The sequence below is a fragment of the Salmo salar genome, chromosome 20, assembly GCF_965601325.2.
Source record: "Salmo salar chromosome 20, fSalSal1, whole genome shotgun sequence".
NCBI classification, from domain to species: Eukaryota; Metazoa; Chordata; class Actinopteri; order Salmoniformes; family Salmonidae; genus Salmo; species Salmo salar.
Window position 1 is genome coordinate 23782370 of NC_138310.1, and position 144179 is coordinate 23926548.

The 144179-nt window shown below is 40.6% G+C and overlaps 7 protein-coding genes across 8 annotated transcripts; 4 read left to right on the plus strand and 3 right to left on the minus strand.

Annotated features, from left to right (window-relative positions):
* The first annotated feature begins 17560 nt into the window (after nucleotides 1–17560).
* On the plus strand, nucleotides 17561–28154 carry lgi3 (leucine-rich repeat LGI family, member 3). The gene is made up of 10 exons (XM_014160166.3): nucleotides 17561–17898; nucleotides 18000–18215; nucleotides 19497–19568; nucleotides 20862–20933; nucleotides 22714–22785; nucleotides 22905–22976; nucleotides 23205–23374; nucleotides 23471–23635; nucleotides 23832–23922; nucleotides 24227–28154. Exons 2-10 carry the CDS (start codon nucleotides 18007–18009, stop codon nucleotides 24954–24956), a joined length of 1653 nt encoding a protein of 550 aa, XP_014015641.1. The 5' UTR covers nucleotides 17561–17898; nucleotides 18000–18006; the 3' UTR covers nucleotides 24957–28154.
* Nucleotides 28155–33662: 5508 nt separating this feature from the next.
* On the plus strand, nucleotides 33663–38593 carry chmp7 (charged multivesicular body protein 7). Of its 2 annotated transcripts, none has more exons than XM_045703105.2 (11): nucleotides 33663–34754; nucleotides 34925–35210; nucleotides 35323–35494; nucleotides 35587–35772; nucleotides 35928–36061; nucleotides 36176–36224; nucleotides 36318–36437; nucleotides 36580–36678; nucleotides 36780–36837; nucleotides 36958–37194; nucleotides 37284–38593. In XM_045703105.2, exons 2-11 carry the CDS (start codon nucleotides 34927–34929, stop codon nucleotides 37337–37339), a joined length of 1395 nt encoding a protein of 464 aa, XP_045559061.1. In that variant the 5' UTR covers nucleotides 33663–34754; nucleotides 34925–34926; the 3' UTR covers nucleotides 37340–38593. The 2 variants fall into 2 exon arrangements, with proteins under 2 accessions (XP_045559061.1, XP_014015640.1); XM_014160165.3 differs by having other exon boundaries at nucleotides 33671–34750.
* Nucleotides 38594–42455: 3862 nt separating this feature from the next.
* LOC106579862 (ectonucleoside triphosphate diphosphohydrolase 4) lies at nucleotides 42456–53397 on the plus strand. The gene is made up of 13 exons (XM_014160159.3): nucleotides 42456–42621; nucleotides 42865–42988; nucleotides 43157–43342; nucleotides 43506–43711; nucleotides 44133–44283; nucleotides 44399–44502; nucleotides 44865–44924; nucleotides 45074–45204; nucleotides 47373–47539; nucleotides 47657–47981; nucleotides 48128–48204; nucleotides 48309–48470; nucleotides 48599–53397. The coding sequence occupies exons 2-13, from the start codon at nucleotides 42981–42983 to the stop codon at nucleotides 48825–48827; spliced, it is 1806 nt and encodes a 601-aa protein (XP_014015634.2). The 5' UTR covers nucleotides 42456–42621; nucleotides 42865–42980; the 3' UTR covers nucleotides 48828–53397.
* Nucleotides 53398–67756: 14359 nt separating this feature from the next.
* On the plus strand, nucleotides 67757–78888 carry slc25a37 (solute carrier family 25 member 37). Its single transcript, XM_014160158.3, has 4 exons — nucleotides 67757–68486; nucleotides 74361–74589; nucleotides 74828–74884; nucleotides 75046–78888. Exons 1-4 carry the CDS (start codon nucleotides 68292–68294, stop codon nucleotides 75576–75578), a joined length of 1014 nt encoding a protein of 337 aa, XP_014015633.1. The 5' UTR covers nucleotides 67757–68291; the 3' UTR covers nucleotides 75579–78888.
* Nucleotides 78889–91539: 12651 nt separating this feature from the next.
* Nucleotides 91540–92731, minus strand: nkx3-1 (NK3 homeobox 1). The gene is given in 2 exon segments (NM_001141066.1): nucleotides 91540–92204; nucleotides 92427–92731. Coding segments are annotated over 2 exon segments (609 nt in total). The 5' UTR covers nucleotides 92629–92731; the 3' UTR covers nucleotides 91540–91797.
* A 13874-nt stretch (nucleotides 92732–106605) lies between these two features.
* nkx2.7 (NK2 transcription factor related 7) lies at nucleotides 106606–109261 on the minus strand. The gene is made up of 2 exons (XM_014161067.2): nucleotides 108740–109261; nucleotides 106606–107496 (listed from the first exon to the last, which is right to left on the minus strand). Exons 1-2 carry the CDS (start codon nucleotides 109023–109025, stop codon nucleotides 106922–106924), a joined length of 861 nt encoding a protein of 286 aa, XP_014016542.1. The 5' UTR covers nucleotides 109026–109261; the 3' UTR covers nucleotides 106606–106921.
* A 10804-nt stretch (nucleotides 109262–120065) lies between these two features.
* Nucleotides 120066–130320, minus strand: stc1 (stanniocalcin 1). The gene is made up of 4 exons (XM_014160157.2): nucleotides 130031–130320; nucleotides 124778–124920; nucleotides 124451–124662; nucleotides 120066–124272 (listed from the first exon to the last, which is right to left on the minus strand). Exons 1-4 carry the CDS (start codon nucleotides 130143–130145, stop codon nucleotides 123972–123974), a joined length of 771 nt encoding a protein of 256 aa, XP_014015632.1. The 5' UTR covers nucleotides 130146–130320; the 3' UTR covers nucleotides 120066–123971.
* Nucleotides 130321–144179: the final 13859 nt, after the last annotated feature.

Consider the following 144179-nt stretch of genomic DNA (forward strand, 5'->3'; position numbering starts at 1 on the left):
GCTCTCCAGTGCCATCCATCAACCCCCACAGACCCTGATACCCATGTCTGCCTCTGGCTTCCTGCTATGGGCTGATGCATCACCTGGATTGCTGTCTCCATGCAACAGGCTTAAACTAACGCCACGCAATGGGACAGCTCCTGATCCCTGTTAAGAGCTAGCTTTGACTGCTGGGTTCAATGGAAGTAGCCTTTAGTGCTTGCTGAAGGTAAATATGGAAGGATGCAAGAACGAGTTAGGTTTTTGATTCATGTGTGAGCTGTTTTATCCTTCAGACCTGTGTGTTTGAACTGAAATAACGTCAACTAATGACTAATTGCTGCAGGAGGGATGAAGTGAACGTTTCAAATGGCACTGTTTTGAGAAAAGGCCTTTCCAGGGACACAGTGCCTCATCTGTCCTTTACCAGGAAATGAGAAACCACCTCTGTTCCCTTCCTGGAATCTGAGAGGCCAATGATGTCACCTGAATGTTGTTTTTGGGAGGAATTGTATTAATCCCTGGAAACGTGTACTAATAAAAGGTACATCTGTGTGCTGTGGCTGAGGTGACCATCAAGGGCTCCATGTAGGAATAGAATGGACCCCAGGAACCTGGGTTTATGGGCAGCTAATGCATTGCTAAGACGGCAGGTGCAATTAAATGGATGGTATTATCACTTCTGACAGATGGTCCAGGAAGAGTTGGGTGGGGCAAAGTTAATTAGTGAGTGTTCAGTATAGCAACAGTGAGATGATCAGGGCTACTAATAGCTCCCTACCTGCTTGGGGTGCAGCTTTGATTTATGAGCACATAAATGTGTTAAATAATGTCTCATAGTGTTCAATATCTGTTTATTTTAGAAGCGGGCAACGCTAGGTGATGTCTTCAAGCATCACTTTTTGTTCATCGTTGTCATTAGGATGTGCTATTGAGTCTTTGAGACAGAAAAACAAGCATAGTGTGAAGAAATAACAGTCAATAAAAAGTCCTAATTTGAAGTCTGGGAATGATATTTTAAAACAGAACTGCTTCAGCTTCAAGAAAATGCCTGATTTAAAATGCATAATGTTTCCACAGAGTGCTGGATTAGTTATTGGTGTTTTAACACTGACCCTGTCCATGGCTGTAGGGACTCAGATGAATTGCTTTATTTTCTTGTTTACTTAAGTTGTCCTGATTTATTCAACCTTGGGCTCCTAGTCCCTGTTTTTCAAGCAACACAAATCCTCCATTATTGTCCAGACTTTGTGCCCTGTCAGGACTGACAGATGACCTGCCCTTCACCTTGCAGACTCCCCACAGAGGTGACGCATTGTCAATCAGACATCATTATTCACCTTCAATAGCGAGTGGAGCTTGTGAGGATGGCGGGGGGTACTTGCTTATTAAAGCCTCCACCAGAGAGAGGAGTGGTGACATCAGCCTGTTGTTGTGCGCCTTTGGCTGTCACATCGCAATTGAGCCGATAATTTATGGGAACAAGGGAGGAGAAAGTGGAGGGGACTGTCAATGCACATGCGGGGTAGAAGGGGACAAAAGGGAGCGGTACAATGCAGGTGCTCATGAATATCAATTCGGCCAGCTTCCATCTGCTATGAGTTGTGGAGGAGACCGAGGCCCGTCTCCTGTCCTAGAGGCAGTGTCTCCACATGCTGAGGCCAGAGTGTGAGGGAGGCAGTGCCCAAAGTGAAGGGTGGGCACATTCCCAGAATGAGGGAGCACTGTGCTGTTAGAGCCGATGAACATACTGGTCTCTTTAATAGCCACTAAGGGTTCTATTCAGTCTGTATCTGTGAAGCGCTAAAGATTGCGTGATAGAAATGTAAAGGCCATTTCCGTTTCAGACGACATATGCAGCATTTACCGTGAATGTGGTCTCTGCTAACGCGGGAACTTTGCCTTTAAATTTCAATCACACTATAACTCGGAACTTCCGTGATACGGATGGAATCGAGCCCTAAAACCATGTCACCTATAATGAGCTGTAACCAAGACTTACAACCCAAAATAAATATTTTGAAGCACAAATGCAGACAAGGAAGGAAAACCGTGGTCTGTGAATTACTCAGTAATAACGTCAGAAACAATATATTTTACTTTCTCTAGTGGGTTGTTTCGCCAGCCTCTTTATTGAGGGTTAGGAGTTGATGATCATCTGTGTTTTCATCCTACTGTGGCCATTGTGGTTTTTGGGGTGTAGTTCAGTTCTTGCAGTTTGCAGTGGAACAAAATACGTAATCTTTTTATGATGATGTAAATGTTTTCAAAAGAAAAGGATAAAGAAAACAGCAGTCTCAGCAGTATAGCATAGAATTTCTAACAGCACACTGAGGTAAATATGACAGCTGTTGGCAGGGAGTATACATGCACTTTGGCTGTTGATGCAGGGGTCTCTGTTGAGGGCTGGGCCCCTGTCTATGGGATGGCTGTGTCTGTGACAGGTCCCCAGTGCCCTCTGCTTACTGGGACAGAACTGACAGTCGGGGGTTATCGTAGGGCGAGGCCTGTCACTCACTGTTCATCACAGTATTGTCTCTCAGTTTCTGCCCTGCTCCTCCCTCCATGCCCATCACGGGAGCGGTCTTGTACTCAAAGGGAAAGAATAAACTTGGCATACACACGTCACAGAGAAAGGGAAAACTAATGCATGCAGTGACGTCCAGCCACATTCATGTCCTCTCTGAACTACTAATAGCCACTCTGAAAACATAGCCTCTTTGAGACATTAAAATGTTTGTGGGGGACACCAGGGGCAATTCCAACAGGGGGCAATTGTAACATTTTGAATTTCTCTAAACAGAAACAAGTTTCTTGTGAGGAAACTCCCTCAGTACATGCCCATTTAGGTTCTTTCCCTGCTTGAAATTTTGAGCCAAATATCTGACTTTTTATACTGTCCTGAATTCAAACTGGCATAATTTTCATCACTATATGCTGGCTAGATATTGACATGTGTCACTATTGTTGTCTCTTGCTAGGCACATGATGTTTTGTTATGGCTGCTTAATCCAAGCAGCCAAATGATGGTTTGTCCTCTGATGGTTTGTCCTCTGACAAATCAATTGTAAATTTCGGTGTTCCTCAAGGTTCCGTTTTAGGACCACTATTGTTTTCACTATATATTTTACCTCTTGGGGATGTCATTCGAAAACATAATGTTAAATTTCACTGCTATGCAGACGACACACAGCTGTACATTTCAATGAAACATGGTGAAGCCCCAAAATTGCCCTCGCTAGAAGCCTGTGTTTCAGACATAAAGAAGTGGATGGCTGCAAACTTTCTACTTTTAAACTCGGACAAAACAGAGATGCTTGTTCTAGGTCCCAAGAAACAAAGAGATCTTCTGTTGAATCTGACAATTAATCTGGATGGTTGTACAGTCGTCTCAAATAAAACTGTGAAGGACCTCGGCGTTACTCTGGACCCTGATCTCTCTTTTGAAGAACATATCAAGACTGTTTCAAGGACAGCTTTTTTCCATCTACGTAACATTGCAAAAATCAGAAATTTTCTGTCCAAAAATGACGCAGAGAAATTAATCCATGCTTTTGTTGCTTCTAGGCTGGACTACTGCAATGCTCTACTTTCCGGCTACCCGGATAAAGCACTAAATAAACTTCAGTTAGTGCTAAATACGGCTGCTAGAATCCTGACTAGAACCAAAAAATTTGATCATATTACTCCAGTGTTAGCCTCCCTACACTGGCTTCCTGTTAAGGCAAGGGCTGATTTCAAGGTTTTACTGCTAACCTACAAAGCATTACATGGGCTTGCTCCTACCTATCTTTCCGATTTGGTCCTGCCGTACATACCTACACGTACGCTACGGTCACAAGACGCAGGCCTCCTAATTGTCCCTAGAATTTCTAAGCAAACGGCTGGAGGTAGGGCTTTCTCCTATAGAGCTCCATTTTTATGGAATGGTCTGCCTACCAATGTGAGAGACGCAGACTCAGTCTCAACCTTTAAGTCTTTACTGAAGACTTATCTCTTCAGTAGGTCCTATGATTAAGTATAGTCTGGCCCAGGAGTGTGAAGGTGAACGGAAAGGCTGGAGCAACGAACCGCCCTTGCTGTCTCTGCCTTGCCGGTTCCCCTCTTTCCACTGGGATTCTCTGCCTCTAACCCTTTTACAGAGGCTGAGTCACTGGCCTACTGGTGTTCTTCCATGCCGTCCATGGGAGGGGTGCGTCACTTGAGTGGGTTGAGTCACTGACGTGGTCTTCCTGTCTGGGTTGGCGCCCCCCCCCCCCCCCCCCCCCCCTTGGGTTGTGCCATGGCGGAGATCGTTGTGGGCTATACTCGGCCTTGTCTTAGGACGGTAAGTTGGTGGTTGGAGACATCCCTCTAGTGGTGTGGGGGCTGTGCTTTGGCAAAGTGGGTGGGGTTATATCCTGCCTGTTTGGCCCTGTCCGGGGGTATCATCGGATGGGGCCACAGTGTCTTCTGATCCCTCCTGTCTCAGCCTCCAGTATTTATGCTGCAGTAGTTTATGTGTCGGGGGGCTAGGGTCAGTCTGTTACATCTGGAGTATTTCTCTTGTCTTATCCGGTGTCCTGTGTGTATTTAAATATGCTCTCTCTAATTCTCTCTTTCTCTCTTTCTGTCTTTCTCTCGGAGGACCTGAGCCCTAGGACCATGCCTCAGGACTACCTGGTATGATGACTCCTTGCTGTCCCCAGTCCACCTGGCCGTGCTGCTGCTCCAGTTTCAACTGTTCTGCCTGCGGCTATGGAACCCTGACCTGTTCACCGGACGTGCTTGTTGCACCCTCGACAACTACTATGATTATTATTATTTGACCATGCTGGTCATTTATGAACATTTTAACATTTTAACATTTTGACCATGTTCTGTTATAATATCCACCCTGCACAGCCAGAAGAGGACTGGCCACCCCTCATAGCCTGGTTCCTCTCTAGGTTTCTTCCTAGGTTTTTGGCCTTTCTAGGGAGTTTTTCCTAGGGAGTTTTTCCTAGCCACCGTGCTTCTTTCACATGCTTTGCTTGCTGTTTGGGGTTTTAGGCTGGGTTTCTGTACAGCACTTTGAGAATATCAGCTGATGTACGAAGGGCTATATAAAAATAAATTTGATTTGAAATTTGATTTGAAATGATGAAAACAACCCACTGGGCACAGATGTCATTTCAACCTCTAGTTTTGATTTACATTTGGTTGAGTTGTCAACTAATGGAAAATAAAATAAAAATTCACCATGTCATTGGATTCAGGGTATCACATCAGGGTATCACATTTGATATTTTTTGTTGAAATGTCATGGAAACAAAGTTGATTTAATCAGTTTTTGCCCAGTGATTTTAACTTTAAGATGGTATGAATTATACGTGAATTATACAAATACTAACTAACCAAATAATACCAGCCTTGGGGTCCTGTAGGGTGCCAAAGAAGTTGTAAACAGACATGATCTGGGCACCATCAGACTATTCAAGATGTTTTGAGAGGAACTGAATGGCCATGCACAAACAGGGGTTTTTACTGTAAATATTGCTTACATACATAAAAATACTTACATTCAAAATACTTACATTCTGATACAAAATGCAATGATGTGTACTGAACCTATCGCCTGTAATAAAGTGCAATGCGATTTTCTTATATAAAAAATAACTAGCCTAGTTCAAGTGATCTCTGAGCAGTAGAGTAAAAGACAAACATTGTTACAATTGCCCCTAGTCTCCACTACACGTTTATATTGTGTAAAAACATTTGGTGACTAATTCTTTCCACAAATGAGTGATTATGACTGTGAAAGAGGAGGACTGGAGTGGACATTGTGGCAATAAGCTACTTGATTCAAGCATTGATGGAGTCTGTCTGGTAGTGTGGGTGTGGTTGGGGAAGAGGAGATGGAGGACAGTGGTTTTGTGTAGGTAGGTGTAAAGCTACCAGTGGATGGATGTGTCTGGTTGACAAGGTGTGTTGCCCTTCCTCCTCACAAAAGTGTTGCTTGCAGGCATGGCCCCTCCTCTTTCCCACCGGATCAACTTTCTTCTGCGTTGGATTGAGAGTCAGACACTTCCTCCAGGCTGAGACATATAACCTGGTCTTGCCAGGGCCTTTATCAAACAGGATCAACTGGTGTGCCAAGCCATTGCTCCCCTGTCCCCACGGGCAGGAGGATACCTGCACATGCATTCCTCCAACACATCCCACTCCCAAGAGGCATATCACCTATCTTTTATGACTGCTCCGCTCAAATGGGGAGATGGTTGCTCTGCGTAGTACTGCATGATAGCAAGCTATGATAAAGATATGCTTGGTTGTTGGAGATTTCTGAGCTCTCATGGTAATTCTCAAAATATCAACATCGAAATGCTGCTCAACAGACATCCCACTGTCTTGGAAAAAGGTGGGAATTGATATTTGGACCGACAAGAGACTTATCAAGGTTGTCTGCTTAGAACAGTGGTATATGAAAATAGTAATCTGTTTTCCTAGTAATGTATAAAGGATGAAAACACCAGTTATTAATGGTGTGACAGATTGGTGTGGCTAGTGTCACGTGTTCCCCGGAGGATACTCTAGCCTACCCCAGAGCTTTTCTCAACTTGGTTCTATTTCCCGGCTGGCTGCAGCGAGCATTCTGAGTGTTCCCTCTGCTAGTCAAAGTGAGTGACGAGATAGGGGAGGGAATGAATCAAAGCAGGGTCATTCTCCTCAGGACTACCTGACTAACATACCATCCTGTGTGTAATTCTGAGCCCCAGCATGACAACATGGGGAACACATACAACATATTATACTTGTGCTTTTTATGGTTGTTTTGTATTTTAGATGATGTCTTGTCACAAAACAAACAGTAACATCATATCGCCTTTGTGCAGAGCAGCAGATAACATTTCAGCCCACCTGCTACACCCTTAAAATGTCATCTGCTCTGCAGCAAGTAGCCTAGGTAAAAAGGTTTTATCCTCCGTTTTTTATTGACTAATATGAAATAATCAGAAGTTTTATTGGTATGTTTGGGACATTTGGATTGTCTGTAAAAGACAGAGTCATCAAACGTGACAGAATTGTGTTGGATGGGACATGTTGTGACAAACACCTTATTGGATTTTGGTCAAATGGTTTATGAATGTAGTTGGATGTGTTTGAGCCTGAATCACTGGGCTTACTGCTGGCTCCTCCAGGACTTTGATGTCACCATGTCCCTTTGAGCTCTTTTGGCTCTTAGTGACGTCTAAGGTTGATAAGTGTTCGAGTTGCGTCGGGGGTAACTTTAGCATTTTAGCTAACCCTTCCCCTTCCCCTTATTCTAAACTTAACTCAATTCACCTACCTTTGTAGTTTTAGTTCCCCTAACCTTTCACATAAATTATCCCAACCTTTGTCGTTAGTTCACCTAACCAACAACGTAAATTCTCCCAGTAATTATCCTTTGTTGTTGCAACAAGCAACCTGGTCTCAGAGAAAGAGGTATAATGAAATTCGTCCACAAGATACATTTTAAATTAATTCTTCCAATTCGTATGCTATTGTATGACGAGTTAAAACAAATTATACTATAGTCCTCTAATTCCTATGATATTGTATGACTGCTATTTCATTCATAATATAAACTAACGTAATGTAACATATCATACTGAGTGTCACAGATTTACTGACAGAATAATATTAATATTAAACTAACCCTTGTCATTAGTTCACCTAAAAACCAAAGATAAATTCACCCAATAATTCTCCTTTGTTGTTATGAAGCAACAAGCAAACTGGTCTCAGAAAGAAGCATAATACTATAAGTCCTCCAAGACTTATGATAACTTACATTCAAAAACTCAATCATGGACACTCTTACTGACAGTTGTGGCTGCTTTGTGTGATGTATTGTTGTCTCTACCTTCTTGCCCTTTGTGCTGTTGTCTGTGCCCAATAATGTTTGTACCCTGTTTTGTGCTGTTACCATGTCGTGCTGTTGCCATGTTGTGTTACTATCATGTTGTGTTGCTACCATGCTGTGTTGTTGTCTTAGGTCTCTCGTTATGTAGTGTTGTGTTGTCTCGCTTGTCGTGATGTGTGTTTTGTCCTATAATTTTATTGAATGTATTTTTATTTTTAATCCCAGCCCCCGCCTCCGCAGGCGGCCTTTTGCCTTTTGGTAGGCCATCATTGTAAATAAGAATTTGTCCTTAACTGACTTGCCTAGTTAAATAAAGGTTAAATAATTAAATAAATAAAAATACATATTCCAATTCGTATGCTGTTCTACTACCAGTTAAGACGTATAATACTATACATCCTCTAATTTGTATGATTTTGTACAAATGCTATTCCATTCATATAATATTATAACTCATCCAAGACTTATGATAACTTACATTATCCAATTCATCCAATTCGTAATGTAACGTAACATATCATACGTTACATGGAGTGTCACAGATTTACCTACAGAATAATATGAATATTATCCTGACCTTTGTCGTTAGTTCGCCGAACCATCAATGTACAGTTGAAGTCGGAAGTTTACATACACTTAGGTTGGAGTCATTAAAACTCATTTTTCAACCATTCCACAAATTTGCTGGTGTTGCTTTTGTCCAGGTGACAAAGGGCAGTGTGGAGTGCGATTGAGATTGAGATTGAGATTGCGTCATCTGTGGATCTGTTGGGCCGGTATGCGAATTGGAGTGGGTCTAGGGTGTCCGGGAGGATGCTGTTGATGTGAGCCATGACCAGCATTTCAAAGCACTTCATGGTTACCGACATGAGTGCCACGGGACGGTAATAATTTAGGCAGGTTACCTTCACTTCCTTGGGCACAGGGACTATGGTGGTCTGCTTGAAACATGTAGGTATTACAGACTCGGTCAGGGAGAGGTTGAAAATGTCAGTGAAGACACTTGACAGTTGGTCCGCGCATGCTTTGAGTACATGTCCTGGTAATCCGTCTGGCCCAGCGGCTTTGTGAATGTTGACCTGTTTAAAGGTTTTGTTCACATCGGCTAACGAGAGCATTATCACACAGTCATCCAGAACAGCTGGTGCTCTCGTGCATGCTTCAGTGTTGCTTACCTCAATCGAGCATAAAAGTACTTCATCCAATTCGTATGCTATTGTACGACCAGGTAAGATGTATGATACCGTATGTCCTCTAATTTGTACGACCTCTATTTCATTCATAATGTAACCTAACATAACATAACATATCATACTAAATGGAGTGTAACAGATTTACGTAAAGAATAATACGAATTGCCCTGAGAACACATAGGCCAAACAGAGAGCTCCCTTTTCAGGCTGCTTGACCCTGGCTCAGGATATGGGATGTGGGTTAGAATCAGAATTTAAAAAGTAAATGTTGTGAACACTGTAAGAGTCATGCCAGTGACGCACAGTAGCAGTTATCCAAACATGTCGGATCGCCACAGGTAACAGGCCGGGGCAATGAGGAAACTGAAAAGGCTCCAATATAGAGGTGACTAGCTTTAATTCAGAATACACATGTGACACACAGGAGACAGAATGGTGGGTGGAGGAGCACAGACTGGTAGAGGAGAAAAGAGGGCTTTACACAGTCAACTGCTTCTAATCCAAAGTTTTTCAAATGAGTGGAGGGGGTTGCTACTTTTTGGCTTGGATCTCATTTGCAGGAAAGCTGAAATGTTGAAATGAATCAAGTCCATTCCAAAAGCACAGCTGTTTATGCTATACCTGTGGGAGACATGCTGACTGGACAGAGGAAGCTGCTGTGCTAATCTCCAAGTTTTCTCCTCACTTCTGTTGCTGTGCTCTACAGCAGGCAGCCCCTTGTTTTGTCTAAAGTATTGCACTATTTACACTCAAATGAGTAGAGCACATCCTCTTTGGTTGAAAAAGTAATAGCTGCTTATAGAGTAAGACTCCAACAAAATGTTATTAGAAAGTTCTCAAAGAGTTATTTCTTTTAAGTCTTGTTTATACCTGGAATTAACATGGATCCTTTGTCCTGATCTTGTCCACATTCTTATTGTGCCCTTTCTTTTCAGACATGCGTCTGAAACATGTATTAAAGTATGATATTCTTTCAAAATAATATGATTTATTTATTTTAACACATTGATGCCATAAGTCCATAGTGCCAGCTGTCAATGATTTTAGAAGGTGGGATAGTTATGATTGAAATAGTTTCACTATCCAGATCCGCATACAGTGCGTACCTGACTACCTCCTGAGGTGGTCAGGAAGATCTGATCACAATCAGATCATTTTTTTATGGTCCTGTCTAAAAATGTGTGCACAGTCAGAATGTGGACAAGATCAGGACAAAGGATGCATGTTAACGTCAGGTATAAACAGGACTTTAGGCAGCATAAACTGTATTGTAAATGAAAGTATGAGGTATAGGGCAAGGGAGGCAGTAGTGAATGAAAACCCTGACAGAGAATGCCATTTTGTCAACTCTAATGTATATGAATCTTCCAGGTAGACTTTAAAAGGGTAAAAAACTGTATTATTATTTTTTTTGTAATGCTATAATTGAGAACACACGTACAAACAATACCATTGAAAGCTAAGGTAGTATACTATCTTATGTACTGTATATAGATCAGTTGTTAATAATGGTTGCCGTTTTAGCTGCAGTTGTAGCTAGTTGACATGGCAGTGGTTCTCGTCTTTTTTTCTACCAATGTAAATGTTCCCTGATATGTACTCTGAATATTGATGCCCTTTAGTTATATTGTCCCTGGAGTGGGAAGGGGATAGAATGGAGCACTGTTGAGCACCACATGGAGTCCCTCCCTCTATTATTGCCTGGAATTAATTGTCTGATAAATTACAGGAAATAAATGTAGCTTGGGCTAAGGCTAGACTAACTGATTCTATGTCTGATTGGCAGTCCTTCAGACATTCGAGAAATAGATGTCTATCCCTGGTTATAAAAGCAAAATCAACATACTGTATTTCTTGAAGTGTGTGGTAATCCAACCAATTTCTGGAAAGTGGTCAAATCTTTGAAACAAAACTCCACCCCCAGGTTGACCTCGCAGGTTTTCACAGCCTCTGGTTCCATAGTAGACAAAATTGATGAGGGCACAAGGTGAGACCCAGACCCGAACCAGGTGGTAGGCATTCCGAAAGTCCAGCTTGGAAAAAATGGTGGCCCCCTGGAGAGGTTCAAAACCCGAGGAGAGGAGTGGTAGGGGGTAACGATTCTTAATCGTAATATCATTAAGACCTCAGTAGTCAATGCACAGATGCAGGGTCTTGTCCTTCTTCTCCACAAAGAAAAACACTGCCCCGGCAGGAGAAGCAGACGGCCAGAGACTCCTCTATGTACTCCCCCAAGGCCTTGGTCTCGGGCCCAGACAGAGAATATAACCTACCACGAGGTGGTGGGGTGCCTGGTAGGAGATCAATGGCACAATCATAAGGAAGATGCGGGGGAAGAGAAGTAGTCCGTGCCTTGCTGAAAACCTACAGGAGGTCGTGGTACTCTGTGGGGACGGTAGAGAAATCCGAGACTTGACTTGAGCCCTGAGCAGGCTGTCTCGGGGAAGGCTGCGCTGCTTTGAGGCAATAGGAATGGCAAAACAGACTCCAACCCAGGGAGTGCTCTAGCGTCCATGGGAACAGAGAGAAGTTGAGTGGGAATACCTAACTCAGAAACTAGAGTTGCATCCATAAAACTCTCACCTGCCCCAGAGTCAATGAGTACCCGTAGAGATTTAGACTTGACTCCCCACAGCAATATAACAAAGGAGGGAGTACGGTTAATGGGATTGAGAAGATTCCCAGTCTGGCTCACCAGAGTACTTGTGCCTACTATAGAGATAGGTATCTTAACTGGGCAGGTGGCTATATAATGTCCTGCAGCCCCACAGTACAGACAGCTGTTGGAACTCAGTCTATGTGAACGTTCCTTAGGCGATAATATAGCTCTGCCCAGTTGCATAGGTTCCGGAGTATCTGACTCACCTGTTGCTGATGATTCTCGATGGAGCTCAGGTGTCTTCGGATCCTCTCGGTAAAATAGCCATCGGGGACTTCCGGATTCCTTCGAAGGTGAGCGAGCCACTGCAGATGAACGAGTGTGACCCAGGCCAGACCTCCTCTCACTCTTGCGTTCCCTTAGCCGCCCATCAATTTGAATGGTGAGGGCGACGAGGGAATCGAGGTCCACCAGCAGTTCCAGGTTGGCTAGCTCATCCTTTATCTCCTCAGATAGTCCGTGGAGGAAGGTATCAAAAAGGGACTTTGGATTCCAGGCACTCTCGGCGGCCAGCATGCGAAAGTCAACAGCGTAGTCTGCCACACTATGAGAATTTTGACGTAAATCCAGCAGTTAATGGGCCGCTTCTCTCCCGGATACCGGAGAATCAAAAACCTTTCTCACCTCGGCCATAAAATCCTCCAGATGACGACAAATGGTGGATTGTTTCTCCCAAACAGCCGTCGCCCAGGAGAGCGCCCTTCCCGACATTAGCGTAATAATATATGCTATCTTAGATCGGTCCGAAGGAAACGAAGATGGTTGTAGCTCAAAAATAAGGGAGCATTGAGAAAGAAAACCCCGGCAGGTACCAGGATCCCCAGAGTATCGCTCCGGAGGAGGTAAGCAGTGTTCTTGGGGAGCCGGGGTAGGCTGTACAACCTCACCACTCACAGGAAAAAGTTTCTGAGTGGTTGGGGATTCTCAGAGGTGGTAGGCTGCCTATGAGCTAACTTCCTGATTTACTCCATAATAGCCTTAAACCCCTGGTCGTGGCGTTCCATCAGGGAACGAAGCCCTTCCAGAAGGTCCTGAAGTAGCTCCTCATGCTCCCTGCAGGGAGACAGCGTGGCAGAGCTGGTCCAGGTCTGCTGGGTCTGTCATGGCCAATTCGTACTATAAGGGCACAAGGCGAGACCCAGATGCAGACACAGGAGGCAAATGGTTAGAGTCCAAGATGTTTATTAACAATCCAAAAGGGGTAGGCAAGAGAATGGTCGTGGACAGCAAAAGGTCAAAACCAGTTCAGAGTTCCAGAGGTACAGAATGGCAGGCAGGCTCAAGGTCAGGGAAGGCAGAATGGTCAGGCAGGCGGGAATGGAGTACAGAAAAACAGGCAAAGGTCAAAACCGGGAGAACTAGTAAATGAGAATAGAAAAGCAGAAGCACGGGAAAACATGCTGGTTGACTTGAACATACAAGACGAACTAGCACCGAGAGACAGGACACACAGTGATAAATACACCAGGGAAAATAAGCGACACCTGGATGGGGTGGAGACAATCACAAGGACAGGTGAAACAGATCAGGGCGTGACAAAATTAACATTTGTAGTGCTTTTAAATAACCATTTTGCTTCAGGTGGCCACCTGTTCGAAAGGATAGTCTCTGAAAATTCATCTCATTCCACTAGAGGGAGTCCTTTAGTCACCTCCGAACAGATTGTAGAGAATGATGCACTAGCAGACTCACATACTTTATTTTCATTTCAACCATTTGATGTCTATGATGTACCAAGTGCTTTGCTAAAGAATAATGTAAACAAATCCATAGGGGCTGATTCATTTGATCCCTTCTCATTGCAGCTCTCTGCCCCACTTATTGCAGAACCATATACCTATATGTTTTACTTGACAATCGTTTCGGGTGTTATCCCTAATATCTGGAAAGTGGCATGCCTTCCCCCTACATAAAGTAGGAGATCCCTCTGATTTAGATAACTACTGTTCAATTTCCAAATGATCTTGCGTTTCCAAAGTTTTAGAATCTCTGACCAACTTTCAGAAAATAATATTGCTCACTCTGTTCTTAATGTGCATCACTCCAGTTTTAGACCTGGACATAGGACTGTTTCAGCTGCTATACTTGTTTTAGATGATTTGTTAAATTGTTAGATCATAAAATCATTGTGCTGTCTTATTTATAGACCCTTCCAAGGCCTTCGATACTGTTGACCATCACATTCAAAGGTTGACTGAAATAGGCCTGGATCAGGCTTCTTGCAAGTAGTTTGAGAATTATTTGTCAGACAGGACACAATGTGTGATTTCTCATGGTTAAGCCTTGTTTCCTGGATATTACAAAAGGTGTACCGCAGGGGTCAGTATTGGGACCTGTTCTCTTTGCTATTTATATAAATAATATTAGTCTATCTGTTAAAACTTGTCTCCCAGGAGGGCTATGGCATGTCCCATTGCTCTACTCCAATCAATGTAGTCTAATTTGTACTTAATGTTAATCTGCATGCAGACGACACTGTTATGTATGCCCTTGCCCAACTGTTGACCAAGCTATCTTAGAGCTGCAATCTGACCTTGTTGCCTTACAGAAAGCCCTGCTTGGTTTAAAACTTGTACTTAATGTAGGCAAGACTAAAGACATGTTGTTCTCTAATTATTGCAAGTCCATTCAGATGGACTACATATTTATTCATTGGATCATTCTCCCAATCTATCGGGTTCCCGCCTATAAATATTTGGATTCAATGTAAAAAAAATATATATACGGATGAGCTAGTTAAAAAGCTAAGATTTACAGTGGGCTTCTTTTTTAGAAATAGATTTTGTCTCTCCCTAAATAGCAGGAAGCAGATTGTACAGTCAACTTTCTTACCAGTTCTTGACTATTGTGACACCATTGACCAGATTGCAGCAGCCACTAGTCATAAATCTTTGGATGCCGTCTACCATAGCACCATTCGTTTTATCACAGGTGACAGTTTTAATACTCACCACTGCATTCTGTATCAAAAGGTTGGCTGGTCCTCATTAAAGTCATTACTCCCTTTTTGTTTACAAAACTTTACTACACAAGCTTCCAGGTATAAAAACATGATACAAACCCTTTCACAGGGTTGGCGAACTCTTGAGGTTCCTCGGGTCTACACTGAACTAGGTAAATCCGCTTTTAGTTTTAATGCACCTCATTGCTGGAACCAACTACAAAATACATTTGAGTTGGATTTTCTGTTGCTGCTCTGGCAATTTCAAATATTGATTGGGGACCTTCGTACTGAGGAATGTAACTGTTTTTCTTGAATATTTGTGTTGTGCTGTATTTTAGTTCGTTTCACAATTGTTCTGATTTTGATTCGATTTTGTCTCATGAATTGTATATGCAAGGCTCTCTTGTGAAAGAGACCCTGCACTCAATGGTGACTCCTTGTTTAAATAAAGGTAAACAATAATTTTTTACTAAAACAGTGTTGGGACCTAGGCTACATGATAATGGTAGACAGTAGGCAGCAGACTGAAAGTGCTTGCTATCTGCTCATGACAACATTGTTGTTGTGTGGGAAAGCTGTCTGTGCCTGGCACTGCAGCTCTACTCTTGTCATGTCCCCTCCTCTGGCTGCCATCAGCTACTGTCTTCTGGATCCTCACAGCTCCACTATATGGCCAACAGCTCCTCCTTGTGGGGATTCGACTCAGTTTTCCATATTTTTATTTCCATATCCTATAGATTACAGTGCCTTCGGAAATAGGTTTTACTATTCTAAAATGTATGAAATAGTTTTTTCCCACTCATCAATCTACACACAATACCCCATAATGACAAAGCAAAAACAGGTTTATAGAAATGTTATATGAAATGAAATATATTATTTACATAAGTATTCAGACCCTTACTCAGTACTTTGTTGAAGCACCCTTGGCAGCAATTGCAGCCTCGAGTCTTCTTGGGTATGACGCTACAAAATTGTCACACCTGTATTTGGGGAGTTTATCCCATTCTTCTATGCAAATCTTCTCAAGCTCTGTCAGGTTGAGTGGGGAGCGCTGCTGCACAGCTATTTTCAGGTATCTCCAGAGATGTTCGAATCGGGTTCAAGTCCGGGCTCTGGCTGGACCACTCAAGGACATTCAGAGACTTGTCCCGAAGCCACTCCTGCATTGTCTTGGCTGTGTGCTTAGGGTCATTGTCCTGTAGAAAGGTGAACCTTTGCCCCCAGTCTGAGGTCCTGAGCGCTCTGGAGTAGGTTTTCATCAAGAATCTCTTTGTACTTTGCTCTGTTCATCTTTCCCTCGATCCTGACTAATCTCCCAGGCCCTGCCGCTGAAAAACATCCCACAGCATGATGCTGCCACCACCATGCTTCACCGTAGGGATGGTGCCAGGTTTCCTCCAGACGTGACTCTTGGAATTCAGGCCAAAGAGTTCAATCTTGGTTTCATCAGACCAGAGAATCTTGTTTGTCATGGTCTCCGAGTCTTTAGGTGCCTTTTGGCAAACTCCAAGCGGCTGTCATGTGCCTTTTACTGAGGAGTGGCTTCCGTCTGGCCACTTTAAAATCTAAGCCCTGATTGGTGGAGTGCTGCAGAGATGGTTGTCCTTCTGGAAGGTTTTCCCATCTTCTCCCCCGATTGCTCAGCGGCCAGCTAAAGGAAGAGTCTTGGTGGTTCCAAACTTCTTCCATTTAAGAATGATGGAAGCCAATGTGTTCTTGGGGACCTTCAATGTTGCAGACATTTTTTGGTACCTTTCCCCAGATCTGTGCCTTGACACAATCATGTCTCGGAGCTCTACTGACAATTCCTTCGAACTCATGGTTTGATTTTTGCTCAGACATGTACTGTCAACTGTGGGACCTTATATAGACAGTTTTGTGCCTTTCCAAATCATATACTTTCAATTGAATTTACCACAGGTGGACTCCAATCAAGTTGTAGAAACATATTGAGGATGATCAATGGAAACAGGATCCACCTAAGCTCAATTTCAATTATCATAACAAAGGGTCTGAATACTTATGTAAATAAGTATTTATTTATTTTTCATAATTTAGCAAACATTTCTGAATACCTGTTCTCACTTTGTCATTATGGGGTATTGTGTGTAGATTGCTGAGGATAAACAATATATATATTTTAGAATAAGACTGTAATGTAACAAAATGTGGAAAAAGTCAAGGGGTCTGAATACTTTATGAATGCACTGTATATAGGATTCAATGGAATTCTATAGGTTCTAATATGGGTTGTTCATGCTCTGAATCAGCCTCCAGATCTGTCTATGTGTACACCATTGACCTACATGTAAATAAAAAAGAAGAGGTAATATATGTTGTTACTGGCAATTACTGATTCATGGGATATGTAGTACATTACTTATACAAATACAATGTTTAATATAAAAATATAACTTGGTATATTATTGTTTCAAAAAGGGTATTACTATTACTAGTTGAGTACCAGGACATATTGATACATTGGTGTCTGTATACTGTAAAGTTTGAAATGAGGCCAGCAGCTTAGCTCTGATATGCGGTAGCTACTGCAGTGATTCTCAGTACTCTTCCATCCTTGTGGATGTTATCTAAGAGATTGTTCTCTTCTCTTCTCTCCTATCCTAATATCTATTATCCTTTCATATGCCTCCTCTTTCCTTTATTATTTTGTGAGGCTTTCTTCCTTGCCTATCTCCTCTCATTTAAATGTTAAAAGTGGTATTTCTGTTATTGTCTCCATAACTCCACTCCCGATAACAGGATGATAACAGGCTCAGAGAGAGAGAGAGAGAGAGAGAGAGAGAGAGAGAGAGAGAGAGAGAGAGAGAGAGAGAGAGAGAGAGAGAGAGAGAGAGTCTGAGGCAGTGTGAAGACCCCAGAACCCCCTTCCATTCCCTCCCAGCCTGCCAGGCCTGACACTGCCTTGTTCCTCCTCTCCCCTCCCCCTGCCTGGCTGCCTCCCTGGTCATATTTTTAAGTCTTCTGTGTACGATAGTAAATAATTCAGAGTCAGTGGCGCTGCGTACAGGTCCTAGTGCGGGGAATTGCAGCCTCGCTCCCGCAGTCTGCACTCTGACAGCAGCTCTAGGGAGAACACACACATCCAGGGCAGCTGCAGAGCACACACACACATTCAGTGAAGATACCATCTGACTGCTTTCTCTCTCTCTCTCTCTCTCTCTCCCCAACTCTTCACAGTCTTTCGATAGCTCAGCAACATCCCTTCTACTGCTGCGGCTGCTGCTGCTACAAGGTAAACAGAGATTTTGTCTTGTTCTTCTTTGAAGGGAAAATACAACTTCTTGAGGCTCAGCAGTCTTTGTCACCAGTCCCTTTGCCTCTGTCCATCCGTAGAGGAAATATGCTGAATACCGGATCGAGAAGGGTCCCGGGATGGCTGAAGCTGTTGTCTGGCCTATGTTTGCTTCTCTGCCTGGTGGGGGAGACCGGGGCCAAGAGGGTCCCCAAAATCCCCCGCTGTCCTTCCACCTGCTCCTGCACCAAAGACAGTGCCTTCTGTGTAGATACCAAGACTATTCCCAAGAGCTTTCCCCCTGGGATCATCTCCCTGTGAGTACAACACTGATCACTCTGTGTGTGTCTGTTCATGTATACTCTTTCTGATTTTTGGTCTATTCCTTACATTTCATTCCAAAATGATAAAACCAGCTGTTGATAATGTACATGAAGACTGTGATGTCATGCATGGTTTTTACGGATGACATTACATCACTCAAACATGGGATACACTTTTACAATATATTCTGCAGTGTCTACTCTGGTTACCAAAGCTTATACTTCATGTCTACAACATTTTAAATCGGTTTCAGATGATTTTATATTATACTAAGTTTCTCAAGAGAGAAAGACAGTGTTTGTGCTCCTCAAGAACATATGTCTGATAGATTTTAAAGAGACATTATGAGAAAGAAAATATGATGTTCACAAATGCTAATAAAAGATAACAAATGGGCACTGTGCCTCAGTCTCTCCTCATTCTTGGACAGAAGCCAGGGGGAGCTGGCAGAAATGAGACTACATTGATTGGAGCAGAGCAATGGGATGTGCCATAGCCCTCCTGGGAGAGACACTTACAATAGATTCACATCTCACAGCAAAAGACCTGCATGTCCTCCAAGGAATAGTAACCTTACGAAGGTTAGATAGATAGTGCGCACTCAGTAAATGGAAAGCCAATAATGTAGTAGATAGCATACTCTATCTGCATACATTTTACTTATACAGGAATGTTGGGTTTACTTAGATTTTTGTCTATATTGACTCTGAATGTATTATCTTTCTGTAATTGAGCATTATGTTCTTGTATTTAAAGAGTTTGGGGAATTGAAGAGCACAAGCACTGCAAGGTGGAGGTGGCCTCATTTTAAAGTGATGAAGACATGAACCTGTGAATAAGGAAACTGTGTGCTAGTTTTAAAAGATTTTTCCCTTCTTGAAATTCAAATAGTAAGACAGATTGAGCCACAGGAGGTCTTGGTAAAACATCCCATGCTGCATGTTCAGTTCTGTCAATAGATTGACGTGCCTGGGGACTGAGGAGAACATTCCCATGCAGGCCCCATCCCCTTATATTGATTATGTGTGATGCAGTACCACCGTCCATCAGGGCCTAACGATTCTTATTTTTCCCTTTCAACTTTTAACCAACAGTTATGCTAATAAACATACAGAATTCACGAACCTCTGTGGCTGACTGGCAACATACGTCCACTTTAAGCATGGAGCAACAAGCCCTTTCGCACAACAGGGGTTGGCTAAGGATTATGAAATTGACTCACTGTTAATTGATGGCGCCTGAATGATGATAAGTTGATTGTCTGTACTCCTCAGGACGATGGTGAATGCAGCCTTCACTACAATCCCAGAGGGAGCCTTCTCCCACCTGCACCTTCTGCAGTTTCTGTGAGTATTCATGTATATCCCATCATCCTATTCTCTCCCTTCCTGTCTGAGGTAGAGGAATTAGAGCAAACAGTCTCAACTTTACTTCTGTGGTTTGGGTTAAAATGAAAATGTTAAACATGTTCTCTCCAAGACACCATCTTCGATACAACAACAAAAAATCAGCTAGACCAATCTCGCCTGTTGTTTTGGAGACCAAAATCAAGATAATACATGTAGTAAGTTTGAGGGCTAAACATACACATACAGATAACTAGATAAAAATCACAAGTCGTGAAGTAACATTTGTTAGACAATACAAGCACTATAAATCTCTTGAAATAAACTGTTATTGAAAACAGTGGTGACATGGCAGTAGTGAAAGTAAAGTGGCTCTGTATCAGTGTCATCGCCAATGACTGACTCCCTTCAGTTCTCTTCTATTTAAACAATGGCTTATCTGTCTACGCAGATTCAATGGAGTGTGTGTGTTTGTGTGTTTGTGTGTGTGTGTTTTCACATTTTGTGGTTTTGAGCTCATATTAAAAGGCCCAATGCAGCTGTTTTTATCTCAATATCAAATCATTTCTGGGTAACAATAAAGTACCTTACTGTGATTGTTTTCAATTAAAATGGTAAATAAGGAAACAAAAATAGCTTCTTAGTAAAGAGCAATTTTCTCAAGCAAGAATTTCACTAGGACTGTCTGGGAATGGTCTGAGTGGGGAGGGCAAAACTGAAAACTAGCTTTTTGGCAGAGAGGTTTGTAACTCTCTTTCTTATTGGTCTATTAACTAATTCATCACCTGGTGATGTCACCAGGCATGACAAAACTCCATCCCACCAAAACAGGCTGAAATTTCAGGAGGTATTTTCAAATAGCTCTTACTGTAAAATGGCATTATCATCATTTTAAAAATGTCACAGTATTATTCCAACCATATAGCGTTTAAATATATATAAAACACAGGAAAATGACGTTTTTGACTGCACTGGGCCTTAAAGCTGACCTATACTATATTGAATATTGAATAGTTGAATAGTTGTTCCTTGAAATTGAATAGCTCTTCTTAGTTCCACTCCACAACCATTCAGGTGATTTATTTGTTACTGGAGGAGATGTTTCGTACACTACTTGTGTCCATGTGTAATCCTGTGTAAATAAATACACATTTACAGTACCGGTATTGATTAGCATGTTCTTTACCTCTCCAGCAGTATTTTTCTGGAGATCAAACATTTGAAATGGAAAGTGAAACAGATTTCCTTCCAGTGTGTTATAAACCTTCTCTCTCTTTCTCTCCCTCTCTACAGTCTGCTGAACTCCAACACCTTCACTGTTGTGGCTGATGATGCCTTTGCAGGTCTGTCACACCTGCAGTACTTGTAAGTGTTATACTTTGTGCCCTTATTCAACCACAGATATACCTGAGAGGATGAGGTAGTGGTGTTACAATGAAAGATCCAGTTCTCAGCCAGACAAGGATCGCTTAAATAACATTGGATATTGATCCTCCTCCTACCATAGAGCCTTACTGCCTTTGTGGGGCCTGATGAAGCTGAGCATACCATTTTGTTAATTGATGGGAAGTTGGGCCCCAGGAAATATGAGGTTGCTGATACCATCACATTTGCTGCATTCCACGGAAACAATGCATTAGGCTCCATAAAATGATTGTGTGGATCTGGCTGCAGCTTAGCCCCAGTGCTTTGCATCGCCCTGCCAGCTCTACCCAAGGTGGCTCCTCACTGTGAATGCTAATGAACTCATATCTTCATATTCAGTGGTGCTCAATATAGGAGACAGAATGCAGGCTGGCTGAGCTCACACTGTGTAGCCCTGGGATGCTTCACAGATCAAGAATGAATACAGAGAATGCACTTCTAGTCAATTGTCACGTGAACTTTGATACAGGGCTCAGGCAATATTTATATTCATTACTGAACCCATGTAGAGGCACCCTACTAAGTATCTGATGACGGGGCTCTTTTGCCAACTGTCAATTCTCAATTTTAAGTATATCCAAAACATACACCTGCTATGTTAACTTCATTCGAAAAATGTGAGTGGGGGATGATGGCTTGCTTGTTTTGAACACTTTTCACCGCAGCCAGTAAGTGGCTGTTCCTAGATCCCCTCCCCCCTCTTCTTCAACACTTGGCTTATCCTCAAGGTCAGTGCTGCTCTTACTGCAGACATTCCAGCCAACAGCCAGGCCCAGGTCCATTCCTATTATTGCTGCTTAAGATTCAGGAAGCAGGACATGGTCCCCTTGGTAACAAGCTTTTTAATTAAATAAATAAATGAGGGACAGACAGAGACACAATTATGATAAAAGGTTCAGTAAGACCAATGTTACACTCTGAATATGGAAAAGAAGGCTGTGTACTATTGACATGGATTGACATGGCAATGTATTCAAATTACCTTTATTGTATTATATTGGCAAATGACCCCGAGTTCTACCAGAAAGCATGTTTTTATCATAAGAATACATATTCATTGAGATGCCACTATTAATATAAAGCTGTCTGTCTGAATCATTCATTCACTGGGTTGATCTTGATTGTCATGATTACTTGCATTTTTTCAGAAGTCTACTTACTACACTGAGTATACAAAACATTAAGAACACCTGCTCTTTCCATGACATAGACTGACCAGGTGAATCCAGGTGAAAGCTATGATCCCTTATTGATGTCATTTGTTAAATCCACTTCAATAAGTGTAGATGAAGGGGAGGAGACAAGTTAAAGAAGGATTTTTAAGCCTTGAGACAATTGAGACATGAATTGTGTGTGGGTGCCATTCAGAGGGCAAAACACAATATTTAAATGCCTTTGAACCGGTTGAAGGTGCCAGGCACACCGGCTTTGTCAAGAACTGCAACGCAGCTGTTTTTTCCACGTTCAACAGTTTCCCGTGTGTGTCAAAAATGGTCCACCACCCAAATGACATCCAACCAACTTGGCAACTGTTGGAAGCATTGGTGTCAACATCGGCCCACATCCCTGTGGAACGCATTCGACACCTTGTAGAGTCCATGCCCAGACAAATCGAGGCTGTTCTGAGGGCAAAAGGGAGGAGTGTTCTAAATGTTTGGTATACTCCGTGTATGTGGGTCACAGTATAATGAGTGAGCCTCTCTCTCTGTATGCCCATCAGATTTATAGAGAACAATGACATCCAAGCCTTGTCAAAGCACACCTTCAGAGGGCTTAAATCCTTGACTCACCTGTGAGTATATCTTCTGCCTATTTCTCTGTAAATATCAATGGAAGAATACTAGTTATGAATTGCATGGACATGTTATGACATTATTAACTTTCTTTAAAATTAATATCTGTTTTTTGTAGTTCTCTGTCAAATAATAACCTGCAGCTCCTTCCACGAGAACTCTTCAAATATTTTGACATTCTGACAGACTTGTAAGTACATATATTTTTAAAAGGGAACATGGTATCCTTATCATCATTGGTTTCATCTTGTTATTTTATGTTTTTAAAACAAGTAACTAGAACCTTACTATTACCATGTTATTACCCACGTTATGAAGTGTTGTAATTTAAAGTGCTACAGAGAATCCTTAATACAGATAGTTTTCTAAGAACTGTGTCATGGGTGGACAATAATGATATTTTCTATGTGTTACCCAGAGACCTGCGGGGTAACTCTTTCCGCTGTGACTGTAAAATCAAGTGGCTTGTGGACTGGATGGAGAAAACCAACACCTCTGTCCCTGCAATCTATTGTGCCAGCCCATTTGAGTTCCAAGGCCGCAGAATCCATGATCTCACCCCACGAGACTTCAACTGTATCAGCGCAGGTTTGTCCCCAATTATTAAAATAATTATTCATTTCGCAGGACATCAGGGCACTTAATTTGCAGGTTGATAATCTTCATCTCTCTCTTCCCCTGTAGACTTTGCAGTTTACGAGACCTTTCCCTTCCAGTCTGTGTCAGTGGAGTCCTATGAATTCAACGACGATCAGTTTGTGGCCTTCGCCCAGCCTGATACTGGGTTCTGTACACTGTTTGTATGGGATCATGTGGAAATGGTCTTCCGGAAGTACCATAATATAACAGGTACGTTTCTTCCGAGACTCGTGCCTTCTAAAAATAAGCATTCATGCCAGAAGACAATCAATGCATTCAACTGTTATCACTTAATTATAGACCAAGGGAATTTACATTGTATCTTGGAGCAAACTACTTCTTTAAGTACACAGAGGATACTGAAGTCAGCTAAACCTGCTACTTTCTGCTTCTGTGTTTCTCCTAGCTCGCTCCGCTGTCTACTGCAAGCCTGTGGTAATAAACAACACTCTTTACATGGTTGTGGCTCAACTTTTTGGAGGATCCCACATCTACAAGTGAGACTTATTCCAATTCCTATAAGCAATACAGTGTCATTGACTTGTTCATTTTCTTAGCCACAAATTGTGTTAAAGGGATACTTCGAGATTTTGGCAATGAGGCCCTTTATCTACTTTCTCAGAGTCAGATGAACTCGTGGATACCATTTTTATGTTTCTATGTCCAGTATGGAAGTTAGAGGTAGTTTCACGAGCCAATGCTAACTAGTGTTAGCTCAATGACTGGGAGTCTGTGGATATCAACTTAAGGTTAGATTTCATGATTTAGGGATGGCTGACCTGATTGACACCCTCTTTTCAGGTGGGAAGAGGACCCACAGCGATTTGTGAAGATCCAGGACATTGACACCACACGTGTGAGGAAACCCAACTTTGTTGAGACCTTCCAGCTGGATGATGAGTGGTACTTTGTAGTGGCAGACAGTTCCAAGGCAGGGTCTACGAGCATATACCGCTGGAACAGCAACGGTTTCTACTCCCACCAATCCCTTCATCCCTGGCATCGTGACACCCATGTGGAGTTCTTAGATGTGGAGGGGAAGCAGCGTCTCATTCTCTCCAGTGCCTCCCAGCCCCCAGTGGTTTACCAGTGGAACCGCAGCCTGCGCCAGTTTGCCTTTCATTCCCAAATCACTGAGACGGCTGACGTGCAGATGGTCAAGCATTTCTGGGTGCGCAAAGTTCTCTACCTCTGCCTTACACGCTTCATTGGTGACTCCAAGATTCTCCGCTGGGAGGGGCAGCGCTATGTTGAGATTCAGACCCTGCCCTCACGTGGCTCCATGGCTGTGTATCCATTCACAGTGGGCCCCCGCCAGTATCTCCTCTTAGGGAGTGATTTCTCCTTCTCTCGAGTTTATTTGTGGGACGACCTTACCCAGCGCTTCCAGCCCTTCCAGGAGCTAAACATGAGAGCACCCCGGGCCTTCAGCTTGGTGTCAGTGGACAACAAAGACATCCTGCTGGCAGCCAGCTTCAAAGGCAACACCCTGGCCTACCAGCACCTAATAGTGGATCTCAGTGCCAAATAGACCAATCCAGTCAGAATCTCTGAGACCATTCATGAGTCTTCTGTTCTTATGGGGCCCGATTCCAACTTAGGAATTTACGCCTTTCCTACACACGTCTTTCCGACGCATTTCTTAGTATTTTGTATTCAGACTTACCTTATTTAGTCGCATAATGCGCTCTGCAGGTGTGGCTACCTTGCACACTGAATAAATTTCATTCAACCTCTGAAAACCCTCCCACTTGCTAGCCAACAGATTTCCTCATGAAATCTTCATTCAATATTGTTTTCAGTACATTTATCTTAAGCCATCCCTTTAAATACGGTGTACCTTTTAGTTTGAATTTTGTCGACAGACTCGAGAGAACGGGTTCAAAATATTAGGGATCAATGAAAGAAAACACCAATTGGTAGATGGTAGATATAAAAATACTCTGATCTTGCAGATTATTTGGGTTTAGGAAAGTATTTATGAATCATAAAAAACAGGTTTAGAGAAACTTTACGCACGAAAGAAAGAAAACGGTGATTTAATTCATTCTGAAAATTGCCACATTCAGTTCTTCAACCCATGGTATTGTTGGAAGATTAGTGTACATAGAATTATAACAGGGAGAATAGTGTACAACAGTGTTCTATCCTCTCGTCTATTGCCTGCACTAACCATGGAACTGTGTGATGACACAGCCAAGTATTGTGCCATGCATGCTGTTCAAACTATTACAGCTTGGTCTGCGCTCCGCTCCATAATGATTGAATTATGTATTTTTATATTATCAACTGTTACTAATGATCCTCAGCAACAACCACACAGTCGTGACGGCGTTTACAGAGGAAGCAAATGAAGCTAAACAAAACAATGTAAGTAAATGGAATGATAATGAAGGCTATACCAACTAAAGGGAACTAAAAGTAAATTGTTAGTTGAATATGTGTTGTTATTAGGCCTACAGTACTGACGGTCGATACTGATAGTGGCTAATATTTAACATGATAGAAATAGGAAACAGAGAAAGTCACGGTAGTCAAGACATTCGAGAGTGCCCATCCCTGCAAGTTAAAAAAGACTGTACAATTTAAATTCTACATAATGGCACAGTATTTCATAAACTTTACTGTGGGAAAGTTGATATGTTCATATGCTTCAGTTTGCTACCATATGACTGGTTTCATGTCTCCAGCGATTATAAGGTAAAATAGACCTAACACAAGTGTCATTTATATTTACAATTCCCTTATCAAAAACGGATTACTCATTTACCTAGCTGTTATCAAAAGCTCTTATCAAGTTGTAAATTACAGTGCATGGAGAATGCTGTTATTTCTATCAGAAAAAATTAAGTAGATGCTTTTTCCTCTTGGAACCGGAAGGTTCACTCGACCTTATTCATGGTTTCCTCGTGCGTAAAGGTAGTGGAATTATGAAGGAATTAAGTCAAGATCAGAATATGGCATATCTGTAGACATATCTCTGCCACACCTTAATTTCTTAGATCTCCACCACAACGAATTGCAGGTGAATAGCATGCTATTCTCATGCTTAAGTTTAAGGTCAGAATACGCATAGAGGGAAAAGTGCATAAAAAGGGAATTATGTTCAATTTAAGCAAGGTTAACTCGGGTCGGAATCGGGCCCATGGAGAAAAGCAAATCATCTAAGCCATGTGACTAAATGCCTGTTAGGTTAGCTAACCACTTTTGAAGAGTGAGTACTAACAAACAGGAAATGCATGATATCTTCTGATGTCTCTGATTGAATCAATTAATGTGTAATGACAAAACATATCACCATGATTAATACATGTCAAATCACTTTGCAACATCACTACTTACTCTATTTGCCATGAATTTATGCTACATGGAAAATATAATGGAAGGTACAGATATAGTACATATAAAAACATATAAGTAACATCAGATTATGTGAAAAGCATGTGCATCTACTGAACGGTTTTCTATTGACTGTTATAAAATCATTTTATTCATGCAATAGGGAGAAAACGAGTAGGCGGCCAGTACGTTGCAATAAACTTTAGTGAACTATTAACAGAATATATTCTGTTAATAGTTCACTAAAGATTATTGCAATTTACTGGCTGCCTACTCATCTTCTTTCTTGAATTACCTGCCATTAGGGGCCTGCCCTAATCTCATTCATGCAATAGGAAAATAACTGTTCACATCAAATAGAGTTTGATATGGAAATTCTATGAAATGCTAGTTAATATATTTTGTTCAAAGCAATATAAACTGTAATCTGCATGCCATAATGGTCTCTTTACAGTAAATTATATTTTATAAAATAATGATTATTCTGTATAAGTTTTATAATGTTTCACAGGTAATAAGAGCTATCAATGTTTTTGTCATAAATAACATGTATCTCTCTATGTTGTTGATCATGATTGATACCAATATATTTTCATTAAACTAGAATGTAGCTAGGCTACACAGATTTCCCTAAATTAATGTTAACTGAATAGTACTGGAAGGTTATGTCAAGCTCCTGTCATATATGTGAAAATATGCATGAATATGTACACTTTGTATGTTGTGGCTAAACTACACAGGCAGTCAATTCCCGAAACATTTGTATTCCCAATTTGAATGCCTAACAATTGAGAATCAGTTCAAATCCAGGCTTGACTCCTCATGTCTGTATTTGCTAAATGTTCAACATTTTGGCTAGAGAATGTGTCAACATCCAAATTCTGGCCAAATCCCTGTGCACTTTGATTCTACATAACTTATAGCTTGTCTTCAGACATTTTATGTTATTCTCCTCTGTGCATTTTATGTATCTTTACACTGTATGTAATGTAATGTATCCATGCATCTACTGAAATAGTGCACCCACATTAACCAAAAAACTTGCAATAAATACTCAATTTAAACATCCTCATTTACACAGTTGACATTTACACATTTTTCTGTGATTGGCCTTTACTGCATTTGTATGGAGAAAAGTTACTCTCTTTATGTCAAATATAAAATAACTAGGTTCAACATTATTCTTTATATGGTCTACCATGTCTACACATTGTATGTGGGTTATTATTAGTATAGTGATTGTATGGTGCACTAAAGTGTAGCTACTTCACCGTTACCACCATGGAAGTGAATATAGTGTGAGAGCAAAATATTTTCCCTGAAAATTGTTGCCACTTGTATGTATCTGAAGTAATAAATGTCCTATTAAAAATGCTGCATCTAAGCTTTACTATTCCGCACTTTATTTCTCTGGACTTTAGTTTTCCTTGATCAGCCAATGAAGTTGGAAGTCCCACCCAGTTGACTACATTAAAATGGGGTTAGCTCTCAATGGCGCTACTCATGCTAATACGGGCTTTTGGCCACTAGAGGCCTCTGTAATTTTCTATGGGTGCTTCCTACTGCAGCTATCTAGCCAATATGGGTGACAGTCACAGTAAGCACATGCATACAACTAATGAAGCAACAGTACAACCCTCATTAGTACTTTTTATAAAAAATAAATAATAATCAATTTTCAACCAGATCTTTTTTTCTAAGACGACCAGTGAAATTGTTATTGCTATTTGGTATCCTTGGGACGTCCCTACCCTAAACCCTAAATCTTAACCCATACCCTAACCTTAACCTTTTAAAATGTTTAACTTCAATGGGGTAACGTCAGACTTTGGACATCCCAAGGATTCCGGATAGCAAGGACCACATTGATATAAGACTCAGTTTTGTGAGCGATGGTCACGTTACCACCTTTCAAAGTTTGTTGCATTATGGGGTAAAAAAGTGTTCGACTTGCATGAACTTTACAACAATCATGTGATCAAAAGTCATGAAGTTTTGACTGCAAGTTTCAGCAGTTGCTCTTTACGAACGTCATCCTGAAGCCATCATCTGCATTGTGGTAGGCTCTATCGCCAACCAATCATTAGGGTGTTTTTGTTTGACACACACGAATGTGTCCAAAGGCATGACTAAAACAGGAACCAACTTTGCCATGATTCACGTATACAGTGGATGTATTGAGAGTACACAAGTATGATTTCAGTTTGTGAGCCAGTGATATGGGAGTTGGAGCCATGTTAATTTCGACATTATAAAGAAAACTTTTATAAACACTGGCAACACTGCCATGTTGATCTTATTGAGCCTTGCTGTTGGAAAACCACATTAGTGTCCGACATTCGGCTGTCACAGATGCACATCCCCCTACTTCAACTCCTTGACTTTCATCTACAGTTGGTTGCTTTCGCCTTACCACTCAAACACGCCCCTTGTCCACCCACACCAGACATGTATGTATACATTTATTTTGCAATAGCATGTATATGTAAATGTATTTTGCAACGCTCGTGCACGCGACTCGAGCGGTATGGTCAGCGCTTGCGTTGTGTGAGTGAGCGATGCAAAATAAATTGACACATACATGTTATTCGATCATTGCTCACGCGCGTCAACAAGTGTCTGTGTAGCCAAGTGATAAAATAGAACTTGGTAATATTTTTGACGCTTAACGTGCTGAAAGTCTCGCCTCTCCCATCTCCTCATTTGTTTTTAGGAGCATAGACCCATGTGGGTGATTAAAAGATGAACTGAAGTCCACACTCCAGTCGGTAGTGTTAATGCACCTTAAAGTTGGTTGCCAACCGCCATATGAAGTCCAAAGAAGAAGAAGAAGCCTGAATGAGGAGAGATTACTAGAAAACAAACTGTTACCTTTTGATTTTTCCTTTATTTAACTAGGCAAGTCAGTTAAAAACTCATTTTTATTTACAATGACGGCCTTCCGCGGCCAACCCCTAACCCGGAAAATGCTGGGCCAATTGTGCACCACCCTATGGGACTCCCAATCACGGCCGGTTGTGATACAGTCTGGAATCAAACCAGGTCTGTAGTGACAGCTCTAGCACTGAGATGCAGTGCCTTAGACCGCTGCACCACTCAGGAGCCCTGGATTAATTGTCGGACTATAACAACCCAATGTTTATATCCCAGGACAAATTAGCTAGCAACAGCAAGCTAACTAGCTAAATTGCCATAAATGTTTAATGCTTTTCGACCTATCCCCAAATGAATATAGTTGGTTCAGAGTTCGTTTTGATATTTCAACCTGCGTATCCTGTTCGCGTCTGGTGTGGGAGGACAAAATCAACATGCGCGCGAGAGGTCTGGTCAGCATGTAATGAAGCCGACTATAGATGAAAATCGGTGGGTGACGTCGGAGAGGTGCATCTGCAACAGCAAAAAGTTGGACACTAGTTGTTTTCCAACAGCAAGGCTTAATTAATAGGATCAACATGGCAGTGATGCAATTGTTTATAAAAAAAAATCTTTATTATGTCGAAATGAACATGGCTCCAACTCCCATATCACTGACTCATAAACTGAAATCATACGTGTGTACATTTTACAATTGTACAATGTCATACTCTTTTTTTCTTGGTAAATAAATACACGCCACAGCTCGCTTCACCTCTTCCTCTCTGCTGAAACTCTCTCACTGGAGCCTGCAGAGGCCAATGAGTGAGCAAAACAGCGCCCCTCTGTCTTACTAAATGGAGCCCATGTATCTGATGTTGTATGGTCAGAAATAGTATGACATGCCATACTCTATTGGTCCAGACAGAATCAGATACATGGTCTACACATACGGAAACTGTTTCGCTCGCTCGGATGCTTTATCTTAGATAGATGCGTCTTTCTGTCAGCCGTGTCTCGGTCAAATAAATGATCAACATTTCAATATTTGATTTGGACGGGCAAGGAGGTATAGTAGGGCGGGCCAGGCCCCATAAGCCCCACCCATAATGCCGGCCTTGCTCTGTAGCTTTAGAATGAAGGCAAAGTTGGTTACTGTTTCAGTCCCGCCTCAGAATGGAACTTCAGTGTGATTCTTGAATGGGAAGCAATGTTCAAGTGAAATTTCGGAACTAGGAGCTTTTGATAACTCCGATAGGACGTGATCGCGGCATATGCGCAAGGAAAACTAGCCTGGGGACGAGGTTAGCATGGGTCAAACAAAAACACCCTAATGATAGGTTGACAAATAGTGCCTTCCACAATGCCGCCTTTACAAAAAAAAGATTGCAGTCAGAGTGCAGTATAACTGCAGTATGCTGCAAATACTGCGTCCAAAATATATATATATATTTTTTACTGCAGTAATTTTGCAATGTAACTGCACTTAGAGTGCAGTATAACTGTAGTACACTGCAGTTATTCTGCAATTACTGCATCCAAAATACAACAGTCAACTGCAGTTACTGCACTTTTACTGCAGTTTCAAAACTGCAATCTTTTTTTGTAAGGCAGGTGATGGCTGTATGGTGCAGTTGGTGAGAAGCAACTGCAGTGACTTGAAGGAGACTAAATCAAAAACTGCATGACCTTTGATCAGATGAGTCTGAAGTCGGACAATTTTTATAACCATAATGGTTATGCAACCTACCTTTTTGGTTACCGACTTGACAAAAGTGATCCGCTCGAACACGCCCTCTGATTCCGACCATCGTGAACATGCACAGAAACAGCACAAATCTGACGTTGAGGAAGTGAGCTGGCAGCTGCTAGCGAGGGTTGGTTGCATTCCGCAAGGTGATTGTAAGTGGGAAGATGGCGGAAGTGGATGCTGAGTTCAAATCAAGCAGCACGTCAAGCTATTTTGGTGAAGACGAATACTCTGAATAGACTACAGTAGTATCAAAAACTGGAACAAAAAGGGAATGGTCTAAAATTGGAGTGGAGGATACGTGTGTGAATGATAATGAATCACTTCTTGTTGGGATGCGTTTGTTGAGTAAGGATGCATATATGTGGAAAACCCATTTGACGTGTCAGAAATGGGGAAGTATGCGCTTGGAAAGGTGGAGTCTGTCAGAGTGACCAGGAGAAGTCTTATTTTGATAAATTGTATTTCTGAAGAGCAGAGGGAGATTGCAGTGGGCCTCAAAAGAATCCGGACAACATAAGTTTTGTGTTTTAAACTTTGGGGTAGAGCACCTGTCAAAGAAGTCATCTCAGGGGTGACGACGAATGTTCAGGTTGAACACCTGAAGAGAATTGCTGGTGTGGTTAGTGCCCGGCGTCTGACCTGCTGGGTGAATGGGGAAAAAGAAGAAAGTCGGTCCTATTGTTTTTTTTGATAAAGAGCAAATACATACACATGTGAAGCTTGGTTCTGTAAGATACGCCATAAAAGCTTTCATCCCCAAACCACTGCAGTGTAAGGATTGCAAAGGATTTGACCATGTTTCAATTGTGTGCAGACGAACAGCGTATACTAAGGAATGGTGTATAGAAGGATGACGAGGTATTGCAATTGTGGTGGGGATCAGGATCCTGAGTTCCTGGAGTGCCCTGTAAGGGTGAAGGAGATTGAGGTGGCAAGAGTTAGAATGGTCAATAGAATCTCCTATGCAGAGGCGATTTAAAAGCATTGAGAAAACACGTGTTGCTAGTGAAGATACTGTATAGTAGTGGATACACCACAGCCTGTAGTAAATGTTTTCTGCCAGACAAAAAATACCGTGTATGTTAAAAAGGTGGATTTTGTTGCATTCATTGCCACCGTTATAAACTGTACAGCGCAAATCTCAAAGAAGTCTAAGAAACTGGACATTATTGTGGCTGCGGCAGAAAAGGTTTTGGGACTTAAGGATTTTACATCTGAAGACTTGCAAGGGGTACTGGCGCCAAAAGACCCACCCTCCACGGTTTCCCTTGAGCCTGTGTAGGGATCAGATCTGTTTTATTTTTTTTACAGAAAAGTTGTTTGATTTAGTTTTATCTTATTTCTTTTTAAAAATATTTTTTGTTGTATTTGGTAGATTGTTCAGTTTTTGGGGGGAATCCTGTTTCCATCCCACATAAGATGCAGATTAAATTGTGTGATTGCCAATATACCGAAGAAGAAGAATAACAAGAAGAAGCTGCTAGCAAGCGAACTTCAAGGACAAAGATGCGAAATGTTTTGCTCTCAAGAAAATGGCGCCATTGAAAGGAGTGATTACTGGGGTAGTGGTAAATGGAAAAGTTGACCAACTGAAGGGGAAGATTCCCGGTGTTTGTGATGCTCCTCGTTTGGTGCGACGCAGACAGGGTGGCGTGACTGGTGGAACAAGAATTGTCAAATCAAATCAAAGTTTATTTGTCACGTGCGCCGAATACAACAGGTGTAGACCTTACAGTGAAATGCTTACTTACAAGCTCTTACCAATAGTGCAAAAAAGGTGTTAGGGGAACAATAGGTAAATAAAGAAATAAAACAACAGTAAAAAGACAGGCTATATACAGTAGCGAGGCTATAAAAGTAGCGAGGCTACATACAGTCACCGGTTAGTCAGGCTGATTGAGGTAGTATGTACATGTACATATGGTTAAAGTGACTACGCATATATGATGAACAGAGAGTAGCAGTAGCGTAAAAGACGAGTTGGCAGGTGGTAGGTGGCGGGACACAATGCAGATAGCCCTGTTAGCCAATGTGCGGGAGCACTGGTTGGTCGGCCCAATTGAGGTAGTATGTACATGAATGTATAGTTAAAGTGACTATGCATATATGATAAACAGAGAGTAGCAGCAGCGAAAAAGAGGGTTTGGGGGGGGGGGGGGTTGGGGGGGCACGCAATGCAAATAGTCCGGGTAGCCATTTGATTACCTGTTCAGGAGTCTTATGGCTTGGGGGTAAAAACTGTTGAGAAGCCTTTTTGTCCTAGACTTGGCACTCCGGTACCGCTTGCCATGCGGTAGTAGAGAGAACAGTCTATGACTGGGGTGGCTGGGGTCTTTGACAATTTTTAGGGGCTTCCTCTGACACCGCCTGGTGTAGAGGTCCTGGATGGCGGGCAGCTTAGCCCCAGTGATGTACTGGGCCATACGCACTACCCTCTGTAGTGCCTTGCGGTCAGAGGCTGAGCAATTGCCATACCAGCTGTCTGTTCTCTTTTAGTTTTGACGTTGAGTTTTGCCTGACAAAGTGGTGTTAGGATATATAAATTATCCCATACAAGCATTTGTGCTGAATGCATTACATTGTTACAGGTGTCAAGCTTCTGGGCATGTGGCAGCAGTATGTAGGAGGGAGATTACTAGGTGTGAGAGGTGTGGAGAAGGGCATGAGACAAAGGAATGTGTAGCATAGGGGAAGTAGTGGTATGTGTCAATTGCAGGGGTGCCCATGGGCCTGGGGTTCAGAAATGTCCGGTGTGAGAGAGGCAGGTTGAGGTTTCCAGGGTTAGAGTAGAGCAGAAGTTGTCATATGCCGAGGCAGTGAAGAAAGTAGAGGAAGATGGGTCAAGCGGGAGGGATCCTGAGAGAAGTGTTGTGAGTAGTAGATCTGTACCAGTACAGAGGGATAGGCCAACAAGTGATATATGCTTCAGTAAGATTGTATTTTTAGCAATTTATGCAATGGTTATCAACTGTACTGCAGGGATGGAACATAAGTCACAGAAAATTGAGGTTTTGGTGGCAGCTGCAGAGGGGTATTTTGGTGTATGAGACTTGAAGTCCGAAGAGTTACAAGGTGTGTTGAGTGGTGGTGTCTCGTCCTTTCAGGCAGTTGGCCTGAGGTAGGACTAGGTAGATTGAAATAGTGGAGTAGGGTGGTGGGTTTTTAGTGAGTGTAGGGTATTTGTAAATTGTATGTTTTATTTTCAAGCAAAGTATGAGGGAGTTATACTCCAGTCTAGTAGGTGGCGGTAATGCAACATCTATCGGATGCCAACCGCCGTTAAACCTCATTGAAGAAGAAGAAGAAGAAGCAGCAGCAGCAGCAGCAGCATCAGAAGAAGAAGCTAACTTCAAAACAATACGTTGTGGAGCACACAGGCAGTAGGTATTGGTTAGATGGTTGCTTGCTGATCATCTGGGTGAAATGATATCATAGAATATTCTAGTGAAACAGCTCAGTTTGATATAACCTTGGTCACTTAATATTTGTTATTCTGTCTGCTAGCTTAGCTAACGTTAGCGTTTCACTGTCATTGTCTGTCTTTTGCTGTACAGAAATGGTTCCATCAAATCTTGGGGAAGAAATGTCTACTGAAGTAGCGTTACCACCTGAGTGGGAGGACGATGAACGGATGAATTTCCTGTTCTCTGACTTTAAAGAAAACCGGGATGTCAGCACAACAGATTGGGACAGTAAAATGGATTTCTGGACATCACTCATTCTTAAGATCTGCAGGAGTCGCGGAACCGTCTGTGTTAATTTGCAGGAGCTGAACCAGGTTTTTCAGAGAAAAGGAATTATGCCTTTGGGTTTGGCTACTGTCATTCAGTGCATGGCCAGGTATAATATCAATGAAATTCAATCTGCTAAAGTGTGAGCAAAATGTTGCCTACCTAAAAGTGCCATAGTCCCACTTTCCTTACCTGACTGTACTTGTTTGTATTTCTGGCAGGTGTGGCAAGATACAAAGGGAGTCAGAGTTTGCCGCAAATGTAGACTGTGGGTGGGTGTCTTGGGGTGTTGGCCTGTTGCTGGTGAAGCCTTTAAAATGGACCTTTTCAACTCTTCTTGGTAGCAGTGGGGTTACTTTGAAGGAGTTGTTTGTTGTTATCGAACTGGTAAAGGTGTGTATTATAATTAGTTAATTTAAAACATGTTAAGGGGCAACTAGCATTTAACACTAACCTCTTACTTATGTACTGTATGTTTCTTCTAGGAGAAGGCAGCAGAATTGCTTGGTGTCTACCGGAGCTCCCCAGTGGCCAACCACTCTCTCCTGTCCTTCCAGGAGCTCCGTACACTGTCGTCCCATGTCTGTGTTGACGAGAGTACCTTGTGTATGGCTCTGCTACAGCTGCAGAGGGAGAAGCAGGTGACAGTATCACTGCATGGAAGCGAGAAGGTGAGGATAATAGAATAATTCATTTAAGTGCGCATATTATTACATGTCCGGTAACTCATATCATTATCTATGAGCTTTCACACAGATTTTTTTGAGGATAATGTCACTGTATCAGTGTTGCATTGAGCCAATGTATATTTTTTTGGTCTGTACAGATTGTGAAGTTTTCTCAGCCAGGACAGAATCATGTGTCTCCTGTCAGTGATGTAGACCTAGGCATCTACCAGCTCCAGCGCAGTGAGAGACTGCTTGAAGAGAGGGTGGAGGCATTGGGACTAGAGGCAGAGAAGTGCGTCCCTGACACCATTAAGCGTTGTCTCATGCAGTGTGACCCATCATTTAATGTTGTCAAATATGTGATGTTACAATATTGTGTGTGATTTGTGCTGTGTTATGTCTGTAGGTACAAAGAAGAAGCTAGGGTGTTGCTGCGGGAAGGGAAGAAATCTCAGGTTGATTTACAATCCTCAGATACTGTGTTGACTTTTTGTCTTTCACCAACTCAAATGCTGTCGGGGAAACCTCAATGAATTTCTTTCCCCCAGGCTCTAAGATGTTTGAGAAGCCGAAAGAGAGTCGAGAAGAAAGCAGACCACTTATATGCCCAGCTGGAAAATGTGAAGGGAATCCTAGACAAGATAGCAAACTCACAGACCGACAAACTGGTGAATATGCGCTTGATACATTAACATTAAAAAATCTAACCAACATAGAGCAAGCTTATGTGGGTAATTTGTGGCCAATGTCCCACATACAGGAACTAAGGTCTTGTGATCTCTTTATATAAATCTTTCTGCATGCCTCTAGGTGATACAGGCGTATCAGGCTGGAGTGTCAGCCCTGCGACTCTCTTTGAAGGATGTGACAGTAGAAGGAGCTGAGAGCCTTGTGGATCAAATCCAAGAGGTCAGACTCTTCTTCACTGGGACTGCATTTAGATGCTATTATTGAACTGTTGCATGTCCACACCAGTCTAAATTTTATTTTCTCACTGTTTGATATTACAGTTGTGTGACACTCAGGATGAAGTGAACCAAATTCTGGCTGGTGGAGCACTCAACTCAAGTATGTCCTATTCCGTATTATACAGCTATTTAGTTGTAGTGTTGAAACAATTTCATAATTAAATGGCCAATGTCCAGAGAGTCTGGCAAATGATCAATGATCCTATTCCTATTTGTTTAGTGGATGCAGACACAGACGGGCTGGAGGATGAGCTAAGATTTTTATTGGAGAACTCTAGTCTGGATGAGCCTTCTACACTCCCTGAAGTACCGTCACACCCTCTTTCACCTGTCAGGGAATTTGGTTCCCTTTGTGATGATCTGCTGAGCGCTTTGCCCTCAGTCCCTCAAACCCACTTCAATATCACAGATGATGAACTGGACAAAGAGCGTAGTCGCATAACGCTTGCAGATACAGGTATGCCTGGATCTTGTTCCTTTATCTTTCAAATGCTACCACAAAAGAGGCAACTGAAGTAACCTTTGTTTACGCATCACTCCCTATAGGTCTTCAACAAAAATATCATACCTCTCCAGTGAAGAGGGCTGAGCCTGCACAGTGACAACAGTAATAAAATAAGTCAGCTGCACTAACGATCCCTGACCCTCAAAGAGAGTCTGGGCATGGTGATCAAAAATAATTGCATGATATGTCTTTTGTAACATAGGTCTGTGATCACTTTTTTTTAAAGGGGGTAGATCAGCTTTAATATTGCAGATTGTAGCCTCCATCAATGTAATTGTCAGCATCACTTCCAATCTGCCATATGTTTTTGATTTTTTTAATATATATATTTTTTTATATAGATAGATACATATACACACACCGTTCAACAGTTTGGGGTCACTTAGAAATGTCCTTGTTTTTGAAAGCAAAGAAGAAAAAAAATGTCCATTTAAAATAACCTCAAATTGATCAGATATATAGTGTAAACATTGTTAATGTTGTAAATGACTATTGTAGCTGGAAACGGCAGATTAAAAAAAATATATATATGGAATATCTAGAGGCCCATTATCAGCAACCATCACGCCTGTGTTCCAATGGCACGTTGTGTTAGCTAATCCAAGTTTATCATTTTAAAAGGCTTATTTGATAATTAGAAAACCCTTTTGCAATTATGTTAGCACAGCTGAAAAATCTGCGGTTTCCAGCTGTGGTAATCATTTACAACATTAACAATGTCTACACTGTATTTCTGATCAATTTTGTTATTTTAATGGACCATTTTTTTTTTGCTTTTCTTTCAAAAACAAGGACATTTCTAAGTGACCCCAAACTGTTGAACGGTAGTGTGTGTGTATATATATCTCTATATCTATCTTATAAAATATATATATATATATCTTATAAAAAAATATTTTCCTTTATTGCTTTCTAACCCTATCACCCCTCCCCTAATTGGAGTAAACTAGTGAACAAGAACGCTTAGGCTTCTACTTCCAGCTTATACATACTATATACATTTTATGGACACAGTCTATTTTCCAATAGTTACATTTAAAAAAAAAAATTTTTACTCATGGCCTTCCTCAACCTCACCCATCTATTTCTGATGTCCATCTGGTTTGATTTCTACTTGCCATGTCTTTCAAACTGTGCTCTTTCACAAAAGTTCTGAACCTATGTACATTTTACAGACAAAGTATGTTTTACATTAGTTATCTCCATTCAACCCCTCCCATCTATCTCTTAACACCACCATATTGGATTTCTATTTGCCATGCATTTTTCAACTGAACTGTTTCACAAAAGTTCAGAACCTTTTTTTCTCATTGTTTCTACAGATTGAAAATAAACATTTTTGCTAAAAGTATATTATTGATTGATTGACTATGACTTTTCAGATCACCCAGTAGTGCTATCTGCAGAGTTAGCTGTAGGTAAATATTGCAATTCTTCAGCCATTCCTGGACCTGTGGCCAAAAACAAGCTACATATGGACAGTACCAAAACAAATGATCTAATGATTGTCCATTCGCAGCTAAATCTGCAGAGCTGGGAAGGTTGTATTCCCCCTTATAAATACATTATATTTGTTGCAAGAATTTTGTATAATAACTTAAATTGAAAAAGGAGTTTTGCGTATCAGTTCATAAACCATGTGCCATGGAATCGGTACGTCAAAATCTCTTCCCAACTATTTTGCAATCTATATGGCACACAGGGTTGGGGTAACGGATTACAAAAAAACGGTAAGTAATCCGTTACGTTACAAGCATTGTACTCAGATTACAGATACTTTTGAAAAACTAGATTACTTCGAGGATTACTTTTAAATTCAGAAAGGATGTTTCCGAAAAAAATATCTCAATGACGTTCAAATCAGCATTGAAAAAATGCGTAAATGTATACGTTTGTTCCACCTGAGCGAGTCTGATCACAAATCAAAGACCACTATGATGACACACAACATGTGTTTATTCAATCGCGGGAAAAGAGCAAGACTAGGCTTTTGTAGGCTACAGTCCAAGCTATGTCTTCCAATAGTGCGACTGCTGTCGGCATCCAAATATTATACAATTTGAATAAACGCTTGGAGGTAAGGATGACCGCAGTGGTGTAGTCTACGGCGATACATATCACTTATTGCTATCTACGTAGCGCATTGATGTGAATCATTTTGCTGCTCTCTCATGTAGCTATTTGAGCCTTATGGATTGTGGATGACTGTTCACAAATCTGTATTTGAACCCATAATGGTTCAATTCAAGAAGTTTAAACTGCCTATTAATCATTGTTGTTGAAACCAGTGGACAGCCAGCGAAAAATGCTCTCTTGCAACAGATTCATAGTCCGGGTCCCAACCTATGGAATAAAAGTGGGGCTTTTATTGCTCAATCTAATTAATGTTGATAAAATAAATCCATAGGCCTAATGGACACATGCTCAAACTCGCACACTTTTGATAAATTTAAAGGGCCAATCTGTACTAGTATTTATACATTTTGTATATATATCCATTGATTCTTGAAGAATATAATCTATAAATGCCTCATGAGGTTAGTTCAACTGTCACACTCCATTAGAACCCAAAATATACGCTTGTTTTTCTCTGTAAACATTGTAAATGTAAACACACACTATAGCCTAATAACATGGTTAAAACAATCATTTTGATATCATGGATGGCCAGCCCTTGCATCCATAGCTCTGTCTAGTAATCTGAGAGTGGTGGCATTTCTCCAGGCCCATCCCTCAGTTTTTTACCAAAACAGGCGGGGTGACATTTTGTTATTGTTTCATCTGTGGATTTGCCCTTTAACATTTGCCCTTTAACAAGATATCAAAGTGTCACCAACAAAAAGGTAAACAAGAGGACTATAGCAAATGCAGCATATGGCATTCATTTTTCACATGTAAATAGCACTTTTCATTAGTGCTCAAAGCATGCCATTCCATGAGCCAGCATTTATTTTTCAACTCGAATCAATTAGCCCAATCAGTTCTCCATGACAACAATCATAAACAACAGAGTAGGGCTGGCTAATAAGTCCTTAGTTTTGGGGTTATGCTCAGGTAAAACAAGTTGGCTAATCTATATTTCCATATTTCAAAGTCCTATTCTTGAAGATCAAGGGGTTTAACATTTATTGGAATGACTGGAATTCTGATAGGCTTTGGTATTTAATGTAAATATATTATTATTATTATATGTTGTAGAAAGTGATGGGTTAGAAGAAGCCTACATAACCAACCCAGAAAGTAACATTTAACATCTATAATATGGCCAGATATGTAAACTTTAACATTGATTTATCCTGCAATAGATGTATTTTAATTGGTAACATACATTTTTGTCTTCTTCTAATGCCTCTTAAGGGGAAAGTAATCTAAAAGTAAATAAATGTAATCGGATTACGTTACTGAGTTTGGGGTAATCCAAAAGTCACGTTACTGATTACAATTTTGGACAGGTAATTTGTAACTAACGGATTACATTTAGAACGTAACCTATCCAACCCTGATGTCACCGCTGTCATTTTTGTTGGTCCTTAAGAAACTGGTGTACTTTTTATTTATCACAATTTTCTTTAACCAATTATGCTATTTTAATGCAGGGCCGACAGACAAGTTTCTTACTTTTCCCCCTTCCATTTTTGCGGTAATTCTGCAATTAGTTGGTTGTAATTTTGGGTGGAGCAGAACATTCCTTATGTTTTTGTTAGTTGCATGTGTGACAACTCCACCAGTCCTATTTTTGATATCATTTATGAAGATTATACATTTTTTAAATATTTTTATTTTAAAAATAATACATTTTTATCAATTGGTATATTTCAGTTTAACCACAATATTTGTTGTATTATTTGTTCTGTCTTTTCTGGTGGATTAAATTGAAATTGCAACCAACTTTCTATGGCTTGTTTTAAAAATAGCGATATTTGGGAGACGATTTCCTTTTCAAATAACGGAAAGAGAGAGGTTGTAATCTGAATAAAAGGAAAAGGGCCATTCTTGAACATAGGGTGAGCCATTCTTACAAATTTTCTAGAGAACCAGTTCGGATTTAAGTATAACTTTTGTATGACTGAAGCCTTTAGTGAGAGGTCTAATGCCTTAATACTTTCTGCCCTCCGAAATCATATTAATTATATAGATATGCCTGTTTAATTTTGTCTGGCTTGCTGTTCCAAATATAATTGTATCTTTTTTCTCATAGTTTAAAAACTGTTCGCTAGGTGTAGGCAAGACCATAAGCAAATAGGTAAACTGCGATGTGACTAAAGAGTTAATCAGGGTGATTTTTCCACAGATAGACATGGTAGCAAGATCTTTTTATGTATTTTGCTGACTTTCTATTCAAATTCATTGGAGTGAGATCATGTATTTATTTCAGGATATGTATACGGAGTATATCCACTTCACCATCAGACCATTTTATTGGTAAACTACACGGTAATGTAAAAGTTGTATTTTTTTGTGATCCAATACGTAATATAGTACATTTACCATAATTTGGTTGTAATCTAGATCCTCTATGAGGCTGTGGATTTAAAAGAAAACATGAATCATCAGCGTACAATGACACCTTTGTTTTAAAACCCTGGATTAAAAGGGACTTCCTTTTTAAATGCATTTATACAGGGGCGTCAAACTCATTCCATGGAGGGCCTAGTGTCAGCTGGTTTTGTTTATTTCCTTTCAATTAAGACCTAGACAACCAGGTGACGGGCGTTCCATACTAATTAGTGACCTTAATTCAATCAATCAAGTACAAAGGAGGAGCGAAAACCCGCAGACACTCGGCGGAATAAGTTTGACAAGTGCATTTATAGATGATATAAAGCCACTTTCAGATCGACTAATGGGTTGGGTGTTATGATAACAATATCAGTGTATATACCAAATATGTATTAAATGTATTGCAGTAATGTCTACACTGTTCAGTTTTGTTTCTGTTTCCAATGAACTTGCAAATGTTTCTTCAATTGTGGCAATATGGGAGTTGTACTATCACAGTTGCCTTGCCTTGGACCCGTGAAAGCTATCAGAATACTCAGGAACCAATTAGCCTCTTGAGACATTGAAATGATGTGCAAGATAATAATTTGCTCAATCCCCAAATATGCATGGGGAAAAGCACACGTACTTGAAGAATGACATACTGACTGACTGACTGGCTACTTAGTGCAAGCGGGCTACATCAGTGAAAAATGTACGTCACTCACATCTGCCTGACCTGCGTATTGGATAGGTAGCTATCTAGCCTAGCCACTGTGCTTTCAACAATTCTTCCTCCTACTAGTTAAATTAGTATTAGTAATAATAGTCCGTAGCAAACTAGCTAATGTTTTATTTAACGTAGTCGTTCGAAACTCAATGGTTTTAGATGCACCGTAGGTGGGTACAATTGCGTACTGTAACGTTAACGTTACTTGCCTAGGCTAATTTAGTGTTGTGTTTTTCGCTAGCTACAAATCAAACATGAGCCCGGTTACATCCTATGCAAAACGCTAACGTTGATAGCTACGTGGCAAAAGTGGTGCATGCGCTGGTGGCCAAATGTCACCATTTAGTATTGGTTGGTTTCAGTAATAATGACAGCATATCTTGTAACTTAAGTGTTTCTTTTATTTTACCAAGACCATGTGCAGGTGGGACAATGTTGGTGACGGTCCGAAGCCGTCCGAAGCCAACACATCCGGTCTTCAGTGGCCCATTGGATTTTCATCCAGTGAACTAGTAACACAGTTCACGTCATGGGAAGGTAGGCTCGGCCGACTGAGTAGAAGACCAATACATGTTTTGGCAAAATGTAGCAACTCACATCTTGCTCAATCTTTTAATTACTATGCCGTGGTCGTCAGTTGTGCAATATCGCTATTATATAGACTAGTCAGTGTATTTAAACATACTGAGGTTTCTCTTCTTACAGGATCAGCTTATCATGCCTCCCAGCCTCCTGGCACTTCAGCCTGTCACCCCTGGTTCTACCCCGTGTACCACTACCATCATTCAGGCAGCTGCTCTTCTTTGGTCTGCTGGTGGGACTGATTTACCTGTTGCTGGTAACAGGAAAGGGCCAGGACAGCTGGAACAGAAAGGACAACTATTTCCACAGGTGAGATTCTTGTACCACATTAGAAGATATACGTCTGTCCCCCAGTTGTTTGTAGAAGATACATGCTGTGTATGCCTTTTTATTTATCTTCATGTATTCCTGTAAAAACATTGAAGTACATTTTTGCCTGAATTTGGCCCAAAATGTTCAACTATTCACCAAGACACTTGGCGAGGGTCACAGATGTGGAGCCCACAGACACCAGTAATCACAACCTAAACTATGGTCTGGTGGTGGACTGCGGCAGCAGTGGTTCCAGGGTGTTTGTGTACTGTTGGCCCAGGCACAATGGTAATCCCCATGACCTGCTTGACATCCGACAGATGAGAGATCAGCACAGGAAGCCAGTGGTCATGAAGATCAAACCAGGTGAGGCATACCTGGTTGCTGATGACTAGTGTGCTGCTGGGAATGCACACATTCTCACTGTTCTTTCATAATGTAGAAGACATTGGCTTCTAGTTGACATTGGGCTCCTGAGTTGAGTAGCGGTCTAAGGCAGTGCATCTCAGTGCAAAAGGCGACACTTCAGTCCCTGGTTTGAATCCAGGCTGAATCACATACGGACATGATTGGGAGTCCCATAGGGTGGTGCACAATTAGCCTAGCGCGTCATCCGGGTGTGGCTGGGTAGGCCGTCATTGTAAATAAGAATTTGTATTTAACTTACTTGCCTAGTTAAATTGAATAAAGAAATACATGTTTTTTTTTAAAATAGTTTAAAGAACTCATCCATTCCATCCAAGAAAGACTGAGCCATGGTCATGACTTTCTGGTGTTATTTTTTAAGGTATCTCGACACTAGCAAAAACACCAGAGAAGGCCAGTGACTACATCCACCCCCTGCTGAGCTTCGCTGCCTGGCACATTCCTAAACACAAGCACCAGGAGACCCCTCTGTACATCTTGTGCACAGCTGGAATGAGGGTGCTGCCTGATGGGTACAGTTACCCACCACATCTGAGAGTATTTCTCATCTTGAGATGGAAGTTATAAAGTAATTTTTTCTTACACCACTGTGACCATGCTGAAATCGGCTTGTATCCTTTTTTTCAGTCAACAGGAGGCACTTCTTGAGGATCTACGGACTGACATCCCTGTCCGTTTCAACTTCCTCTTCTCTGATTCCCATGTGGAGGTCATTTCTGGCAAGCAGGAAGGTGAGCTAACCCATTTTATAGAAGCTGGCAAGCTAAACACTGACCATTCTGATGGAGAATGTCATCATGCTCAGTGTTAAACATTTGTAACTTAACAGTAGAAATTCTGGAATATATGACCGGGCTCTACAGTGTGACCATTTTACTCTCATATGCGGCCAAATATTTTGCTGTGTGACCTAGAATTGTAATTTAGGAGCACCAGTGCGTCTGGAAAAATGTAAGAATTCTAGCTTTATTAGCGCAAATATTTTTCATTGTGCCCCTACATTTCTTTGTGTTTTTCAACTGAGGGGTACACATGCTCCTTTTTAAGTCAGCATAGAGCTCTGTATGAATTGTCCTTTCTTGTGTTTGGAGAGGTGTGTATGCATGGATTGGAATCAACTTCGTCCTTGGAAAGTTTAATCATGTGGATAGTGGTAAGTATCTAAAGAACTTTCCTTAAGAGACCTGCATATATTCACATTGAAGACTTTAATTTCCTCTTTCCCTTGTTTTACTTACCTCTGACACTCCTCTTTGTCTCCCTTCTTCAATGGGACCTTCTGCTCTTCTATCCTTCCTATAGAGAGGGATGCAGTAGTAGAGGTGCAGGTCCCAGAAGGTGACCAGCAGGAGGCGCTGGTGAGGACACGGACCGCCGGTGTTCTGGACATGGGTGGCGTCTCCACACAGATAGCGTACGAAGTGCCCAAAACTGTAAGCTTGCTTTTCCACAACAGGTGGTAAACAACAATTTCACTTTTTTGTGCTCTCTTTTTGGGGTTTTGTCACTCACCCATTTTCTCTTCAGCCCCACCATTCATTCCCTGGTTAAACCTGTAAACATCATGTTTGTCCTCTGGAGATGAAGTCCTCTCCATTCAGGGTGGACTATTGGAGGTCTGCTGTAAAGATAAGCCTGCTGCATGGCTTCATAACAGGATTTGGGCTTTAGCAATAGAATACTAGCCACAATGTGTTACTTTGAAACTTGAATGAAGATCAAAGATAATGCATTGAGAGCCATCATGCAAAATATCCATGACCGGTTTGTCTATGGTTTTTAATTTACTCTGACAATTTGCATGCTTACCATCTCTTCTCATTGTTTTTGCCCTCCACTGAACGTAATTCACCTGGAGCTTTTGCTATATGCGGAACTGTCTTGGTCCAGGTTTCTTTAAGTAAATGGTTTTTAAAGTGCATTCTGAAAGTGTTCAGACCCCTAAAATGTTCCCACATTTTATGTTAGTCTTATTCTAAAATGGATTAAATTGTTTTTTTCCCTCATCAATCTACACACAATCCCCCATAATGACAAAGCAGAAACGGGTTTAGACATTTTAGCAAATGTATTAAATAAACTGAAATATCACATTTACCTAAGTAATTCAGACCCTTTACTCAGTACTTTGTTGAAGCACATTTAGGAGTGATTACAGCCTCGAGTCTTCTTGGGTATGATGCTACAAGCTTGGCACACCTGTATTTGGGGAGTTTCTACCATTCTTCTCTGCAGATCCCCTCAAGCTCTGTCAGGTTGGATGGGGAGCGTCACTGCTATTTTCAGGTCTCTCCAGAGATGTTCGATCGGCTTCAAGTCCTGGCTCTGGCTGGGCCATTCAAGGACAGTCAGACTTGTCCTGAAGCCACTCCCGCATTGTCTTGGCTGTGTGCTTAGGATTGTTGTCCTGTTGGAAGGTGAACCTTCATCCCAGTCTGAGGTCCTGAGCGCTCTGGAGCAGGTTTTCATCCAGGATCTCTTTGTACTTTGCTCTGTTCATCTTTCACTCGATCCTGACTAGTCTACCAGTCCCTGCTGCTGAAAAATATCCCCAAGCATGATGCTGCCACCACCTTTCTTCACCGTAGGGGAGGTGCCAGGTTTCCTCCAGACATGACGCTTGGCATTCAGGCCAAGAGTTCAATTTTGGTTTCATCAGACCAGAGAATCATGTTTCTCAATGTCTGAGTGTCCTTTAGGTGCCTTTTGGCAAACTCCAAGTGGGCTGTCACCTGCCTTCTACTGAAGAGTTGACTCATTCTGTCCACTCTAGCATAAAGGCCTGATTGGTGGAGTGCTGCAGAAATAGTTGTCCTTCTGGAAGTTTCTCCCATCTCCACAGAGGAACTCTGGAGCTCTGTTAGAGTAACCATCGGTTCTTGGTCACCTCCCTGACCAAGGCCCTTCACTCCTGATTGCTCAGTTTGGCCTGGGCTGCCAGCTCTAGTAAGTGTCTTGGTGCTTCTCAACTTCCATTATAAGAATAGTGGAGGCCACTGTCTTCTTGGGGACCTTCAATGCTGTAGAAATGTTTTGTGACCCTTACCCAGACCTGTGCCTCGACACAATCCTATCTCGGAGCTCTATGGACAATTCTTTCAACCTCATGGATTGGTTTTTGCTCTGATATGCACTGTCAACTGTGGGACAAGTGTGTGCCTTTCCAAATCATGTCCAATCAATTGAGTTTACCAGAGGTGGACTCTAATCAAGTTGTAGAATCATCTCAAGGGTGGTCAATGGAAACAGGATGCACCTGAGCTAAATTTCAAGTCTCATAGCAAAGGGTCTGAATACTTAAGAAAATAAGGTATTTCTGTTTTTGTTTATTTTTTTAATAAATTTGCTAAAATTTCAAAATATGTTTTTGCTTTGTCATTTATGGGGAATTGTGTGTAGATTGAGGACCACATTTTACTTAATCCATTTTAGAATAAGGCTGTAACGTAGCAAAATGTGGAAATGTCAAGGGGTCTGAATACTTTTCGAATGCACTGTATATATGTAGCATTAATTAATATGTTTGATATTAGTGTAGACTTAGTCTTAGATAATAGAGAACCATTTCCTGGCTGATATTGAATGTTATTATTTTATGTAGGAGGAAGTGGCCAAAAATGTGCTTGCCGAGTTCAACCTGGGTTGCGATGCTCACCGGACAGAGCATGTCTACCGGGTCTATGTGTCTACCTTCCTGGGCTTTGGAGGAAATGCTGCTCGACAAAGATACGAGGAGAGCATTGTCATGAACACTCTCACTAAAAACAAGTACAAACTTTCAACACTTGCTAATTATGATACTGGTAAAGAGTGTACTAGTTTGACATTGTTCAGTGCTGCTGTTGCTTGTTTTTATGGAGAGCTCATTTGAGTTTGTTTGTCTAGGCTCCTGGGTCAGCATGTAGGTGAGACAGGAGAGTCCCCCCTCCTGGACCCATGTCTACCCTCAGATCTGCAGGATGAACTGGGGCCAGCCACACGGAAACTCCACCTGCTTGGCACGGGGGATTTTGATAACTGTAGACAGCTGCTTCAGCCCTTCCTCAACCACACCAATGAGACTCACTCCTCCCTCAATGGCATCTACCAGCCTCCCATTGATTACCCCAACAGCCAGTTCTATGGGTTCTCTGAGTTCTACTTCTGCACAGAGGATGTGTTGCGCATGGGCGGGGATTTTAACTCCTCAAAGTATGCCAGTGCTGCCAAGGTGTGCCCTTACCACAGCAAAGCAGCATCTCTTCATTGTAGATGTCAGTCCTCTAACTGCATGTAAAATGCATGTATTTCACCAAAGATTAGGCTAATTGCTGTTAGTGTGGCTGTGTTTACATTTACTTTGCGCTTCATCTGCAGCGGTACTGCGCCACCCAGTGGAGAACTCTGAAAAAGCGATTTGACTCAGGCTCTCACGCTGATGTTCACAGGCTCAAGTAAGTCCCACCACTGGCTCTGGCTATTTTAGTAATACCTGAGTCCAGTAATGGTAAAGGGTTGTCAAGGAGATTTCATGTTAACATTGATGTATTGTGTGCAGGTACCAGTGTTTTAAATCAGCCTGGATGTATGAGGTATTCCACACAGGCTTTTCCTTCCCTACGGACTACAAAAACCTGAGGACTGCCTTTTTGGTCTATGATAAAGAGGTACAATGGACTCTTGGAGCCATCCTTTACAGAACCCGTTTTTTGCCTTTGAGGTAAGAGAACTCTTGCTCTGTCACACTTCATTACGTTGTGATAGCCAATATATTTTAGCTGATTAGGTTATGGAGACGTTGAAAAATAGTTAATCTCCTTCACTCACACTTTTACCTTCCTCTCCAAGGGATATTCAGCAGGAGAGCCTGAAAGGAGTCCGCTCCCACTGGCGTCACAGCTTCTCCTTTGCCAACAACCACTACTTGTTCTTGGCCTGCTTCCTGGTTGTCCTCCTATCCATCCTGCTCTACTTGCTGCGCCTCCGACGTATCCACAGCTGTACCACGCTACGCTGCACCCCCTCTGAGTGGCTAGAGGAGGGTCTCAGATCCCACCCACTCCCTATCACCCTGTAGACTTCATCTGTCACTCCAAAATCATCCTTTTCTTCCCCAGCTGGAATCCATTTACCTGCACCTTTGTTAAGGTCTTCATTTCTCAGCTGGAAATGACAGACTAAAACTTAGTTGGATTTTGAATGAGTCCAATGAACAGAGACGTCAGACAGCATTGGGGTGAACTGGTGTGGGAGATATTGCATGTTGAGTTTGCACCATCCATGAAATTCTTTGTTAATGTATTTTTTATGATATCAAAATATCAGCCTTTTTTATGTTTCTGGACATGTGAACGAGGTACAAAGAGCATAGCTATCCTTGCCTGAAGTTTGTGAGGTCCCATCCGTACTTGGTCCAGTTAGGCAGGCTTGTTCAAGCTTCCTGTAAGGTTCAAATGGCAGCTGCCTCACAACTTACCCTAATTAGTCATTCCTAAAATGGCATATTGTGAAAGAATACCCCTAACTGCTGTTTTTTCCAATGAAGGTGCACAGCATTGAATGAATTTGACAAGACAATAGAAGGTTTATGAGGACGATGATGAAACAGTTGCTGTTTTACAGTACATATTTATAGATTCACTGTTCTTGAGTAGAGTCACTTATCTTTCACATTATCCTGATGCAATTTAATTTCGGTGTCATTGTTTCTAGCGTCTCTGTTTGCATTTTGGGTGCATGATCAGTGAATGTTTATTGGTTGTGGGGAGGAATGTTGTGTGCACCTCTGTTTACCCTCAAAGTTTACTGCTCTGATGGGCACCTGTCATACTTTGATTCACAGCTTATTTTTTACTTAGACTGCTGCGTCACAGAAGAAAACTAAGGCTATGCATCTCAGTGCAAGAGGCGTTACAATAGTACCTGGTTCGAATTCAGGCTTTATCACATCCGGCTGTGATTGGGAGTCCCATAGGGCGGCGCACAATTGGCCCAGCGACGTCCGGGTTTGGCCTGAGTAGGCCTTCATGGTAAATAAGAATTTGTTCTTAACTGACTTGCCTAGTTAAATAAAAATATGCAGGTAACTACTTACAGCTCTTCAGAAACCACTGTTCTAAGTTTGTTTTTATCTATTGTAGACTTTTGTTGCACTAGGTCCTTTTTTTTCCTCACTTCCCACCAACCCTATTGCCGAACAGGTAGCGTTTATCAAAGCTGCAATGGCGCAATATTTGTTCATGTATTATCACTGGAGAGACGCTCCAGTCCACATCAGCTGAATTCACATTGAGGGCTCAGAGCAACAGTAGAGTAAAACTTTGTCTCCTCAGTTCAATGAAGTGACAGTGTGCAGATAATTTAATTTGGGAATCCCTTCATATACTGTCAAACTCACTGGGCTTTGTTTTTAGAAGCTGTTATTTTACTGCTGTAAAGGGGATAGTTTATCAAAGCACACAACACATTTCACCCCATGCTTCCTGAAGCATCTCCCACAAGTTGGATTGGCTTGATGAGCACTTCTTATGTACCATACGGTCAAGCTGCTCCCACAACAGCTCAATAGGGTTGAGATCTGGTGACTGTGCTGGCCACTCCATTATAGACAGAATACCAGCTGACTGCTTCTTCCCTAAATGGTTCTTGCATATTTTGGAGCTGTGCTTTGGGTCATCATCCTGTTGTAGGAGGACATTGGCTCCAATTAAGCGCCGTCCACAGGGTATGGCATCGTGTTGCAAAATGGAGTGAAAGCCTTCCTTCTTCATGATCCCTTTTACCCTGTACAAATCTCCCACCTTACCACCAAAGCACCCCCAGACCATCACATTGCCTCCACCATGATGACAGATGGCGTCAAGCACTCCTCCAGCATCTATTCATTTTTTCTGCATCTCACGAATGTTCTTTGTGATCCGAACAACCCAAACTTAGATTTGTCTGTCCATAACTTTTTTTCACAGTCTTCCTCTGTCCAGTGTCTGTGTTCTTTCGACCATCTTAATATTTTCTTTGCAACTCTGCCTAGAAGGCCAGCATCCCGGAGTCGCCTCTTCATTGTTGAGATTGGTGTTTTGCGGGTACTATTTAATGAAGCTGCCACTTGAGGACTTGTGAGGCGTCAGCTTCTCAAACTACACACTCTAATGTACTTGTTCTCTTGCTCAGTTGTGCACCGGGGCCTCCCACTCCTCTTTCTATTCTGGTTAGGGCCAGTGTGCGCTGTTCTGTGAAGGGAGTAGTACACAATGTTGTACGAAATCTTCCGTTTCTTAGAATTTCTCGCATAGAATAGCCTTCATTTCTCAGAACAAGAATGGACTGACGCGTTTCAGAAGAAAGTACTTTGTTTCTGGCCATTTTGAGCCTGTAATCGAACCCACAAATGCTGATGCTCTAGATACTCAACTAGTCTAAAGAAGGACAGTTTTATTGCTTCTTTAATCAGAACAACAGTTTTCAGCTGTGCTAACATAATTGCAAAAGGGTTTTCTAATGATCAATTAGCCTTTTTAAAATTATAAACTTGGATTAGCTAACACAATGTGCCACTGGAACACAGGAGTGATGGTTGCTGATAATGGGCCTCTACGCCTATGTAGATATTCCATAAAAAATCTGCCGCTTCCAGCTACAATAGTCATTTACAACTTTGACAATGTCTACACTATTTCTGATCAATTTGATATTTTAATGGACAAACAAATAGAAATGTCCTTGTTTTTGAAAGAAAAGCTAAGTGACCCCAAAGTTTGGACACAACTACTCATTCCAGGGTTTCTTTATTTTACTATTTTCTACATTGTCTGAAATAACACATGGAATCATGTGGTAACCAAAAAAGTGATGGAACAAATTCTTCAAATAACCACCCTTTGCCTTGATGACAGTTTTGCACACTTGGCATTCTCTCAACCAGCTTCAACTGGAATGCTTTTCCAACAGTCTTGAAGGAGTTCCCACATGCTGAGCACTTGTTGGCTGTTTTTCCTTCATTCTGCTGTCCAACTTATCCCAAACCTCAATTGGTTTGAGGTTGGGTGATTGTGGAGGCCAGGTCATCTGATGCAGTACTCCATCACTCTCCTTATTGGTCAAATAGCCCTTACACAGACTGGAGGTGTGTTGGGTCATTGTCCTGTTGAAAAACAAATGATAGTCCCACTAAGCGCAAACCAGATGTGGTGGCGTATCGCTGCAGAATGCTGTGGTAGCCATGCTGCTAAAGTGTGCCTTGAATTCACTGACATTGTCACCAGCAAAGCACCATCACACCTCCTCCATGCTTCACGGTGGGAACCACACATGCAGAGATCATCCATTCACCTACTCTGCATCTCATAAAGACACAGCGGTTGGAACCAGAAATCTAAAATTTGGACTCATCAGACCAAAGGACAGATTTCCACCGGTCTGTCACTTTCTCGTGTTTCTTGGCCCAAGCAAGTCTCTTCTTCTTATTGGTGTCCTTCAGTAGTGATTTTCTTTGCAGCAATTCGACCATGAAGGCCTGATTCACACAGTCTCCTCTGAACAGTTGATGTTGAGATGTCTGTTACTTGAACTGTGTGAAGCATTTATTTGGGCTGCAATTTCTGAGGCTGGTAACTAATGAATGTATCCTCTGCAGCAGAGGTAACTCTGGGTCTTCCTTTCCTGTGGCAGTCCTCCTGAGAGCCAGTTTCATCGTAGCACTTGATGTTTTTTGCGACTGCACTTGAAGAAACTTTCAAAGTTCTTGAAATGTTCTGTATTGACTGACCTTCATGTCTTTAAGTAATGATGGACTATCGGTTCTCTGTTTATTGAGCTGTTCTTGCCATAATATGGCTATTTTCTGTATACCACCCCTACCTTGTCACAACACAACTGATTGGCTCAAATGCATTAAGGAAAGAAATTCCATACATGAACATTTAAGAAGGCACACCAGTTAATTGGAATGCATTCCAGGTGACTACCTCATGAAGCTGGTAGAGAATACCAAGAGTGTGCAAAGCTGTCATCAAGGCAAAGGGTGGCTACTTTGAAGAATCTCAAATATAATTTTTTATTTAACACTTTTTTGGTTACTACATGATTCCATGTGTGTTATGTCATAGTTGTGTTATTTTCAATGTAGAAAATAGTACAAATAAAGAAAAACCTTTGAATGAGTAGGTGTGTCCAAACCTTTGACTGTGTGTGTGTATATTAAAGGGTGTACAGAGATCAATGTACAGTTTGCGCAGGAAACAAATGTTATCAACAATCCATTTGTTGAATAATAAAAATATACAATCAAATGCAGTCTGTTGATTATCTCTTGTATTGTCATGTGGAGTATATTGTGTGCCCCCAGAGTCCCACTAGGTGACAAGGGTTTGAGTAAACAAACTACTGCATATACAGTCATAGTCAGGGTTTACAAGTCCCCAGTAGCATGGGAAGAGCAGGAGTGTAGCACAAGGATATCAATCAAGACTACTAACCTGCAGACAGCCACTAATGACCCCCTCACCCAAGCACAAGTTGACCATTAGAGGCCATGTTGTTGTAGCCGGCCTGTCTGAGTCTCTGGGTGGCCTGGTTTGAGGCACTGCACTGTGGGGGTTTGTTTTCACTCCTCTCCCCTGTGTTACATCTCAGGACTGCCTCAGCTGGTGATGGATGAGTCTGAAGAGGAGTTAGGTTAAGCCAGGTTGCCCATTTTAAAATGGGTAATGTAAACACAGGATTGAACAGATTATATGCAATACATTTTACAGATTTTACCATTGAATTGTCCTTATCTCTTTGGTCACTTGACTTTTGTTATTGTCTTGTGATCGCAATCAAGTGTGCGATTGCTGGGCTGGAATAGATATCTAATCACCCAGTAGATAGATCAGGGATTAGTGGAGCAAGGTTCAGTTTTTCTGTTTGCCTGAAATGATACTTTAGTAATAATAGCCTACGAAGGAAATGTTCATTTGAGAATACAACATTGACACTAGTTCATTTTGAATAACAATTAAACACTTCAAAGAATCAACACTTCACCCACTTCAAAATGTACAAATAAGCTAACTCGTATGTAAAGATTAGACATCTTAGTCTAAACAACATAATCTGGGTGGTTCGAGTCCTGAATGCTGATTGGCTGTATACCACGGCTAAGGGCTGTTCTTAAGCATGACACAATGCAGAGTGCCTGAATACAGCCCTTAGCCGTGGTATATTGGCCATATACCACAAACCCCCGAGGTGCCTTATTTCTATTATAAACTGTTACCAACGTAATTAGAGCAGTAAAAATAAACGTTTTGTCATACCTGTGGTATACAGTCTGATATACCACGGCTGTCAGCCAATCAGCATTCAAGACTCGAACCACCCAGATTATGTTGTTTAGACTAAGATGTCTAATCTTTACATACGAGTTAGCTTATTTGTACATTTTGAAGTGAGTGAAGTGTTGATTCTTTGAAGTTAAGTGTTTAATTGTTATTCAAAATGAACTAGTGTCAATGTTGTATTCTCAAATGAACATTTCCTTTTTGTAAGATCTCCAATCTGTTTTATTTTATTGTCACTCTCTCTCTCAGTATATCAGCTATGTGAATCTATTTTGCAGCTTATATGGCATTCATGGCCAATGCTGCCATAGGATAACAGTACGATGACGTTACTGGCCTTATGGGCATCTGTCATCTGGAGCAGAGAATACCTAACTCACACATTGTTTACATGTTGAGCTATATGTTCTTAATTTAAAATGATACCAGTAGACAATGTATATGAGGTAAACCATATACCAGATTGTGTACTTGCCTTTTAAGTGGTGACATAAAACATTTAGTGCAAATCCGACCCTTGTAATTTAAGTACAGTATGAAAATAACGAGATGACAATTATGTACAGGAGATGAGCATTACAGGTTACATTTTATGAGGTAAATTGTATTTTAGTTCAGTCATTTTAGCAATGCTGATTGCAGTTGTAGTTACATCTGCCACGCTGATCCTCAACACGGGTGCGTGCTCAGTCCCCTCCTGTACTCCCTGTTCACTCATGACTGCACGGCCAGGCACGACTCCCACACCATCATTAAGTTTGCTGATGACACAACAGTGGTAGGCCTGATCACCAGCAACGATGAGACAGCCTATAGGGATGAGGTCAGAGACATGACCGTGTGGTGCAAGGACAACAACTTCTCCCTCAACATGATCAAGACAAAGGAGATGATTATGGACTACAGGAAAAGGAGGACCGAGCACGCCCCCTCATCGACGGGGCTGTAGTGGAGCAGGTTGAGAGTTTCAAGTTCCTTGGCATCGACATCACCAACAAACTAACATGGTCCAAGCACACAAAGACAGTCGTGAAGAGGGCACGACAAAACCTATTCCCCCCCAGGAGACTGAAAAGATTTGGCATGGGTCCTCAGATCCTCAAAAGGTTTTACCATTGAGAGCATCCTGACAGGTTGCATCACTGCCTGGTATGGCAACTGCTCGGCCTCCGAACGCAAGGCACTACAGAGGGTAGTGCGTACGGCCCAGTACATCACCGGGGCCAAGCTTCCTGCCATCCAGCACCTCTATACCAGGCGGTGTCAAAGGAAGGCCCTAAAAATTGTCAAAGACCCCAGCCACCCTAGTCATAGACTATTCTCTCTGCTACCGCACGGCAAGTGGTACAGGAACGCCAAGTCTAGGTCCAAGATGCTTCTAAACAGCTTCTACCCCCAAGCCATAAGACTCCTGAACAGCTAATCAAATGGCTACCCAGACTATTTGCATTGCCCCCCCCCACTCTGTTGTTATCTATGCATAGTCACTTTAATTCTACCTACATGTACATAATTACCTCAATTATCTCGACACCGGTGCCCCCTGCACATTGACTCTGTACCAGTACCCCCTGTATATAGCCCCGCTATTGTTATTTACTGCTGCTCTTTAATTATTTGTTATTCTTATCTCTTACTTTTGGGGGGGGATTTTTCTTAACTGCATTGTTGGTTAAAGGCTTGTAAGTAAGCATTTCACTTTAAGATCTGCATCTGTTGTATTCGGTGCATGTGACAAATAACATTGTATTTTATTTGTTCCCATATATGGACAGTACACGGTAGCTCTATGTATGATAAGCTTGATAAGCTAGACAAGCTAGACACTGGGCTAACACAGATAACCTTTTAGGTCAATAATATGCTGTTTTATTAGCATTTTGTTGTATTTATAATTGTGAGAGAAATTGAACGAGCTAGTAGCTAGCTAGTTAGTTATACCTAGGTAGCTTACGAGGTTAGCTGACTTTTCTTAAAACGAACCTCGTAGTGGCTAGCTAGCTAGGTACTGCTTGTCCCTCATGCTAGCCTTTACAGACAAATATCACTTCAGAAACGTCAAAATTAAAATATTCTATCAGCACCATAGAGTAACACTTTCAGTTCGCATTTGGTAGACTGCGACAGCAGGATAAATACACCATTATTAAAGTCGTAATTGTACCCGAATGACAATTCTATTCAATGTTGTGTGATTAGGAAACATCTGATTTAGGAAACTATTTCTGAATTCAGTCAAATAACAGTACAAAACTACAAGAAAAAATTAACAGCATACAGTACTACAAGGAACAGAGCCCTGCCTAACCTAAGTACAGGTGGTCCCTTTTGTAAACTGGATCTCTTTCCTCCATTGGAAAAGGCTATAACACTGTCACACTTTTGCTACTCCATGCTGGCCTACTTTAGCGAGCTACAGTATGGTCAGTAAAACAATTACTGAATTACAAAATGCAAACATAATATTGGCAATATTGTGTATTTTTATGCACCAGTACATAGTATGTACATTTACATCACAATAAAAAAAAACGTAATACAAAATTCACAGTGCATTATTTATGACAGTTTTATAACCTTAACATCAAAACAGGAAAAAAAGCTATGTCACTGATCTTACCATGTGTTTCGCGGGATGAGCTTCCTGTTTGAAGCTTTCTATGCCCCCCTCTATAATGTCACACCAATGAAGTGATGCCATTTTTATCATGTGGTTTCTCTGCAAGGGCTTAGTTTTGATTTTCTCTTGTCAGACCAGTAAATAAACATCTCAGGATTAAGCTGTCCCCATTTATATGATGTCCCACTTTGTCTGAATTCACCCTATATGTAAATCTCTAATACCTAGAATGTAAAAATCAAGGCAACATTAAACATGTTGTCCCCCACGAATGCAGCACATTACATGTTGTCCCCCATGCATTATTCACTCAATTTTTGTCAAAATCGGTCCAGTGGTGTCTGAGAAAGAAAGATGCATAGCCCCCATCCAATTTCATTGTGGGGGACAATAACGTTTTAGTTAAATTTACTTAAAAAAGAGCTACAAATATTAAAATTGATTGAAAAACTTAAAATAAGTAGTTTCAACAGTATTGACGGTATTGAAAAACGGTATGCCGCCCAAGCCTATCACTAACCATTATTTAAAAAAAGGCTACAGTAAACATGTAGTCCACCACGTACTGTTCTTCCTTCAGACAAGCATGCTTCAAAACTTTGTTCATTTGCACAATGTCTCTCGTTCACATTCACTGCTAAATGTCCAAACTCACCAAAAATTGCATTCAGTAACTCCTATGTATATATATAAACTTTATGAGCTGGATTGCCTGTGATTGCAATTTCTTTATTTTCATTTGTGCTCGTCAGCATATTTAGCTCGTGGCTTCCATGGAAATTCGCTATTGCTTGTGCTAATCAGTGTAATTGAGTAAATACCGGATCTGTATGGCAAGACGCCAGTAGTCAAAATCAGGCCAGTGGTGTCTGCGATATCACCTGGGTTAGCGAGACTCATATCCTTGAGCATGTGTGCCAAATTTCATCACTCCAAGTCAAACAGATCAAGAGATATAAACATGTGCCCACCGTATGTTCTTGCATATGTTGAGTCTTGACTGTGTTTGCAACATGTGTACCAAATTGTGTTACAATATGAATATCCTTGACTGATTTATTTGCATTTATGTGCCAGACCACGTTCATGTGAATGTTTTTTTTGTGTTGAGAGCTTTGTCCATAGATGCCACATATCAAGTTTCATGCAGATCGGTCATTCGGTGCCAGAAGAGTAGCGATTTAAGGATTTTTCACAAAATTTCTAAATCCATCATGGCAGACCTTATGGGTCCCTGGGGCAAATTTGTTCCTTGTGAGGAGAGTGACCTATGTACTAAATTTCATGACTTTAGGTCAAACGGGGTGATGGGTGTGACCTTTTAAAGCTAGCATTTTCAATCTGTTATGGCGCCACCATCTGGCTAACCAGTATAATTTTGTAAATCCCGTATCTCCTTGGCAAGACACCAGTGCTGTCTGAGATATTGCATGTGACCACCGAATGTGCAAACAAACGTACAAAGGAACATAATGACGGAGACATCCACGGTCTCCTCCCCGATTTCATCACAAGGGACAAAAATACAATAAGGAATTAAATCTACTTTCACCCCTGATCCTAACCCTTACCTCACCCTAACCCTAAATTGTGTGCAATCTTTTTGTAAATGCCTTATAAATGGTTTATAATGTACCGTTTAAATATAGTGTAACCCCATAGAGCATTTTAAACCCATGAAAACAGCAAGTTCTCAGCAGCCAAAGATGTTAATTCCAGTAGGTGGCATTGTGTTACTGCCCAAATGCTCCACAATTTTTGTCTCGTATATTACAAAACGATATAAAAGTTTTGGTTGCCTATTACACAGTTACCATTCATAAATTACTGTATGTCATATATAATTCAAATGTACGTATAAAAACAAGTCGAAATTGTACAAATCAGTAACAGTCATGTAATAGCCAAAGTGTTTGTGAATGAGATGGAATATTGTCCAATCTTTGCTTAAAAATTCCCTATCTGATCAATGTTGAAAGTAGGCATACTTTCAGAGACTGCTCTCCTTGTGCTGAGTCATCCTCCATCAACACATGGGTCATAACACTTTAGCTTCCGCACTTGCCTCTGAGTGGCACTGCAGTCCGTTAAAAGTTGCAAGGGGATGTTTGAGGAGCTTATGTTACAAACTGTAAGGTGGTGATGGTAGTAGTGTGAGGGGGGATCCCCATCTGATTCTGCCTCTGCTTCTCTTCATTCACTGTTTTGAAAACAAGAGTACGCCTAATAAACCATAAACTAATGAGGTAATTCATTATTTCCACAGCTTTACCACTTGGATTAGATTGGGAAACATTTGTAGTGACAGAATATTACATTTTAATTTACATATGGGACATACAGTTACAAGTATCTTGTATTTGGACAGGTGACTTTAGACGAGGGTGAACTGCTGATCATTTAAGTAACCTAATCTTAAATGTTTTCTGATTGATAATGAGTGGATTATTATTATTTTTTTGAGACTGTGGCGTTCTTTTCAAGTGCCTTCAGAAAGTATTCACACCTTTTGACTTGTTCCACATTTTGTGTTACAGCCTGAAATTAATGTCAAAGTGGAATTATGTTTTTAGAGATTTTTTACAAATTAATAAAAAATGAAAAGCTTCAGTCAATAATTATGGCTAGCATAAATAAATTCAGAAGTAAAATGTGCTTAACAAATAGTGTTTAACATTACTGTTGAATGATTACTTAATCTCTACCCCACACATACAATAATCTGTAAGGTCCCTCAGTCAGGCAGGGAATTTCAAACACAGATTCAACCACAAAGACCAAGGTTTTCCAATGCCTCGCAAAGAAGGGCACCTACAGTATTATTGGCAGATGGGTAAAAATGAAAAAAGCAGACATTGAATATCCCTTTGAACATGGTGAAGTTATTTATTACACTTTGGATGTTGTATCAATACACCCAGTCACTACAAAGATACAAGCATCCCTTCCTAACTCAGTTGCCGGAGAGAAAGGAAACCTCTCAGGGGTTTCACCATGAGGCCAATGGCGACTTTAATACAGTTACAGAGTTTAATGGTTGAAATAAGAAAACTGAGGATGGATCAACAGCATTGTAGTTACTCCACAATACTAACTTAAATGACAGAGTGAAGAGAAGGAAGCCTGTACAGAATAAAACTATTCCAAAACATGTTTTTTTTTTTAAAAGGCACTAAAGTAAAACTGCAAAAAATGTGGCAAAGAAATACACTTCATGTCCTGAATACAAACGTTATGTTTGGGGCAAATCCAACACAACACATCACTGAGTACGACTCTTCATATTTTCAAGCATGGTGATGGCTGCATCATGTTATGGGTATGCTTGTCATCAGCAAGGACAGGGAGTTTTGGGGGGAGTTTAAAAGAAACATAATGGCTAAGCACAGGCAAAATCCTAGAGGAAAACCTGGTTCCGTCTGCTTTCCAACAGACACTGGGAGACAAATTCACCTTTCAGCAGTACAATAACCTAAAACACAAGGCTAAATATACACTGGAGTTGCTTTTTAGTTTTGTATTTTTTTGGAGGGCCTAGTTACAGTTTTGACTTAAATTGGCATTAAAATCAATGCCAAGACTTGAAAATGCCTGTCTAGCAATGATCAACAACCAACTTCACAGAGCTTGAAGAATTATTAAACTAATAATGTGCAAATATTTAACAATCCAGATGTGCAAAGCTCTTAGAGACTTACCCAGAAAGACTCAGAGATGTCATCGCTGACAAAGGTGATTCTAACACGTATTTACTCAGGGGTATGAATTATATATTTCTGTATTTAGTTTTCAATAAATTTGCAAAGATTTTGAAAATCTTTTCACTTTTTAATTATGGGGTATTGTGTGTAGATGGTTGAGATTTTTTTATTTTATTTTTCCATTTTGAATTCAGTCTGTAACACAACCAAATGTGGAATAAGTCAAGAGCTATGAATGCTTTCTGAAGGCACTGTATATATGTACTGTATATACACAGTACATGGTCTGATGGTCTGCAACAAGAGTCAGTGGATAGCAGAATGCCAGATTATGAATTGTTGAGAGATGTAACGTAAAAAATGTGAGAATGTTTCTTGAACACACATCACAAATTTACTATTTCCATAGTTACAGTTTGAGAGCAGTAAATCTCCCATTGAAAGTTCCCAGACCAACTGTGACTGATAATTTCCTATTATGGTATTTTAGAGTATCTGAATCTAAAGGATTGGTATGCTGCTCCTCCTTGTAAAAATGCTGTACATTGTTAAGGGCTTGTATTCAGCCGAGGCTAATTCATATTACTACCACTCACATGGCCAGCAGTGGGGCTGAACGTCTGTTGGTCAGGGGAGTGAGATGGGGTTGATTATACTCAGGAACTTTTACAGTGGCACCATTGAGAGCATCCTGACTGGTTGTATCATAGTCTGGTATGGCAACTGAGAAAGGACCAAAACATTTCCAAAAACTCCAGCCACCTGATACATGGACTGTTCTCCATGCTCCCATCCGACAGGCGGTACCTGTGCATCAAGGCTCAGACAGACTCCTAAACAGCTTCTACAAGACTATTAAATGGCTAACAACCACTGCTCTCCTGCAGACTATCCACACTGACTCTATGCCTATTCATAGGTCTCTACCCACTCAGATACAACCTACGCTGCTGCTAAAATGATTATTGATTAGATGTATTACTCCATTACACTGCTGTTCATTGATTATTGATTGCCATTACCATTCATATTTATCTATTTATCCTGCTACTGGTCCTGTTTACATGTATATAAATTCAGCAAAAAAAGAATCGTCCTCTCACTGTCAACTGCATTTATTTTCAGCAAACTTAACATGTGTAAATATTTGTATGAACATAAGATTCAACAACTGAGACATAAACTGAACAAGTTCAACAGACATGTGACTAACAGAAATTGAATAATGTGTCCCTGAAAAAAGGGGGTTCAAAATCTAAAGTAACAGTCAGTATCTGGTGTGGCCACCAGCTGCATTAAGTACTGCAGTGCATCTCCTCCTCATGGACTGCACCAGATTTGCCAGTTCCTGCTGTGAGATGTTACCCCACTCTTCCACCAAGGCACCTGCAAGTTCCCAGATATTTCTGTGGGGAATGGCCCTAGCCCTCACCCTCCGATCCAATAGGTCCCAGACGTGCTCAGTGGTATTGAGATCCGGGCTCTTCGCTGGCCATGGAAGAACACTGACATTCCTATCTTGTAGGAAATCACGCACAGAACAAGCAGTATGGCTGGTGGCATTGTCTTGCTGGAGGGTCATGTCAGGATGAGCCTGCAGGAAGGATATCACATGAGGGAGGAGGATGTCTTCCCTGTAACGCACAGCGTTGAGATTGCCTGCAATGACAACAAGCTCAGTCCGATGATGCTGTGACACACCACCCCAGACCATGATGGACCTGACGGACCCTCTACCTACAAATCGATCCCGCTCCAGAGTACAGGCCTTGGTGTAACTCTCATTCCTTCGACAATAAACGCAAATCCGATCATCACCCCTGGTGAGACAAAACCGCGACTCATCAATGAAGAGCACTTATTGCCAGTCCTGTCTGGTCCAGCTACGGTGGGTTTGTGCCCATACGTAACGTTGTTGCCGGCGATGTCTGGTGAGGACCTGCCTTACAACAGGCCTACAAGCCCTCAGTCCAGCCTCTCTCAGCCTATTGTGGACAGTCTGAGCACTGATGGAGGGATTGTGCATTCCTGGTGTAACTCGGGCAGTTGTTGTTGCCATCCTGTACCTGTTTCGCTGGTGTGATGTTCGGATGTACCGATCCTGTGCAGGTATTGTTACATTTGGTCTGCCACTGCGAGGACGATCAGCTGTCCATCCTGTCGCGCTGTCTTAGGTGTCTCACAGTACGGACATTGCAATTTATTGCCCTGGCCACATCTGCAGTCCCCATGTCTCCTTGCAGCATGCCTAAGGCACGTTCATGCAGATGAGCAGGGACCATGGGCATTTTTCTTTTGGTGTTTTTCAGAGTCAGTAGAAAGGCCTCTTTAATGTCCTAGGTTTTCATAACTGTGACCTTAATTGCCTACTGTCTGTAAGCTGTTAGTGTCTTAACGACCGTTTCGCAGGTGCATGATCATTAATGGTTCATTGAACAAGCATGGAAACCAGTATTTAAACCATTTACAGTGAAGATCTGTGAAGTTATTTGGATTTTTACAAATTATCTTTGAAAGACAGGGTCCTGAAAAAGGGACATTTCTTTTTTTGCTGAGTTTATTACCATTAGTATATTATCATAACTATTTATATATTCTGGTTACCAGTCACTTTTCAGCCCTGTTTACATGTACCTCCTACTTCCAGTCACTTTTTAAGTTTTTATTTATTTTAACTAGGCAAGTCAGTTAAGAACAAATTCTTATTTACAATGACAGCCTAGGAACAGTGGGTTAACTGCCTTGTTCAGGGGCAGAACAACAGGTTTTTACCTTGTCAGCTCAGGTACTTGATCTAGCAACCTTTCGGTTACTGGCCCAATGCTCTAACCACTAGGCTACCTACCGCCCCCATATAAACACACCTCAACCACTCCAGTACCCCTGCACATTGAATAAGGTACTGGCACTGACCTGTATATACAACCACTCCAGTACCCCTGCACATTGAATAAGGTACTGGCACTAACCTGTATATACTTGCATTCTTGTGTTCTTTAACTCTCATCGTACTTCTTGTGTTGTTTCTATTCGTACTTTTATTTTTTATTCTATTTTCTATTATTATCTCCACTATTATCACTGGATTGTTGGGAAAGAGCTCTCAAGGAAATACCTTTACTGTACTCTTTATACCTATTGTATGCTGTGCCCGTGGCGAATAAACATTGAAACTTGAAACAATCTGCTCACTTGAATAACTAAAAATAATTTGTATATACTTTTAAATGTTGAAAAAAAATACTTCCACTACAGTAAGCATGACTGATTATGTTGCTTGGTACTTAATCTACATGTATTCTTCATGGTCTTCATGTCTGCCATAACTGTGCATTTACTTATAGTTAAGTAAAGCTGTAGGATTTTAATTTGATCGCCTTGTTGCAGGAGAACTTTCGTGCAATGCAGGACATTTAAAACTTGTAGTGAATTTGATCCTGGACATCCTGATGGGCCGCCCCCAAGTGGTGAGGGTAGGCAACAACGCATCCTCCACGCTGATCCTCAACACAGGGGCCCATCAGGGGTGCATGCTTAGTCCCCTCCTGTGCTCCCTGCTCACCCATGACTGCGTGGCCATGCACAACTCCAACACCATCATTAAGTTTGCCGACGACACAACGGTGGTAGGCCTGATCACCTACAACAATGAGACAGCCTATAGTGAGGAGGTCAGAGACCTGGCAGTGTGGTGCCAGGACAACAACCTCTCCCTCAACTTGAGCAAGACAAAAGAGCTGATCATGGACTACAAGAAAAGGAGGGCCGAACACACCCCCATTCACATCAACAGGGTTGTAGTGGAGCGGGTTGAGAGCTTCAAATTACTTGGTGTCGACATCATTAAGGACCTATCATTGTCCAAACACACCAACAGTCGTGAAGAGGGCACGACAACGCCTATTCCTCCTCGGGAGGCTGAAAAGATTTGGCATGGGACCTCAGGTTCTTAAAAGGTTATACAGCTGCACCATTGAGAGCATTCTGACTGGTTGCATCACCGCTTGGTATGGCAACTGCCCGGCATCCGACAGCAAGGAGCTACAGAGGGTAGTGCGCACGGTAGCTCGGCCCCAGTACATAACTGGGGCCGAGCTTCCTGCAATCCAGGACCTCTACACCAGGCACCTAAAATTCTCAGACTCCAGCCACCCAAATCATAGACCATTCTCTCTGCAACCACACGGCAAACAGTACTAGAGCAACAGGTCTGGGACCAAAAGGCTCCTTAGTGGTTTCTATACCCAAGCCATAAGACTGCTGAACAGTTAATAAAGTGTCTACCCAGAATATTTGCTTTGACCCCCAGGTTTCTTATTTTTTTAACTGACTCTTGTACAGGCTTGATGTACAGTACCAGTCAAAAGTTTGGACACACCTACTCATTCAAAGTTTTATTTTTATTTTACTATTTTCTACATTGTAGAATAATAGTGAAGATATCCAAACTATGAAATAACACATGGAATCATGTAGTAACCAAAATAGTGTTAAATAAATCAACATTTATTTTATATTTGAGATTCTTCAAATTAGCCAACCTTTGCTTTGATGACAGCTTTACACACTCTTTCTATTCGCTCAACCAGCTTCATGAGGTAGTCACCTGTAATGCATTTCAATGACCAGGTGTGCCTTGTTAAATGTTAATTTGTGGATCCTTTTTTTCCAATCAGTTGTGTTGAGCCAATCAGTTGTGTTGTGACAAGGTAGGGTGGTATACAGAAGATAGCCCTATTTGGTAAAAGACCAAGTCCATATTATGGCAAGAACAGATAAAATAAGCAAAGAGAAACGACAGTCCATCATTACTTTAAGACATGAAGGTCAGTCAATACAGAACATTTCAAGAACTTTGAAAGTTTCTTCAAGTGCAGTCGCAAAAACCATTGAGCACTATGATGAAACTGGCTCTCATGAGGACCGCCACAGGAAAGGAAGACCCAGAGTTACCTCTGCTAAAGAGGATAAGTTAGAGTTAACTGCACCTCAGATTGCAGCCCAAATAAATGCTTCACAGAGTTCAAGTAACAGACACATCTCGACAATAACTGTTCAGAAGAGACTGTGTGAATCAGGCCTTCATAGTTTAATTGCTCCAAAGAAACCACTACTAAATGACACCAATAGGAAGAAGAGACTTGCCTGGGCCAAGAAACATGAGCAAGTGACATTAGACCGGTGGAAATCTGTCCTTTGGTCTGAGTCCAAATTGGAGATATTTGATTCCAACCGCTGTGTCTTTGTGAGACACAGAGTAGGTGAACGGATGATCTCCGCATGTGAGGATACCACCGTAAAGCATGGAGGAGGAGGTGTGATGGTGTGGGGGGTGCTTTGCTGGTGACACAATCTGTGATTTATTTAGGATTCAAGGCACACTTAACCAGCATGGCTACCACAGCATTCTGCAGCGATATACCATCCCATCTGGTTTGCGCTTAGTGGGACTATAATTTGTTTTTCAACAGGATAATGACCCAATACACCTCCAGGCTGTGTAAGAGCTATTTGACCAAGAAGGAGAGTGATGGAGTGCTGCATCAGATTATCTGGCCTCCACAATCACCCGACCTCAACCCAACTGAGATGGTTTGGGAGGAGTTGGACTGTAGAGTGAAGGAAAAGCAGCCAACAAGTGCTCAGCATATGTGGGAAATCCTTCAAGACTGTTGGAAAAGTATTCCTCGTGAAGCTGGTTCAGAGAATGCCAAAAGTGTGCAAAGCTGTCATCAAGGCAAAGGGTGGCTATTTGAAGAATCTCAAATCTCAAATCTATTTTGATTTGTTTAACACTTTTTTGGTTACTACGTGATTCCATATGTGTTATTTCATAGTTTTGATTTCTACACTATTATTCTACAATGTAGAAAATAGTAAAAATAAAGTCTCAAACCACAAACTTAACCCCCCCCCCCCCCCCCCCCCCACACACACACATGCATATTGACGCCACACACACACCCATTCCCATTCCTTCACATTCTTCAAATATGCAGCTGCTACTTTTTGTTTATTATCTATGCATAGTCACTTTTACCCCTACCTACATGTACATATTACCTCAATTACCTTGACTAATCCGTACCACTGCGCATTGACTCGGTACTGGTACCCTTGTATATAGCCTAATTATTGTTATTTTAATGTGATACTATTTCTCCACTAGTTTAGCAAATTTTTCTTACTAACTTTTTAAAAACTCTGCATTGTTAGTTAAGGGCTCGTAAGTAAGCATTTAACGTAAAAGTCTACACTTGTTGTATTCGGCACATGTGACAAATGCACATTTATTTTATTTTCATTTGAGGTTTAAAAAGGCTTGATTTTCCCTTTCAAAAAATGTATCAACCCCTACCAAAATTTCCATAAATTATACTCCACATAATAATTCATATTTTCTGTTGCTGCAGCCTGCAGGATTATTTTCCTGCTGTAGCAAACTGGCTCAAAATAAGTTCCTATATCTGTAACTTCAAAGCAACAAGTCTCAAGTCTCAATCATACAGGCTTGTTGGTCTGGGAAAACCACTTAGGAAACCACAAATGGGGTAGACACACTTCTACTAAAAAGGGTGAGGTTGAACATTGTCTGCTTCAGATTGCTTTACTACCCTGTACTGAACAGATGGTGTGTGATAAGGGGACCACAACCTTGCTAATCTACACACCCACCCTCGGTGAAGAATACACCCTACTTTACTATTTGATGGGATTACAGCACTATGGCCCAGCCCAGTAAAAATCTACATTTACTACCAAACACTGGTATTGAATAGCACCACATACCACCAAAACTATTTTTTTTTTTTTAATCGAACAAACCAGAGCGGGGTAAATCTGTTTACTTTGTTAATTCAGTTTACCTCATGCAATATGGCATACAGTATGCAGTGTCATATGCATTTAACATCATAAGTAGGATTACCATTGACAAATAAAACTCATAGAAAAAAAGGCTTGGAAAAGAAAGTGCTACATCACTATCCTCATGACATACATCAGCAGGGGTTTTAATGTGCAGCAGCCTAGCCTGTTTCCACTCCTTGTAGGCTTCTCCATGTTAGCAGCACTCAGCTCATGTTGATGATATTTTGAGTGATTTCTCATGCCACATGCTGTATTATATTGGCAATGTAGGTTGTTTTAATAAGGGTAAACATGTATTACTTTTGAAATAGACAGGAATCAATGACCTTTGTGACCCCTTTGTCCATATTATGATCAATGAGGTTGTTATTTAAGTTGCCCAGGGTTGAACCGGTCAATGGCCCATCACTGCATTGGGTGAAAGGAGGGAGGAGCGACTTTCTCAAAATTAACAGTAATCTGCTGGGCTCGGTCACGTTGTCAACAAAGCAGCAGCATGATGCATCTTCCAGAAACACAACTTTTCCATAAAACAAATGTTATAAGTTTCACTGGGAAGGCAGATAACACGTTTTTTTCCTAAAGCAATCACCTTTGCATGGGAAAACACAGAATCCTACTAATTCCACGTTTTTAACTAAGTCATTTTTGTTTTGAGCAGACTTCGCCGTTTGACAGAGCGGCGTACCTGGCTCACGTCTGGGAGGTAGCCCGGTTCCAAATCGAATGCGATCAAATTTCCGCCGGTGCAACACGAGCGCCCGGACGAGATTAATCGAGCCCCCTCATTGAAAAGCGCTCTCAATTCTGTAAACTGGCTAGCACTAGTGGGCTACTTTTCATTGGACAATTCCGGCTGTTGGTTCCGCCTCATTTTCGATTTTCTGGATGTTCATTGCTCAAACTTGACAGCTATCGTGTATTCTTCTGACGTCATGTAGGCGCTGGAACTCGTTTATAATGTTGTGGTTGTCCATGCCGCCGATTCAGTGCTTGTTTGTAAAGATCTCCTTTTGATCAGTCTCCCCCGCATGGAGTTGCGTGCCGACCCGGTGGTGGCAACCTTGGACATGTCTGAGATTAAGGTTAAAGATGGGGAGCCTTCGGAAGGCGACGGTGACTACGAGAGTTTACCAGCTCATGCCTCATTGACAATCCACATGACAGCAGGAGCCGTGGCTGGAATCCTGGAGCACACGGTGATGTACCCCGTGGACTCTGTCAAGGTAGGCTTGCTAGCCCATCAGCCATGTGATGTGCTCAATAACCATTTTCATTCGTGTCATTATGCATTTCTGCTTTCCAACTCATCAGCAATCAGGGGAGGAAATAACCTTACCAGTTTAAATGTGTGAACGCTAGGTAGTTGGCTAGCTAGCTAGACGCTAGCGCTAATTAGCCAGCTACTAGCCAGCCAATTTACGCGTTATGAGACATGCCTTTGCATAGCAAGACACTCGCTCGCATATGTGAAATCCTCCCTGAAAGTACTCACCCTGTTAATGAAACATCATGCAATTGAACCTTTCCAGTATTTAGCCGCACACTTAGCTACAGCTGCTAACTAGCTAAGTTAGCTAGCTTGTTTGCTAAAACTTTTAAATCCAACAACCTTCAAGTTCAGAGTGAAGCATGGACTTGTAGACATAGTTATCTGACATTACCCACTCAGTGCCCATTTGTTCTATACAACTCTTTATCTTACCCACATCTGAACTTATTAAACTGGTTGTCAGACAATTGAGGCAAACAGGTGAAGGTCACATGGCTGTGTGCCAGGTTAGAGCAGTCAAAGATGCTCACATTTAGGTGACATTGTGGCCAACTGTAGCTAGTGGTTATTGTAAAATATACTAAACCAAATCATTTATTTCTGGACTAGTCAAAGTTTTTATAGCCTTCTAGGTAACCTATAGTATAAGAGGACATACAAGTAATGAGTAATTGGCTTTGAACTGTGTACCCCGCTATGCCCCTAATTGCATACCAGTAGTTTCCCAGATCATTCAGTGAAGTTCATTCATACATTTTTATTTAAGTACATTGCATGTACATTGAAACATGTTTGACTTGCCACATCAATAGAGAACACTGACTACCTACAGAGAATAAAGCTTGTGGCAAAAAAAAGGCATAGGCTACATGGTCCAACATTTTTAATCAGTCAGACCATCAGAATGAGATGATCGGACATGGAGCCAAATTAGCCTGTGTGTCAACAGGGTTACACAAGTCATTGTCGCCACTTCCTCCTATGTAACTGCAAGAATCTGTAGTTGGACCTTTCATGCTGCCCATCTTACAACTCAAGGTTTTAGAGCCAGACTTTACACGTCTAGTCAACACAGCCAAACCTAGCCACAGTGTTTCATTAACTCAGCTGCTGGGTTGTTCCACCAATTAGGTGCCTTTTTGAGTACTGTAACTTGGTGAGAAAAAGTTGTATTTCACCTAATTTTAACATTCTGTCATAAAGATCACATGTTCAACTTGTTCAATTAACAAACAAAAAATGTTTTCCCCTCGAGGCAAAAAAATAAATGACTTAAGTGCAAAATAAAGTGACAGGGTTGAAAATCCCCTTGTGACAGGGGAATGGAAGCTGCTTGTGTGAAACAGGGAGGGGCAATTGAATGCAAGCTTCACAAAACATTTTACATTGTTAAAACATTTCTAGCCTGTCTATGGGTAATAGACATGTGTTATGCTCGAGATGTGTTATGCTCGACCCGCTCAGTGTTCCACCACAAAACACCAGAAAATGTAGTAAAAGAGTAGAAGCAGCTCACTATGATTTGGCTATTCAATGTTTCTTTTAGAATTTCATTTTTCAAAAGGAATAGTTTCACCATATTAAAATGTGTTAAATTCACGTAACAGGATTGACCTTAAAATGGAGGACAGGTTTTTTTAACCTTAAAATGAATCACTAATCAAATGAACTAAGTAATATTCAGAAATCACTGTCAAAGCAACAAGATTAACGAGGGCTTTACAATAATGTTGAAGTGCGTTAATCTTCCTAGAAGTCAGAGGATGCACAGAGGGACATGTCAAAATGCTGCATTTTGGCACTTTAGCAAGTCTTATTCCTCTTAAAATTAAATATTGGTGCACAATTTCTACTTAACGTATCAAATGGATGCAAAAGGCACTCATTTTGTGGACGACCCTGCTATGAACTTATTTTTTTTATGAAGGTAAGGTTTAGAGTTAAGTAGATATAATATAGGCCTACTTCTAGTAACTATACGTCCATCTGTGCTACTAGTAGAAGTGTTATCTTCATGTCCCAATGGGCGTAAGCATTTGGAATCAGTCAGAAAAAGGGTGTGTGCACTGTCTTTCTCTTATACAGCTGATTAGCAAACTGCCATACAGCCTCTGCAAGCCATGGGATTAACTCCTGAAATGCATTTACACTCATGCCATGCACACACATTTAATCATTACTTTTCATTTAAAAGAAACACAGAATACACTGACGTCCACAGCCACCAGTAGGATCTGGTCTCCCAGTTCTATCACAGTAGGGTGACTTTAACCGCTACAGTGTGTGAGGTTTCTCAGGCTTCTGAAGTTAGCTTGCTACTGATGAGTCACTCCCTGCTGAAGAGAAACGGAGATTCCCTGCCCCATGTCTACACTACAACATCCATTCATTGTCATGGAAGAGTGGGGAAAAAAACAGTACTTCTTATGCTGGCCATAGAACCTTAATGAATTGTGCTGTCGCCAGCCCTGCATTTCTCTCCAGCCCAAAACAAGCAGGATGAGCTGGTGCGGTTTTTCCACTCCAGTGCCCAATGGGTCCCCTTCCTCCTCGCCAGTTGGAAGGGTGCCATTAATGTTAAAACTGAAAGAGTTTTTGAACCAAAATCTTCTGTAAGAAATACAGTTACTGAAACTATTTGAGTTGATCAGGTGGCTGTATTGGAGATGGGAGTTGGCGTATAGTTGTGTTATAATGGCTTCAGAGTTAGCCTAGCCCTAGATCCTGGTAGCATATATTTACTCATAGTTTTATTACTGTGTCATCACCAAAATGTCTTATGTTGAGAAATCTACTGCTTCCTCTTATGAAGTAGTTCTTCAAGGTCCAATGCAGCTGTTTTTTATCTCAATATCAAATCATTTCTAGTAAAAAAATAAGTACCTTACTGCGATTTCTTTTCAATTAAAATGTTAGAACAACGCTTCTTTGTGAAGAGCAATTTCTCAAGCAAGAATTTATCTAGGACTGCGAGTGAGGTGCCTCATTGTACGAGACTAATGGGAGGGATATGTAACCTGAAGTAGCTGTTATTGGCAGAGAGGTTTGGAACCCACTTTGTTATTGGTCTATTAACTTATATTGTCAGGCAGGCCAAAACACCATCCCACCAAAGCAGGCTGAAATTTCCAGCGGCCTTTTCAAACCGCTCTTACGTTTAAAGGGCGTTGTCATTTTCACAATTTCAGTATTATTCCAACCTCTTAGTGTGGAAATGTATTTAAAACACAGGAAAATCACATCTTTGACTGCTCTGTGCCTTTAAGCCCATCAGGAATGCATTTCCTGGTAGTAAACTAAGATCAGTGGCAGTAGAACAACGCAAACAAATGACTCATTGTGTGCCATGCAGCAGATTTATTTCTCCTAATTATTACATTGTTGGAGATTTTACATTACTTAATTGTCGGACAAGGTGAGGAAATAAACCAAATGAAGTAAGGTCCCCAAGTTTGTCTAATATTCAATCAACAGGCTAGTTTCCTGGTTCTTTGGCACGGCACAGCCAGAAAGAGTAGCCATTTTAATGGCCAGAGGCGTTGTACCGTCACTGTGATAAACGCCAACTGGGATAAAGCTAGCTCTGTTTTGTCAAGTTGCCTAATGATTACAGACAGAGGCAGGCAGTCTCTCTCTCTCTGCAAGGCTGAGCCCAGAAGTACTTAATGAGCATAGAGTATCAAAAAATAGTAAGATGTTTGACAGCAGTCTCATTCTGTACTCTTCACCTCTTTGCTCAATTTCTTTTTTAGAAACATTTCGCTTCAGTGGTGCTTAAGAGGGACACTTGTCACTTAAAGTATGATCTGCCAGGGGGTGGCCAGAACCTGGGCAGAGGTCCAGCATGTATCAGTATTACAGCTTTGAGCCCCCTTCCCACCTACCGTCTGCAGGTAGATCTCATTCTCCACACATATCAACTGCTTGTGTGTTTTATTTTCTTCCCCTTAGAGCTCAACTACTGTAGCACTTCTGCAGGAATGTGATTATATTATTATTAAAGTAAATAGTATTAAATCTAAACCTTCAAAATGGTATATTTGTCTGTAATACAGTACATCATGCACCCTAACTGATATCATGCAGAGATAATCCTGTGAAGCTGTCCTGTGTGGTGGTTTCTCTAGAGCAAAGCTGCTAAGTAGATGGAATTACTTGGATGAGATAATAACATAATGGGGAGGTAAGCTGCAGACATGCAGTAGGCTTGCTGCTGGTAACTAAGGGCTGAATCCTAACTCACTCAAGGATTAGGCCTACATTGTTAAATAGTGAGCCACTTTAGTGAGCCAGGTTTTCCCGAGTAGAGCCTTTTTTTGTTTACAAAAGTACGCTCACTAGGCTAACTTGTTTGTCCCCTTGTGACAATATCTCTCTGTTCTCCCAGGCGTCGATCAGATGCGGAAAAAAGGTTAACACAAAAACCTTAACCGTTGAGGACCAGAGCTGCCCACATATTGGAGTAGGATCAAAGTCCTTGTACGGAATTGTTTGAGCAAATCTGCACGTACGCGTGTTTGATAAATGAATGAAGGTCGTTGTTTCCAGTTCAATTGTCTAATCTTGTCTCTGGCTAGTTGGTGTGCCTTGTTATGGTGGGTAGGCAAGTTTATTCCATACCTTTTGCCTAAGTAATAACAGTACTATCTATATATATCTATATATATCTCTCTCTCAAACATTAGGAACACCTTCCTAATATTGAGTTGCACCCTCTTTTGCCCTCTGAACAGCCTCAATTTGCCGGTGCATGACTCTACAAGGTGTCGAAAGCGTTCTACATGGATGCTGGCCCATGTTGACTCCAATGCTTCCCACAGTTGTCAAGTTGGCTGGATGTCCTTTGGGTGGTGGACCATTCTTGATTCACACGGGAAACTGTTGAGTGTGAAAAACCCAGCAGCATTGCAGTTCTTGACACAAACTGGTGCGCCTGGCACCTACTACCATACCCTGTTCAAAGGCACTTAAATATTTTGTCTTGCCCATTCACCCTCTGAATGGCACACATACACAATCCATGTCTCAAGGCTGAAAAATCCTTCTTTAACCTGTCTCCTCCCCTTCATCTACACAGATTTGAAGTGGACAAGTGACATCAATAAGGGATCATAGCTTTCATCTAGATTCACCTGGTCAGTCTTTCATGGAAGGAGCAGGTGTTCATGTTTTGTATACTCAGTGTATAGTTGTATAGACTACAGATAAGACATTGGATTCACCCTTTCAAAGATGCGTTGAGAGATAAATGCGAGATAAGTAATGTCACCTAGAAGTAAAAGATGACTACAGAAGCAGTCTTGAATGCACATGCAGAAATCATTGTCTCCTTGAGGTAGAGCTCAACAATGTCTGTGATTTGTATCGAGTTTTAGTTCAGTTTGACAAACTCAAAGTTGTATGAACCCCTCAAGCCTCCAGATGTATCTGAAGGAAATGTAATTGATATTTTATTGTTGGGGCGGTGGAAGGAAACGCAAGGCAATATGCAAAGAAAGATAAAAATGGCTTGTCTTTTGGGCTAAATAAAAACATTGTTTGTGCTGTCCAAATAACTTGGCGTGTCAGGGTATAACAAAACTGCCACAGCCCCCCATCCTAGGCCTGGGACAGACACACATCACTCAGAAAGGACATGAGTTCTGCCAAGAACAGATATTATCAAAAACATGATGAGACATCCGATCACTGGAGAAACAATTACCTCAGAAACAGACAGCCTAGGTGAGTGTGTAGGTTTGACTACAGTCTGTAGTTTAGCAGGTTGTATAGCCTACTTCATGAGAAGTAGGCGATCTCACTTAAAATATCCCTCTTCTTTCTCTAGACCAGGATGCAAAGTTTGCAGCCAGACCCTAAGGCTCAGTACAGCAGCGTGTATGAGGCCCTAAGAAGGATCATCCGGACGGAGGGTCTCCTCAGACCCCTGAGGGGCCTCAACATCACAATGCTGGGGGCCGGCCCTGCCCACGCCCTCTACTTTGCCTGCTACGAACATGTCAAGCGTACACTCAGCGAGGTCATTCAGAATGGAGGAAACAGCCACATAGCCAATGGTGCAGTACAGTTCTGTTTCCCTTGGAATTCTAACTTGCATTACATACTGACCACTGGAAGGTCAGGGAACATGGCACAGGAAGAAGTTAATTGTTTTGGTAGTTGTGCTGGCAGTTTTGATAAACTAACAGTATAAAGAATTGGCTTGGTGAGAACTGATGTATTATTACGTGAGGTATTGTATGTTGATGGGTGGTTACATGCGGAGGCCTGACTGACTGTCTTTGTTCCAACTAGGACTGGCAGGCTGTGTGGCCACTGTGCTGCATGATGCAGTCATGAACCCAGCTGAAGGTAAGGCTTTCAAAGGGGGCTTTGTTTTTTTTGTGACTTTTTCAATTAGAAATCGAGATGGTAACAAGCCGTTCTAGCGGGGGGGGGGGGGTTATACAGTATATTAACCCCCTTCTCTTTGTTCCCTGTCTGTGGTGGTGCTGTCCTTCATGGTGTCTTAGTGGTGAAACAGCGGATGCAGATGTACAACTCTCCCTACCGGAACCTGTTGGACTGCGTTGGGACTATACAGCGCACTGAGGGGCTCACAGCCTTCTACCGCAGCTACAGCACACAGCTGGCCATGAACATTCCCTTTCAGGCTGTCCACTTCATGACCTATGAGCTGATGCAGGAGCGGCTCAACCCCCACAGACAGTACCACCCCGGTAGCCACGTGCTGTCTGGGGCTGCGGCGGGGGCTGTGTCTGCAGCCATAACCACCCCGCTGGACGTGTGTAAGACCCTGCTCAACACACAGGAGAACGTAGCGCTCAGCTCCATACACATCAGTGGTCACCTCACAGGCATGGCCAACGCCTTCAGGACAGTGTATCGCCTCGGTGGCGCGGCTGCCTTCTTCAAAGGAATCCAGGCCCGGGTCATATACCAGATGCCCTCTACTGCCATCGCCTGGTCAGTCTATGAGTTCTTTAAGTACGTCCTGACCAAGCAGCAGATGGAGCGAGAGGCTGGGCCAGCTGGCCCAGTCTGAGGAAGGGCTGTGGAGACCGCGATGTGACCACACCTGTACTAGAGGCTCCTGGTTCTCCTGTGGAATCAATGCAAAAAGCCTCATGGTGACATCGTGTTCATAATTTATATCTGTGTGCTTTTGTATAATAACTCAAAGGGAAGTCACTGCAATGGAGGAAGTTTGAAAGACTTGCTGTGGTACACCGTGGCACTCCTTACCCTTCACTTTCCTACCCAGCAAGCCCTTCCATTGTGCACTGTCATTCATTAGAGGAGTGAAGGCTGTTACAGGAACTGCATAGAGATGTATACAGAGAAAAGGTCATCTTCATATGGCTATAGGCCCTTTTCCCAAATCACCCGTTCACTAAGCACACAACACTACCAACTTGGTCTATCACTATCTGGTGACAGTATTTTCATGATTATGTTGGGTTACATTCATACAGTATGTTGTAGATCTGATATGGGAACTTTTTATTTATTTGATTTGCTTACCAGGGCTTGCATTTTATGGATTTGGAAGAGACACATAGCTGTTTGCTTGTTTTATTTCCTTGTGTATTTATAAAGGACTGATTTATTGAACACATTCCTGAGTTTCGCTGCACAGTAGACACAATTGCGCTTTCAAAGTGCCTCTTTAGCATTGAAGGCAGCCACAACTTCAAAGCTGTTTGTGTTGTCCAGGTCCTTAATAGAAACGGATTGGATCCGTCACCATTAACATAATCATTGTTTGCCATTGAAATGTAGATTAAATCATATGATCTTTATATATTACCTTTTCATCAATCATAGCAAGAAACCACTCATCAAAACCAAATGTACTGAAATAGGACCATGTTATTTTTCCTTGGCCAGAAGGTTGGTATCGTACAATGTGCCTATAATCTGAGCTAGCCTAAACCTTTCAAGATGAGGGCCTTTTTTCTATTCTGTGTTGGAAGTGCAGTTCTGAGAGTTACATTTCCTTTTGGCTGAACCCCTAAATGTTGTGCTGGGTTTTTTTCACTTTAGATAGGTCTTCATTCAAACCTCTGCGCCAGTCAAAGTCTGCAGTAGATTAGTAGTTCAGTTTCAGTAGTTTATTTTTGACCACACAGTGAAGTGAGTATTGCCTCCCTTTCCTGAGAGGTTACTAGAATCCCTCTCAATAATAAAGGTGTATAGGCCATAACAGCCCAAATATTAGCCTTGTTTGAGCGCAGTAGTATGCTCTGGACTCTCACCAATGTGAGTGTTAGAGTATGTTATATAACAATCTGTTGCAGAGAAGAGGCAGCGTTTGTATATTTTAGTGAGCGATTGTTTCCCAGGAGGCATTTCATTATGCAGGTCCTCAGGTGAACCAAACCTTTAAGAGGCTGGTGGCATGGACCGCCTCATCTCTGCATTCAGACACATCTGTGATGTTCATATTTAGCTTTTGAGTAAAATATCATGCTTGTAATAATGTACTTAGTTTAAATCTCTATTAGAGGGATTTTATGTGAGATGAGCAAATTTGACATTCTCAAAACTACTATTTATAAAAAAAATAAAAAAATAAACATTCAATGTTCCAGACAGCAGAATTTGGAATGAGTACCACTGCAGCCCAGGGCAGTTAATCGGGCGACTCCTTTAAGCATTGGGTACAGTCTGGGACAATGGGTCCATTACTAATGGGTTACCAGGTCAGCTGGTTGGCACGCTCTATTTATTAGAATTGTTTTGGCCCATTTTAGTCACTTCCTGTGCTCTCCCTGCTCTCTTCCCAGCCTCTTGGCTCTGAGTTTTCCGCTCAGAAGGCAGACATTCCTCCACATATTGCTGTAATCCACAAAGCTGCAAGATTTGTTTGTTTGCTTTTAATTAAATGTTGTTGGGGTTTTTTCACCAGTGAAGTACAGATGGTTCTATGAGATCGCCGAAGGTCACAATCCCTCAAATATAGGTTTATTCCTTGTTAAAAATCCCAAAGATATGCATTGTATTGTATGATTCCTATTTGCAAACCTGTAGTGGTGAACATACCTGTAAAATTAAGCACTCACTCTTGTCCTCGTACTTATTGGCAGTCCTCTCATTCCAAGCATAATCTGCAACCAAAAATGCTTTAGCTTCTTATTCTTTGGACTACTTTAGTTGAGCTAGTCATTTAGCTGTCTTGAGGCTTATTGCCTTATGATGTTTAAAAAGTCACTTTGTGCCTCCAGCATTTTTCATAAGAGGTAGAGATGAGAATTTCTTCAAATGTTTCTGTGAAGGCTGAAGTGTTTGGTTAAAGGGGACATTTAGTCTGAACTGAGACTAGCAGGTGAGCAGTGGTCAAACCTACAATGTTGCAGTATTCATAATGGAGAGAAGTTGGCACACTGCATGACCATTTCTCTATATTTCAATTTTAAGTCCTTTTGAGCCCTGTGGGTGGGTGTTTTTATAGAGTTACACAGATGTTTTTGCTAAATATCACAGCTATTGTTTATGTAAATGAATATGCAACACAGTAACACATTTTAGGTTGATTAAAGTCAATCTTGTTGACAACAATACTGGACAGCTGAAGGTTCATTCATTTGATGTTTCTGGCATATCGTTTATCACTATTTATGAAAAGGGGAACTCCAGACAAATGTAATGTATGTTACTTACTATACAAATGAAATGCCATTTCTGTTCTATGCATTTCATTCAATTTTAATGAAATCTTATTTTTTAAGAAATGCTGGTCATACAGTTGATAGAATTAATTCCATTAAAAACCACTCGCCAGATATTTCAACCCCCCCCCCTCTTCAAACAACACTGCTCCTATGTGTTAATGTTGAGCAGAACGGACCTTTTCTAAGAAACTTGGAGATAGAAATGGATAGTTACATGGAATGGATGGAAATCAAATGGTCATTAGACTAATCTGGTTCAGGTATTGACTCTTATTTACTTTAGCTTCTGAATCATTTTTGATAAAGTATCCACAGGTTTTGTTCAGACACATTACATTAGCCCTAGAGATCTAAGGAAAAATAAGTCTTAAACCCATGCTTATTGTCTAGCTTGTATAACTTGACTGTGATCATTTCAATATAATGTACTTTTAATTATTATGTATGCCCCATGAATAAGAGTGATTGTGTTAATGGAGATTTGGTGAATTTATATCTTATCTAGGGATGTTCATCATGTTACATCTTTGCTGCTTTTTTGCGCACAACAAAACGCCGGGGGAAACTGGGAAGATTTATGACTAGAGTGCCATCTACAGCACAAGAATGTTAAATGATTGTGGTAATGCTGCTACAGTGTATATAACACTGGAGCTTAAATAAAATGCAGGTGATAAATGATGTATGTACTGGATTCTATTATTATTGTTAAACAATGTGATTTAATGGAGTGAGAGCCCTCAGTGACAGTCTTAAAGTATGTGGGAAGACCAGTCTGTACCTTGCATTAGAACCAATAGAGGGCGCTATAGTTCATAATGGATAGTCACCTCAAAGCACACTGCTCACATGAGTGTTGTTAGAGTTGTAGCCAGGTGTCTATTTCTGAAAATGATGTGTGGTTGTTAATAATCTATGGTGAGAGTTTGAAAAAATTATTTGTTTAATCGTTGCAATTGATAAGGTATATTGACCTATATGCCTTTTGAAATGACCTCATTTCGTCTCTTACCTATGCTTTGACCTTTAAATTTTTTTTTAAAGCTTTTGTGACTTGAATATCATCTAAAATAACTTACTTCATATAGGCTCTGAAAGCGATGCGACATTACAGCACTTCCGGGGTCAGTCCCCTAAACTTTTGAATGGGCTTATCGATTGTCATAAAATTCGTGAAAATATGGTCATTTAAGATGTATATAAAATTGTGTTTGTGGATGAATTTACAAATGCCAGATGCCTTTTTAAGAAGTTTTTGTGCTGAAGACCAATGCGCTACATTTTTGCCCGTTGAAGACCATTCAAAAAGCCTATGACAGTTTGACACGGCTACTTCCTGGAAAATGCAGTATCACTTTTTTATAGCGTATTGTTATAACTGTATGCTATTATACATTAACTACAATGCTATGAATGTAATCACTAACCACTCACACATAATATGAGGACAGGGCATAAAATCAATGACAACCATCTGACGAGTCGGATGCAAGAGCATATCTGCTGATGGGAGAAAAAAGGAGCTATGCTGGTGCCATGGTACGTACATCAGGGATCCAGTTTCACCGCTGTCCAGGGAAGTTTATGAGTCTTCCCTTGTGCAACAATCAGGGCTGATTTAAACCACTATCAGCTCCAGCAAATTTGTTAGCCAGTCACGGCATATTGGAGCACTGACAATGCCTGTCTTTGTGGTGGAGTTCGGTTTTTCCCTGTCTTTAAAGGAAGTCATCTCTTTGTTTTCCAAAGTATGAGTGGGTACCATGAAGAGCAGCATGATGGCGTCACGACCACACTGTGCTGAATCTTAAGGGCCAATCAGAGTCACGGGGTGATAGGACAGACCGTTAAATCACAGAGCTAAACGGAGGAAAAGGGTAGGTATTATTATTTTTTTTGTACAATTTTTCATTGTCTATTTGTTTCTGTTCAGACATTAGGGGCACATTTCCATGAACTCTCACTTCACTTTAGTCATTATAGATATACTTCAAAGCAATATTTATTTCTTCATTATTGATATCACAGGCATGAGTGTTAAAATTATGTGGTGTCCCTCTGTTCCCATGCAGATCCTCTTTCTACAGTATGGCAACTATGTACTCGTACTCATGGTATGCTTTGATGGCTCCATGTTAAGATGGGGGCTTATGAGCCTCTGTGTGGGAAGGTGCTTTGGGACCTCCCCATTTTCAACCCCTCATCTTTGACTTTGGGAAAGACTGTTTGTACCGTTGGCGGAGAGACACTCCCTCTGTCTGAGCATAAAGAAATACGATGTGGAGGAAGAGACAGACAGGGAGGAGGGTGTTTTACTCTACTGTGTTTGTAAGTCAATGTACCATGTCCCTCACAGCTCCTGGAAGTGCAGGCTCCACAATAGCACGTGGGGTTATTATAGTTCTAACCTTCAGCTATGGCCGTCAACAAGTTCCTTTATCTTGATGGGCATGTTCTTTTACAACATGTTGCCAGAGACACACTGAGAGATACTGTCGGATTTCTAATTCGTCAAAACAGATGCTATCTCCTCTTCACTACCTGTGTGCTCCAAGGGCCTTGTTCACAAAATATAGCTTGCTAGAGATGATGGGAGACCACTTTTTGAGCACTTGAATGGGGATGTAGTCATCATTTTGAGTTATTCTTTCATTTAGAACATCTGTTTAGATTTCACTTCACATTGGCATAATAATGAGAAACCATAAGCGAGCAGCACCTGTACAGTACATCTTATTGTTAGACTATGAAAACATGCATAGTGAAAAGTACACTGAACAAAAATATAAATGCAACATTAAATAATTTCAAAGATTTTACTGAGTGACAGTTCATATAAGGAAATTAGGCAATTGAAATAAATTCATTAGGCCCTAATCTAAGGATTTCACATAACTGGGAATACGGATATGCATCTGTTGGTCACAGATAAAGTTGAAGTCGGAAGTTTATGTACACCTTAGCCAAATACATTTAAACTCAGTTTTAAACAATTTCTGACATTTAATACTAGTAAAAATTCCCTGTCTTAGGTCAGTTAGGATCACCACTTTATTTTAAGATTGTGAAATGTCAGAATAATAGTAGAGGGAATGATTTATTTCAGCTTTTATTTCTTTCATCACATTCCTAGTGGGTCAGAAGCTTGCATACACTCAATTAGTATTAGGTAGCATTGCCTTTAAATTGTTTAACTTGGGTCAAACATTTTGGGTAGCCTTCCACAAGCTTCCCACAATGTTGGGTGCATTTTGGCCCATTCCTCCTGACAGAGCTGGTGTAACTGAGTCAGGTTTGTAGACCTCCTTGCTCGCACATGCTTTTTCAGTTCTGCCCACAAATATTCTATGGGATTGAGGTCAGGGCTTTGTGATGGCCACTCCAATAACTTGACTTTGTTGTCCTTAAGCCATTTTGCCACAACTTTGGAAGTATGCTTGGGGCATTGTCTATTTGGAAGACCCATTTGCAACCAAGCTTTAACATCCTGACTGATGTCTTGAGATGTTGCTTCAATATATCCACGTAATTTTCCTGCCTCATGATGCCATCTATTTTGTGAAGTGCACCAGTCCCTCCTGCAGCAAAGCACCCCCACAACATGATGCTGCCACCCCCGTGCTTCACGGTTGGGATGGTGTTCTAAGGCTTGCAAGCCTCCCCCTTTTTCCTCCAAACATAACCATGGTCATTATGGCCAAACAGTTCTATTTTTGTTTCATCAGACCAGAGGACATTTCTCCAAAAAGTACGATCTTTGTCCCCATGTTCAGTTGCAAACCATAGTCTGTTTTTTTATGGCAGTTTTGGAGCAGTGGCTTCTTCCTTGATGAGCGGCCATTCAGGTTTTGTCAATATAGGACTTAGATACTTTTGTACCTGTTTCCTCCAGCATCTTCACAAGGTCCTTTGCTGTTGTTCTGGGATTGATTTGCACTTTTCACACCAAAGTACCTTCATCTCTAGGAGACAGAACACGTCTCCTTCCTGAGCGGTATGACGGCTGCGTGGTCTCATGGTGTTTATACTTGCATACTATTGTTTGTACAGATGAACGTGGTACTTTCAGGCGTTTGGAAATTGCTCCCAACGATGAACCATCATTTTTCTTCTGAGGTCTTAGCTGATTTCTTTTGATTTTCCCATGATGTCAAGCAAAGAGGCACTGAGTTTGAAGGTAGGCCTTGAAATACATCCACAGGTTTACCTCCAACTGACTCAAATGATGTCAATTAGCCTATCAGAAGCTTCCAAAGCCATGACAGCATTTTCCGGAACTTTCCAAGCTGTTTAAAGGCACAGTCAACTTAGTGTATGTAAACTTCTGACCCACTGGAATTGTGATACAGTGAATTATAAGTGAAATAATCTGTCTGTAAACAATTGTTGGGGAAAAAAAAGACCCTGGTCAGGACAACGAGATGATGCAGAAGATGTTCCCTGAGAGTTTCTGACTTCGGTTATGCAAAACCCACAGTTTCATCAGCTGTCCAGGTGGCTGGTCTCAGACGATCCCGCAGGTGAAGAAGCAGGATGTGGAAGTCCTGGGCTGGCATGATTACACGTGGTCTGTGTTTGTGAGGCCGGCTGGACGTTCTGCCAAATTCTCTAAAACAATGTTGGCTTATGGTAGAGAAATTAGCATTCAATTATCTGGCAACAGCTCTGGTGGACAGTCCCGCAATCATCATGCCAATTGCACGCTCCCTCAACTTGAGACATCTGTGGCATTGTGTTGTGTGACAAAACTGCACATTTTAGAGTGGCCTTTTATTGTCCCCAACACAATGACATGCTGTTAAATCAGCTTCTTGATATGCCACCTGTCATGGATTATCTTGGCAAAGGAGAAATGCTCACTAACAGGGATGTAAACAAATTTGTGCACAACACGGAATAAGCTTTTTGTGTGTATGGAAAATGTTTGGTTTCTTTTATTTCAGCTCATGAAACATGGGACCAACACTTTACATGTTACGTTTATATTTTTGTTCAATGTAACCATGTAAGTATTACACTTTTTATAACCGTACAGTTACACATTATTTGTAAACAGATTACTATTTATGTTATTATTCATGTTATAGGGATATGATCCCTATAGTTGATATTGGAGTTACCAGTTGAATACCACTGTATGTAACATGTTGGGTACGTTGCCTGAGGAGGATCCCTAAGCTCAGTGAGTTAGTTATCGGTCTCAAACAGGTTATTGGCATGGCCTATTCAAACCTCCAGATAAAGGCTTTGGTTATCTGAACTGGATCAGACCTCTGTCGACACTGGAGTTGTGCAACTGTAAACGTACCCTTCCTCATACAGCCCCAGACCATGTCATCTTATCAGCACTGTTTGGAGGATGTTGTCCTCATTTCTTTTTCTGTTTGTCTGGCTAATGTTATAGCTAAAACTTCACTTTGTTGCTGTGTTCCTCACAATTTTTTTTGTTTTAGTGGGGGATTATTTTTCAAATAATTATTTCAATCTACAAGATATTACAGTGCATTCGGAAAGTATTCAGACCCCTTGACTTTAAATAAAGTAAATAAAATTCCTCATCAATCTAGACACAATACCCCATAATGACAAAGCAAAAATAGGTTTTTAGAAATGTTTGCTAAATATTTACATAAGTATTCAGACTCTTTGCTATGAGACTCGAAATTGAGCTCAGGTGCATCCTGTTTCCATTGATCATCCTTGAGATGTTTCTACAACTTGATTGGAGTCCACCTGTGGTAAATTCAATTGATTAGACATGATTTGGAAAGGCCCACAACTGTCTATATAAGGTCCCACAGTTGACAGTGCATGTCAGAGCAAAAACCAAGCCATGAGGTCAAAGGAATTGTCTAGAGCTCTGAGACAGGATTCTGTCGATGCACTGATCTAGGTAAGCGTACCAAAAAAATGTATTCAGCGTTGAAGGTCCTCAAGAACACAGTGTCCTCCATTATTCTTCAATGGAAGAAGTTTGGAACAACCAAGACTCTTCCTAGAGCTGGCCACCCGGGCCAAACTGAGCAATCGGGAGAGAAGGGCCTTGGTTAGGGAGGTGATCACTCTGACAGAGCTCCAGAGTTCCTCTGTGGAGATGGGAGAACCTTCCAGGACAACCATCTCTGCAGCACTCCACCAATCAGGCCTTTATGCTAGAGTGGCATAAACTCCTCAGTAAAAGGCACATGACAGCCCACTTGGAGTTTGCCAAAAGGCACCTAAAGGACTCTCAGATCATAAGAAACAAGATTCTCTGGTCTGATGAAACCAAGATTGAACTCTTTGACCTGTATACCAAGCGTCACGTCTGGAAGAAACCTGGCACCATCCCTACGGTGACGCATGGTGGTGGTAGCATCATGCTGTGGGGATGTTTTTCAGCAGCAGGGACTGTGAGACTAGTCAGGATCAAGGAAAAGATTAACGGAGCAAAGTGTAGAGAGATCCTTGATGAAAACCTGCTCCAGAGCGCTCAGGACCTCAGACTGGGGCGAAGTTTCACCTTCCAACAGGACAACGACCCGAAGCACACAGCCAAGACAACGCAGGAGTGGCTTCGGGACAAGTCTCTGAATGTCCTTGAGTGACCAAGCCAGAGCCCAGACTTCAACCTGATCGAACATCTCTGGAGAGAACTGAAAATAGCTGTGCAGCAACGCTCCCCATCCAACCTGACAGAACTTGAGAAGATCTGCAGAGAAGAATGTCAGAAACTCCCCATAATACAGATGTGCCAAGCTTTTAGCGTCATACCCAAGAAGACTCAGGTTGTCCTGTAATCGCTGCCAAAGGTGCTTCAACAAAGTTCTGAGTAAAGGGACTGAATACTTACAGTATGTAAATGTGATATTTCATTTTTATTTATTTTTTATACATTTGCAAAAATGGCCCCAACATGTTTTTGCTTTGTCATTATGAGGTATTGTGTGTAGATTGATGAGGGGGGGAAATCTATTTAATCCATTTTAGAATAAGACTGTAACGTGAAAAAATGATGGGGTTGAATACTTTCCAAATGCGCTGTAAGTAAGGTGATGTGGATTTCATATATTTTTTTTATGCAATCTCTCCAATCTCCAAATGGAAAAAGCTTTATTACCTATTCAATGATGGATGAAGGGTGCTTCCAGTGATGATTTTAGCATGTAAATCTTGGTGGGGCTAAACAACAACAACAATTTGGGATGCATGCCAGAAAAGCCACTACACAACACAACACTAAACAATACATTAATTGCACTATAACGGTGACAAACGGTGCCCACAAACTGTTAGGGCCTACATAAAGCTGTCCCAACAGCAGAGTCCCAACACCTGACCACTGCTATACCTGGCTATCAGCGGAGCCTTGTCTGGGAGCGAAACAGTTCATTCAGCCTCATTTACCACCTTTAAAAAAACATAGCTGATATGGCTGACTTGCTTCAACAAATGTGGTTTCTACTGACAATTGAGATGTACAAACTATGGCATAAGGGGACGACAAGCGGATAAGATGCAATCTGTAATTTCGATTAAGACAATGAGCGAGCGACGACTGACGTAGTCAATATAACTATTTGTTCAGCACTTTTGAAATGTACAGCGACAGAATTCAGAACATGGGCTATTCTTACAGTGTTCTCCTTCTACACCAAGTCATAACCATAGGATAAATAAAGGGGGCATATAAGCAGACAATGAAAGCTCTTTCAATATTCAATGATTACATGTACACCACCAAGTTGAACAGTAGGGGAAATTAAGAAGTGAAATAGATTATTAGGATGAGGCACATTGAACGGTGTTTGGGTCTTTGCGTGTCAAAAAAGATACATGTCATATAACACTATTTGACTCGTTAAATAAGCTTTTAACTTGACACATCAAATAGCACAATTCTATTATAGAATGTTGTGTGTGCTGAATTTGCACGTGCAAGCCAAGCACCACCACTATTATCAGTAGCACTGTCAAAGCTGTAAGTTACAAAAAAAGTTTGCAAACAAGCATACACCGGCCACAAACGATGTGTTTACAATACTGCGTTGGTGAAAATAGACCAAATTATTAGGATGAGGCACATGGGCTATTAACAGCTTACTATACACCATAATCTTAGTATTACTTTCTTAGCTATAGTATACATATCTCCCTTGCATATTACATAATTTATGCAGCAGCAAACATATTTTTGGACTCACCTTGTGAAGTTGGTGCAGCGGTCCTTTGTGGGCTAATTTTGTCATCAAACTTTGTCATCAAAGTCTGGCATTCTCTGGATTTATGTTGGGAACTCTGGGGGGGAAAAAAAACACACAGCCACTCCACTCCATTGAATAGCAGGCTAATGTTAATGATTGCTTTGCAATGCTTGCATTTAGCCACTGATTCCTTACAAACCACTTATTGTTGAATTTGCGATTTCCAACTTGTGTAATCTTTGTCCAATGGCCGATGTCGACTTGATTCATGATGATGACTGCTAGCTAACCCAAAGGGTTGACATTTTGGATGTCTACCCTTACTAAGGACTTAAACTTGGCAATGATGTAATGTCCCCATGAGTGACAGAACACTGAGCCAATCACGGCACAATACTCCTATTTTCTGCTGGCACGCCCCACCACCACAGAAAGCACTGAGTTTGGCTGAAACACCTGCATTTTGGAGCTGCCTTGCTCAAGAAAACCGAAAGAGACCATGTTTGTATGCAACTTTATTAACTCAATTATATATATTTTTTTGTACATTGTTTGCAAACTGATATGTGACACGTATTCATGGCAAAATAACATGGGGCTCAAAACAGGTGGGGCTCTGCCCTGAATGACGTGTCGCCACTGGGTAATTCCTTAAAGAGCATGTCGGTAGTCATTCGATGGCTCTATCAAAACGTAATGAAAGTCGATTGAGTTTTGAGACACTCATCCTTAAACTCTGCCTGACCTTTAAAAACATTGTGAAATAAGTCAAACTCTTCATTAGGGTTCAAGTTAATCCTGTTTATCCATAAACTATTTCATTTCAGTCTGGTTGAGTGGCTCTTGCAGTTCCATTTGAGTTATGCTGTAAATATTGTGAACGACAATTACCTTGTATTGTTCTTTGAAATGTTCTTCTCTGCATGTTTGTTTAAAGGCCCAATGCAGCCGTTTATCTCAATATTAAATAATTTCTGGGTAATAATTAAGTACCTTACTGTAATAGCGTTCCTTTGAAATGAAGAAACAAAAATAGCTTTTTAGCACAAAAAGACATTTCAAGCATGAATTTTGCTAGGATTGTCTGGGAGTTTTTTAACTGATGGTCCTAATTGGAGGATCCTAATGGAAGGGATATGTAACCTGAACTAGCTGTAATTGGCAGAGACGTTTGGATTTCTCTTTGTTATTGGTCTATTAACTTATTACACCTGGTGATGTCACCAGGCAGGCCAAAACTCTACCCCTGCAAAACCTGCTGACTAGAAGGTCATGTAAATTGTAATTTCAACCAGCAACTAATAGGAAATGACACTGATCACTTTTTTCACGCTTTTACAGTTAGTTTCATCAGCTGTTGTACATATGATACGAATCACACAGGAAAACAGAATTTTGACTACACTGGGACGATAAAAATGCATTGCACCCACTACCCTCTTTATATCTGAGATCAAATCAAGACAGGCTCTGCTAAAGCAAGGGGGACCAGTGATAATCAGGGGAGGGGATCAGAGTGGGTCTGTGCTGCAGGTGAATGCTGCTTGGTCTGACTCAGCGTCATGGCCCATTGTTCCTGCCCTCACTGAGTGTCATGGATGAGAACTCATCTGTCCAGGAGAGCACCAAGAGAGGGGCTTCTAGAGGACAAAACCACCAACTCAAAACATGTCTGAGTCATGTACAATGAGTCACAAGAACAGGCCAATGACAATCAAGGTACATTGAGCTAAATTGAGGTGGAGTAGTAGACAGCCCCTCCAGACACTGAGGCCTCAGGCTTGGGAAAGCAGTGCCTCTGTCACTGCTGATAAAAGCGAGCCCCTTGCCCTTTGGCAACATGCCTACAGAAGGCTATGTGATTGAGTGGGGTGAGGAGGCACCAAATACAAGCCATGGATTTCAGAGTTTGCTGGAAACAGTCAACTGGAGAGAGTACATTCCATGGCTGCCACAGAGGTGAGTGGGTGGCATTCCATTTTTCACCATGATATCTTACTCTAGGCTACCCTTACGCTACCCTGCCTATCTCAATGAAAACATTGTCAGTACAGAGATTGCTATTATTAACTCGCATGACATTGCTGAGAAATACAGTTTGGGTGGCTCTGTTTTACACATAACCACATGCTAGTGGCAAGGACAATAGTGCTATCTTGTGTATCAATTTGACGTCAGGACAGGACAACAATATCTGAGAGAGACAGATCTAGACAAGACATTTCCTAGATAGATGTTGTTTTTTATGCTGAAGGTATGGCTACCTACAGTACCTGTATTTCCTGGTCCTGTTCCATCATCAAATATGTTATAAGTGTTTATTACTGATTTATAAACTATAAACAAAAACTAACTATAGTAGCCTACTTATAAAGCATTTGCAAAACCTTCATAAACCATTATAAAAAGGCACCTTAATTCAAATGTTACCAAAGTATCACCACAATTACGATTGCCTGGCTGCTATGCGAGAGTCACATGCTTAACTCAACCATTTAATTGTGGGCATTCTACCAATAGTTTTACCCCATATTTGATCCTGAAGGATACACTAACTTTGATTTCCCCCATAGCTCCATGTGTCCATCCCTTGCCTGTCTCACAGTTCTCACAAGTGTGATTGTGGGGGAAACCATTTCACGTAGTCACCACAATGAGGAACTGCCTTCAGTATAGGTCAATTAACTAAGGTCGATTTCCGAGCCCCGGAGGAGATCTAATTAGCATAATACAAACATCCCCATAAAAATCTGTCAGTTTAAACTAGAGATATGTTTTTTGCATGGGATGTGTCTCAATCAACCGCATTCTCTTATGTAACACATCCACATCTGCGGTGAAAGGTGACAGAGCTAGAGCGGTATTTGTCAGACGGTGAGACATCCGGAAAATTGGTCTTCTCACAAAATCGTCTGTTGTGTCCGAACTGTTATGATCCCTCTATGGAAAGATGAGACTCTCACGAACACATGTCTGTTGTTTTGCTCTAGGAAGCCCACTCCTCTGAAGGTCCCCCAGTACCAATTGAAAAAAATGAATGGAAGTGTATATATAGACAAGGTTTAGTGCCATGTACAAAAAAATAATAGTAATGTTTCCTGATCTTTCTTATATCTCTCAGATATAGGACAGACACTTCATAACAAACCTCCTTTAGATTTTTTTGGGGGGGACTATCAGTTGTTCCATGTATTGAATCTGTTATTCAATGCGTTTTTATGGGCTAAATGCAGTTAGGACAATAATATTTTTTCATCAAATACATGTTTTGAATATTTTTTTGATACTTCAAGGGGTCTTAGTTAAAATTCAAACAACTAAATGATCCTTGCTATGACCTTCTTAAAACAATGCCATATAGCTTAGTACAGGTATCCCCAAACTGGGGTACGCGCAATGCCGTCGGGGGTACGCCAAATAAAAATGTGATTCACATTAAAAAATATATAAGAAATTGACCGCTTGCATGATGACGAGTTCCTCACACAACTGGCCTATCTGGGTGATGTCTTTTCTCACCTGAATGATCTGAATCTAGGATTACAAGGACTCTCCGCAACTATATTCAAAGTGCGGGACAAAATTGAGGCTATGATTAAGAAGTTGGAGCTCTTCTCTGTCTGCATTAACAAGGACACCACACAGGTCTTTCCATCATTGTATGATTTTTTTTGTGTGCAAATGAACTCAAGCTTACGGACAATGTCAAATGTAATATATCGAAGGACCTGAGTGAGTTGGGTGCGCAATTACGCAGGTACCTTCCCGAAATGGATGACACAAACAACTGGATTTCTTATCCCTTTCATGCCCTGCCTCCAGTCCACTTACCGATATCTGAACAAGAGAGCCTTATCGAAATTGCAACAAGCGGTTCTGTGAAAACTTAATTTAATCAGAAGCCACTGCCAGATTTCTGGATTGGGCTGCGCTCAGAGTATCCTGCCTTGGCAAATCGCGCTGTTAAGACACTGATGCCCTTTGCAACTACGTGTCTATGTGAGAGTGGATTCTCGGCCCTCTCTAGCATGAAAAGTAAATACAGGCACAGACTGTTTGTGGAAAATGATTTAAGACTGAGACTCTCTCCAATACAACCCAACATTGCAGAGTTATGTGTATCCTTTCAAGCATACCCTTCTCATTAACCTGTGGTGAGTTACTCACAATTTTCGATGAACAAATAAGGTTTTATATGTAAGATGGTTAAATAAAGAGCAAAATTATTGATTATTATTATATTATTATTTGTGCCCTGGTCCTATAAGAGCTCTTTGTCACCTCCCACGACCCGGGTTGTGACAAAAACTCATACTTATTCTTATGTTTAATAAATGTATTGTATAGTGTGTGTGTGTGGCAGGCTTACAATGATGGCAACAAAAAAAAAACGTTTGAGAGTGACCCTGGTGCTAGAGGGGGTAAGCAGCTGCAGGTTGAATGTTTGAAGGGGTACGGGACTATAAAAAGTTTGGGAACCACTGGCTTAGTAGAACCCCTCCCCGGCTTAGACAGGGTTTAGATTCTAGTTTTTTTTTAAAGACAAGTTGATGTTGAATCAAGTCTCAGTTTAAATTGATGGATAGGGGCTATCTATCTGTTAAAGAAGACAAACATTGTTGTTTAGAGAAGGCCCTCATCACTCAGGTTTTCCAGCCAAACCCTTATCTGCTCATGCAATTTGCTAGTATTATCAGAGTTTAACTACAGGTACAACCATTGTTTTCCTCGAGCAACAGTTTCTGTAGACCCTATTTCAAGCATTCATTCCTGCATGTAAGTATATACATTCAGTTTAAAGCAACACTCATGGCTCGCACAGGGAGAGGTGTTTGTCAAGAAATGGCAAAATAACTGTTGAGTCACACCTTATTTCCACAACCAGCCATGGCCCAGTACATAGTGTTCTTTATCTTAATCATCTCAGAGCTCAGAATAGTACCATTTATGGTTTCTTGGCTGTAACTCAGCAAAATGGAAAGAGTAAACACTGTTTCATTTTTAATAACCATAACTAGGCTACTCTCTAAATGAAATGGTGAGCTGCATGGGTACTGACAAATGTAGCACGATTTCTATTACTACAACTGGCAAAACTTTGCATAGACCTTGACACTGCAATATCATTTGGATTACTTAGTCTCAACTTCAAATCAGTCACTCTTTATTTTCTTGCAACATACATTTTCAGGGAAAAAACTAATAAATAATAATTTTTGCTGTGATAGCATACTTATAGGTATAGGCTACAAATACAAAAATGACAGCTGACAGTTTGACATAGGTAGGTTACAGTGTATAGCCATAGAAAAGTAGATCAAATACCTGTTACATACTTAGCTTAATATGCTCCCTCATAAGGAATAGTGACCATATTGACATTAATATTATCCAGTATATTTAATGTTCACCACAGTGTTGGTCTCCATGTGCGATTAAAGTCATACACATATGGTCGGAATTGATATGTTTTGTACAACGTAGTGAGAAGTGATGCTCTGACTAAATCGTCCTCTGTATTTAGTCCTTCTGACTTTTGAAATATATCCTTACAGTACTCCGTAGCTTGCTGCTTGCGTTTGGTTTTGTATCTTCTGTTCTGAAACCAGATTTTAATTTGCGTCTCCGTCAGTCTCAACGTGTTAGCAAGATTGGCTCTTTCAGGAGCGGACAGGTACTTCTGCTGGTTAAATTTAGTCTCCAGTTCTAGCACTTGCAGATGAGAAAAGGCAGCGCGCGAGCGTTTCGGTTTGCCCGCTGATGTAAAACTTTTCATAGCATCTGGGGTGCTGGAACTAGAGGTGGCGATGGAATCTGTAAAAGAAATTCATGATTAGCCCGTTTGTGGTGTGGTGGCTTGCGTCAAAAGTTGACAATTGACAGGTGAGCCGCCTACTCCACAGGTTCATAGATCGAATATTACCTTTTATAAATGTGTGTGATTCCAGGGAATCTGGCACACCACCGTCAAAATATACATTTGCCTATAGGCCTACAGTTTCTATACGTAGCCTAAATAAGATCCAATGTGCTCACCTTTCCGCGCTCTAAATGCTGTATGCTTTGGGCAAAGTTCCGCTGACTGTGATCCCTGATCGTGCTGTTGGTTATTCCATTGAGCGCATCCCTCCTTGGACTTGTGTGAAGAAGAGCACCTTACGTTTAGCCGTGTCTTTTCTTTAATGGACAAGATGTCCTCGATAAAAAATGAAGTTAGTGGCTTGACAGTCTCCGACATTTCTGCAGTTAGTAATCCACTTAATTGGCCAACGAATGTCGACAAAGGCTTGAAAGAAGCGCGCAAGCCAAGTACGGAATGTTGTCCCGGACACTGGGCTAACTCATATCTTACTGGCGCCTCAATTTATACTAATACTGTAGTGGTCATGACAGCAGCAGCGACTGGCGAGGCGGGTCTTCTCGTCGACGCAAATGTATCTCTGCCACATGGCAAATGATTAGAATTGCATGAATTAGTTTAATTAAGTTGCACAATTTTCTCTACGCCCCAATGTCAAATGTGTAGAACTGCAGAAAACTTCACAAATGTGCACTACCTGTCAAAAGTTTGGACACACCTTCTCATTCAAGAGTTTTTCTTTATTTTTACTATTTTCTACATTGTAGAATAGTAGTGAAGACATCAACACTATGAAATAACACATATGGAATAATGTAGTAACCAAAAAAGTGTTAAACATGTCAAAATATATGTTATATTTGAGATTCTTCAAAGTAGCCACCCTTTGCCTTAATGACAGCTTTGCACACTCTTGGCATTCTCTCAACCAGCTTCACCTGGAAAGCTTTTCCAACAGTCTTGAAGGATTTCCCACTTATGCTGAGCACTTGTTGGCTGCTTTTCCTTCACTCTGCGGACCAACTCATCCCAAACCATCTCAATTGGGTTGAGGTCAGGTGATTGTGGAGGCCAGGTCATCTGATACAGCACTCCATCACTCTCCTTTTTGGTCAAATAGCTCTTACACAGCCTGGAGGTGTGTTGGGTCATTATCCTGTTGGAAAAAAATGATAGTCCCACTAAGCGCAAACCAGATGGGATGGCGTATCACTGCAGAATGCTGTGGTAGCCATGCTGGTTAACTGTGCTTTGAATTCTAAATAAATCACAGACATTGTCACCAGCAAAGCAAATGGCAAATGTCAATTACTTGTGTTTCTTGGTCCAAGCAAGTCTCTTCTTCTTATTGGTGTCCTTTAGTAGTGATTTTTTTGCAGCAATTCGACCATGAAGGCCTGATTCACACAGTCTCCTCTGAACAGTTGGTGTTGAGATGTGTCTGTTACTTGAACTCTGTAAAGCATTTATTTGGGCTGCAATTTCTGAGGCTGGTAACTCTAATGAACGTATCCTCTGCAGCAGAGGTAACTATGGGTCTTCCTTTCCTGTGGCGGTGCTCGTGAGAGCTAATTTCATCATAGAGCTTGAGGGTTTTTGCGACTGCACTTGAAGAAACTTTAAAATTTCCTGAAATTTTCCGGATTGACTGACCTTCATGTCTTAAAGTAACGATGGACTGTTATTTCTCTTTGCTTATTTGAGCATATATGGACTTGGTCTGTTCCCAAATAGGGCTTTCTTCTGTATACCAACCCTACTTTGTCACAACACAACTGATTGGCTCAAATACATTAAGAAGGAAAGAAATTCCACAAATTAACTTTTAACAAGGCACACCTGTTAATTGAAATGCATTCCAGGTGACTACCTCATGAAGCTGGTTGAGAGAATGCCAAGAGTGTGCAAAGCTGTCATCAAAGCAAAGGGTGGCTACTTTGAAGAATCTCAAATATAAAATTGTTTTGATTTGTTTAACACTTTTTTGGTTACTACATGATTCAATATGTGTTATGTCATCGTTTTAATGTCTTCACTATTATTCTACAATGTAGAAAATAGTAAAAATGAACAAAAACCCTTGAATGAGTATGTCCAAACTTTTGACTGAAACTGCATCTCTGCCCCATTGCAAAATGAGTAGAATTGCATTAAAGGTGTTATAAAATTGCTAAATGTTTTCTCTGCCCCATGACAAAATGTGTAGAACTGCAGAAAAATTGCTTTAAAACTGCAAAATTTTCTCTATGCCCCACCCATTGCAAAATGTGTATAATTGCAGGAAATTAACTTTAAAAAATACATATTTCTCTCCTCAGACAAGAAGGGGGCCACTAAAAGATTTGGCCCGCTTGAGCCGGCCCTGTGTTGATGTCATTAGATTTTATTTTATTTATTTAGCAGACAATCTTATCCAGAACAGTTAGGGTTAAGTGCCTTGCTCAAGGGCACAGACAGATTTTTCACCTAGTCAGCTCAGGGATTCGACTTTTCGCTTACTGTCCCAACACTCTTAACTGATAGGCTACCTGCCACCCATATGCCCTAGATGACTAATGATAGGAACAGACCTGCTGTGCTCAATTTACATTGTTTTATTAAAATAAAAATCTCTTTATGTCATGGCAGTCCATATGTGTGACTTCACGATTAAGTAAAATTAACCATTCTATAGATAATATTGCATGGATGAAATTATTAATATTTATATGTATTTGTTAGTATAAGAAATTCAATGCAGAACTGCATTTACCAGTGTCTCCCTGATCTTTAGAAATGGCAGGATTAATGAATAAAATATTACTGTTCAATAGTGGAAATACTATTGTGATGTGATCAGATAGGACTTGGAAGATCTGGGGATGTGGCCCTTTGTCTTGTGCTCGTTATTGCAGCTGTGAAATGTATTATTGAGAGATTTATTACTAAGTGTTTGTAACAGGATAGTCATATTCATTACAGCCATGGCCTGGGTTTAAGGCCCCTGTTACCTCAGGTCTAGGGGAGTAAGTGACCCTTGTGTCTTCGCCTGCAGTGGGCTGCTAGTGCCAGGGAGGGGTCAGGGTGGGTGGTCAGCCGTCTTGGAGTGGGTAATGTGTTCAGCAGATTTAGGCCGGCTCCTTAACCGACAAATACATTGTTCAACGGCTGTTTGTTTGTTGTGCTCTACCATTTTCTGCCTGACCTCTGCCTGGAAAAGGGGGGTATTGCAGTGGCACTAGTCCTCTGAGAATTGAGGCTCTGTTTGTAATAACAATAATCTAGGGATGACAAACAGATCCGTTTTCCTCCACATGCCCTCTGCCCTCGCCTATTACCTCCATCAGCTTCCCTTGACATCTCTCTTCCCTACCACACCATACCATGGAAAGCTACTCATTCTACGTTCAATTTTACTTTCCCTTATTTTTTATTACACTGCAGGTCAAATGCAAATAACACGTTTGCTTTAGAAATGTACTTGAATTTATTGTCAATTCATAATACCCCCAGTTTTGTTTATTCCCCTTATTTTATATGACAGATTGGATCTCAACGGAGGTCAGGTTGATTTGAGTTACCTTTCTAAGTAGATCATGTAGCCTAGTACTTTAAGTAGAAAAACTTTACCAGAGCATGGATATTTTAGGGTCCAACTTCATTTCAAACATGAGTTGCTTTCATGTAAACATTGTATTAAGATGTTTTGTTTGATAAGGTTCACCTTGAATTCTTTCTCTGTCTGCCTCTCTCCCCCAGCTCCCTCTGTGAGTAAGTTTCACTGTAGGATATATCTTCTCACAGTGTCTTTATCCCGGGTGTACGTCTTTGAGTCTCTTTCCTGTTTAATGTTTTCCCCCGATGGCTATCTTAATTGTAAATGCACAAACCCTGTTTATCCAGTATCCTGGCTATGTCATCCTCTACCCTGACTATTAAACAAGCTGTGTAATTAAGATAGCATTTCTCATATCATGTGGACACTGGTCTCTGTCTCTCTTGTAGACCACCATTGTGTGCCTAAAGTTCATAGGATGGTGCAGATATGTAGTAGCTTTCACTTGGCTGGCCCCACACGGCCACACCAGATGTTGGCTTTTTACAATCTGACCCTTTAGCCTAGGAAGGCATTAGTCTTCCACCCTACATAATAATGTGTTACAGTCTGTTGTTTTGTTTCTACCCAGTCAGGAAGTCTTGGTTTGGACTATCAGACTTCCGTTTTTATTCAGTACCTCAGTGCTATGTTCCTGACTGAGATGAGTGAATAGTTGAATATGAAACAAAATGGATGTGGATATTTTGCACATTTTACCTTATTATCAAAGATTTTTATAATTAACCCAAGATAGACCAAAGCCTGTTGTTTCCAATGGGAGCAAATTAATCATAGTGGGCCGAACAAGCAAGGAGGTGAGCAGAGCCAAGCATGAGCTAGTGAGATCCTATTAGCGTGTTCTAGCATTTATTATCATATTTCCGTTAGGGCACTGTGAAGTGTGTGTGTGTGCAATAACTCAATTCACCCTAGAATTCTTCTAAACAATACACTTTTTGACAACTTTGGCAAAGGGTAAAGTCTACAAAATGCAGTCCACTCTGTTTGTTACAGATTCTAGTTTTGGAAACAGAAAACGTTATGTAGAGCAAATGTTTCATTGATGAGAAAATGAGCAGAATGTCAGCCAAAAACATTGCTCCATTTTCTCCCACTGCCGGCCACTGGGCTTCTTCTCATCACCATATTTGGTAGTCAGTGGAAACGACAACCGGATGCTTCACATTTATACATCTGGTGAAATACTGTCTGGCTCATTGTTCTATCTGTCTTATTAGTAGGCCTACATTATCAATTGTGTTTTGTGTAATTCATTCTGTTTGTAATGAATATAATAATACATTATACATTTAATATACACATCACTTTTTTCTACTTTTTGCCTCAATACAGCACCATCAAATGTTCTAAAAAGTTGTCCAGATGTTTCATGTTTCATTGTGCAACCCTCATTGAGATGAGTCTGGCTAACACCTACTGTATCATGAAGTGGAGATGCCCTCTATTGGTGCAAATGCAGCACAGCAAAGGATCCAACACTTATCTCTCACTTGGCACATAGCCTATGGTCTAAAGGGGTATGTAAAAAAAAGGTCCATGTACAACATAAATGTTGCAGGAGGCAGATGGATCAGGTGCAGAAGTTGTGATTTTATTTACACATGACAATAGGGATTCAGATGTTCAATTTACAAAGTAATCAAATGTTATATTTACATTAGGCTACATTGTAAGACTATAATAATAGTCCAAAGCAGACATAATCGTCACCAGAACCCTTTCATAAAAGAAACGTCAACGTCATTTAATTACCAATTTACAGACCACTCATTCACAATATTGCCGTCCTGGCGGGAAGACCACGTATAAAGATTGGAACGCGCCAGCTACAGGACCAGGCATTTTTAACAGAAGAGGATGGAAATAAAATAAAATGAACTTCTTCCTTCCTCGTGAGTCTTGAGAATGTTCATGTGCACTATAAACATTGTGTCGACTCAGATGGGACGGAATGGTAGGTAAATGAAATGTACCAATAACATATCATACCTAGCCGTTGATCGTCACTCTCAGTTCCATGACATTACACGTAAGTAATTGGACGAAGGCGTCGTCTGTATTGGGGGGGTTTTGTTAAACAGCCTGACTCTCGGTCCGAACATTAACAGGCATGGCTTGCGGTACGGGTATTGGAAGCATAAGGACCTTATCTTTCATATCAGCGAGAAATAATAATTAGAAAAGGTTAAATTGATACACTTTTTAGGGTTCCCACACAGCCATATTTCCATGTTACAGCGGTGGTTTTCGGGAGACAGTCGACTACCTGTGCTAATTAGCTATCTGTGTTTCTGAATACTTGTGTGTAAACTGAAGACGGACGCCATAACCGTGTTGTCACTGAAAAATATTGTCGGCTGCAACTGTGTTAAAACCGGTTAAAATAGTGTACAGTAGGTTTATATTTGGCATTAGTAAAATTATTTTAATGTGATGTGTAGAGGGCTTTATGTTTCTAGAACCATAACAATTGAGAATAGATTTACGTTTAGATGGAGTAGTTGGCTGTTTTGGCTGCCAGAGCCAATTCATCTCTATACAGAACATGTAAGGTCATTGGACTATAAGGAGTAACGTTGGGCTCCTTTAGTCCATTATTGGGCTAGGCCTAAATATACAATGTTAGGCTATAGGACGAAAAGAAAAGCAAACAAAACAACAGGCTCGAGATGGACAGAAAGTGTGATTTAGCCTTCTGCTATTTCCAAAGTTCCAGCTGATTAAACTTACTGAAGGAGGTATTTGTGGTTCACCTGATGTAATTCAAACAGTACAAAATCTTGCAACTCTCGCTTCCTCAACTTTACATGTAGACCCTGACCTGCCCTGTGTTGAAGAAGCACTAGGCAAGCATGTCTCTCCACTAGTGCCCTCTCCAAACTCCCACCAATTGAGAGCATTGAAAATGCATGATGTTTTCACAAGTTAAACTAGATTTGTTCAATCTATATTGCATATTATCTGACAACAATTAGTGTTACACCATTCCCTTACCGTTTATTGCAACATTTTATACATTTGTTTCATTTTGGTATGATATAGCTTTCGAAAACTCTAGACGGCATTCTGCCTTCTCCCTAAAGTTTTCAGCCATTAGCTTCATCCACGACTGGCTCATGTGATCTACAATCCTAAACTGCGTTTTAACATTTAGAAATGCCAATAATCATCGCTTGCGACACAGTTCTCGAAGCATATGGCCCTTATCTTTCATCAGTGAGAAAGAATCCTTAAAAAAAAACTTTCTGTAGCAGTTTTGCACAGATCCATACAGCTATGGATGCCCCCATCTGACGAAACTACACTTCAGCTACACTTCCCGAGTTACGCTTAAACACAGGTGTTCGGAGCATGTTATATCGCTAATTAGCACAGGTGGTCACCTGTCTTCCTTCTGTTTTCCATAAACAAGAGCTGTAACATGGCCGTGTGTGAACACAAACCCTAACCCTATAAAGGTGTGTAGTAATTTAACCTTTTTTTAAAATGAGTTATTTATAGCTGGCTGATATGAAAGATACGTTCCTCATGTTTCCAAAACTGTAAGAGCAAGCGCCGTGGCTCTTAACAAAATTCCCCTGGCCAGAAGATACATACTATCGTCAATAGGCGCTAAAGGTAGTTAGAATCTATGTATACTGTGTAGGGTAATTTAAGCCTACCAAATATATGCATCTGTTCTTTGTTTTCAAGAATCAATCTAGTAATAATCTACACCAAAAGGTCAATTGAAACCGATCATCACTGCACTGTTGTCATCATTTATGTACCGTAATATGTTATGAATCTTGTTTCAGTGAGAAATGTAAAAAAGGAAACATTTAATGATAGTTGTAGTAAGACAGCCAGGCTTAAAATGATTTTCACACTTACAACAAGTGTTGTGGCCTTTTTGTTGTGTAGTAGCACTTTGTTGCTGTTTTCCTTGCAAGTGTGTCATAAAAGTGGGGTCATGCTATTCTGAGGAAGTTGGTTATCTCTATTTAGGATGAATGTTATGATTACTGCTGTATTTAAGTAGTTGAGAAAATATTATTTCAGATGTTGTTTATTTAGTAGATAGAGAATGAATACACCCGCTCTCCTGCCTGTCTGTCAGTGATATTTTGTGTCAACGGCTAATCTGTGTTGGCTCAGAGTCTGACATAGTTGACAGTTATGATTTTAGGAGGAGAGCCATCTATCCCTGTTGGCTGTGAACATTGTCTTCAGCCAGTCATGCTCTTGGTTCTGCCTGTTTATATTGTGTGTGAGTCTGTAGAGATACAGTATGGTGGTCTCGCCAGCAGAGGGGGCTCCAAGGCCATATTATGTTTTTAAAACGTTCAACTCCCCAGGCAAGAAGGTAATCAGTCACTGCATGTACAGTATATACTGTAGACGGGAGTGATCATGGGGATGTATATGGATTACACCTGGCTGGTTGTCATCTTGAAATTAGTTGCAGTGTTATGGCAGAAGGCTCCATTGCAAATATATTTGGTTGATTTGCACAGTAAACCAAAGGAGGCTGGTGGGAGGAGCTATAGAAGGACGGCTCATTGTAATGGCTGTAATGGAATTAATGGAATGACGTCAAACATCCTGTTTCCATATGATTGATGTGTTTGATACCGTACCATTCATTCCATTCCAGCCATTACAATGAGCCTGTCCTCCTATAGCTCCTCCCACCAGCCTCCTCTGCACTAAACGTTCCAACCTGAATTATATTTGACATGCAATTTTGTTGGTATCTTTTACTGTTTTCTTATTGTAGCTTAGATGGACAGGAAATCTGAAATGTACTATGGCTACTGTTTGGTTAAAGTTTGGGCAATGTAGAAAAAAACAGCCACAATATAGGGATATAGGTAGAAGTAAAGGAGGACGGAAATGGAATATCTGTCCTAATTTTTTATCCCTGACTAAATAGACTTTGGTTATTTACTGACTTACTTACTGACTTACTTAGGCCCATAGTAAGTAAGTAAGTCAAAAGCCTTTGGTGGGCTGCCTGTATCACATCCTCATGGTGTGAATGTAGTCATCATCATGAATGAACAGTGGTGTCAGTATTAAGCCATTTCCAATGTCCGCATTGCATTGTTCTGTGTATATGTTTCATACTTTTATCCCAATAACAGATATCATTGAGATGGCATGCCTCTGTTTCAATTACATCTCTGGTCACGAACACTGTTGACATAATTTTACAACTGTTATTCTATTCAGCATAATTTTAATCCTGCGACGCAGATTTCAGTCATTGGTGGGATAGATGGAAGAGTATTGATTAAATAGAGAGAACTCCAAGTTATTTTCTAACTGTTTTCACAACAGCATCAAACAACTTATCAATACAAACAGCACACGTATGAGTTGTTTAAAGTTGTTGAGAATGTTGTCTTTCCAGTATTTCAGTAAGTTGCAGCACATCCTAGCCAGGGGACAAAAGAGTGTTTATGAATGGTAGACAGTTGAGTGATGCGTCTTGAGTAAGAGCATGTCCATCTGCAGATGTTTAGATCTAGGCCATGAGGGGGAAGTGCTTATGTCCTGGTTTGATTTGGACAAACTGTTCAAATCAAACATCGCTTGACAAACTGTTCTAAACATGGCTTGACAAACTGTTCTAAACATGGCTTGACAAACTGTTCTAAACATGGCTTGACAAACTGTTCTAAACATGGCTTGACAAACTGTTCTAAACATGGCTTGACAAACTGTTCTAAACATGGCTTGACAAACTGTTCTAAACATGGCTTGACAAACTGTTCTAAACATGGCTTGATATCACAGATGAAGATCACTTAAAGCAGGGATCATCAACTAGATCCAGTTGCGGGATAATTTCTTCTTGAGCGGATGGTCGAGGGGCCGGAACATGATTACAAATCATTTGTAGACTGCAAATTGACTGCAAGAAGCCCAAACAGATATAATATTTGACTAAAATATAATCATTTCAAACTTTGCTTTCTTTTGAATACGATCATATGTCTCTATTATGCATGGGAATACTTGGGAAATGGTTTCCAAAGTTAAAATCACTTGAAGCTGATTTCCTAGTGTTTTTACAGTCTTTTGTCTTCAACTATACAGTTTGGACATATATATATATTCCTGCAATTATACACATTTTGCAATGGGGCATAGAGAAAATGTTGCAGTTTTAATGCAATTTTTCTGCAGTTCTACACATTTTGTCATGGGGCAGAGAAACAATTTAGCTATTTTATAACACCTTTATTAATGCAATTCTACTCATTTTGCAATGGGGCAGAGATGCAGTTTCAGTCAAAAGTTTGGACATAGTCATTCAAGGGTTTTGTTCATTTTTACTATTTTCTACATTGTAGAATAATAGTGAAGACAAAACTATGAAATAACACATGGAATCATGTAGTAAACAAAAAAGTGTTAAACAAATCAAAATATATTTGAGATTTGAGATTCTTCGAAGTAGCCACCCTTTGCCTTGATGACAGCTTTGCACACTCTTGGCATTCTCTCAACCAGCTTCATGAGGTAGTCACCTGGAATAACAGGTGTGCCTTCTTAAAAGTTAATTTGTGGAATTTCTTTCTTTCTTAATGCGTTTGAGCCAATCAGTTGTGTTGTGATAAGGTAGGGGTGGTAAAGAGAAGAAAGCCCTATTTGGTAAAAGACCAAGTCCATATTATTGCAAGAACAGCTCAAATAAGTAAAGAGAAACAACAGTCCATCATTGCTTTTAGACATGAAGGTCAGTCAATCCAGAAAATGTCAAGAACTTTGAAAGTTTCTTCAAGTGCAGTCGCAAAAACCATCAAGGGCAATGATTAAACTGGCTCTCATGAAGACCACCACAGGAAAGAAAGACCCAGAGTTACCTCTGCTGCAGAGGATACGTTCATTAGAGTTACCAGCCTCAGAAATCGGCAATTAAATGCACCTCAGATTGCAGCCCAAATAAATGCTCAACACAGTTCAAGTAACAGACATCTCAACATCAAACATCAACATCATCAGGAGACTGCGTGAATCAGGCCTTCCTTCATGGTCAAATTTCTGCAAAGAATCCACTACTAAAGGACACAAATAAGAAGAAGAGACTTGCTTAAACCTTGAAATACGAGCAATGGACATTCGACCGGTGGAAATCTGTCCTATGGTCTGATGAGTCCAAATGTGAGATTTTTGCTTCCAACCACTGTGTCTGCATTCTGCAGTGATACGCCATCCCATCTGGTTTGCTCTTAGTGGGACTATAATTAGTTTTTCAACAGGACAATGACCCAACACAACTCCAGGCTGTGTAAGGACTATTTGACCAAAAAGGATAGTGATGGAGTGCTGCATCAGATGACCTGGCCTCCACAATCACCCGACCTCAACCCAATTGAGATGGTTTGGGATGAGTTGGTCCGCAGAGTGAGGGAAAAGCAGCCAACAAGTGCTCAGCATATGTGGGAACTCCTTCAAGACTGTTGGAAAAGCATTCCAGGTGACTACCTCATGAAGCTGGTTGAGAGAATGCCAAGATTCTGCAAAGCTGTCATCAAGGCAAAGGGTGGCAACTTTGAACAATCTAAAATCTAAAATATGTTTTGACTTGTTTTAACACTTTTTTGGTTACTACAATATTCCATCTGTGTTATTTCCTAGTTTTGATGTCTTCACTATTATTCTACAATGTAGAAAATAGTACAAATAAAGAAAAACCCTTGAATGAGTAGGTTTGTCCAAACTTTTGACTGGTATTGTATACATAATCATATTTTTTTTGCTCAGATAACTTCTGGGGGGAAATAAAACCATCTGCGAGCAAAATTCTGCCCGTGGACTGCCAGTTGGGGATCCAGATTTAAAGGGATAGTTCACCCAAATTACAGTCCATGCTTTGGTGAAGTTTCCCTGTCACTGTTTCCACATGCTAATGTTTTAGCATTTGTGGCACAAATTTCATTAAAGGCATGAGACCGATATTAGCATTTTTCACGCATCATGTCCAGATAATCCGAAAGTATGTAAAATGTATTGTGAAGCTCAACAAAATCACTTATAGACGTTTGGAACGTGATGCGCGAAAAATGCTAATATCGGTCCCATGACTTGAATGTGACTTGTGCCGCAAATGCTAAAACATTAGCATGTAGATACGGTGCCAGGGAAATTAAACCAAACCATGGATTGCTGTCTTACCTTGTCCATTGACTTCTATTCTGGCTGAAAACCATGTTAACGCATTGAACAGCTTAACAAATATGTCTGGCTTTAAGCTCAAATTCATATTGGTGTGTGGATGCATTATGTATTAAAAATGGTTGATCAATTTTTGCCGATTTGTACTTCTTTTTTTTTGTACTACTAAATTGTCAACATTCTAGATTGTAAGTACATCTTCCGGTCACTACACACATTCTATTTGTGCCTTTCTTAGACACATATACATTATATTCTAGGTGGTATTTACATTCTTGAACTGACTGATCATTTGTTCTTTGAGATTACCTCAGGTTGATGACTCATACATTTCACTGTCTGATATATTTGATGTAAAGACTCGGGTGGCAGAGCTGAATCTGTAATCCCAATGACTACACCACTGTATGATGTTTTCCCTGGCTGAACCTTTTTGCTCCAGTCCAGTACAAAAAGATCTCGGTGACAGCATGGCTCACATTTGGATCACTGTGTAATGCCCTCACCTTATCAAAGTAAATGTGTTTTGTATCCATTCAGTTAGAACAAGTTATTTTCATGGAGTTTGAATAATTTAGATTACAGCATACCGGTAACTAGTCTTCAATTCCAAAACAAGCACCTCAATATAAATAACATTACTTCAGTGCAAATTGGGTATCTGATTTGTAATCAACATTGTGAAAAAAATCCATTCATTTCAATCCACAAAAGGGTGGACTTCTCTGTGATGACTGGTTACAGCATCTACCATTTATAGTCTGCTCTATTCTGACTGTGATGTAAGTCCTAAACCGGCTGATGAGCCCAGGTCTTTGAAAAGGGTATGCAATGCGTCCCCATTCTCTGAGTCTCATCTTGCCCTTAACAAAGTGCCAACCTTATTCCATCTCCTCCTCAAACTGAGCTTCCGACACACACATCTTATCTGATCTTCTCAAGAGGTCTTGGTCTCCACTCTGTCTGCTGCTAAATTCTGCTCTGAGACACTCTCTCCCTTATCTCAGCTCTGATGTGCCTCAGCTCACCACTATCTCTGCCCCACAGGGCTAAGGCAGGCAGCCACACAGGGAATCCACATTCACAGGTTGGCTACCAAATAATTTATTTTTTATTTTTTATTGAACTAGGCAAGTCAGTTAAGAACAAATTCTTATTTACAATGACGGCCTACCCCGGCCAAACCCTCCCCTAATCCGGATGACGCTGGGCCAATTGTACACCGCCCTATGGTGGTGTACAATTGTGATACAGCCAGGGATCAAACCCGGGTCTGTAGTGAAGCCACTGGCACTGCGATGCAGTGCCTTAGACGCTGTGCCACTCAGGATCCCTGAATGATTAAATTGATGACACATAAATCGACCAACAAATAATTGTACATTTTATAAAAATGTAATTATACAGCTGTAATTGGATTTTAGGTAAGCAGAATATGAATACATAAGATACAATGCAGTAGGCTATATATCGTTTTATCATGAAATCTGTTATTTTCAAGTCTTGACGTAAATGTGCAAATTTGGTGCACTTTAGGCTACATTCACTGATAGTTATCTAAACTGTGCAATCCAGTTAGCACAATTGGTGTTAGTATCTCCCTCCTATCGATGGCTGACAGGTTAGATTGGAAGCTGTTTCCCTATTTGATTGAAAGTTAAGAGGAAAAGAGCCACTGTGTCTACGAGTTTGTTTACCTTTACCCAAGGTCCATGACAGGACAGGCTCCTCGGCCTTATCGCGTGTGGCATTGTTCAGCGGCTTTGTCGACGGAACAATAATGACCTTTTGGGTTGATAGCATTAAGATTGTGGAACCATTTAAATCGTTGGGCTTATGCCAGGTCATATGTCAATGTAGCGATATCTTTAGCAACAATTTATATGGTCTAACAATATAAAACGAATATTTGACAAACATGAAAATGCTATTTTACACTGCTATCAGTGAGGAAAAGTGAGCTTTGTTTTAGTTTTTTTCGTTTTCAGGGTAAAGAAAACAAAACTTAATTCGTTAAGTGGAAAAAATACAGCAGTAGCGTGTTGATTGTAATTGTTGTTAATTGGATGAGCAATTAGTCCTACCTCATTACAAATAGGCTATTTGAAGAAGCCCAATCTCAATTTGTGGCGTGTATAGATTTAGGCTATTAATTGTCAACGTCAACTCAAGTCATACTTAAATTCGTACGCTAAATTCAGGCTCAACGATGAAAACCCTATAATGGTTTCATAAAGAGATCAACGACCTTATGCTTCTAAAAGAGATGAAGCAACGTTATAGCCTATTTGTTTTGGACCATTTATCCCCTGCATAGAGCAACCCCCAACATGTATTATAAATTTGGCCGTATAATAATAATAATAATAAAACTATAATTGTATTATAAGACTTATAATGCAATTTATAATATAACGTATAATACAATTAGTATTCCCATTAGGCCTTGACTGTTGATATTGTTGTTTTTAATCGTTTTAATCGTTTGTGTTATTTGTTGTAGATGTACTTGTAGGTCTAATACAAGTCTAAATATAATATGATTGGGTTGCAGAGAGAGGATGACGTGATCTCACAGCACAATAAAATATTAAATCAATGTTTATTGTCATGTACAAAAATACAATTTCTTGAACAAAGTCCGTTAGAGCAATATTATCAACTTAGTTAAATAAGCTAAACAAAACTAAATAGTTAAACAAGAAATTATAGTAGACCAATACACATAGTTAGAATAAAACACATATTGTCTAATATAAACGTGTTAAACAGTATATGCCTACACTTGGATTTGCCTATTCGTTGTTGTTATTCACAAGTAACCTTGTAGCTGCATAGCCAAACCTAAACAAAAACCTAAACGAAAAAAACTTGATGAGAGTTGGGTGGTTGTTTTGGAATAGTTTCTCACCACGCTCTTATCCCCGGTAAAGTTGCCTGAAAGTGTCCTTGTTGGAATGGCCCCTCTACATTTTCCATGAGGTTCACGTCAACTATATGGTTGTTGGACATTTGCGTGGGACTTGGTATGGATGGCATACTCGGATAACTGCAACCATGTGAGTTATTACCATATCCATATAAGGGGTTGTAAGAGCCAATTGTCACGTTGTATGGCGCTAAATGAGGTCCTCCCATGCACGGTTTGCCATCTCGAACCAACACGGGTACTGCCACCCTTCGTGGTAGAGGCGGGTATCCAGCCAATTCCAGAGACTTGTCTTGTCTTTGCCGCTTGCACTTGTACCTCCTGTTTTGAAACCAGATTTTGACTTGAGTAGAAGTCAGCTTTAGAATATTGGCGAGGTGGTCCCTCTCTGGTGCAGAAAGGTACCTCTGCTGTTTGAAGCGCCGTTCCAGCTCAAAAACCTGCGTTTGAGAAAATAGCACGCGAGGTTTTCTGCGCAATCTTTGCTTTGGCTTGTCTGAATAGGTATTGTCATTTTTCCCATCACAACCCATCGAATCGTCAAGAACCATACCTGCAATAATTAGAAATAGCAATGTTAGACACATACCTTCATTGGAAAACTGCCTAGTGAAAAACTTCCCACTGGGCACAGACGTCAGTTCACCTTCTAGTTCCGATTTACATTTGGTGGAGTGGTCAACTAACGTGAAATTAACAAACACATTCACCATGTCATTGGATTTAGGTTAAAAGTTGGGTAAAAAATAGGAAATGACCTTACATTGAAGACTTCTTGCAAATCCAATCAGTTTCCACGTTGATTCAACGTCATCCCATTGTTTTTTGGGGTTGAAATGACGTGGAAACAACGTTGATTCACCCAGTTTTTGCACAGTGGGTTAGGCCTATTTCAATTGAAATTGCTGCGTCACATGCACTCCGTATTAACTGCATTACGCATTATGCAGATCAGCAATGTCACAATATGAAGCTCACACGGAGATTAATTTAAATGTGGTGAGAAGGTAAATTCATTACCCTTTACTAGCCTTTACTTTCTCCTATAGGTAGGCCTCGTCATTGCCATTAATTTATATTTGGAAAACATTTTCAAAATAGGAGGTAGCTAGTTTATATTTAATGTTGTGCATGCCTATTAAAATGCCAATCAGCAGTAGAAACAATAGCAAAGCATCGTACCCGCACACCTGCTTGGTTAACAAGCTGCGGGATGAGGCTGTAGAAATGTAACCATTCTCAAACTCATAGACAGAGCTATGGATGTAAAGACTGACAATCCATAAAATAAACATTACAGTTTTAACAATGTTTTGAGGCTATATAGTGTTTGCTTACATTTACTTTGTTTAGAGACATTGGAGTAAAACAAGCTTATATTTTTGGTTCTGATAGGGTACGACAGTTGAACCAAACTCATGAGGCACCAATATGTTATATTCTTCAATAATCAATGGGTACATATCATTAATTTATAAGTACAAAAATGAATGTAGCAACAGCTCATTGCCCCTTTAAAAAATGTTGATAATATTGTTCATGAAAATAGATTTTGGTGTGGCATGAGGTTGAGAGACAGGCTGTCATGCAGCATCAAGAGGCAGGATTGGGGCCAATTCCATATAGCTTAATTCAGGGTGTACTTCAGTTTGTTTCAAAATGTTTTTTTTTTTTTTTAGTTTTTACATTTTAATTCAGTTCTTGAATTGACAGAGCCCAATCGAATATTTTTTTTTCTGAAATATCTGTCATTGGATGTCAGCGCGGCGTGTTTTAACGACATCGTTTTAATTTACCTGTGTCCCCATTTGTCTCCTCCTCAGCCGCTGAACTACAACTGCCCCTCAGGATGTCAATGTCCTCCGAACTCAGGCTGCATTTCATCTGTGTTGCCCCCGAGAAGCACGACTTATCCTGACTGTCAAGTAAATCGAGGCTCCGAAGTGCACTGTGCATGCGCTGCAGAGACATCTGTGCGTCTTGATCTGGATAGAAGAAACCTTGGTGGGGGTGATGTTGCTGCTCCATCTTTAGAATATCCTTCACCGAGAATGGCGTTGAAGTCACTGGACTGGGAAGCATCACTAGTTTATACACAGGATTATTTTTAAGACAGACAAATGTGTAACTGCACAGTTTCAGCGTGGTCAAATGAAATCAATCATACAACAGATATTAGCGATGCTCTCCAAATGTTCTTCAATAGGGATGTAATAATTCCTTAGATCTAGGTGAGTTGATGAGCACTGTCTGAACGTCAACCTGGTCTCAGTATCGTGTGTAGTATCATCAGGGCATACCTTTCAGCACTCCAAGAAACCGTCTCCAAACTGCCAATAGCCAAGTGTGTGATGCGCTTGTCTCATGCACTTTAACCACTCCTTTATCTCATCTTACACGGTGACACGAGACATCTCACTTTATCTGGGTAAGGATGGACAGAATGGGGGTGGGGTGCGAGGATGGGAAGTTATTAGGCCTACATTTTCTCCTAGCTATTGAGGATGATGATGATGACGAAGAAGAAAGTTTGGCTGTTGGACACTCTTAGATAAAAAGTTTCTGGATAGAATCAAAAAGGGTTCTATTGCTTTCTTCATATATGGCACCCCTAAATGTTCAATATATAACCCTTTTGTAGGGTTCTTTGATCAGAACCCTAGGGATTCTTCTTCACTGAACCAACTGCTTTGGATCGGCTGGTGTCTAGCTGAACTCGGCTAGGCGAGTTCAGCTAGAACTCGGCTAGGCGAACCGAACGAGTGTGCTCGCATACCTTCGCTAGAAAATTTCGAAAAAGTGGCAATAGTAGACTACTGTTTGTCCCATCTTGAGACACCATAGCCAGTATACACTTCCTCAAAACAGTCAGAATTTATCTAAGATAACTCAAGAAATCTGTCATTGATTTTGACGCTTTTGCCAAGGAGATGCGTAATTTTACATCAAACTAAGATGTTTGGTGCAGTATTTCTGAAGTGAAAAAACAGGAATTGTCTATTGACAATGACAACAAACTCTTCATTGAAGAATCTCCACCGTTGACCAATAACCGACGAAGGGCGTAGACTTAAGCTCCAGAACTTCTGCTTGCCTTGAGAAAACATTTATTGTACAGGAACAGCTGAAAAAACCCTTGCCGAAGACCAAAACGAACAAAAACGTCACAAAATGTCGTCAGAATATATGCATTAACTGACCCGATCTGTTTCGGATGGGAAGCATGCTGAATGAAGCCTTTAGGGGTACAATATATGAAGCAAGACAAGCATATATTGTTTTCTAAGAGTGTATGATATAGACATCATAACTGAGATTATTGCAGAGGAGTTTAGGCTGATTGCGTTTTAATAGGATTTTAGGATTTGAAGCAGACGTGCTTCTAATATCAGCCGCAGCAAACTAAATTCAACTCGCAGCTGCGATAACTATCCATAACCACATGGACTGCATGATGCCAAACCAGTGGCTCTCTATTCATGAGCTTCTGTTGAGACAGGGTAGGTTACTCAATTGTTGTTCAGGTCTTCATGGTTGAGTGATCTTGCCCGGCAAGGTGGATGTCGCTCAGGTTTACACTGATGCTGACTTCCAACGACCTATTAGTATGCTTAGGCCACAACAAACAGTAACATTACACCTAATGTTGTGGAAGTGGAGAGGCCGCGGCGCCAGCCTGCAATGCTTGGCTAATGCTGAGACGCGCCGGAAGAGAAAAGAGAGACCAGGGTTTAACATTAATGAGCTCTTCCACTGCCCCAATGTAATAGACAGGTTAGAGTCTCAATTCAATTTCCATCTCATCTAATGCAGGGAATGTGAAAAGTAAATAATGAAGACATTAACATATTTTAGCCGAATGCGTGAATGGGATATAAATTAGTTGACCCCAACGTCCAGAAGCTTTGCAATGCCTCCTACATTTTTCCTAAATTAAGAAGAGCTTGCACATATGAGATCTTATGATTTTAAACCAAACTTTCCGTTTAAGTCCAACAAGAGGAATTCAAATAGGGTACCGGCAGTAGCATAGATGCATAGCCCACAGCTGCACATGTTTCTTTCATTTATTTATCAGTCATGACAATCGAAATCGTCAGTAATAAAGTCGAAATGCTTACAGTATATTCAGACTAAATAATTACTTATAATTTATGCATACTTTCCCCCAATCCATACCCAATCTATTTCTCGACAATTTATCAAACGTAATACATTGTTCCATGTAGGCCTTCCTGACCTTTATCAAAACAAGTTGGAAATGACTAGTACAAATAATCGAAAATACTACTTCATATGTTATGTGTATGTATAGGCTTACTGTTTTAGCCACTCATGATGCCTGCTGGGGCGGCAGGTAGTCTAGTGGTTAGAGGCAGGTAGTCTAGTGGTTAGAGGCAGGTAGTCTAGTGGTTAGAGGCAGGTAGTCTAGTGGTTAGAGGCAGGTAGTCTAGTGGTTAGAGGCAGGTAGTCTAGTGGTTAGAGGCAGGTAGTCTAGTGGTTAGAGGCAGGTAGTCTTGTGGTTAGAGGCAGGTAGTCTAGTGGTTAGAGACAGGTAGTCTGGTGGTTAGAGCGCTGGGCCAGTAACCGACAGGTTGCTAGCTGACAAGGTAAAAATGTGTCGTTGTGCCCCTGAACAAGGCAGTTAACCCACTGTTCCTAGGCCGTCATTGTAAATACAAATTTGTTCTTAGCTGACTTGCCTGGTTAAATAAATAAAAACACGATTTTATTAATACAATATAGAATTCGACCCAAGTCAAAGAATATTATATGTTCCTGTCAACAGTTTAGTGAAATATATTTGACCAATGCTTTTTTTTTAGTTAATATTTTTAGACAATTTGTAGTGGTAGAAAATATTAATTTAACTGTTTTAAATCAGATTTATTGACCAGCTGCACCAGTTTATCAAAACTCTCAATTCCTGTTTACTTGCAGGATTGTCTCCTCGTTTCACGCGTCAGTGTCTTTTCTAAGAGGAATATAAACCTGTCAATGCATGTTTGAAATAAATGTCTGCGTGATCGAAGCACCGTGTGTTTTAAGGGAACTTTAAAAATTCACTTGTCATTCACTCAGATTTTAGGATAATTTTTCTATAACAAGAATACAATATGAAAAAGTATAACCAACTTTATTATGAGGCACAGGCCTGGGGCACAATTGTGATGACACATTTTTTTGGGGTGGATCATTTTAAATGAATGATATATACCCATTGATTGTTGTAGAATATAACTTATAAATGCTGCATGAGCTTAGTTCTACTATTATCATACCCCATCAGAACCCAAAATATAAGCCTGTTTTACTCCAATGTTTATAAACAATGTAATTGTAACCAAACACATGTTAAAGGTATTATTTTGATATGATGGTCTGTCAGTCCTTGCATCCATAGCTCAGTCTATGAGTTTGAGAGTGGTACATTTCTCCAACCCCATCCCTCCCTCATCTGCTTAACAAACACAGTGGTGGGGTGTTCGCTTTGTTATTGTTTGAACTGTAGACTGTCCTTTTAAGTTTAAAATAGCTGAATTCAAAATGAGGCATTCATAAATCAAATAACAAAATCCCCTTTTCTATTTAACCAATAACATTAGGTAAAAAGGTTTGTTTGACAAAAGTTGTTTATTTGGAAGATTTTGGCACATTTCATGTAATACACTGTAACTAGTAACAAGCAAGCAAAAACTTCAAAGCTCCTTTACTGCAATTCATGTAGCAACTCTATAGGCATACATTTCAGCTGGGAATTGTTTGGAATGTTTCGAAGGCAGACGGTAGGCTACCTTGGGGATTTCAAGGTGTCCAGTTTGATGACTAAATGACTTAATGACACCCCACCTGTGTTCTGTGAACGCTTGGAGCTGATTAGCCTACAGAAGGCAGTGCTCTCTGAGTCTCTGCAGCTCCTCTTCTCTTACAGCACAACCTCCCCTCTTAATCCCATCAATTGTCCCATCACTGTAACATAAGAAGCCAGTTAAGTAACGTTTACCACAAAATACCCTAATTAATCATACTCCAAAATAGGGAGATGATAGCAGCTGAAAGGAGAGCTCGACTCATCCTCCATTGACTTAAGCAGAATCCCCTCTCTCATGACCAATTTGTCACCAAAGATCTTCATCAAAATGTTATGTGAGATTCCCATCCATGAGAGTGAGAATAATTACTATTGGCACAGCTTACAGTAGGGCTTCTGACGTTTACCATGACAGGCTGTGACTCTCAGACTGATAGTTTAGGGCTGGTTAGTCTGGGTGTGCTGGATGGACCTCTGCTCTGTGAGATGGTGCAAAAGTCTACTTTTGGTGTGGAGGTGGAAATGATTAATTTGCCAGTAGCAGACTAAGCTATAGTCTTCTTGCTCCTCACTGGTGTTACGTTACGTACAGCGCTTGTGTTTCCCCCTTATTTTCTCAGGTTGAGTCTTGTACTGGAGGCAGGAATTAGCGATCTCCACTAGATGGGCCAGCTGCAAAGTCAAAATTGTCTATATTGTAAAAATACATGCATTTTTTGGCTTTTTGGTCTTAATGATATGGTTAGGGTTAGGCATTAGGTTTAGCAGTGTGGTTAAGGTTAGGGTTAAGGATAGGGTTAGGTTTAGAATCAGATTGTATGACTCTGTGGCTGTGCGAGCTAGTGACTACTCTGCAGAGCTGCCTCCAGAACAAGAATCATGATGAAAAACGCTAACCTGCATTATTTTCACAACTTCTTTATAAAGAAGTTAAAGTTAGAGCGTTCACAGACTTCCCTGGAGAGGAATCTCATTGTAGCTTTGGGAGATGGGGGAGGGGACAGAGGATACAGGGATCTGCTTCTCGTCAAGGAAACAGCCACTCTTCTCCATTGCTGCTAGGCAGAGGTCTCAACAGGCGCCAGCCCCAAACCTCCTTTAGTGCTGTCACTCACCGTAGATCCCTTTCCCTTGTAGGGTTCCTCCTGCACTCAGTGCACTATATACACCACACGCTCTGCACCTGAGATGCGTCTGTCACTGGCCCCCTACACTGGCAGCCAGCCCTTATGGAGATTTATATCTGTATCTTGTCTGCAAACATAGGCTGCATTCACACAGGCAGTCCAATTCTGATATTCTTTTCACTAATTGGTATTTTGACCAATCAGATCAGCTCTGAAAAAGATCTGATGTGATTAGTCAAAATACCAATTAGTGGAAAAAATATCAGAATTGGGCTGCATGTGTAAACGCAGCCATAGAAGCTTAAATGTGTGCAATTTATATGGCCATGCTTCTCTGTGCTCCAAAATCAGATCTTCTCAATGTGTCTCGATGGTACTTCCTTTGATATTGATGTGTTAAGAATGTTGTGTTCATTTAATTAACCTCCATACTAACTTCATGAAACATATCTTTATGGTACATCAATTACGAGATAGTTAATGAGAATGTACATGGTGAAATGGTAATTACACGTTAATAACCCAAGAGTAGGGCCATATGGCACCATTTGGTACCAGTAGTAGTTACCAGTTGTGTAGTTTTATTTGAAGTATAACAGAAAGTATTTGTTATCAAACCATTTCCTTTTAGACACTAATGGAAACAGTTGGATACATTATTAATTGTGCAACCACTAGATGTCTCTGTAAGACTGGCCTAATATGAACTATGTCTCCAAATTCTCTTGAGAGTACAGCAGTCCTGTACCTACAGGTAACTGACAAAATAAAGGAAACACTTAAATGAGGGAGTAAATGAGGGATACAAAGTGAGGGATACAGGTGTGGTTCCTGAGTTAATTCAGCTATTAACATCCCATACTGCTTAGGGTCATGCAGTGTATATAAAAATGTTCAGTTGCCTACCATGGCTGGGAGAAGAGATCTCAGTGACTTTGAAAGTGTCGACTCAAAGGAGCATAGTGGGTTTAAAATTGTGTGTGCGTGTGTGTGTGTGTGTGTGTGTGTGTGTGTGTTTCGGTCACCAGATCTCAACCCAACTGAACACTTATGGGAGATTATTGAGTGGCGCCTGAGACAGCGTTTTCCAGCAACAAAACACCATATGATGGAATTTCTCATGGAAGAATGGTGTCTCATCTCTCCAATAGAGTTCCAGAGACTAGTATAATCTATGCAGAGGAGCATTGAATCTCTTCTGGAAGCTGGTGGTGGCTCATCGGCCTATTAAGACACTTTATGTTGGTGCTTCCTTTATTTTGGCAGTCACCTGCATGTCAAATATCTTTTTTATTTAGCTTGACTGATGTGCAGAGTGGGCGCAATTAGGGACTTCAACATGATTCGATGGTTAATTGTGTACAGGCAAGCTAAATCAAGCACACCTTAAAACTTCTTAGGGCTGGGGCCTCCCGGGTGGCGCAGTGGTCTAAGGCACTGCATCGCAGTGCTAGCTGTGCCACCAGAGATTCTGGGTTTGAGCCCAGGCTCTGTCGCAGCCGGCCGCGACCGGGAGGCCCATGGGGCGGCACACAATTGGCCCAGCGTCGTCCGGGTTAGGGAGGGTTTGGCCGGCAGGGATATCCTTGTCTCATCGTGCACTAGTGACTCCTGTGGCTGGCCAGGCGCAGTGCACGCTGACCAGGTCGCTAGGTGTACGATGTTTCCTCTGACACATTGGTGCGGCTGGCTTCCGGTTTGGATGTGCATTGTGTCAAGAAGCAGTGCGGCTTGGTTAGGTACGGGAGTTGCAGCGATGAGACAAGACAGTAACTACCAATTGGATACCACGAAATTGGGGAGAAAAAGGGGGGTGAAAAAAAAATATAATAATACCGAAATAAAAAAAACTTCTTAGGGCTAGGTGTCCCGCTCGTTCAACTTGCAGAGAAAGGAATCTGAAAATCTACCCCTAAACTTTCTTTTAACAAGTCAAAATACATTTCTATTTACTCCTCAGATACCCTAAAATGTAATCAAACTAGAAGTATGTTCAACTGATTTTAGCATGTGCGTAATGTCTTCATGGCGCACGCAAACACGAATTTCCAAGACTGTGTCCCTCTACTAAAACTGATATTTCTTATTCGTTTTTGAAGTTACAATCCTGAAACCTTGAACATAGACTGCTGACACCCTGTGGAAGTCATAGGAATTGCATCCAGGAAGTTAATTTTCAATATGACCTTTCTCTTGCATTTCTAAGAGGATGGTCTCTCAAAAAAATAAAACTTCCGGTTGGTTTCTCTTTGGGTTTTATCCTACCATATCTATTGTGTTATATTCTCCTACATTATTTTAACATTTCTACAAACTTCAAAGTGTTTTCTTTCCAATGGTTCCAATTATATGCATATCCTGGCTTCAGGGCCTGAGCTACAGGCAGTTTACTTTGGGCACGTCATTCAGACAGAAAGTGGAGAAAAAAGGGGCCAGCCCTAAGACGTTTTTTAAGTATTTGGTAGTATTTGACATCAGAAAATACTTAAAGTAAGCACAAAAGTGATTTTTCATAACTGCATGTACAAGAGGAGGCTGGTGAAAGGAGCTATAGGAGAGCTGGCTCAATGTAATGGCTGGAATGGAATTAATGGAACAGAGTCAAACATGTGGTTTCCATATTTTTGATGTGCTTGATACCTTTCCGTTTATTCCATTCAAGCCATTACAATGAGCCCGTACTCCTATAGCTCCTCCCACCACCCTCTAGCATGTACTTATACTAGCCCCTTTTACAGCATGTTATTCCACTGGTAGTGCCCTGGTACAAGATCTCAAGCAAGGCTTGGAAAACATCCCCATCTGGTGGTAGTGGTGAGACATGTGGCAGGTTCTACAGTTTTGTGTGGATGTAGACCTAAAAGACCTGGTCTTTCCCAACTGGTCTTTCCCAACTGAAATCAACTGGATCTTGTAGTTACTAAACCAGCTGATTTTGATAAGGGCCATGTCTGAATAAAACCTTGGGAATGCTGATAGTAATGTAGATGGATCCATGGTAACAGACAGTGTTAGTTCACTCCATTGTTATTAACCAAGGTTTACTGAGACCCAGATATTCAAGAGCCTGCTGGTGTGGTACAGAGAGGGTACAAAATAGGCTATTGTTAGGATATTATATTGAAACCTTGAGTTAATTTTCAAACTAAAAGGTATATGGGTGAAATCGTTTGATGGATTAGGATGTGCAATATGTATTGTAATAAGAATGACTAGATTGTGCAGATCATGAAGACAGTGAAATTACACTTCAATGTTTGAAGTGAAACTGATTGGAATTTATCGATGTGTTCAATTACATCGTCATCCTCATTCCTTTGAGAGAGAGGCCAAGGGCACAATTCGTTCAAACCCTTTATATATACAGTGCCTTGCAAAAGTATTCACCTCCCTTGGCATTTTTCCTATTTTGTTGCATTACGTTGTTGAATTAATTAGGATCCACGTTTGTTGTATGGCATATATGATTACTTAACTATAGCACACTGTCCTCCATCCGCTTTTTCTTCATCTATCTTTAGTTAAATTCAATCTCATTCTTGTCCCTGGGTATTTCCCCAGTCAAATGAAGGGATTGTGGAGAGATTGCCTGTTGGATATAATCCTCCACTGCTCTTCTCAGTCATACTCCATTTCACTGCACATCTGATTTGTCACGCTGCCGATGAATATGTAAAGTTTTATGGGAAGAGAAAGACATAATGAATATCTAATGCAGAGGGAGAAGCAGGATCTGCTTACCGCATTGATAATAGTGCAATGATCTTATCACATTGTTGACAGACAGTGTACAGATATTTTGGAGGCATGGTGGCCAGCCTAATGATGTTAATGAAGAGTAATTACATGTAATTCTTCCAAGATAGATTATATTTAATCTGCCACATTTCCTAACATCAAATCCGTGAGAATATATTGGAGGGGTTGCAAGAGGGTTGAGCTAGATGATCTGTGACATTCATCCATCATCTGTTTTAAAGGCATGGTACAATAGGCCTCTAAGAAGACTTGCTTTTCTGTTCATGGCTTTATCAAGCGAGTGCAGAATGCCCACTCATCTCACATGTTGAGTAAGGTGTGCGGAGCACCTCTAGACAAAATACATGTGCTTTATGTCCATTATGTATTTTTCTCCAGTGAAGAGAATGCCCCCCTGTGGTCAGATGCAACCCCACCAGTAAATCTCTGCTTTGATTGTCTCCTCGCAAACGCATGACGTGTTATCATAAAAGACTAATAGAGAAGTACATTTTTGTTCCAGGGAATGGTCCTGCCTTGCACTTGGATTCCTTTAAGGATATTAAAAGCCCCAATGCAGTCAAAAACTAGATTTTCCTGTGTTTTATATCATATTGTAGAATAGCTGATGTAACTAACACTGTAAAATTGTGAAAACATGTCCTGATAGTTGCTTGTTGAAAATACAATCTACACAGTACCTTCCAATCAGCAGGTTTGCATGGGTGGTAGTTTTGGCTTTCAATGGTGACATCACCATGTGGTATATTGGTTAATAGACCAATAACAAAGAGAGTTCCAAATTTCTTTGCCAATAATAGCTCAAACACACCGGTAGGATTGTCAAACTTTTGCCAGCTGACAGTACTTAGCACCTCTGAACAGTGTCGGCAGTCCATCTCTTTTGTGTTCACACAGCAGTCATCAGCCACTCAGCCTGCAACCAGAAGTTTGCAGTTATTCTACAATTACTGCATTCAAAATACCACATATGATGGCATTTACTACACTTTTACTGCAGTTTCTAAACTGCAATATTTTTTTGTAAGGGCAGTTGCGTTGTTTGGCTATGCATTTGCTATGCATTTAGTGTTGTGTGTATTGTGCTGCACTTGCCACCCCATTTGTGTCATATGAAGTGTGCGTGACTGCTTTGCTCAGTTAGCAAGCTAACCTTAGCTAGCTAGCTTGTAGCTAACTAATAAGCTAGTGCACTCTATAAAACCAAACAAAAAATCATTCTTCATGCACAAAACTCTGAAGTTAGACGTGAAAGATGTAGACTTGCTCTAGAAAAAAATATGTATTGCTTTAGTTAGAACAATTCTGATAAAAGGGTATGGATTAGACTGTAAAAAGTGCCACTACCTTTTCCTTTTTCTTGTCACTCCTGTCAGAGATTCATGCTCTCTGATTGGCTCAAAGTCAAGTTGTTGGCCACCGAGGAGCATTGCGATTCTACAAGTAGAAACATCAGGTTCATTGGTACCAGGTCGGTATGCAGCAGGTGAGTCTTTTGTTCTAGCAGTAAAGGGAACGGCCTCCTACTGTGAAAAGTACCTACCGGCAGTCTATCGGCAGTCAGAAAATTCTTGCTTGAGAAATATTTATTTCCTAAAAAGCAATTTTTGTCCATTTTGATGGAAATCTATTACAGTAAGGTACTTAATTGTTGACCAGAATTGTTTTCAGATTGATATAAAAATGGCTGAATTGGGTCTTTAAACATCTAGACTTGTAGTAAAAGAGGCTAGTGCACTGCACTGTGCAAGAGAATGGGCTGATGACTTCCATGTGAGTGCCTCTTTAAAAGCAGAACATGTTGGAATTACTCTATGCAGAGAAGCTGCATCACCTATCCCTGGGACTGGAGTGCTGCTGATGAGAAAGCCCTACAGGACTCTTCCAAATTGGCATGAAATTATATCTGCCTCTGACTGAGATAGCGGTCATGCAGCCACTTGCGTACCGCTCTCTCTTTTCCTGGGGCACTCCAATGATACAGGCACTTTGCAGTTTCAGCTCGTTTGTGCTCAAGTTTAAGAAAGTTAATTTTCATAAGGACATGCTCTATTTGTCCTTGTTTCCTACTTCATGGGTCCTAGCAGATTTGTCACAGCCAGAAAGCACTGAGGAGATATCGCTGGCTTGTGTAATATTCTATGGTATTGGTAGCAAGCTTCCCTATTCTGAATCAGACTTGAGATCAATATTGGCCATTGTGATATGCACATCTACTCTCAAGTGATGGAACTGCTTGTAATATCATCAGACAAATAACAACTCATTACAGTGGAATTATTTATAGATATTCACTTGCTAATAATTGCACTTCTTTTTCAGATTTGAAGTTTAGATGTACAGTATATGTTAGCAGAACAAAGTTTACATGTTAGTAAAATGAACGCAGTCAACACATTTGATATCATATGCCAGATATGATAATAGTTTATTTCTAATCAGCAAAGACACACAGATGATACATTTGTATCTTTCATAAGTTTCAGCACAGAGAAAAACCCCATACATATCTACAGTATGGGTATATATGTAGATGAGTATGTATTAAAGTGCAAGTGATTTACAAGGATCAATCATGCTTAACATACAGTAGCTACTGTATTAGGAACTTCAGCAAGCAATCTCCTCAAATGTCTTACTGATTCATTTCATCTACGAATTTGAAAGTAAAGTAACTGTCACTACGATTAAGATGTAATTCTTATTAATCACCCCAGTAGTTTTAATTCTGGCAAAACATGTATACTGTATTTATATTGATTTCAAGTCTTGAGAAGAACGAGTACCATGAAGTTCCAGAGTTCAGGGAGCCCAGTCCCCAGCCTGCCCTAAAGTATAGTGTATCAAAAGAAACTGCTGCTGACGATTTCACTATGGATAGATTTAGCTATAGATCTAGCTAATAATCCAGTAGGCCTCCCACCAAAATTCACCCTAATCTTGACTTGCAACAAATAGCGTAGCCCTTTCCTGCAGTCAAATGACCAAATCGCCGCCCTCTGGTGGCCTCATGGGTGGAATTATTCATATTTGTATAATTCATAAACATTTCTTTTTTTAACGCATAAAATCTGGTGTTTCTTTGCAAACGGTTTTGTTATATTTCAGTATTCTGTGATGTATACAAAGTGTAATATTGTGATGCAAACTCCAAATGTAATACATTTCAACTCTATATCTGACATGGTACAGGTGTCTTCATTTTTCAAGCCCATAACCATGTGTGTGAGGTGTATACTTTTGTTTCAAAGGGTGCGTTCGTAAATCCACTCTGGCTATCTACGCCGATATCCGGGAACTCTTGTCTGAGTGTGCAAGAGCGCAGAATAACTGAGCAATTTATGACCGGTGTCAGTAAATGTTGGCAAAAAAACGTTATTAAATTGTTGCCAGCAGCACAGTTAGTCAACAATGCTCTACATAACATGAAAACCACCTCTGCTAGGGCTAGTAAAATGGTCAGAGTGAGGTTTTCTGTCATTTGTGTCTGGAAGTAGCTAGCAAGCAAGCCAACTTCAGCCAGTTAGCTTGGGTGCTTAAGTGCAGTTGTGAGGTCAGAAAGCTTGGATCAACCCTACTCCTCGTCCAGAGTGTGCAGTGTGTGCTCTGAAAAAGCTATGAATTTACGAACGCCCAGAGCGCACTTCAGAGTGAATTTATGAACACATCTAAAGTAGATTTGTTTAAGACTACCAAGAAACACTGTGTGACCCTGATTTAGCCCACTGCACTAAAAGGCTAATGAACAAAACATGTCTTGAAATAACAAAATATGATTTGTAAGTCTGTTAATTTAATTCTCAGACTTTCATACACCACCTTTAAACGAAAACACACATTCTAAAATACGATAATGAACCATCTAGGTTTGGGCACATCCTCATTAGAACAGACATTCAATATAAGATACATTCTCTGAAGTTACCCAGAACTTGGATGTATAAGCATAGTCTCAAGGGAGAGGAAATAAACAGAATACCATTGGCATATATTCACTGCAAGCAACATTCAAAGAAATGTACAAATTCCAGAAGAAGTGCCAAACTGAATGTAAATGTTAAAATGCAAGTATACAGATTGATGCCAGGTTCTGTGAATGGGTTTTTACCAAAGATATCCAAGTAAATGTTTTAGGGGGAAATTATAATCCATCATACAAGGGAGCAAGCTATTCTTTAGCAGCAACTGTTCTGGATTTGTCCAGCTATTACAGACACAGAGATATTAACAGTACAGAATGGACGTAGCCCCAACCCATCACAAGTGTTGAACGATTCAATGGCCCTTTAGTGGTCATAAGAGATGCAAAGTGCACATGTAACATAAGTAATACAGCCTTATCATTTCTGAGGGATTTTTTTCCTTACTTTTTATTTTGAATATACACTATATTGCTACTAAAAGCAAGATATTATATCCCAAGAAAAATACTAAACAAAAAACAATTCAACAGAGACCACAGCAACAAACCCAGCAACAGAAAGGGGGAGTCCAGGGGCACATTGCATTGCCTGCTACTTCACTATAAGTATGGGAGCAAATAAGCTGCTGCCACATATATTCAGCATCAACTGGCTTTGTTTGTGACAAAGGGCATGTTTGTGTGTTACCGTGAATCCTCCATATAAGAGATTATTGCATAGGTTTGTGAGTTCCTAACATTTCAAATGATTTGGTATTGTAAAACCATCACATCTCTTTAACGTTCTTTTCCCCTATTGTACGTCTCCCTCAGCCAGGCATGTGCACTGTGAGAATACACTGCTCAAAGTCTTATGAATTAACCTCCCTCTATTGAAGCACTTATGGAGTTATGTCACTAGGGTAACCTTTCTGAGAGAAACATTATTTTGCATGATGTTAAGAATAGATTCAGCAAATGCTTTGCAGTTCCGTCTTCAAGTTTAGCTGTTTGTTAAATGTACAATGAATGGCTTGACCACAATTTCTCTCTACCTTTATAACATTATTAACTGGGTTTGGAAATTAAACACAAAGTCCCCTTGCAACAGTACATAAGTGACAATGTTGTTCCCCTATGTCCAGCACAGAGTCATACAATGGGTCCTATTCAGTCAACAGAGCGGAAAGTGTGGAGAGTGGCAGATACTTTAGTATTTGATCATGAGCCCCCATTGAAATAGGAGCCATGACCAAACTGCACTTTAAAATTGTATATCTGTAACTAAAACTACAGCAACATCATAAAATAACAACTTAAATAATATAGTAGGAAAATAAATATCAATATTATACCAACAAGGCTTTTAAATAGTCATTATCAACACTGGAAGTCAGTGTGTATGATCCAACCCCTCTGTGTCATATTCACCAGGGAGAATGTTGTTCATCAGTCCAAGGGGGTGACCTCTATCAATCTCAGGGGGTCCCCGCTCATAAGTTACACTGCTGGTCCATACTTATTGTAAAATGAGTGTTTCAGGACAGAACATATGTAGTTGTATCTAAACAATGCTATATTCTCTGGTATAGACGTTAGCTACACACCTTCCACCACATTTAAGTCTGTTTTGAATAACATTTTGGGTGGCTTCAAATTATTTGGTCGGTCTAAAGTAGCTTCCTGCGCAAAGTTGATTAGGATTGCTCTCATCTGAGGGACACGCCTCTCTCACAGAGCTGGCTGTGGCCATCTGAGACTAATAATGAATAAATAAATGAATCCTGTTTGTGTCAGTGACTATGTGACACTGATTTATATAGCACACTCATTTTACTAATCTCATCATAATATAGAAATATCTCACAAACTGTATGAAACATCTATTAATAATTATCTATTGATGAAGATATTGTTGACTTATCAATTGATATTCTACTAATGGATGCACATTTGAATATTGCAACCAACATTTTTTTGGGAACACTTGTGCTCAATAGATATGAACCATACCTGCAGGTTTATGTTTGAAATCCTAGACAGAAAACTTAGAGGGACATCATCCTCACTAGGCTCTCGGATGATACTTGGTTCTCAGATGATACTATATCAAGTATGGAAAGTGAACAGGGATGAACAGGGCCAAGTTGTGGTGCTACAATAACAACATGTTCAATGAACAAACAGTGTGAGTGATAAGAGTTAGGAAATAGTTTAGGGGAGGGGATCCTCTCAAACCTAAGGTACAATGTATCTCACACAACAACTCAAACTTTGATATTAAACATACTTGAAACACATTGGCTATTCTCTTAGAGGTGCATGTTATTTTCCAGCCTGGAGAGGAATGATTCTTAAATACCCAAGTGAAGAGACATCTGTTAGCTTGTTTATGAGGGGTGTGTGTAGTTTCTGGATCTGAGTGGGAGTTAGGAGCTGTCACCAGTGGCACGCTTCTTGCCTAAATGGCTGGCAGAGTCTCTGTTGCGTAGACCAGGCTGGATCTTATACATGTGTGGACCCATGGACCACTGCAAACTCCCACGGCCCTCCACTCCAGTTGGAACGGCAGCAGCAATAGCAGCAGCAGCCGAGGGGCAGGGCTTGTTCTGCAGCAGCTGGAAGAGAATGGTCATCTCTGGGCCAAGCCTGGACACCATACTGGCCCTCACCAGGTCCACAGTCTCCTCATCACAGTCCATCAGGCTCTGGAGGAGCTTACCATAAAACCTACAAGAGAATGCAGCATGCATTTTTGTTGCTGTACAATTTCAAAGTATGTTTTGGGAGCCCACTGAAATATATTTGCTTCAATAGAGTGAGTATATCAAATACATAGCTTTTGTTGTACTAAGATAAAGTTAAATAGAAATGGAAGCCCTTTGACCCACGTTTTCTAGGAACTCACCTGTTGGGGAAGTGGCTTGGGAGCTGTGCCACCTCTCCGATGGCATCTGGGTTGATGCGGGCGATAGTGCAGATATCCAGCTTGCTGTAGCACTCCTCCTGAACCTCTGAGATCATTCTTTGGAAGGTGGAGCAGCGGCGGATGGTGGGGAACACCTTTGAGGTGATGCCATTGGCAATGCACTTGAGGCTCTCTTTCACAAAGGCTTTGCCCTGCACAAAACCACATATCATAGTAATACCACAGAACATGACTCAACTTCAGTTAACAGGTTTAATCTACTGCAACATATTGTGTCAGATTTGAAGAGAGGAAGAATGATCATACCTGAGTGTCAAATTTAGCTGCACTGTACAGAAAGGACTTGCAGATGTCGTGCATGCCATCTGTGTCACATGTGGAGTTCTCCAGACAGGCGAAAGCTCCACAGCCTACTTGGAGGGCACTGTTCAGACAGCGTGCCACGTCAGCTGTAGACACCGAGAGGGAAGGGATCATTAGGCTACCATATACCTCTCAACAAGAAATGAAAGATAATCAGTCTGTATTGGTTGTGAACCAAACAAGGAAGTGATCTGATGAGAATTTTCATGCATAGTTGATTCTATGCCGATATCATCAATATTCAGACAAATTACAACTTGACTAGTCACTGGACACGTCAAACCCTTTAAGACTGGGAGACAATTTAGGATAATTACATTTCCTCTTCCTGGGAAAGAATTTGATGGATATTCCAGCATTTTGCTTCTTGGAACAGACTTGTGACCAACTGCACCACAAATACGCGAAGGTCTCTTATGGAGTCATGGCATGTCACACCCACGCACACTGGTGCGAGTGTTGCTTATTCAGGATCAGGTTCTGCTGACTTTCACTTTTGGCACCAGACCCCTTGTTTCCATTACCATCATATGTGACAAGGCAATATTATTATGCTTAATTGGAAGGTGTGCCAAACCACCTGACACTCATCACCATGAACTGTGCACACTTAACAGTACAGTCAAGTACCCTGCCCTCCATGGGTCACTGCCCCATTCCTCAGAAACAGATCTAATGTGCCACATAAATATAGCCTCACACTTAATATTAAAGAGCAAGCTGATATACACAGCTGTGTAAACTACTCTGACGAGGCAAATATCTAAAGTATCCAGAAAACCCCCAAATGTCTTCCAATGAGTGCCTCTAATGTCCATTTAGTAAGACTGGGACAAGTTCATGGTAGGCATACAGCAATTGTGACAATGAGTTGATGTACTGTACCAGAAATGGATGCACTCTCATTCATTGAACCTTTTGGGTCCAGCCGAGCCCACACTGTAATTAACTAGCAAATCAGCAATGAATCGCTATGGCTGTCAAGCAGATAAGTGATCTCTATGTGGTACAACACTCTAATCACTAATCAAACTGTCCCTCCACCGTGTTTCTCTCAGGTCGTTAGATAATTTCCACATTCTGTGGATGCACGCATAGAAATATAGAAATTGTATTTCTAAAGATGCACACCCCTTGGGTATCTCTTATTGGTAGGAGCAAGGAGGCCAATGCTGCAGATACTTAGTCTGATGTAACCTCTGCATTGATTTAAATAACAAATAAGGGCTTAATGATCACACCTAGATAACACCTCATTCATTCCCTTATCTCCAAATTTAGGCCTTTCACTGCTCTGCTCATTTTATGGGACTGTTAATACAGCTGACTTTCTGAGAATGTAGGCTATAGAAAACCATCTCATATACACATTTTTGGAAAGAGTGCATGAGCATTTATTCCATCAACTAATTTACCGGTAAACAGAATACATGGTGGTAGACAGCCCCCTGCAATGTAGACCTAGGCCATTCATTATTTAGATTTTTTTATTGCTATTCAATATCGTCACTTTTAGGGGCCGTGCTTAGTTGAAAGATTTTATTTTCACTTTATTAATTGTAATTTGTGCAATATGTTACGAATTTGAAAAACGTATCATATTTTATGAATTCCAATTTTTTGTGGCTAACCTTAGCTAGGCGGCTAGGTGGCTAACGCTAACATTTGCTAAGTGGCTAACATTAGCTAAGCTAGGGGTTAGGGTTAGTGGTTTTGTTCATTCGGATCCCCATTAGCTTTAGTAGAAGCAGCAGCTACTCTTCTTGCAGCCCACCAAAAAAACATGACAAGTAACAAAACACTGATACACTGATAAACAAGGACAGTCACACAAATGTAAAATGCAATGATATACAAACAATACAACTAAAAAAGAATACAAATAATACAACAACAAAAAATCTGACTGTTAGAGTGTATCTGCTTGTGTGTCCCCTCACAGTCCCCGCCGTTCCATGAGTTATTTAATCTGTTTTTAAAAGTCAATTTTGCTGTTTGCTTGGTTATTGGAGATGGAAGAGAGTTCCATGCGATCATGGTTCTGTATAAAACTATGCCTTGCCATGAATTTGTTTTGGACTTGGGGACTGTGAAGAGACCCCTGGTGGCATATCTTGTGGGGTATGTATGGGTGTCTAGTTAAATAAAGGTTAAATAAATAATATAAATATATGGGTGTCTGAGCTGAATGTTATTTGATTATGTAGACAATTTTCATCACAGTAATATTTATCATAAAAACTAGACAAGATGCAGTACATTTCTTATCAACCCTCAATCAGGAAAGACTGACATGCATGTTGTTGATGGTAGTTCTGTATGTGCAGTTAAGGGCAAGGTGTGCTGCTCTGTTAGGAGTAGTTAGGTTAAAGGGTTAAGGTTAGGGTTAGCTAACATACTAAGTAGTTGCAAAGTGGTAAGTAGTTGCTAATTAGCTAAAGTTGTCCGTGGTGAGATTCGAACACACAACCTTTGGGTTGTTAGAAGTTTGCATTATACGCCAACCGATCTACCCTGACCAGCGACCCTACTTTTGTTTTTGCCTTAAGTAACCTTCCATGTTATATCATATGAATAAGTGTCCTGGATTTACATTTACTATGTTACGTCTAGTCTATGAGACCTGACTGGAATGAGTGGGTGGGGACGTACATCATGCCCAGTGGCGAAGCGTTATTCAGAGCAGGTTTGAGCCCCACCTGTTTAGCTAAAAAAAAAAAATTTAATTGCCTGTTTTGCATGCTATTTTGGCATTAATATGTGTCATGTATCAGTTTGCAAACAATGTAAAAAAACATAAATTGACTTAATAAAGCCACATACAAACATGGTCTCTTTTTGTTTTCTTGAGTAAGGCAGCTCCAAAATGCAGGTGTTTCAGCCTAGCTCAGTGCTTTCTGTGTTGGTGGGGCAGCCAGCGGAAAATACGGAGCGTAATGTTCTCTAGTTGCGCCATGATTGGCTCAGTGTTCTGTCACTCATGGGGACACTATGTCACCGCAGAATCTACGGGTAGAGCTAAAAAAATTCAAGCCCCTTGGGTGCTGCCATAGACTAACATTAGAAGTGCCCATCCATGAAGGCTCAATGTCATTGGCCACAGATAAAATAACGTCAAACCCCGTTATATCTTCCTTAGCTTTGATTGGACTGATCATGTCAACATCATACTTTCAAAATCTTAGCTAGCAAGCTAGACAAGCAGTCATGCATCAAGTCAGCAATCTACTGGCAAATCCTTTTCAATTCTTGTCATATGAAGAGAAATTATAGATAAAACGTATCGGTGCTCATTGGCCATAAACATTACACAAGTTGGAAAATCGCAAATTCAACAATTAGTGCTAATGCGCCACTGCAGCCCCGGGTTCGATTACAGGCTGTTTGCCCCACAAAGATTCACATGCTAAAATCGCCACTGATCACGCCACACATTGCACACTGTGCTTCTTTGAGTCTGGATATAACTCCTGGTCAATGGCCAACATTCTATCATCAAAGAAATGAACGTCTCCACATAGAGAAAGTTATAGGCCTCTAGTGGCCAAACGGCCATTTTAGCATGGGCAGCGCCATTGAGCGCTTCCATTTTAATGTAGTCAAGGATGGCTACAGGCTGCCACTTTCTTTCTTTTTTTTAGGAACTCAGTCGGTGTCTCAACTTACTGTTGAGAGTTAGAATAGTAAAATATACAGTTCGAAATTTGATTGTTCATCAACAGTTCTTCTCTTGTTTAGTCAGTCACTGACAGTCAGTCAGTTAGCTATGTCAGCTAACATTTTTTTTATTGGTAAGTTAGTCTAGCCAGTTATCTAAACTTGTAGTAATATTCACCGAATACCGACTGGGCACGCAGGGCACATGACCAGGGGTCCTGATCTTCAGGTGGCCCACATTGATTTTGTTAGTCATGCTCACTCAAAATGTGTAGAATTGCAGGAAATTATCTTTAAAACTGCCAACATTTCTATCCACCCCATGGCTAAAAGAGTAGAATTTCTGGAAATTAGATTGAAAAAATGCTAAAGTGTTTAGGGCCCCCAAAAGGCTAGAGCCGGCCCTGAATGTAGTCAACTGGGTGTGACTTCCAACTTCATTGGCTGATCCCTCCAAATCTCACTTAGGGCCCCCAAAAGGCTAGAGCCAGCCCTTAATGTAGTCAACTGGGTGGGACTTCCAACTTCCTTCCATTAGGAGGTATCAGCAAATCATGAAGAAGAAAAAAATAGACAACTTCAAAATGGAGATTGCCTCAATGGCGCTGCCCATGCTGTCACAGATGCTACAATGGCACAGATACAAAAATGAGTACTCTATCTATCTCTATGTGTTTCCACCCTCTTTGCTTTCACTTTGATAGGCCTATCCCCTTCAAGTTTGTTCTGGCATTAGGTGCTTCATTCATCCAGTCAAGACGGTAGCCAGTAGCCACAGGTGGGTGCAGTAGTCCGTATTTATTTAGCCTATAGCAATAGTATCTTCACTTTACACTGGTGACTGCTTTGAAGAATATCAATACATTTCAAATGTGATGGGTCCATAGTTTTTTCCAAACACTTGTAAATAATTTATTTTGTGGTAAAAAAAATATATCATTAACGGTGCGTAAAGCAATATTGCAGGTAGACTAATGTATGACATTTGCAACACTGAAACGACATTACTTGTTGAGCACGTGACAAAATCTATAAGCAAAACAAGTGTTTGTAATACAGTAAAGGAAGTGACCAAATAACCATTGATCCACACGATACAAGTGGGCTCATCTGCATCAATGCATTTCCATATCTGTCCTAAAAGAAATATGAATATCTCTCATGTTCTCTCCTCGGGTTTAACCAACCCACACGACCATTAATTCAAAGACATTTGTTCATAGACCATTTATTCAACATCTGATGGTGGTATACAGCTTTCAAGCACAGGTGTCAGTCACTGCGAAACTCGCACTCATCTGTTGCCGGTAAAACACCGGTAACGGTGAGTAACCTATCCTTGTTCGAGCTATTCATTATTCTGTCGATCAAGGCGTTCGTTCACTTGGAAACAGAGCTGCATATCATGAAATGGCAAACATTCCCCCTCATACTGTGCAGTGCATACAAGGTAATATAGGATTTAAAAAAATATGTGCATGAGAACACCCATCCGCTCAAAAATATGCAATATTGTAAAAGAGACTGTTTGTTACTTACAGGGGGTATTTGCTGAAAAGCGGGCTCTTCTGGGTGAATACGACTCGTTCTGATCCAGTTCATATGCAGATGCAATCAGCACCATTAGAAGAAAAAGTCCGGTCCTCAAAGGCATTGTTCAATAATCACTGATGATCTAACAAAATACAAATAGTGTTTCTTGCTTATCTGATTTATAGTTCATACAGCTCTGAAGATGCACAGTGCCGTGTTTTCAACAATGTAAATCTATTAGGTTACTAAGTAGGCTACCATCTACACAATGCGGCTTCCCTGGACCGTTCACTGATTTCTTTTGACGAGCATGACAGATAGAGCGCTGGTCTGCATGGGTTTATATCGGACTGCGCACACTACGAGTCTCCTGGTTAGCCCAATCAAAACACAGCATCCACGACCAGGCTTTCTCTCTCCACGACCATGCTTTCTCTCTCCAGTCGCCTAATTGATTGATCATTTTACTGTAGCGTACATTGAAATTCAACTAATGTGGTCTTGGGTAGCCTATTACGCGACAATGATAGCCTACACACATTATTATTTGAGTTGATAAAACAATGAAGCTTTAGTGCCTCTTGCCATCTCAAGTCAAACTGAGTTCATTAGCCTATTTATTCAGTCAAAATTGACATTCATTTATTGTTATAGTCAATGTCTTTCGGTGTATCTGTTCTCTTCAACCAACCTTTGACTGGCATATTCACTTGATTGATTGTTAATTATGTTTCTGTGCGCCATATGCAAACTTTAGTAAGCGTGAAATAGATTTAATGTTACCTGATGTTACCTGAACCCATGCAAACCAATACCATATAGGCCTTTTCTGCAATTTCCATTTGCTAAAATAGACTGGACAGATTGGTGGCAACATTGAGACTGGGTAAGTTCTCGACAACCAATGGCATGGTCCAGTCCAATTTATGTCAACACGAATGTATCAATTGCATCTTGAAACAATGCTCAATTACTTTATTATGTTTATGTATTGCCTACCGGAATGAATAGATGACATAATGTGTATACGTTATACTGCTTAGGCTAATAGATGTGATTTAATAACCTGCGATTTTAGTCAAATGGATTGCGCGCTTTGTCGTACATAAATGTCGTAGAAAAAATATCAACTGAAGTTATTCAAATGATTAGACTTTTATCGCATTGGCATTTTGCTGAACCATGCTCAATAAATGATACCATTGTTGGTTTAACGGATAGAATGTATTTAACATTGAGATAAACTACCTCATTATTGACATAAAGTATGTTATGAATGGATAACCATCATTGTTGACGTATTCCCTGCTTCGTGGCATGCCGGTGAGAGACTTAGCCAGGCACGGATCCAAACGAGTTGGAGCTACATGTGCCAAAGGGATGCCAATAAAGTGTCATCCATGTCTGAGCATAGCAACATCCTTGATCTATTCAAACATTAATCAATGGAAGGTAAACAAAGCCTATTAGAAACGTTTGGTTAACTGAATTCATGTAATTCAGTGTCAAATTGGTGATATTCCACATTACAGTGGCATTATGCCATGGTGTAATGCTGGTATCTCCATGTCAGTACATCCATCCATCTACTCATTTGTAGATGTATGTATAGCCTATGCTATTCTACTAGAGTGACTTTGGTGTAAAGCCAATGTAATACCTGAGCTTGATCCTCACTTTCTGGTCTTGGAAGCCGCTATGTGCAGGCTTTGGTTTCAGTCCAGCACTAACACACCTGATTCAACTTATTGCATTTTTGGACCAAACAAGAGAAACAAGAGAAATGCATATTAATCTCTTATCAAGACATCTTTATATCTAGGCCATAATAGCATTAGATCTGGGAGACAAGGAATAGAACATCATCCTGTTTAGAATCAAAGCATTTGATCAGTTGAGTTGTCTTTCATGTGGCACTACTACACAAATACACAACTCTCACACAATTCTAAATCAGTAGGCCGATAATATCTCCACAATCTTATATTGGCAGAGTGCTTTTACATTAGTGAGCCCTCATTCACATTTTCATAGGCTGCCTTGTGGAATATTATAGTAACTTTTTGTATTAATATATATATTTTACGGTTATGGTATAGGTATTTTCTTCATAGGCAGTCCCAGGAAACTTCCAAACATAATAGAGGCCCAATATAGAATTCTCTCACTCCTGGAAGTCTGGTCCTCAGACACCATTTAGTAATTTACCTTGTTTCACTTTTTTTCATAACAGCAAAAGTAAACTGGAACATACGAATGTGCCCTTGAGTGCTTAATATAAGAAATGTAGTGCCATTTTGGCTAAAGAAAGAATCCATATGTTTGCTCAGCATTTTACATTAAATTACTTGTTTTCTTTTCTGGTGTTTCAAAGAAGAAATGTTCAAAAGCTTTTATAAAAGCATCTCTCTCATTGTTATGATTGCTTTGGCGATGGTGATGCTTTAACCCTGATTGGTTTTACCCAAGAACACCGTTCAGAGCCAGGCACTTTGCCAAGTCTCCTCTTGGCAGCTTGTCTCAGGGTAGTTCAAACATGGCAACATAGTCTCTGTTACATATCTTTCATAGAAAATCCAAGGCTGTCCACTGTCATACAGAGGCGTACTGGCCTGTGCTGCAGTGCAATGGTCAAATTAGTTCATCAAAATGTAACATCCCAAATTAATTAAACATAGATCCTTAAATCTCAGGACTTCTTGAGTGCCTGTTCCTGGGACTCTCTAGAAGTTGGTAAAATCCCTCTTTATGAGTACTCAAGTACAGAATCTTCCTTTGGGAACTTAGCCATAACACAAACCCATTTCAGGAGACAATATCTGTGTTGTCTGGATAAGTGATAGTGAATCCCCTTGTCATGCTGAATTAGGTAATTCCCCTAATTTCCAGAACACAGCAGATAGAATAGACTGGCATCATGCTAGGATTGAGAGCAGAGTTCAAAGACAGGACAAATCTGCCACAGAGAGTGAATACTCAATCACCTGGCGTAGCACAACATGGCAGCTTTGCATTCATTTACATTGAGGTAGTATTAACAGATTTTCAGATTACAAGGCACTTTGCATCCGGTGCTGTCTGTAGATACAGATACAGTGCCTTCAGAAAGTATTCATGGCCCTTGACTTATTCGACATTTTGTTGTGTTACAGCCAGAATTCAAAATGGATTAAATATTATTTTTTCTCCTCACCCATCTAACACACAATACCCCATAATGACAAAGTGAAAACATGTTTTTAGACATTTTTACACATTTATTGAAAATGAAATACAGAAATATCTCATTTACATAAGTATTCACACCCCTGAGTCAATACATTGTAGAAGCACTTTTGGCAGTGCTTACATCTGTGGGTCTTTCTGGTTAAGTCTCTAAGAGCTCTCCACACCTGGATTGTGGAACATTTGCCCATTATTCTTGAAAAAATTCTTCAAGCTCTGTTAAATTGGTTGTTGATCATTGCTAGACAACCATTTTCAGGTCTTGCCGTAGATTTTTAAGTATATTTAATGTTTCTTGGTAGTCTTAAACAAATCTACTTTGAAACAAAAGTACCGTAATTTCCGATATAAGCCGCACCCACTGAATTTACATGAATTTTTTTATTTTGAACATAAATAAGCCGCACATGTCTATAAGCCGCAGGTGCCTACCGGTACATTGAAACAAATGAACTTTACACAGGCTTTAACGAAACACGGCTTGTAACAAAAATAAATAGGCTTTAACGAAACACGGCTTGCAACAAAAATAAATAGGCTTTAACGAAACACGGCTTGTAACAAAAAATAAAAAATTAGCAGTAAGCTTTAGTTGTCTTTTTGCACTGAGTCATTTCCTCACGCTGCTGTTTCCAACGTCTTATCATCGACTCATTAAGACCAAGCTCCCGTGCAGCAGCTCTATTTCCTTTTCCAACAGCCAGATCAATCGCCTTCAACTTGAAAGCTGCATCATATGCATTTCTCTGTGTCTTTGCCATGATGAGGGTGACAAAATGACTACCGTAATCAGAATGATGGGAAGTTTGAGAGCGCTTTATTTAATCTAAACAGTAAACAAAAATGTTGTTTGACCTTAACCCGTTTGGCAATTTCATTGGTCTAATGAAAGCTTCATGCCGCCAAAAAACTGAGCACGTCACAGAATGTGTTTTTTTGGCAAAAAAAAAATTGAAAGCGGGAAAAATCCATATATTAGCCGCGTCATTGTTTAAGCCGCGAGTTTCAAAGCTGGGAAAAAAGTTGCGGCTTATAGTCCGGAATTTACGGTATATAGCTCACACACATGGTTATGGGCTTAGAACAAAGAAGACACCTGTACCATGTCAGATATAGAGTTGAAATGTATTACATGTTGAGTTTGAATCCGCATATTACACTTTATATACATCACAGAAGACTGAAATATAACAAAACTGTTTGACATAGAAACACCGGGTGTTCGGCAGTTTAAAAAATAATAATGTTTATTAGTTATGAAATTATGAAAAATATTAATAATATTCCACCCATGAGGACACTAGGTTATTGACTGCAGGAAAGGGCTACGTCAAAACTGTAACTCGGCCACTTGGGAACATTCACTGTTTTCTTGGTAAGCAACCCCAGTGTAGATTTGACCTGCTGAAAGGTGAATTAATCTTTCAGTGCCTGCCTGCACTGTTAAAATGAAGTGCTTTGTAACACCAAAACTAGTGGCAACTGAGCTGCCACCAACTTGAAGGAGATGAAACCTTAACTTTTCTGAAGTATTAGAACACAACATCCTGAGATGTTTTGAAACATTACATGGTGTGTTGTAACACCACTTAATTAAGTGTTGTGCAACACCTTGCCAGGGACTGGGAACACTAACAGAAAAGGTTGAAAACACTATTTTGGTGTTTTGAGTCCTGTTTAGTGCAGAAGTAGATACCGTCTCTTTTGGTGTTGTGTCCTCTCTCTAAAGCTTCTAAACACAATTATGATGTTTTGAATCATGTCTAGTGCAAAATTAGATCCCTTTTTCTGAAGTTTGGATGTTTAACATTGTTTTATGTATTTGATCATTTGCCATTTTATACTGTTTTGGCAGGCATTGTCAAGCACAGTGTTCAAACCACCAGTAGTAATTGGAGGTTGAACTGTAAGAATTGAGGACTCTGTACTTGCCTCTTCCGTTGACAATCATGAATGTGGGAATGGTTGCTGTCCTCATAGAACGTCAGTTTTCCTCATGGTTTTTATATCCATTCATCATGATCCATTATACCTCATGGCACAACAAGCTAATACAAATATTGACATATACTTTTCTTTCTTCAAAGATGCATACAACATTGTGTGAAAGAATCATGAAGCCCCCCAAAAATGAATACCCTTAATCGTCTAAAAACAGAGTTGTGTGGCAAGCTAGGAAATGCAAGGTGATTAAAACCAAAGACTTCCAATGAGTTCAATCACTACATTTTCTCTCTCTTTGGTTATCCTCATGAAAGATAATTACGTTTGAACAATATATTAAGTTGGATGTATTCTTACATTATTTTGGTAAAATGAAATGAACAAATAATTGAAATGACTTGCATACATAAAAAATACATGAAATGTCTTACTGTGTGGCTGTGGGGTTGAGTAGGTAAAATTCCAACGAAATGTAGCTTCTTACTATCCCTCCTGTTTCTAATCTGTCTAAATTAAGCATTGAAAAAATAAAGGTGGAATACCATTAAAAAAATATTCTCCATTGGCCCTTATTATCAATATTTATATATATTTATATAGGCTAAATATTTATATTTAGGCTATAACTCATTTGCATTTATAAACCATTGATTGTGTTCAAAACACTGTTTTTGTGTTTTGATGCTGCCTTTTACATGCTCTGAACAACATCAATATTCAGGTACTTAATTACTGTTTTAAAACACATTACATTGGGTTTACATCCAAACACCAGATGTCAGGTACATTACTTTTCATGGTTTCATTACAAAGTCTTTGTGTTTTGAGACTTTCTATCTTTACAGTGTGGTGGAAAGCAGACAGCAAGCAGACAGCAAGCAGACAGCAAGCAGACAGCAAGCAGACAGCAAGCAGACAGCAAGCAGACAAAAAGCAGACAAAAAGCAGACAAAAAGCAGACAGAACACAAGCACAATCCTGTGCTTAGCTCCATTCAGTTTATTTTTATCCTGAAATACTCCCCAGTCTTTAACAATGACAAGCATACATATAACATGATGCAGCCACCACTATGCTTGAAAATATTTAGAATGGTAACATGTGATTTGTTGTATTGTATTTTCTCCAAACATAACAATTTGTATTCAGGACAAAAAGTTAATTGCTTTGCCACATTTTTTTCAGTATTACTTAAGTGCCTTGTAACAAACATGATGCATCATCCAAAGTGTCATTAAAAGGGATATTCAAAGGGATATTCAATGTCTGCTTTAAAAAAAATATATTTTTTAAATTTCAGGATGTAACATGTCAAAATATGGAAAAAGTCAAGGGGTGTCAATACTTTCTGAAGGCACTGTAGTTGCTCTGTCACTGCCCCATGGTTATTGCAATATTGCAAACATTTTCTTTATGAGAAAACCACCACAGTAATACATGCCTTATCTGATTAGGATATGTAACAAAACATTTTGCTCATAAACTAAGCACATACATATTTGCATACTCGCATACATGAGTCAATCAAATATACTTAATTAACCTCATACATGAGTAATACCATAATCAAATCCACTATATGACTTTATGCCAGTGCCTGTACAAAAATGTCAGTCATTGTCATAGAAGTTCCAATTATATGCCAGTCATAGTCCTGTAACTACAGTCCTGTAACTACAGTCCGGTACAGCTTGATTCGGTGTTCGAGTATCTGCAGTGTAAACTGTCAGAGTTACAATACCACCTGAGGTTAACTGCAATTATGCTTGTGTCCACAAGAGGGAATTTGAGGAGGCAATATAACCGACAGGTGTGAGACACCTACAGTGACTTTGTCATCTTACTACGTGCCTACTGTACTGCATAAAGGTCTTACCTGTCATGTGGAATGCCAATTTAATGTTTATTGAATGGAATACTCTACATTGAACTTGGCTATTGGCTTTGTGGCTTCCTGGAAAAAAGCTAAACATTTAGCTCCAGCTTTTAGTTTTGAGATTACCTGCCAATCCCTTTAAATACTGTAATAAATGTTATGTTTGAATCCTTGCTAAAATAGCTTTCTCTTTCCAGCAGTTTTGGTACTTGGGCCAAGAACAAGTCACAATACAGTTTAAATGCCGGTACCTTAACATATTTGTTGTTTACTTGGTAGGGTTGAAAAGCCAGATGGTCAGGTATATTAATCGACTATGTTCCACACATGCCTACTTTGATTAGGTGATTAGGCGTATTCAATGTATGACGAGTCTTGATTCTGAATTGTACCTGAACTGTATGCAGAACGCTGTTGTTTATCTCCTTAGTTATACATATAAGAGTATTTGCCTAATTATAAAAGTAAATGTTATAAAAGAGCCTTTATTTTGTGCTGTTTGCAGAGGCCTGCTCTCAATCAGAGGGCCTGACCTCATGTGGCCCATCCATTGCTATGTTGGACGTAGGTGCATATTTTTTACTGCGATGGCTGCCACTCGCTGTATCAGGGCTGTTTTGCTGAGGATGTCAGAGTTCAGTATGAGGCTCCTAATACCTGCTGCCCTCTCATGCCAGTGGTGGAGTTAATCTCACTTGACATGGCATGTAGAAAACTTTGGAAATACGTTAGTTAGAGAGAATTAGACAGTGACATGTTTTTAAAGACCCATGATTATACTCTGTCTTAGCACTGAATGTATAGAATGTACAGTATATGCTGCAGAAGGAGAGCATCATCTCTCTCCCCCTTCACCCACTTTGATGATCAGCTGGTTTGTTGATAGATTTCCTTCTCCGTGGAGCTCTGGGACTGTGTAGAAGTGTGGCACCTCTGTGGGCTGTAGCTCCATGCAGGGAGAGAGGGAGGGAAGATTGCATCTGGCAGCACTGAGCAGGGACTGGGGCTCACCATCAGATATCGTTCACCACTGTCATTACCATCCCAATGATTGAGGGCTCTCAAATGCAGATATCAGGGAATGAAAAGATAACTAACATATACAGTGCATTCTGAAAGTATTCAGACCCCTTGATTTTTTCCACATTTTGTTATGTTACAGCCTTATTCTAAAATGGATTAAATAAAAATGTTCCCTCATCAATCTACACACAATACCCCATCATGACGAAGCGAAAACAGGTTTTTAGAAATTGTTGCAAATTTATTTAAAAAACAAAAACAAAAATACCTTATTTACATAAGTATTCAGACCCTTTGCTATGAGACTCAAAATTCAGCTTGGTGCATCCTGTTTCCATTGATCATCCTTGAGATGTTTCCACAACTTGATTCGTCAGTAAAATGCACAACAGCCCACTTGTAGTTTGCCCAAAGGCACCTAAAGGACTCTCAGACCATGAGAAACAAGATTCTCTGAAATGTCACGTCTGGAGGAAACCGGGCACCATCCGTACGGTGAAGTATGGTGGTGGCAGCATCATGCTGTGGGGATGTTTTTCAGCAGCAGGGACTGAAAGACAAAAAGACAAAAAAAGCAGGGACTGAAAGACTGAAAGACAAAAAAAACATTACAACCAGTTTTTGTTTTGTGTGTAGATTGATGAGGGTTAAAAAAACGATTTAATACATTTTAGAATAAGGCTGTAACGTAACAACATGTGGAAAAAGTCAGAGGGTCTGAATACTTTCCAAATGCACTGTAGCTTGGGCTAGGCTATCACTTTTAGCCCTGAAAACATTCAGCTATGAAAAACCTACTCAACCAAACAGCAGTAACCAACCAGAGTGTAGAGGAATATTCTAAAAACTATCTTTCCTTATTGTAGCTCACAACTATTGTTACGGCCATTTAAAAAAAGGATTTCCTTATACCGTTGTACTGTAAATATACCTTATCAACCGGTACCTTGTCAACCACTCCTCTGAATGTGTTAACGTGCAAAGGAATTACTGAAGTGGGTGGCTTGTAAATGTTCATCCTATGTTCTTCTTTTGAACAGTAAACCACACATAATGTGAAAATGGTAGATTGCTTTGAGAGAGATTAGAATCACAATTCCTTTGTTTCATCCAATGCATGCCAAGTAATTTAATACAACAGTTCCTAAGGCAGCTTTGCAAAGCAGATGCCAGTGTGAGCAGAGAATACACTGGCAATTTAGTTCAACCAATCTTTAGGGAATAGTGGATCTCTCTAGCATGATCTGCCTGCAGCAGATATACACATTATCTGACATTATATCCACATATTGAATTAAAAAAACACTGCCATCAATTCCTGGGAATCTGAGTAATCAAGATAAACTGAGTGATCAAGTTAGCAAATAACAGTTATTACAACCTTTCAAAATTGCTTTCGTAAATATTTCCAACATGTTTCCAAATATCAAGACCACAGGCAGACTCCTATTGCAGATATAGCCTATCTAAGTAGCCACAATTGTATTGTATATTTTCATTATGCCTAGGGTAGACTTGATACTGGTGTTGAGTAGGTTAGAGCCACTCCATTGGTAGATTATTATATATCCTGTAATGAGAACACAACCAAAGTAATCTCCATGCATTTGGCTTATTCCACTGAAGTGCCCAGTGTCCAATTTGTGAAAGAGTATAATCCAGTTACTTTGAACACTTTGTTTAAAGCAGTTGTGTTGCTAATTATTATAGGTTTGGCCTGGGATATAGGGGATGTAGTCCTCGATCATTTTAAAGGACATTAAGAGATAAAAGCACAGGTGTACAGGTATGTATAATGAATACATGTATTTCTTGTTAGTCATAAATTGACATTCAACATTGTTACATTAGTGCCATGCATAAGGGACTCGTGAGACATTTGGAATCTTTCAGTGAATAATACTGTCATGTAAATGCTGCCTCAGCAACATCCTGATGGACAGTGTTTGTCTCCAACAGTGGGTCAAAAACTAAAAAATATCATAAACACACAGAGGATGCACATTCTAACAAAAGAAACATGGCAAGTTTATACATCTGGTGTAAACCATAAAAACATGCATATGGTCTAGAGAACATTACGTGATTCCCTATATGGATGCGGTAAGAGATCAATGGATGGCAGACTATGGGGGATAGAACAAGGACCCCGTCGTTGGCGCCCATTAAAAAAAGCTGATTTAACAAAGTGGATATTCGTCAAATCCATCATAATATATATATTCTAACAGGCCCACAATGTGGTTACTAAAATCAGATTTCAATATATTTGCCCGTTTTTGCTGCATAATATTTAGAAGTTGTGTTTTTTGGGTTTCGGGAAAAAAAAACTGGTAGCATAGCTAGCCATATATAAATCTGTCATGGTAGTTTTAGTCATTTTTAAGTGTAATGCAGTTGATTGGTGACGATGACATAAACATGTATTGGGGTTGACATCCGAACAAGCATGATACTCCATTTTTTACCCCAACATAGTGTAAAATAAACATCTAAAAATAGCCTAAATGTAGGCCCATTTTGATGTGTGGCAATAAGGAGATTTTGGATCTATCCCCTACAGGGAGACGAGTGTGTGCCGTTTTCATGGCGTTTCCGTTGTTTTGGTCAAACTCTTACCTGATCTATAATAGAAAATGTTGTATTTGAGTTGCACGTGTCTGCAAAGCTTTACAGACAGAGGTGTGCCAATGATACTTTTCTGATTAACATAATGTACCTTCACTGAAAACTGATTTTGGATAACACTTTTCTGAAGTATTGAATCCACATGTCATTCTTTCTATCTTCGATGTTGCTATAGCATTTCAAATGGACTGACAGACAGGTGTCATTTGATAGTTAGAGGCTCAATATATTATTCTGCTATCTTTGTTATCACATATATTTTGTTAAAGGGTCCTAAGTAACATTTATGGATAAATAATATATCGATTTTTATCAGCTATGAAGGTAAGATCCAGATGCAGACCTTGTCGGATAACCAATAGTTTAAATATCCCAAAGGGGCAGGCAAATAGTCAGGTCAAGGCAGGCAGGGGTCAATAGTCCAGAGAAGTGGGGGAAAGGTACAGGACTGCAGGCAGGCTCAGGGTCAGGGTCAGGCAGAGTGGTCAGGCAGGCAGGCTCAGAGACAGGACAGGCAAGGGTCAAAACCTGGAAGGCGAGAAAAAGAGAGACTGGGGAAAAGCAGGAGCTGAGACAAAACGTTGGTAGGCATGAACAAACAAGACGAACTGGCAACAGACAGACAGAGAACACAGGTATAAATACACAGGGGATAAGATGGGCGACACCTGGAGGGGGGTGAAGACAATCACAAAGGCAGGTGAAACATATCAGGGTGTGACAGTACCCCCCCGTCCGTCCGTCCGTCCGTCCGTCCTACCTGGGCGCGTACCTGGTTGACCGGGGTGCCGGCAGTGGAAGTCGGCGATGAGGGCTGGGTCCAGGATGTCTCTAGCGGGGACCCAGCACCTCTCCTCCGGGCTGTAACCCTCCCAGTCCATCAGGTACTGGAAACCCCTGCCACGTGGTCGAACACTCAGGAGGCGTCTCACCGTGTTTGCCGGATGACCATCGATGATACGGGGAAGAGGGGTGGGCCTGGAAACTGAAGACAGAGCGCTGTGAGACATGGGCTTAACCCTAGTGTCACATCTGCTCCTGCCATGCCCTCTAGTAAACATCCGGTGTATCCTTGACCTGCCGCCACTCCCCCAGTGCTCTCTCCCTCTCCCTCTCTCTCTCTGTGTGTGTGGGGGATTGTGTGGGTGGAGACAGGTGTGCTGGAGTCAGAGCAGATCCCCACCAGCTGCAACCTGTTCCATAATCAAGACTAGAGGTCGATTGATTATGATTTTTCAACGCCGATACCGATTATTGGAGGACCAAAAACCCTGTTACAGATTAATCGGCCGATTTTTATTTATTTATTTGTAATAATGACAATTACAACAATACTGAATGAACACTTATTTTAACTTAATATAATACATCAATTAAAATCAATTTAGCCTCAAATAAATAATGAAACATATTCAATTTGGTTTAAATAATGCGAAAACAAAGTGTTGGAGAAGAAAGTAAAAGCGCATTATGTGCCATGTAAGAAAGCTAACGTTTAAGTTCCTTGCTCAGAACATGAGAACATATGAAAGCTGGTGGTTCCTTTTAACATGAGTCTTCAATATTCCCAGGTAAGAAGTTTTAGGTTGTAGTTATTATAGGAATTATAGGACTATTTCTCTCTATACGATTTGTATTTCATATACCTTTGACTATTGGATGTTCTTATAGGCACTTTAGTATTGCCAGTGTAACAGTATAGCTTCTGTCCCTCTCCTCGCTCCTACCTGGGCTCGAACCAGGAACACATCGACAACAGCCACCCTCGAAGCAGCGTTACCCATGTAGAGCAATGGAAACAACTACTCCAAGTCTCAAAGCGAGTGACGTTTGAAACGCTATTAGCGCGCACCCGCTAACTAGCTAGCTATTTCACATCGGTTACACCAGCCTAATCTTGGGAGTTGATAGGCTTGAAGTCATAAACAGCGCAATGCTTGAAGCACAGCGAAGAGCTGCTGGCAAAACGAAAGTGCTGTTTTGAATGAATAATTACAAGTCTGCTGGTGCCTACCACCGCTCAGTCAGACTGCTCTATCAAATCATAGACTTGATTATAACATAATAACACACAGAAATACGAGCCTTAGGTCATTAATATGGTCGAATTCGGAAACTATCACGTTTATTCTTTCAGTGAAATACGGAACCGTTCCGTATTTTATCTAACGGGTGGCATCCATAAATCTAAATATTCCTGTTACATTGCACAACCTTCAATGTTATGTCATAATTATGTAAAATTCTGGCAAATTAGTTCGCAACGAGCCAGGCGGCCCAAACTGTTGCATATACCCTGACTCTGCGTGCAATGAACGGAAGAGAAGTGACACAATTTCACCTGGTTAATATTGCCTGCTAACCTGGATTTCTTTTAGCTAAATATGCAGGTTTAAAAATATATACTTCTGTGTATTGATTTTAAGAAAGGCATTGATGTTTATGGCTAGGTACAGTCGTGCAACGATTGTGCTTTTTTCACAAATGCGCTTTTGTTAAATCATCCCCCGTTTAGCGAAGTTGGCTGTCTTTGTTAGGAAGAAATAGTATTCACAGTTCGCAACGAGCCAGGTGGGCCAAACTGCTGCATATACCCTGACTCTGTTGCAGAGGTGACACATTTTCCCTAGTTAAAAGAAATTCATGTTAGCAGGCAATATTGACTAAATATACAGGTTTAAAAATATATACTTGTGTATTGATTTTAAGAAAGACATTGATGTTTATGGTTAGGTACAAGTTGGAGCAACAAGAGTCCTTTTTCGCGAATGCGCACCGCATCGATTATATGCAACGCAGGACAGGCTAGATAAACTAGTAATATCATCAACCATGTGTAGTTAACTAGTGATTATGATTGGTTGATTGTATTTATAAGATAAGTTTAATGCTAGCTAGCAACTTACCTTGGCTTCTTACTTCATTCGCGTAACAGGCAGGCTCCTCGTGGAGTGCAATGTAAAGCAGGTGGTTAGAGCGTTGGACTAGTTAACCATAAAGTTGCAAGATTGAATCCCCAAGCTGACAAGGTAAAAATCTGTCGTTCTGCCCCTGAACAAGGCAGTTAACCCACCGTTCCTAGGCCATCATTGAAAATAAGAATGTGTTCTTAACTGACTTGCCTGGTTAAAAAATATTTATATAAAAAAAATTAAAAATATATATATATTTTTTAAATCGGCAAATCGGTGGCCAAAAATACCCATTACCGATTGTTATGAAAACTTGAAATCGGCCCCAATTAATCGGCCATTCCGATTAATCGGTCGACCTCTAATCAAGACCTCTACAAATACTCAGTCCTGCCACTTCCACACTGCCAGATCGTAATCTCTGCCCAGTCAGTCCATGTTTCTAGCCGTTTGTTCCTGTTGTCCTGTTGTGCCTGTTTTCCCTTGCCTGACGCTGTTTTCCTCTCCACTACAGTTCTGCCCGTTCTGACTCTGGTCCTTGTCTCCA

Coding starts and splice junctions, on each gene's coding strand:
- LOC106579862 (XM_014160159.3), top strand. Junction 43,343..43,505: donor AAGGACAACTATTTCCACAG/GTGAGATTCTTG, acceptor CTATTCACCAAG/ACACTTGGCGAGGGTCACAG. Junction 44,503..44,864: donor CATTTCTGGCAAGCAGGAAG/GTGAGCTAACCC, acceptor GTGTTTGGAGAG/GTGTGTATGCATGGATTGGA.
- chmp7 (XM_045703105.2), top strand. CDS start 34,927: ATGGTTCCATCAAATCTTGGGGAAGAAATGTCTACTGAAGTAGCGTTA. Junction 36,438..36,579: donor ACTCACAGACCGACAAACTG/GTGAATATGCGC, acceptor GCATGCCTCTAG/GTGATACAGGCGTATCAGGC. Junction 36,679..36,779: donor TTGTGGATCAAATCCAAGAG/GTCAGACTCTTC, acceptor TTGATATTACAG/TTGTGTGACACTCAGGATGA.
- slc25a37 (XM_014160158.3), top strand. CDS start 68,292: ATGGAGTTGCGTGCCGACCCGGTGGTGGCAACCTTGGACATGTCTGAG. Junction 68,487..74,360: donor ACCCCGTGGACTCTGTCAAG/GTAGGCTTGCTA, acceptor TTCTTTCTCTAG/ACCAGGATGCAAAGTTTGCA. Junction 74,590..74,827: donor AAACAGCCACATAGCCAATG/GTGCAGTACAGT, acceptor TGTTCCAACTAG/GACTGGCAGGCTGTGTGGCC.
- lgi3 (XM_014160166.3), top strand. CDS start 18,007: ATGCTGAATACCGGATCGAGAAGGGTCCCGGGATGGCTGAAGCTGTTG. Junction 19,569..20,861: donor CTGCACCTTCTGCAGTTTCT/GTGAGTATTCAT, acceptor CCCTCTCTACAG/TCTGCTGAACTCCAACACCT. Junction 23,375..23,470: donor CTTCAACTGTATCAGCGCAG/GTTTGTCCCCAA, acceptor CTTCCCCTGTAG/ACTTTGCAGTTTACGAGACC.
- stc1 (XM_014160157.2), bottom strand. CDS start 130,145: ATGCCTTTGAGGACCGGACTTTTTCTTCTAATGGTGCTGATTGCATCT. Junction 124,663..124,777: donor CAGCTAAATTTGACACTCAG/GTATGATCATTC, acceptor GGTTTTGTGCAG/GGCAAAGCCTTTGTGAAAGA. Junction 124,273..124,450: donor CCAAGCCACTTCCCCAACAG/GTGAGTTCCTAG, acceptor ATTCTCTTGTAG/GTTTTATGGTAAGCTCCTCC.
- nkx2.7 (XM_014161067.2), bottom strand. CDS start 109,025: ATGCTTCCCAGTCCAGTGACTTCAACGCCATTCTCGGTGAAGGATATT. Junction 107,497..108,739: donor GGAGACAAATGGGGACACAG/GTAAATTAAAAC, acceptor TAATTATTGCAG/GTATGGTTCTTGACGATTCG.